This window comes from Hippopotamus amphibius, chromosome 16, assembly GCF_030028045.1.
Source record: "Hippopotamus amphibius kiboko isolate mHipAmp2 chromosome 16, mHipAmp2.hap2, whole genome shotgun sequence".
In the NCBI taxonomy this organism is placed as follows: Eukaryota; Metazoa; Chordata; class Mammalia; order Artiodactyla; family Hippopotamidae; genus Hippopotamus; species Hippopotamus amphibius.
Window position 1 is genome coordinate 46,963,865 of NC_080201.1, and position 138,285 is coordinate 47,102,149.

The 138,285-nt window shown below is 49.7% G+C and overlaps 7 protein-coding genes, 2 long non-coding RNA genes and 1 pseudogene across 28 annotated transcripts; 5 read left to right on the plus strand and 5 right to left on the minus strand.

Moving 5' to 3' along the window:
• Positions 1–14,118: 14,118 nt before the first annotated feature.
• KRTDAP (keratinocyte differentiation associated protein) lies at positions 14,119–17,606 on the minus strand. 2 transcript variants are annotated; one of them, XM_057712598.1, is made up of 6 exons: positions 17,458–17,605; positions 16,044–16,085; positions 15,906–15,947; positions 15,684–15,728; positions 14,979–15,026; positions 14,119–14,282 (listed from the first exon to the last, which is right to left on the minus strand). In XM_057712598.1, exons 1-6 carry the CDS (start codon positions 17,542–17,544, stop codon positions 14,244–14,246), a joined length of 303 nt encoding a protein of 100 aa, XP_057568581.1. In that variant the 5' UTR covers positions 17,545–17,605; the 3' UTR covers positions 14,119–14,243. The 2 variants fall into 2 exon arrangements, with proteins under 2 accessions (XP_057568581.1, XP_057568582.1); XM_057712599.1 differs by lacking the exon at positions 15,906–15,947 and having other exon boundaries at positions 17,458–17,606.
• A 1,325-nt stretch (positions 17,607–18,931) lies between these two features.
• LOC130838887 (uncharacterized) lies at positions 18,932–21,028 on the plus strand. The gene is made up of 3 exons (XR_009049734.1): positions 18,932–19,270; positions 19,378–19,452; positions 19,570–21,028. It is a non-coding gene; the product is annotated as an uncharacterized LOC130838887 (long non-coding RNA).
• Positions 21,029–24,224: 3,196 nt separating this feature from the next.
• Positions 24,225–36,860, minus strand: DMKN (dermokine). 13 transcript variants are annotated; one of them, XM_057712438.1, is made up of 17 exons: positions 36,363–36,859; positions 35,731–35,790; positions 35,253–35,288; positions 34,575–35,054; positions 33,379–33,441; positions 33,101–33,151; positions 31,841–31,891; positions 31,643–31,690; positions 31,401–31,448; positions 29,164–29,220; positions 28,770–28,817; positions 27,062–27,112; positions 26,906–26,947; positions 26,519–26,584; positions 25,226–25,249; positions 25,071–25,118; positions 24,225–24,532 (listed from the first exon to the last, which is right to left on the minus strand). In XM_057712438.1, the coding sequence occupies exons 1-16, from the start codon at positions 36,663–36,665 to the stop codon at positions 25,071–25,073; spliced, it is 1,476 nt and encodes a 491-aa protein (XP_057568421.1). In that variant the 5' UTR covers positions 36,666–36,859; the 3' UTR covers positions 24,225–24,532. The 13 variants fall into 13 exon arrangements, with proteins under 13 accessions (XP_057568421.1, XP_057568418.1, XP_057568423.1 ...); XM_057712435.1 differs by having other exon boundaries at positions 34,575–34,655; positions 34,755–35,288; XM_057712440.1 differs by lacking the exon at positions 35,731–35,790.
• A 7,264-nt stretch (positions 36,861–44,124) lies between these two features.
• On the minus strand, positions 44,125–47,913 carry SBSN (suprabasin). Of its 4 annotated transcripts, none has more exons than XM_057712522.1 (5): positions 47,480–47,912; positions 46,760–47,005; positions 45,263–45,328; positions 45,108–45,152; positions 44,125–44,299 (listed from the first exon to the last, which is right to left on the minus strand). In XM_057712522.1, exons 1-5 carry the CDS (start codon positions 47,852–47,854, stop codon positions 44,276–44,278), a joined length of 756 nt encoding a protein of 251 aa, XP_057568505.1. In that variant the 5' UTR covers positions 47,855–47,912; the 3' UTR covers positions 44,125–44,275. The 4 variants fall into 4 exon arrangements, with proteins under 4 accessions (XP_057568505.1, XP_057568504.1, XP_057568502.1 ...); XM_057712521.1 differs by having other exon boundaries at positions 47,426–47,909; XM_057712519.1 differs by having other exon boundaries at positions 46,760–47,907.
• A 2,302-nt stretch (positions 47,914–50,215) lies between these two features.
• Positions 50,216–61,876, minus strand: LOC130838881 (uncharacterized). 3 transcript variants are annotated; one of them, XR_009049727.1, is made up of 4 exons: positions 61,741–61,876; positions 60,561–61,416; positions 58,141–58,279; positions 50,216–51,272 (listed from the first exon to the last, which is right to left on the minus strand). It is a non-coding gene; the product is annotated as an uncharacterized LOC130838881 (long non-coding RNA). The 3 variants fall into 3 exon arrangements; XR_009049726.1 differs by lacking the exon at positions 50,216–51,272 and adding an exon at positions 54,572–57,727; XR_009049725.1 differs by lacking the exon at positions 50,216–51,272 and having other exon boundaries at positions 57,998–58,279.
• GAPDHS (glyceraldehyde-3-phosphate dehydrogenase, spermatogenic) lies at positions 51,850–61,609 on the plus strand. The gene is made up of 11 exons (XM_057712613.1): positions 51,850–51,916; positions 54,483–54,621; positions 55,439–55,535; positions 55,716–55,822; positions 58,711–58,801; positions 58,883–59,001; positions 59,426–59,507; positions 59,798–59,949; positions 60,126–60,288; positions 61,322–61,419; positions 61,515–61,609. Exons 1-11 carry the CDS (start codon positions 51,850–51,852, stop codon positions 61,585–61,587), a joined length of 1,188 nt encoding a protein of 395 aa, XP_057568596.1. The 3' UTR covers positions 61,588–61,609.
• A 71-nt stretch (positions 61,877–61,947) lies between the features above and the next one.
• TMEM147 (transmembrane protein 147) lies at positions 61,948–63,827 on the plus strand. The gene is made up of 7 exons (XM_057712566.1): positions 61,948–62,146; positions 62,216–62,285; positions 62,831–62,890; positions 62,976–63,112; positions 63,250–63,334; positions 63,424–63,545; positions 63,628–63,827. Exons 1-7 carry the CDS (start codon positions 62,070–62,072, stop codon positions 63,749–63,751), a joined length of 675 nt encoding a protein of 224 aa, XP_057568549.1. The 5' UTR covers positions 61,948–62,069; the 3' UTR covers positions 63,752–63,827.
• A 2,885-nt stretch (positions 63,828–66,712) lies between these two features.
• On the minus strand, positions 66,713–79,777 carry ATP4A (ATPase H+/K+ transporting subunit alpha). Of its 2 annotated transcripts, XM_057712303.1 has the most exons (22): positions 79,744–79,777; positions 79,517–79,657; positions 79,356–79,415; positions 78,814–79,017; positions 77,539–77,652; positions 77,059–77,311; positions 76,522–76,790; positions 75,667–75,865; positions 75,180–75,289; positions 74,962–75,096; positions 74,285–74,477; positions 73,058–73,233; positions 72,441–72,577; positions 72,203–72,353; positions 71,939–72,107; positions 71,693–71,847; positions 70,291–70,414; positions 69,702–69,847; positions 68,076–68,209; positions 67,558–67,659; positions 67,382–67,473; positions 66,713–67,168 (listed from the first exon to the last, which is right to left on the minus strand). In XM_057712303.1, exons 1-22 carry the CDS (start codon positions 79,753–79,755, stop codon positions 67,140–67,142), a joined length of 3,105 nt encoding a protein of 1,034 aa, XP_057568286.1. In that variant the 5' UTR covers positions 79,756–79,777; the 3' UTR covers positions 66,713–67,139. The 2 variants fall into 2 exon arrangements, with proteins under 2 accessions (XP_057568286.1, XP_057568285.1); XM_057712302.1 differs by lacking the exon at positions 79,744–79,777 and having other exon boundaries at positions 67,140–67,168; positions 79,517–79,684.
• Positions 79,778–114,917: 35,140 nt separating this feature from the next.
• PMIS2 (PMIS2 transmembrane protein) lies at positions 114,918–115,506 on the plus strand. Its single transcript, XM_057710843.1, has 2 exons — positions 114,918–115,202; positions 115,378–115,506. The coding sequence occupies exons 1-2, from the start codon at positions 114,918–114,920 to the stop codon at positions 115,504–115,506; spliced, it is 414 nt and encodes a 137-aa protein (XP_057566826.1).
• Positions 115,507–134,517: 19,011 nt separating this feature from the next.
• LOC130838876 (cytochrome c oxidase subunit 7C, mitochondrial-like) lies at positions 134,518–134,708 on the plus strand (annotated as a pseudogene).
• The last annotated feature ends 3,577 nt before the right edge of the window (positions 134,709–138,285 follow it).

Here is a 138,285-nt window from a genome sequence, read left to right on the forward strand (position 1 = left end):
CACTTTGTAGTGTATACAGATGTCAAATTATAATAGGACACACCTGAAATATATATAATGGTATGTACCAATTTTACCTCAGTTTAAAAAAGGGAAAGTAAAACTTTCTGAAGTGAAGGAAGGAAGGAAAGGAGGAAGGAAGGAAGGAAAAGGGAGGGAAGAAGACAGAAAGAGAGAAAGAAAGAAAGGAGGGAGGGAGGGAAGGAAAGGAAGGAAGGAAGAAGGGAAGGGAAGGGGGAAAGAGAGAGAAAGAAAGAAAGAGAAAGAAAGAATTGTAAAAGAGCATTAAAAAGATAGGAATTATAACTTTCTAAAGTTTAAAAAAAAAAGAATAGAAAAAAGAGTTGCATAAAAACCTAAAGAACACAGTATTATCCGTTATGTATATGACAGTAGCAGCTAAGGGTGCCGAGAGCCTCACACACACACAGGCCCAGTGCTAATCGCTGTGCACACACTCTTCAGCAGCTCCTTGCCGAACCACAGTACCGGTACTGCCACGGCTTTCATGTTCACGAAAAGGGAAACGGAATCTTAGATTGACTGTTAAATCCTTCGCCCAATATCTGATGGCAAATAAGTGGCAGGGGTAGGACTAGAACCTGGGTCTGTGTGACTCTGGAGCCTGAGCTTTCAGCCATCGTTTTATTCTGCCTCCCAAAGAAGAGTGGAATGTGCAGGACCACAGGCGTGTGTGTGTGTGTGTGTGTGCACACGCGCGTGTGTGCGCGCCTGTGTGTAAGTGTGTGAGTGTGTGTGTGTGTGAGTGACATCAGGAAGGGCTACGCGACAGCTAAGTGTGGTTATTTAGGGAGTTAGGGGAAGGAGAGAGAGGTCAGCGCTCATCTCCTACTTTACATAATTCTGTACTGTTTGCATTTTCCCAATGAGCATGTATTTTTCATAATAAAAATATAAAGACTTATTTTAAGTAAGAATTCTGCTCCCCAAACACACACAGAAGAAAAGTCAAATTACTCTAGCATTTAGGCCCTGTTCATTGAGCGATGACTATGTACTATGCCCTGTGCTGAGCATTTCATATTCACTGAAACCTCACAACTGGGTCTGAAAGGAAGATAGTATCCGTAACCCCTTCACAGAAGAAGAACTTGAGGTCACACAACAATGCAGGGACGCAACCGAGGTCTGACTGGTTTCAGAGCCCTTGCTGTTACCTGCTACCGTGTGCTAGTCGTGCAGGAATCACCACCATGATAATCACAGCAGTTTAAGGGCTTACCGTGTGCCAGACCTGTGCTTTCCATGCCTGATCTCATCAAACCTCCCCGGCAATCCCCATTTTACAGATGAGAAAACTGAGGCTCAGCAGAGAGTAAGTCACTTACTTGCCCAGGGTCCCCCAGCAGAATTGAGACTAGAATCCAAATCACCATACATGGCACTGGCAACCACCCAGTTGCTTAAACCAAAAACTCAGTAGTTATCCTTGACTCCTCTCTCTCTTTCTCTCTCTCCTTTTCCTCTCCATGTCTAATCCATTGGGCCCAGTTGGTTCCAGCTTCCAAAATACATACTCATTTCTCACTAACCAGCTGCGGCACCAGTGGAAGGGACTGCTGTCCCTCATCTGAGCCACTGTGAAGGACTTCCCACCCATCACCATGCTTCCATTCCTGGCTCTTGGCCCCTAAGCCATCCACTCGCCACACTGCAGTCAAAGTGATCTGTTTCAAATCTCTTGCTAAATATCCTCTCACGCAGCCTTTCTCAGGGTCTTGGGAGAGAATTAAGCCCTGCAGAGAATGGTATGAGCGAGTGCTTTCTCAATTTTCCAAAGGATGATACTGACTAATACCATTCTCTTGCTAAAACAATAGGAGATGACCTAATTCATGACATGCAATGGATGCTTAGAGTCTTAGGGTTTAATTCTCTGCAAGAACTGGGTGGCAATGGCTGCAAAAGTTTCCTGCCACACTTCACACATCAGTGACCACAGCCTACTCGGCCCTTGTGGCCTGCTGGCCACCCCGCCTCCACCTCTGCAGGCTCATTTGCTACTAACCTTGTCCTGAGCACAAGAGCTCTTTTCTGTTCCTCAATTATAGAAGCCTCTTTCTTACTTTAAGGCTTTTACCGAGTCTCTTCCCGCTGCCTGGAACACCTGCCCCCAGGCCTTTCAGGGCCAGCTACTTTGCTAGTCTTTCAAGTCACAGCTCAAATGCCACCAGCTCATAGAGATGCTCCCTGATACCTTAATTAAAGAGACACCACCAATTCCTGCTGTTCCATTGCCCTTTTGGTTTCTTTTCCAGCATGTAGTTATTATGCTCTGAAAGTGCCTTCCTTCTGTGTTTACTTACCTATTGCATGTCTCCCCAGTTAGAACAGGGCAGTTCTATTTCTTTCATGGCTGCATCTTCAATACCCAGCAGAGAACTTTTCACAGGGAAGCAATCTGTAAAAAATATATTTAGAGAATTTACCAGACATTTATTATGTGTTGGCCACTGGGCTGGGAGCTTTGCAATGTATCCTTCTTTGAACCCCGGCACTACCCAATGGAAATACAATGTAAGCCATCTTTAATTTTTAATAGCCACATTACAAGAAGTAAAAAGAAACATGAAATTAACATTAATAATATATTTTATTTAACTCATGTTCAAAGTATACTATTTCAACATGTAATTGATTTTTTTTTTTTTGGTACTCCTCTTCCATCTCTCCACTCTGCCTTCTGGGTTCTGAACAGCTCAGCACTGCCTCCAAGTCTGGGGATTTGCAGGCTCCCGCTTCAGGACTGGGCCTCAAGGTCCCTCCAACTATGTCTCAGCTTTCCCACCTTTTCTGGACCTCTCTCAGTGTGCCTGTGCCCTTCAAGGCCTGCATGGTGAGAAATGGAGAGGCAGTCCTCGAGTGAGACCTAAAAATACCTTTCTGTGCAGATGCTCAAACAAAACAGGTGTGATAAGTGGCCAGTGGTGAGCTCTGGGGCCAGCGGTGGTCTTCACTGGAAGTGGACAGAAAAGAGCCGAGGGTGGGGCTCCAGAGCCACGGAGCACGCGCAGGTTCGCTCCCACCCAGCGTGCATGAGGAGGGAAGGAAGCACCGAGTTCGACTGTTGGGGAATGAGGGGGTCCCTCCTTTGACGCTGGGCATCCTGCCCAGGCCATGGAGCTGGGGCAGCCAGAGAGAAATTCGTGCTGGTGTTTGAAGCCAAGTCAGAACTGGAAAGACTTCTCCACTGGGAATAATAAGAACTGGAAGTTTGGGCCTCAAGGGGAGGAGGGTTTCTTCCTGGGCAGGGTCTTTGCGGGGCAGGAGCTGGATGGGGCTTCTCTGAGGTATACTGACTGAGGAATCAAGGCCAAAGGAAAATGTGTTACGGAAATCATGCCATGTCCTAAAGGTTTACATTGAATGAATTATGCAAAAAATATATCTGTGGCAATATGATGGTGCAGACAATTTAATTTGTAAGAAATAACAAGGTGGCCTGGTAATGGGACACGATTTTTAAGTTGTATGGTGAATGAGACCTTGGTTTCTCAATCCAATCAGCCTGCCTCTGTAACTCTGAATAATCTGATTTGGAGATAATTTAAGGAGTCAAAAGTTCGTTCTCCTGGCTCCTGCTTACATAGGGGAGGAGCCCCCGATGTTCTGTTAGGAATTGGTGAGGAGGGCTATCCTGAGAATAAGCTGTAAGGGGGATCTGTGATCACTGGAAGCCTCGAGGGATCTTTCCATCAGGTCACCAATGCTAGATGCACGTTGATCCCTGATGCTACATTGGGAGTGAGTGATGAGGGCTGCTGTGGGCAGGGCGTGTGGTTTATCATGGTGGCAGAGGGTTTCTGGTTGAGATGATCACAGTGACCCTGTGAGGACACATTATATCAGCAATGCAGGGAATCATGGGAGAGGCACTGGGGGGTTTTAAGGTAGGGTTCCTTGCCTATTGGAGAGGGAGGAAAAGAATAGTACGAAGGGAGGTTGCTGCTGTGGGAGGTGTTGGGGCCGTTCCTGCAGGGCCAGGATTGTGTGGGGCCTTCGAGAGGGGCTCCTCAGAAGGAACCTGTGAGAGGAGGTGATTGTTTGGCAGCCTCTGAAGGAGGCTCAATTGTGCATGTAAGCTTAGGCGTGGACAAGGCGGCTGGTCCTTCCTTCAATTCACGGGTGTTTATTGAGTGCCTACTGTGTGCCAGGCACTGTGTGCAAGGGATACAGTGGGAGGCAAAAGAGTTCCTGTCTTCGTAGGACTGATATTCTTCTAGATTAGCTCTATCTAAGATATAGAATGTGAGCCACGTTTGTAATTTAAAAGTTTCCCATAGCCAGATTTTGAAAAAGTGAGAAGACAAGTGAAATAAATTTTAATGTATCTTCTGTAACCCAACATATCCCAAATGTTATTCGAACGTATAGTATAAAAATACTCGTGAGATATTTCTATTCTTTTTTGGTTTTGTTTTTGTGTGGGTGTGATGTCTTTAAAATTCAGTGTATGTGTTTTACAGTTGCCCCGTGTCTCAGTTAGGATTAGTCACATTTCAAGTGCTCCAGAGCCACATGTGGACAGTGGATAGCTGCCTTGGGAGTGCAGCTCTTGAGTACCATAAAGATAGCAAATTAATAGAGATGTTTCTGGTAGTGATAAATGCTATAACATGAAATGAAGCAGAATTAGAAGATCAAAAGGGCAGGTGATTCTTTAGGTAGGGTGGTCAGACTGGGAAGGTCTCATAGAGGAGCCGGCATCTCAAGAGAGCTGAATGAAGTGAGGGAGCAAGGGAAAGGGGGGAGGAGTCATGTAGGGAGCGAGCAAGCTGGGCTTGTTGGAGGAGCCCCAGACAGGCTGGGTGGCTGGACCAGAGTGAGCAGGGAATCGGGGAGGTAGGAGAAGGGGCCCATGGTAAAGTCGGTAGGGTTTACTCTGAAAGTAATGGGAAATCATTGGAAAGCCAAGAGTGGAAAGATGGCATAATCTGGTTTAACATAAGAGAAGGAGCTTTGGGGGCTCCTGGGAGGAGACTACATATCCATGGGTGATGGAGGGTCTGGTGGGAGGGCAGATGTGAAAGAGGTCAGCTGCAGTAGGAGGCACTGAGGAACAGTGCTCCAGTCGCCAGTCTGGGAGACTCAGGCTCATATGAGGAATGGGAGGGGTCTGATAGTGGGAGAGGATGGGGGGCTTTTTGTTTGTTTGGGTTGTCGCTGGTTTGGGCGAGGAGCACCCAGGAACGTTGCCGCAGGTTTATCTGTTGGGAGTCGGGAAACGCAGTGGGAGGTGGTAGTAGGATAGCTGTCAAGGGCGGCACGTTGTGTTCACATCTCAGAAGCACCTGAGGACGTTCCATCTGTCGCAGTTCCCGGGCTGCCTCCACAGTGCCGTCGTTGTGGGGTTCGTGACGAAGCAAACCAGGCCCTCAGGAGCCACTGTGTTTAGGAGGGGGTGTGAGGAGTGCGCTGTTAGCCACAGAATTCCTTCATGGCTGAGTGGCTTTGGGCAGGTTGAAATTAAGGTGTCTTTGTTGTTGTTGCTTTAAAATATTTTGTTATGAAATATTCCAAACATATATAAAAACACGAGAAACCATACTCACAAAGCCTGGTGTGTACTTCCCCGGTGGCACAGTGGTTAAGAATCTGCCTACCCATGCAGGGGACACGGGTTCGAGCCTTGGTCTGGGAAATTCCCACATGCCACGGAGCAACCAGCCCTCGAGCCACAACTACTGAAGCCCACACGCCTAGAAGCCCCTGCTCCACGACAAGAGTAGCCCCCGAACTGAGAAGCCCGTGTACCACAGCAAAGAGTAGCCCCGCTCACCACGACTAGAGAGAAAGCCCACCTGCAGCAACGAGGACCCAGTGCAGCCAATAAATAAACAAGCAAACAAAGCTCAGTGTACACATCCCTCAGCTTTATCCATCTTAACAGTTTGACCTGTTTGCTTCAGACTTGTTTTAAGAACTAACATATTTATAGTTAGAGCTGAAGCCTGATTGTACCTTTCTTGAACCTATTTTCTTCCATTCCCAGAGGCGACACAGTCCTCAAGTTAATGAAAATCCTTCCCACCAGTGTTTACAGTTTTACTGCAAGTAGATGTACCCATAAACATGTAGTCTTGCTGTGCAGGTTTTTAGGCTTTATGTTAATGGTTTCATACTACAGGTATTATTTTTCAACTTGCATTCTTCACCTAACCTTTTTTAGCCTCAGCCTGGTTGATACAAGTAACTCTGTCTCATTTTCTCTGCTGGATACCTACCATTCCACCAGATGGACATACCACATTTTATTTATCTGTTCTCTTGTTGATAGACATTTAGGTGGTTTCCACCATTGAGCTATTGTAAGCATTGCTGCTGTGAGAATCCTGATACCTGCCTCTCTGCACATACGTGCAGGTTTCTAGTGTATCCCTAGGATGGCAGTTGCTGGGGTGCAAGTATCCACAACTTTGTACTTCAGTCCTGATTTTATCATTCAGGAGTTTGATGAGAAACTTCACTAACAGAAAGTTACACACAGCCATGATTTGCCCCTTTGAGTTTTATTTTCCTTTCTGTAAAACGGACTTGATAATAGTACCCACTTCGTGAAGTTTTAAGAATTAAATAAGATCCTGAATGTAAAGTACTAACACAATATCTTACACGTGGTAGGTGCTCTTTTTGTGTCTTATGGACAGGAAATTGAAATTATTAAGAGCTCTAGGCTTTGGAGTCTAACAGAACCTGGGTTCAAAGCCTGGCTCTGCTGCTTCCTCTCTGGGCGCCCTTGGGAAAGTCACTTTGCCTGTCTGAGCTTCGGTTTCCTCATCTGTTAGGAGAGAGCAAATGCATGCAGGTGTGAATATTAGCTCTCTAAGTGTGAATCTATCTGGGTCATGACCTGATTGGAGTTACAGAGCATAATAATAACAACTACCCTTTGTTAATATGAATGTTAGGCTAACATTTATTGAGTGTTTCTTAACTCCCATGAAGTATTGGTATTATTCCCACTTTATAGATGATAAAACTGAGGCCCCAACAGAGTGGTCACCCAGAGGTCACATAGCTAGTTAAGTGGTAGGAACAGAAGTTGAAACCGGGTCCGACTGATTTTAAAACTTGTGTTCCAACCACCAGGCTGTAGTGCTTTAAATGCCTTCAGCAGCTGCCCGTCATTCTTAACGGTGATTTCTAAACTCTTTTATGAAATGGAAGCATTTTGTCCAGCAAGATCTTATATAGAACTCCAGTTTATAAAGCAAATGAAGGTTGTACAACTCCAGTTAAAGTGGGGGTTATGTCATAGGTCCATGAGGGTTTGATGCTGGCTCTGTCTAGGCTGTGTGAGCCTAAACAGATTACTTCATCTCTCTGAGACTCAGTTTCTTCATTTGTGAGATGATGCCAACCTAATAGCATTGTTATGTGGGTCCGCTGAGACCATACATGCAAAGCACGTAGCACGAAGCCTGGCTTGTGATAAGAGCCAAACAAGAGTGGCTGTTGTTGCAATTGTGGCTGTGATTGTTGTCACCTGCAGGAATCTCTTCACTGACCACAGGATGGAGTGGAAATTTCTCAGCCTTGTATTCACGGCCCTCCATCATCTGACCCAACCTGCATTTCCAGCCTTCAGCACCTACACCGCAGCCAGGCTGAATTACAACATCCCCAATCCAGTATCCTGCACTACCAGGTCTGAGTTTAGGCTCTGCCTGCTGGAGGGACCCCCCACCGTCCTCCCCCTTGCTCCCAAAAGTACAAAAGTACACTTTAAAAAAAAATCTTTTAAACTTTTATTATAGAAAATTTCAAAATAGACAAAAGTAAAAAGCTAGTATAATGAACCCTCATGTATTTATCAGCAAGCTTTAGTAATTACCAACCTTATTTCCTGTACATACTCTGATTTATTCACCCCACTAGATTATTTTGAAACAAATCCCAGTTTATTTCATCTCTACATGTGTCATTATGTTTCTCTAAAATAAAGAATCCTTTTTTAAAAATGGAACCATAATACCATTTTCATATCATCTTTAAAAAAAAATTCTTGGGACTTTCCTGGTGGTGCACTGGTTAAGAATTCACCTGCCAATGCAGAGGACATGTCCAGAAAGATCCCACATGCCGCAGAGCAACTACACCCGTGAGTCACAACTACTGAGCCCACAAGCCACAACTACTGAAGCCCACGTGCCTAGAGCCCGTGCTCTGCAACAAGAGAAGCCATTGCATTGAGAAGCCCCTGCACCACAATGAAGAGCAGCCCCCACTCGCCACGGCTAGAGAAAGCCCGCACACAGCAACGAAGACCCAATGCAGCCAAAAATAAATTAGAAAAAGAAAAAAGAAAGTAACTGGTGATATTTACATTTTAAAAAATAAGTAAAAAATTCTTAATGTCAACCTGTCTGTTCAAATTTCTTTCATCGTCTCATAAAGCTTTTCTTAGTTGATTGTTCAAATAAGGATACAGGCAAGATCTACACATTGTGTTAAGTGATATGCTCCTTAAATAAGTTTCTTCCCCCTTTCTCTTTTTTTCCTGTAATATTTTTGTTGAAGAAACATGGGATTTGCTAATTTCCTCTCCCTGGAATCCTTTACCAGGTACTTCTCTACCTATTTTTTTCTGTAAACTGGTAGTTAGATCTAGATTCTAGAGGTTTACTTAGATTTGGGGTTGATTGTTGGCAAGAATACTTCATAGGTAGTGATCTGTCTCTTCTCTTGAATCAGGTCTCCTCGTCTTTCTTGTAGTGTTGGATAGATCCATGGGTTCACAGATTGTCAGCCTGATCCAGCGTTTTAAAGTTCCCTGCCAGTATTTCACCTGATGGGTTTAGCAGTCACTGATGCTAGCCTAGACCCATTATTTTATTGTTTTCAAAATGGTGATATTATAATTGTATTATTCCTTTTGCATTTTTTAGCTTCAAATCCTTGTATAAAGAAAAACTATTTGCCCAGAGGTACAGCTCATACAGGAAAAAGAATAAATGCTTGGTTCGTTCCCTTTATTTAGCAGTTTTCAAAATGATGAATTGGTTCCCAACAGCCTCTAAAGGTAACCAATGAGTTTGTTGTTCTTCTTTTTTAGTCCTATTATGAATTCTTCACTGCCCAGCCCAAAAGTTACTTCCCCCTTTGGGAAAAGTTTTGGAGGTTTCTTTGTTTGTTTGGTTTTGGCCACAAAGCGCAGCTTGTGGGATCTTAGTTCCCAGACCAGGGGTCGAACCCACGCCCCCTGAAGTGAAAGTATGGAGTCTTAACCACCAGACCGCCAGGGAAGTCCCTCTCCTATTTTTTTTTTTTTTTTTTACCCTGCCTGAAGAAGAATTATTCCCTTCTGCTGAATTTTAATACATCTTTTCTGGTGCTATCCAGCGCTTTCTACTTGTGCACCTTCCCTTGAAGGCAGCCTGCACAGCACTTAACATAATGCCTCAGGCAGTCAGTGTTTCTCAAACTTCATTGTGCATTTGAATCCTATGGGGGTGGGGTTCTTGCTAAAGTGCATATTCTGATTCACTGGCTCTGGGTTGGGCTGAGATTCTGTCTTCTCACAAGCCCAAGTGTTGCGGGTGCTGCTGGTCCAAGGACCACACTTTGAGTAGCAAAAGGGTATGACAAATGAATGAGAAATCCGTTTCATTCACTGAGTAAGAAGTGCCTACTGAGGGCCAGTTCATGGGCTGGGCCCTGATACCTTAAAATGCAGAAGGTTTTTTGGTGTGTTTATTTTATTAGAGTTTAGGTTTTTTTAATGTATCCTTTTGAATACATAATAGTGCCCATGGTAAAAAAAATTGTTTTTCATAAAATCCAAAAGGGTACACAGTGAAAGTACATCAGTTCCCCAGAGATGATCACTGTTACTTCTTGAGTTTTATTCTAGAGATACTTTATGCAAATAAGAGCATATACCTGTACCATCTTTTTTTTTTACATACTATTCACACTGCTCTGCCACTTTCTTTTTTTGTTTTACTATATCTTAGAGATTGTTCCATATTTCAACATCCATCTCTACATCCTATTTAATGAGTGGCATAATGTCCACACAGAATGCGTTGCTTGTTTTTATAAAGTACAGAGTGAAGTGTGGCTACTTCTTGGCTTCTTGCTCATCCTACGAGTTCCCCAGAGAGAACAGGTATCTTGTCTTCTGTTCTTTGAATCCTCTGAATTATCTCACCCATGTTGGTACATTTTTGTCCATTTTATTTGATCTAGAGTACATCCAGCACCCATTTACACAAGCATGCCTACATGTTTTTTTTTCCCTCCAGATTCCAGTCTTCCTAGACTCAAATTTTTTCTTTACTCTGTATCCCCTCAGCACTCACAAATTACTCAAAGACATTTTCTTGTTTTAATAACATATTGTTGTGGAATTCTGTGTACATAAGTGTGTATAAAATGCGTACTGGTGGGGTTCAGGACACACTACCCCAAAATATGGTGCCTTAGCATATAGAATATTTCAAGCTGAAGGAATTCGAGCAAACAGACGCAGGAAGGACCCCACTGACATTCTCTAGAAGCAGGTCATAAGACCCTCGTGTGAGAAGTGCCCTCCCTCTACCCAGGGGAAAGGATCATCCTTGTCTCCAAGAGAGAGGGACTGCTCACAGGGGATCTTAGTGAACACACCTTGCTATGTTTCACCAGTTCACTACACTGGGCTCATAGACCTTTTATCCTACCACATTTTCCCGCAACTCCCTGCTCTTCATCAAACCTAGTACAAAAGCATACAGGTTTGACTGCTTCTTCAGGTCTTCATTTGCTTACGAAGGCTCCCATGTCACATAAAACATAAATTTGTATGCTGGGGCTTCCCTGGTGGCAAAGTGGTTAAGAATCTGCCTGCCAATGCAGATGACATGTCCAGGAAGATCCCACATGCTTCAGAGCAACGAACTACTAGAGAAGGCCCCGGCACAGCAATGAAGACCTAATGCAACCAATCAATCAACCAGTCAATTAATTAATTTTTAAAAATAAAATAAATTTTAAAATAAATTTGTATGCTTTTCTCTCGTTAAGAAGTCTTTTGTTACAGAGACCCAGCCAAGAACCTAGAAGGGTAGAAGGAAAATATATTTTTTCCTCCCCTCTGATATATTTAAGGAATAAATAGAAACATTAATAATAGAAGCCTTCTGTCACTTCTGCCTGCTTCCATGTGCCTCTTCCCTGTCACATGATGGTCTCTCTACCTACGAGGTAACTACTGTCCTGAATTTTGCATTACTCATTCTCTGGCTTTCCTCTCCCAGTGGTTCTCAAGCCATTAGCATCACCTAGAGAGCTTGTTAAAACATGGGTTGCTGGGCCCCATGCCCAGCTTCTGATTTAGTAGATCTGGGGTGGGATCCAAGAACTTGTGCTTCTTGTAAATTCTCCGGTGGTGCTGATGCTGCTGACCGCAGGACTACACCTTGAGAACTGCTTTATTTCAGAGACACTCTTGCCTCCTCTGTGAGGACTTGTGTACCACCTAAAACCTAGCCACTCAATAAATGTTGCTTAAGGACTTCCCCTCCTTCTTCCTCTACTCTGTTTCCCATCACCCAATTTATGAGCACTCCATCTTTGCTAAATATTTCAAATAATTGTGACATTTGACCACGTTTCATTTTTCTCTCTCTCTTTTTTTTTTAATTTATTTTTTGGCTGCTTTGGGTCTTTGTTGTTGCACGTGGGCTTTCTCTAGTTGCCGTGAGCGGGGGCTACACTTCGTTGTAGTGCGCGGGCTTCTCATTGCTGTGGCTTCTCTTGTTGCGGAGCTTGGGCTTCTAGGCACGTGGACTCAGTAGTTGTGGCTCAAGGGCTTTAGAGCACAGGCTCAGCAGTTGTGGCACACGGGCTTAGTTGCTCTGTGGCATCTGGGATCTTCTTGGACCAGGGATCAAACCCATGTCCCCTGCATTGGCAGGCAAATTCTTAACCACTGCCCCACCAGGGAAGTCCCCTCATTTTTTTCTTTTCCGTTAATGATCCCATTTATAAGTTGCCTCTCATTAATGTGTTTGTGTCTATTATTGTTAGTTACCTAGACAGATGGGTATAAGCAACATTTACATGTCTTATTCATCTCAACTTTAAGCTCCTTGAAAGCAGGAAGCAAATTAAGGGGTTTAGAATATGCCACCCCCATATATTCTGCTTTAATGATTGATTATTGAGTATTTTGAGCTGAAGACACTTATGAAACAGCAGATACAGGAAGGGCTCTCTGACCTCTCCCTATCTACCTAAAAGCAGGATGTAAATTTTTCCTTGAGAAAGCTGCCCTCCCTGTACCAGGAAGAGAAGAATATTCTTATCATCAGAGACTGGGAGTTGACTCCAGTCTGTATAAACAAATCTACTAAAATAACCCTTATCTTCCATTAGTTTCCCTCACATACTTCCTAGTCACTGTCCCATGATTTATTGCCCCTAGTCCAAGCCCCTTTGCCTTGTCACATCCCCACAATTTATCGTTCTTTTTGTAAATAGGTATATACCTTATAAGCTAACAACTTCTTTGGGTCTTTATCTTCCTTCTGAAGACACCTATGTATACGTAGAAAAAATATATAAAATTTGTATGCTTTTCACCTGTTAATCTGTCACATGTCAGTTTATTAGGCCAGCCACGGGATTTAAGAGGGTAGAAGCAAGTTTTTCCTCTCCCTCTACAAGTTTAATTTCCCTTTGTATTCCACTTCTTCGAGTAAGCTACAGGCCACAGTTTGCAAATTCAGTTGCTCATAAGAGCCAAGAGGCAATGTAAACAAGTGAAACTTGCCAAGTGGAACTTTGCTGATCTGGAAATCACGTCCTGTGTAAAGAGGGCAGCTGTTACTTGGATTTAAGCCAATCACGGGTCCCTTGTTCTCTCATTTCCCCAGTTTTCAGGAGAAACCAGAAATAATCCCAACTAATTCAACATTTTAAGTACACAGAGCAGGCACACAGAGTACACAATTCCATGTGGAGTCCATCTGCAGGAACTGAAACTGAATCCATTCCATGTTTCTAAACCTTTGCAGTAAATGATGCGTGGGTGGGTGGATGGATGGATGGATGGTTGAATGGATGGATGGATGGATGGATTGGCGAGTGAGTGAGTGAATAATGAATCTGGGTGTTTGCAGCAGCTCTGGGGTGGGGGCAAGTAGTGGAGAAAACAAGCAATTATTAAGTACCTACTGTATGCTTGGCCCTGTGCAAAGGGCTTTACATACCTTATCTCATTTGACCTTCATAAAAGTACCTCAAGGTAGTTATTTATCATTCTTGTTTATTTGCACACTCATTTCATGGATAAATAAAGGAGACTTAGGACTTCCTAGGTGGCACTGTGGTTAAGAATCCGCCGGCCAATGCAGGGGACCCGAGTTCGAGCCCTGCTCTGGGAAGATTCCACATGCCATGGAGCAACTAAGCCCATGCACCACAACTACTGAGCCCATGTGCCGCAACTATTGAAGCCCACCCGCCTAGAGCCCGTGCTTCACAACAAGAGAAGCCACTACAATGAGGAGCCTGTGCACAACAATGAAGAGCAGCCCCCGCTCGCAGCAACTAGAGAAAGCCCGCGTGCAGCAACGAAGACCCAATGCAACCAATAAATAAATAAATAAATAAATTTATTAAAAAAAAAAAAGAAAGAAAGAAAGGAGGCTTAGAAAGGTCCAGGGTCATACCACTAGCTTTCTTTATTTATACTACCTAATTAAAAAAAAAAAAAAAGGATTTCCGATGGGCTTTTATGATTTAAGCTGGGTCCTGAGCCTTGGATTCCAGATAGCTCTGTTATACCAAATCGCCAACGCCAAAGGAATCAGGGTCCCAGAAGGCAGGTCAGGGAGGGTGCCAGGAATTCAGAGGGCAGGTTTGCTTCCTTGGGCATCTTACCAAGCTGCTCCCAGCTTCACGCTCCTCAAGGATGTCAACCAGTACTAAGGAGCTGAGACACAGGGGGTCTCTTGCCAGCTTGACATGCCCCTCCCACTTCCTCCTATCTCACCACTTACTACCCTCTCAGAAGTCAGGATTTCTGCCTATCAGCCTTGGACCCCACTCCATCTTAATTCATTTTTACAGCCCAATAGGATAAGGACAGAGATGCAGATACAGGAGCTGTTTGTTTGGAAAACATTTTATTAGAGTTACTGAGGCAGCAGAGAGTGATCATAGGATAGTGATCAGGTCCCACACCAGCCCCCTCTTTCAGTGGTATCAGCAGTGCTGGGTCTTGAAGGGGCTGGTCACTGGGCATCAGGAGTTGCACTCCTCAGTCCTTTCAGCTGGAGGAAGAGAGGGTACAATCAGATTGGAGACCTTGGGTATGGGAAGCCAGAGTCCTATGGAAGCCCAGAATAGGGTGGGGCCCTGGTGGAAAGGAATCTCTGCCCTGGTCTATGTTTCTGGTCTCCTCTGAGTTATAGTAGCTGTGATTTCCCTTAGCTTTGTTTGTTTGTTTTTTGTCTTGTTTTTTTAAATTTTTATTGGGGTATAGTTGATTTACAATGTTGTGTTAGTTTCAGGTGTACAGCAAAGTGCATCTGTTATACATATATATATATCCACTCTTTTTTAGATTCTTTTCCCATATAGGCCAGTACAGAGTATTGAGTAGAGTTCCCTGTGCTGTACAGTAGGTCCCTATTAGTTATCTATTTTATATCTAGTAGTGTGTATATGTTGATCCCAATCTCCCAACTTATCCCTTCCTCCCTTTACCCCCACCCCGCCCTGGTAACCATAAGTTTATTTTCTACATCTGTAACTCTCTTTCTGTTTTTTGTAGATAAGTTCACTTGTAGCCTTTTTTTCAGATTCCACATGTAAGCAATATCATATATTTGTCTTTGTCTGACTTACTTAGCTTTGATTGGAAGAAGGTTTATCCTCCTTTCACCTTCCCCCCTCTCCCACTCAGATCCTCTGCTTTTTCCCTCACCCCCAGCCTCCTTTCTCTCCTGATGCCCACCGCCTCTTACCCGAGGAAAGGCATCCCAGTTGAGGAAAGGAAGTTTCCTTTTGATAGACTGAAACAGAAAAAGAAAATGAGAGTGATGTATTACAGGTCAGGTGAACATGAATCAGTAAGCACTTGTTGAAGAGCCCTCTGTAGTCATGACAGTATCATTGTCTTATAATTACAGTAAGAATTCCTATTTCCTGAGCCTTTATTCTGTGCCGGCCTTGTACTGACTGCTTTACAGGCATGATTTCATTTGATCTTTGCAGCCATCTTTTGAGGTCGGTACTGTCATCGTCCCCACATCACCGATGAGGACACTGAGGCTCAGAGAACTGAAGACATTGCCTTGAGGGTAGGTAGCAAGCATGTGTAGAGTCAGAAACTACAGGCTCTAATTCCAGCGCTGCCACTGACTTGGCCTTCTAAGCTCAGGTAGGTCACCCAACTTAGGGCCTCATTTTCCTCCTGGAGGATGAGGGGATTCAAATAAACTCTTGACTGATTAAGGTCTTCCTTTTAAGGGATTGTCTCTGTGGTCCACGTTAGGAAAATAAGGTGTGGCCACGGCAGCCTCCCGGGAAAGCTTTCTTCAGTTGGACAGCATCCAAGCAGGACAGTTACTCCCTGCGAGAATCCAGGAAAGAACCAAAAAGGCTAGACTAGAATGTGTTGCCGTTACCCAGGCAAACAACCAGGAGAGAAGGGGCACCCACGAACTTACCTCAAAGAGGGCATGCCAGTTCAGGAATTCATCATTCTTAAAAACCTTTGCAGAGAGAGAAAGAGATGAGAAGAGGGTCAGTTCCAGGGAAGGACAGAGCTTAGGCCCTAGCCCTCTGCGAAAGGTGAAGGACCAAGTCAGCTCTGCAAGCTCTCTCCCCAGGCATCGGTCTCCTTTAGGATGTGGATATTTACGGGGGCTACACGAGAGAATTAAACTTACAGATCGCAACTTGTCAATGTTCAGGAACTGGGCGTAAAAGGCCTAGGCAAAGAGGCAGGGTGTTAAGAAAGTTACTAAGGAACATGAAGAGATAGGGCACAAACTCATAGTCAGATGGTTGGGGAAACGGTGGTTTACCTCCTCGGGTCCTGCCTCATAATTCCCAGTGGTGGTTTCTGCCTGGAAAGCAAAGGGGAGAAAGGGGCCAAATGACCACAGGATGGCAAATCCCCTTCCCCAAACCCTCTCTGCCAGCTCAGCCTCCCTCCACAGGCCAGTCCCATTCTCCACCACCGGGCCCGGTAACCCACTCTGTCCCAGTACGGCGGGCGCAGATGTCTCGCAGATGTCGCAAGAAGGGGCTGGAGAGCGGCATGCGGGAGACAGAGAAGTCAAGCCCAGGCCCGCATCCACTGCAGGCAGCAGGAGGAGAGGGTGGGGAAAGAGGACTCCTCCCAAGAAAAACGAGCTGGTGTGGTTCTGCTGCAGATTCGGGGTGTTCCTGAGACACCCAAGGCCTAGCCCGTGGAGCTGGGTGCAGGAGATTAGCAGGCAGGTGGGAGCCAAGTTTCTGAGGTGCCCTGCCTGCCTTTAGCTGATGGAGGTTGGCTGGCTTTGTGACTTGATGGCCACCAGAGTCCGGGTCTCCGTTTCCCTGCTCCAGCTGGTAACCGCCCTCCCCTCACCCCCGGACCGCGCAGTGCCTCCCGTCTGTCACCCTCCCGACGTCAGCTGCCCCTCGTTTCCTCCTTCCCACAACAGAGGTCACAAACAGGTAGCCTACAGGTTAGCCCCAAATATTTAGATCTTGTAATTTGGCTTGCTTTTTAATTTGAATTAAACCTTTTTAATTAGGAAGAATTCATAAATCGGGTTTCCATGTTCTCTTGAAAATTTTTAAACCGCGGCCACACCGGGTATGTTTTCCCACTTAGCAGCCGTCTGGTGGCATACAGACTGTCCCCTTTCAGGCTGGGCGAGTTCCCTCCACCTCCCCTGAGGCCGCACCAGCCCTCTTGCTCACCCACATCACTTGCTCTCATCCTAAGCAGTGGAGTCTGGTGACCCCTATCGGGGGCTTGCAAATCCAGCACCGACATTCTCCCCCACAGTGGGATAAGGTGCAGAGAGAGGGACCACAGTATTTTTCCTGGAGACCGGCTCCGAAGGATTCTTGCTATGGCCTAGGCTCCAGAGGTAGCAGGGTCCTTCCAGCCACCTGGGAACCATTCCCAGGGATACAAACAAGGTAAAGGTGGGGCTGAACCCCCAGGCGAGCAACCTCAGCCCCTGTCTCCTCTCAGGATGTCCAGCCTCTATGCCACTCTTTACCACCCTTTCCAGAAATATAAGCCTCTCTGCCCCTTCTCAGGAATGCATTGCCTCCTTCCTCCTTTCTTCCCTTCCTCAGATCCCCGGCTTCTCATCCAGCCTCTGGTAGCAGTCAAAGATAAGGGCCGCTTATCCAGTGACTGACTGAGGATAAAGAAATTGAGGAGGAGTACGTCAGCTAACAGGTGTAAGAGAAAGAGAACCCAGGTGATGTGCTCACCTCAGAACTGCCCAGGGCAGCCCCCTGAGCAGAGTGGAGTGCCAGGAGAGAGAGAAGAACCACAGCAGGAAGAACTGGGATCTTCATGGTATCAAGTTTGGGGTGCTCTGAGCAAGGCAAGCCTTGCCCTTTATATTCCCATGGAGGCAGATGTGAGCAGAACTGAGGTCCCCACCCCACTGACTCACCCCCAGATCATGTCGCCTGCCATCCCAGGGCTCTGGGAAGGGGAGGTGTGGACTGTTCTGCACTTACCTTGGATTTCTCAATTCACATTCTGCCCCAGGCACTCGGCAGGTGGGCCGGCAATGATGTTCTTCATACACATGGAGTTGAGATGGAGACAGGTCCGACCTGTCCCTCCAAGGGATTGGCAGTGGCACCCAAGCAACCTCTCCTCTTGTCTTTTTCTCTTTTCCTTATGTCTCTTCCTTCCTCTCTTATAATTGAGGTTTTTTTCCACTCTATCCAATTCTGTCTAAACTCCCCACACTAGCATTGGAGGCCTTCCATGCTCTGACCCCAACCCACCTTTCTAACTTTTCCTTCTTTTATTCCCTTTGCACATACCTCACTTTCTGGCCGAACTGGACTCCTTACCAAAGATACCCTTCTTTTTCCTCCTCCAAGCAGCCGCCCATGCTACCCTCTTGTGCCTAAAATGCCGTTCTCTCATCTCTTGTCTTCAGAACCCAACATTCATCTTGGATAAAGCTTCCCTGATGTCTCCCATCATCCGCCATCCCCACTCCAAACTTTTCCCTTCTCGGAATTGCCATAGCAATTCATTTGCGTCTCTCTGGTATCGTACCTAGAGTAACCTGTGTTCTTCCCTCTTAGAATATCAAGTTATTGAGGTCAGGAACTATATCTGTATATGCCCCTAGCTTAGCAGAGGTGGATTCAACCTATGCTAGATTGGATACCTTAGAATTTGATCATCCTTCCATCAACTTGTATGCTTTCTTCCTTTGGGACTGGACCTGTTATCCAGCTGCCCATCTTTTACTCTTGGGTCTTCAGGAGAGGTAACTGCCTTGAGCTAAGAAGAAAAAGAATAGAAAAACAGGTCTTATGGACTTCCCTGGTGGCACAGTGGTTGAGAATCCACCTGCCAATGCAAGGGACATGGGTTCAATCCCTGGTCCCAGAAGATTCCACGTGCTGCAGAGCAACTAAGCCCATGCACCACAACTACTGAGCCTGCGCTCTAGAGCCTGTGAGCCACAATTACTGAGCCCGTGTGCCACAACTACTGAAGCCTGTGTGCCTAGACCCTGTGCTCCACAACAAGAGAACCCCCCGCAATGAGAAGCCCACGCACCGCAACTAAGAGTAGCCCCTGTTTGCTGCAACTAGAGAAAACCCGCACACAGCAACGAAGACCCAACGCAGCCAATTAATTAATTAATTAATTTCTAAAAAATTGTTAAAAAAAAAAAAAAAAGAAAAACAGGTCTTAGAGCTACCCAGTTGGAGATGGGCTCTAGGTGCTGAACTTTGAGCGCCTACACCATTTCGTTGAGCTTATTCTGCTCCCCACCCCATTCCTCCAGCTTGGGAATTGTATCATCTCAAAGTGACAAAACATCCTCATCAAGCAGCCTTCTCCTCAAGGAGGCTCAGGTGGCCCAATCAGTTTCTGGTGTAATAGGGAGGTGCTGGAACAGAGATGGGTACTGCCAGGACAAGGCAAGACCTCATTTCAGGATGGGCTCTTTACCCCAACCTGATGCGATGCACAGAGTCAGCAGGACTGGGGAAGGAGGGCTGGATCTCATCCACCAACAATCTTCAAGAACCCCAGAAGCTGGTACTTCAATTCTCCTCCTACCTCCACACCTCAGTCCCTGACATCTTGCCCCTCTTTAGCCTCAGGGAGCCTCCTCTGTCTTTCTAACGGCCCCTCCCCCTTTGCAGAGCTACCTGAGGAGACGGTGCTTGAGGACCGCCCGCTAAGCACAGATGACCGTGTCACCGCAGATGTCATGGAAGGTTGGTGCTCTCCTGGAGTGAGAAAATGACAGATGGGTGGGTGGAGTACCTCCCAAAAAGGTTTTCTGGAGGACACAAAGTTTTATGTGTAATGAATTCTTACCAATGAATTCACAGGGACTAGAGGAGCTCATTTACCACCACTCTGTCAGCACAGGGTCAACTATGAATGAGTTGAGTTAAGAAGGAGCAGAATGAAGACTCCACCAAGAAGAGCCGGTATCGTATAATGAGGTCCAATCAGACCCGCTGGTGGAGGAGCACGCAGGCCTGGGTCATCCTGTGTGGCAGACGAGCCCGAGCCCGTCGTCTGCTGGGCTCCAGAGTTCTTTTGCAACAAACTGATTTCCCTGTGTTTTCTTTCCCACCTCCTGCCAATGCGGCTGGTAATAACCTCAGCCAACCTACTGATGGCTCACTCTGGGGCAGGCCTTGTGCCAAGTGCATGATCTCATTGAACTATCACAGTGTTTCTGTGAGGCAGGTATTACAATTATCCCCGTTCTGTAGGCTGAGGAGCCACAGCACATAGAGGTTAAACAACTCACCCAACGTCACACAGCCAGGGTGTGGCAAGGCCAGCGTATTCCAGAGCCTGCACCTGTATCGCTCCTCTGCTGTACTGTGTCCTACCAAGGGCCTCGGCCAGCCCACCCGGTGCCTGGTATGCATTAGATCCCTGCCCTGAGAGTCGGGGGGCAAGGCTGCAGTTAACCCCATTAGTCCTCTCCACCAGGCGTCCTTCCGCGGCATGCAGCCTGCACAGCCACAGGTGGTAGCTCTGAGCAGACATGCATTAATTTCAATTAACCTATGCTCTTGCCAAATGAAAACTGAGAACTAGGGCGTTAATGGTACTCAATGAGCATATGCCCCAGGGTGAAACTGTGATTGCCTCAGATCCCAGATGCCTCTATAGTATGAGCATCTTGCCACACCAAGTGTGTGTTTAAAGATAGTCCTTCCCCTCCTGCACTGTTGGTGGGAATGGAAGCTGGTGCAGCCACTATGGAAAGCAGTATGCAGGTTCCTTAAACTATTTAGAACTACCATATGACCCAGCAATTCCAGTCCTGGGCATATACCCTGAGAAAACCATAATCCAAAAAGAAATAGGTACCACAATGTTCATTGCAGCACTATTTACAATAGCCAGGACGTGGAAGCAACCTAAATGCCCATCAACAGATGAATGGATAAAGAAGACGTGGCATATATATACAATGGAATATTACTTAGCCATAAAAAGGAATAAAATTGAGTTATTTGTAGCGAGGTGGATGGACCTAGAGTCTGTCATACAGAGTAAAGTAAGCCAGAAAGAGAAAAACAAATGCTAACTCATATATATGGAATCAAAAAAAAAAATGGTACTGATGAACCCAGTGACAGGGCAAGAATAAAGATGCAGATGTAGAGAACAGACTTGAGGACACAGGGTGGGGGGCAAAGGGGAAGCTGGGACGAAGTGAGAGAGTAGCATTGACATATATACACTACCAGATGTAAAATAGATAGCTGCTGGGAAGCTGCTGCATAACACAGGGAGATCAACTTGATAATGGGTGATGACTTAGAGGGCTGGGATAGGGAGGGTGGGAGGGAGTCGTGAGAGGGAGGGGATATGTGGATATATGTATAAATATAGTTGATTCACTTTGTTGTGCAGCAGAAACTGGCACAACAGTGTAAAGCAATTATACTCCAATAAAGAGATTTAAAAAAAAATAAAATAAAATGTTATTTTAACATGTAATGAATATTAAACAATTAACGAGATCCTGCAAAAAGAAAGAAAGAAGAAAGAAAGAAGGAAAGAAAGAAAGAAAGAAAGAAAGAAAGAAAGAAAGAAAGAAAGAAAGAAAGAAAGAAAGAAAGAAAGAAAGGAAGAAAGAAAGAAAGAAAAAGAAAGAAAGTAAGTCCTCTAGTTCTTGTGTTCAAAATTCTAGTGTTTAAAGATGGGTACTTTTATACAATGCCTCTAAATACAAGCCTACTACTTCATGTGCACCACCAAAGAAATTCTGTTCTTATTCTGAGGAAAAAAGAACGGCTGTGCTAGACTTATGAATGGTTTCCATCTGGCACCTTCCTGATGGATTTTCAAGGGCAATTTTGGCTTTGCATGATATGTGCTGTAAATGCTCCTCTGGAATCTAATGTCTCTCTCGAAGTTCCCTCCCTTTCCCCATCCAAACTGCCTCAGTGAGTCTGTGTTCCCGGAGTGTCCAGTGTCCAGTGGTTGGGCAGGTGGGGGAGGAGAGGGTGGAGGCTCCTCCCTGGCAGAGGATCTCAGCAGTTCAGCTAACGGGTGGCAGGCTCATCTGCCCGGGATTCAGTGTTGGCCGCATCCCATAGGGTTAGTGGAGGCAGCAGAGCCACAGAGCCTGGCTCTGCATCACCCCAGCTCCAAGTCGGCTTGATCTCCTAGTTCCCACTCGAAAAATACCAGTAAACCCCTGTTTTCCCACAAGCCTTTGCCCACCCCGCCCCACATCTGCCAGAACTTGAGTGTGGGTAGGAGGCGAGGCCCAGCCCTGATTGCTACATTACAGACACACCTAGGGGCTGGGAGTCAGCCTCCTGGGTTCAAAGACAGATTTGACGGATTTGAAGCGATGCCCACGGGGACCTCAGGGTCTTGGTGAACATCTAGGTGAAAAGCCTAGAATCATTGGAGAGAAAGGGGGCTGGGTGTGGGCTATCAGGGGGCAGAGCCCAGGGCATCCCTGTCCCATCCTTTCCTCCCTCTGCCAGTGTTGTGGTCACACTCAAGAAAGCAGCCGCGTTGCCCAGCAGGTCTGGTTTCTTCCTTTGCCGCCCACCCTCTGCCCTGTGTACGCTTTGCTTAAACGTCTCCCAGGAAGACTTCCCGGATTGAGCCCACTTAACTCTCATCTCTCCTTTCATTCTCTAATCCCAAATACTTATTAAACAGCCATTTTGGCTCTTGGCGCTGAGGATTCGAGATGGACAGGGTACCTGTCCTGTGAAGCTTATGTTTAAGTTAAAGAGAGACAGATTATAACCTAACAAAAAAGGAGGAAACAATATCATTTCAGAGAAGAAGCTCTGTGAAGAAAATAAAACAAGGTGCTGTGATAGCAATTGGGTCGGTGTCCTTGGATAAGCTGCTTTGGGGATTTGAATTTAGACCAAAAGTCATTAAAGTTCCAACCTTCTGAAGAGCTCAGATTCCGGGGACAGGTTAACAGCGGTGTTCCTGGGGAACCTTTCCCAGCAGGTCCGGGTTGACAGGGAGGCCAGAGCCAAGTCATACTGAGCCGTGGTGAGGAGTTGGGATTTTATTTTATGACTACTGGAGTTTGTGGGGAATTCTGAGCAGGGGATCCTCCCTGGCTGCCGTGGGAGAATGGATGTTAGGGAAAAAATGAAAGTCAGAGGCTACATGAAGAGGTTACTTCAGAGGCCCCAGCAAGAGAAAGGGGCGGCCTGCCGTTTTATGAGAGTGCTTTACACCCGAGGACCTTAGCCCGCTTCAGCTTGTGCTTTCAACTTTAGAGGGTGGCTTTCAGCCCTTTGGGCCAAGAACACCCCAAGTCCAGAACCATGTTGACCGCCTCAGCTTATCCCTCAGTCCCTCAGGAATTGGCATGAGGCGACCTGAGGTCCAGCAGTTTCTCTCCCTCACCCACACTCCAGAAAGCCAGCTGTCAGGCAGCTGAAAGGACTGAGTGTCAGCCCCAGGGGTGGCCGTGCTCTCCTCCCTGTGGCTGCAAGGCGGTACTGCAAGGCCCTCCCTGCCTGGGTGAAACCCGAGATGACTGTACCCCAGGAGCCCCCGTTTAAGGACAAAAGTGAGATGAGGGGACTTCCCTGGTGGCTCAGTGGTTAAGAATCCGCCTGCCAATGCAGGGGACACAGGTTCGGTCCCTGGTCCTGGGAGAATCCACATGCCGCGGAGCAACTAAGCCCGTGAGCCACAACTACTGAGCCTGCGTGTTGCAACTACTGAAGCCCGTCCACCTAGAGCCTGTGCTCCACAACAAGAGAAGCCCGTGCACCGCAACGGAGACCCAACACAGCCAAAAATAAATAAATAAATAGTTATGTTAAAAAAGTGAGAAGAGGATACACATCAAGTTGGTTCCCCCAAGTCCATTTTGGGCCCGGCTTCTTTCAGGTATCCATCAACTGTGTGAGGTCCACCCTGTGCTAAGCCCTCGGGATAGAACAGTGATCAAAGCAGACAGGGGTTGTGCCCTCAGGGGACGTGCAATCTCTGAGGGAGTCACTTAAGCTGGCAGCGTGCTTCCTGCCCTCCTTTTATTTCCTGGGTCCCCACGAGGATGTTGAGGACGTCAGAGGTGTCAGGGAGAGGTGGGGCTCCTTAGTCTGGGCTCACTGTGTGGGCCTGGTGGGATGTCGCTCAGACTCTAACTGCAGACTCCCCTCCCCGTGCCCAGGGCCGCTCGGCTGGTGATCAGCCTGGGCTCAGCCTGCGCCCCAACCTCTGTCTGTTTCATTGGTACATTCATGGAGTAGAAGTTGCAGCATGCATGTGGGATCCAGTTCCCTGACCAGGGATCAAACCCATGCGCCCTGCATTGGGAGGGAGGAGTCTTAACCACCGCGCCACCAGGGACGTGCCGCTAGCTGCCTCTTGTCAGGACCACCCCGCCTTTTCTGTCTCGGCCCATCTTGTATACCCCTCTCAGGAGGAAGGCGAGTTACCTCCCCCTGAACCTCTCTTCCCTCCTCCCAGATCCAGGCCGTTGATGTAGAATTAAAGAACAAAATTTGCCAAAGTCTTAGGGAAACAAGATTGATGTTTTATTTCCACGGAGAAGCTCTACAGTAAGATGCACACCCTGAATTTCTATCACGGTGACTTCAGGTCACAAAATGGAGCAGGTAAAGAAATGGCTGGTATATCCGCTGAGGCAGATGGCCAAGGAGACACCACAGTGGGTGGGAGGAAATAAGGGACGGAGAGACAGGTCCCCAACCTAGAAAAAGCAGCTGTCAACACCCAGACCAAGAGCTGGGGGAGGGGCACAGTCCGGTTCCTTGATGACTGACAGGTTTCAGGTCCTCAGTGGCGTCTGGAAGTGATTTTCTAGAAGAGGGGAAGAGAGAGGATGGTAGAACATGGCCCCTCCTAGAGCTGCTGGAGCCAGGCATGCTCTCACGCAGCTTCTGCGCCCACAGTTCCCTCGTGTCCCGCCTACGTCATCTGCGGTCCCCTCACGTTGGCTCCTCCCTAAAACAAACGTTACCGCTTCCCCACCTGCGACTCACGTCTTCCTGCCTCTGAACCTTTACACCTGAAAGGCTCACCTCTCTGTAGCCGCCCCCACCCCACCCCACCCCGGTACAATTCCTATCCCGGTCCTGCTCCTTCACCTAGCCTCCTCGAAGCTGTCCCTGCCTGGCCCCGCCTCTGTCAGGCCACCACCCGCCACTCAGAGGGTGCGTTCCAAGAGTTCTAGGTCATTTTCTCATGACTCTTTCTCCACACCCCACACCGGGGTCTCCTCCTCAACACCTTCGGCGCCTCCACCCAGAGCAAAGGGCATGCCAAGCCCCCAGCCCTGCCCCGGGCGACGGTGCCTCAGCTCCTGGCCACAGCCTTTCGCCCTCACTCTGACACTCACCTACCAAAACTTCACCCACCGCAGCAGGTCAGGTCCCACCCGCGAAGCCTGCAGGACCAGGAGAACGTCTGAGCGGATGGCGCACCCACCCCCGCACATCCTCTGGCCTCAGACCCCTTCTCTCGCCAGTCGGATTTTTCTGCCCCAGTACTTACCGAGGAAGAAGCTGTGACTCCCGCCTGTAAAGAGAAGATCAGAGGAGGTGAGGTGAGGGCCTCAGTGACCTCCCTGTGCTCAGCCATGTCCTCAGGGCTCAGAAAGGGCCCCTGGCGGGGGCAGGCTCACACCAGGATCATCCCAAAAGTCCTTTGATCTGATTGTGGCCCTTCAGCCACAGCAGATTTCTCATCCTGATTGCATTTTACCCAAGATGATATCGAATGTGGTCCCCGAGCACACACGGGCCAAGGGGAGTGAAAAGAGGTAGGTCTCCCTCCGCCTGCTTGGGGGATAGAAATTGGCCACAAGTGATGGGCGAAGTGGATCTCCACAGGTAGTGTTAAGAGCATCTTCACCTCCTTTCAGTCAGCAGATAGTTTCTGATCTCTCAGTAGAAGTCCTCTCCCCCAGGGCAGGGGATTTATTATTCTGAGAGATGGAGGGAAATATCTCCTGTTTGCTGTTTTTGTTTTTGTTTTTGTTTTTAAACCAGCCTAATTAGTATTTAGTAATTCATTTACTGAATTTAGAAGATTGTTTTCTTTGTACTGGAATAAAACAAATTCCTCATTTTTTTTCCTGTTATTTCCTTTGTGAATGGAAGCATTTATTTTCCCACCAACCAAGAGTTTCTGGGCTAGGATCCTCTCCCCCAGAAAGTTCAGCAGTTAAAGAGGTAGAGAGTAGACACTGCAAAGGAAGCCTGTCTTGTCTGCTTCGCCGCATGTCGTGTGATTTTTTTTGGAGTCTTGTATTGCTCATTGAGAAGATCTTGGGTCCCAGTTTTCTCCGAGGCATGTGATGAAACCACTGCTCCCCTGTAACCTATCCTGAGTGGGCGGCTGTGAACCTTCTACTCTTCTCTTCCAAACTGCTCTCAGGGAGCCAGGGTCTCCCTGCACAGGAGTGAGGAGACATGACTATCAAAGTGAACAGGGGACTTCCATGGTGGCACAGTGGTTAAGACTCTGTGCTCCCAATGCAGGGGGCCCAGGTTCAATCCCTGGTCAGGGAACTATTTCACACATGCATGCTGTGACTAAGAGTTCACATGCCACAATTAAGGAGCCCACATGCCACAAGTAAGGAGCCCACCTGCCACAACTAAGACCCAGAGCAACCAAATAAACAAATATTTTTTTAAAAAAACCCAAAACCAAAACAAAACAACAACAACAAAGTTGAGAACTCAGCCTCAGCTAACCAACATAGGGGACCTCGGCAGGGAAAGCCTCCCCTGTCACCCCCATGCAGACCCCAGTGGGAGTCAGGGCAGTTGTAAGTCTTACCTTAGTGGGGTACTTGACTGAGTACTGCTTCCCAACGACCGTAGGGTATAACTGGTTATAACTATCCTGCAGAAGGAAGCAGGGGGGCGGTGGGCAGGGGAGCAGGACGGGGGGGGGAGGCATTTTGCTCCCACCTCCCTGCTCTAGCTGGACCTTTCTCAAAGCCCCTGCTTCCTCCCCTCCATGTGTCATGGGTTTTCTTCTACAGAATCTCCTTCAGCCAGAGCTCACGCCCTCACCTCACTTTACGGTCCTGGCCCAGATGGCCCTGCCTCCCCTGTTCCTCCCTACCTCTCCCAATTCCTCAAGGGTCCCTGGGGAGGGGAGGGGAGGAAACCAAGGAAAGAAGTGAAGTCTGAATCGGGGGGCAGGTGGCAGTCATCTTACCTTAGGAGTTACAGCTGCCACATCTTCCAATCCTGCACCAGGCTGAGAAAATTACAGAACGGGGCATGAGGAGAGAGAATGTGAGATTGGCTAGACCCAGGAGCAAGACGGAGAGGAACCAAGGGCCTTCCAGGGCATTCCGAGGGAGAGACTCACCACCGGAGTAGCACCACCTGCCCTCTTGTGGAGCGATGACACATTCGGGCCCTGGAAAGGAGAAGGAGCCACGGTAAGGATGGCGCCATGGTCCTTCAGGCCTTGCCAGACTCTCAGGGCTCCAGCATCCCACGGCCCAGGCTCTGCCCTCCTTTTGGAAGTGCAGCATCCCACCCAGCCCATCCCACCCCCACAGTGGTCTGTGATAAGTGCTGATTATAGAGAAGGCGGTGAGCCTGGAGGAAACTGATGGCCCAGATAGATATGGGACAGATTTCCACACTCAGCATTGGGCAGCCAGGGTAGGGAACGGGTTTGTCAACACCTCCACCACCCAGGCACCTGGAGCTGGAGCTAGAATAACAAACGAGCGGTACCCACACAAGCTCCCAGGGTGGAGCTGGGTACCTCAGTCCCAGCCCGCCTTTTGCCTGCAACAAAACCTGCTCCCCTCACAGGACTTTTAATCCCTGTTCCCAAATGCTGTTTTCTACAGGGTCCTTAGAAGGATGGGCTGTTATCCACAAAGGCAAAGTGAAGTATGTTAGGTGAGCTTTGGGTCAAAGGAGAGAAAGAAAGGGGAGAAGTACAAGAAAGCGGATGGAGCCCTTAAGAAGCACTGCAGAAGCTCTGGCCACTTCCCCTCCCCCATCAAGGCAAGGGGGAAATCTCCGCAGTAGGAGAGAAGTTTAGTTCCTGCCATCATCACCTCTCTACTAGGAACACACACACACACACACACACACACACACACACACACACACACACACACACACTCAGGGTCAGAATGTTCTTCCCAAGTCTAGCTTAACTCTCCACATCATCCACACCTGACATTGAATTCTAACGCCACTTTTCGCCCTAACACCACAGGTGCAAACTTGTGGACTGCAGGCCTCCAGACATTTTTTGCTTGGTCCACGTGTTTAAATTAAATCAGTTGCGAACAGTCGAAAACCAGATTTCTAGCTTTTCTTGATAAATCAGACAATGTGGCCCCATCTGTCCAGCCTCACGTGCCCGGCCCACGTGCACGAGTGGGCAGCCCTTGCCTCCGTGCCCAAGGGCACTGATTCCCAAAGGCTACTGGCCACGCGGAATCGAGGTGTGCGCTTCAACGGGACCCAGAGGCCTGGCCCATCCCTCCCAGAACCCAGATAATCAGACCCCGGGCACCTGCCTGCACTTGACCACGACCCTCCCTGCTCCCTCTATACATACCGCCCTCCCGCTGCTCTTCAGCTTTCCTCCAGTGACCCCTTTCCAGCTCTGAGAGTTGGCCCCAGCCCCAGGTCGCTCCCTCTTCCCCTACCTCGTGGTCCCCCGCACCTGCTCACCCTGTGGTACCCACCCAGCTGTGGCTTTCCCCGAGCCAGGCCACACCCAGCAGATACAGCAGCAGAGCAGGGACAGCGGCCGGCTTCGTGATCTTGTACCTGTGGAGGCCCCAACCCTCCACCTCGGCTTTTATCTAGGGGGGACCTCCCACCTGGCTCCTTCTTCAGTGACTCGCAGCTTCCCTCTCCCACCCCACCTCCACTCAACACTGCACAAAGGGAGGACTGTGCGAATGCAGGGAGGCACCCTCCCTCAGCAGCGAGGGTAAGGAACTGGAGCAGAATCTGTAAGCCACTGCCCAGGGCCCAGAACCCCAAGTCCGCAGAGCTGAGCTTCCTGATCCCGAGACGACGGGTTCTACCATGCTTACCTCAATAATCGCTCTCCAGTTGAAGAAAGGAGTGTTGTGTTTGAAATCCTGGAGGGAGAAGGAGAGATTGAGCGGGCCACAAGGAAAGAGAATTCCAAGGATGGAGGGTGGCAGCTGGTTGGGAAAGTTTCAAGATCACGTGCAAGAATGGGCTTTGGCACCTGGGTGTAATTTGGGATTTGACGAAGATAAGCCTGCAGGAGACTGAAGGTGTTCACATTTCTGATGGTATTGGTGAGAAGACTGGGTGAGATGACTCATCTCAAAAGTGGGGGGGGGGGGCGGATTTTGTGACATGCAGGCTGGATGGAGGGGCAGCTGCCTTGAGGGAGGGAGGGGAAGGGGACAGGATGACCAGGATCCCCAGTTCTTCAAAGAGGGAAAATTCTCCTACCTCCCAGAGTCGACTGAAGTAGAGGAGCGCCCGTGTGCTGGGGCGAGGAACTTGGCCCTGTGGATGAAATTGGGAAGCAGATGAGCAGGGAGCCTGAGCGCCTGTCCACCCGAGCCCCTGCTCCTGGGACCCCCGTTCCTCGGCCCACAGAATTCATTGTGACTAAGATCTGGGGGGCGCTGGGTGTCTTTCGGGACACCAGAAAACTGTGTCTGGAAACAGGGAGATAGAAGCTAGGTCTCTGGAGTCACATACACAGCACATGACAGCACTCTTCTCTAGTCCAGTTTCCCCTCAGCCTCAGGCAGAACACAACTGTAGCAAAACCTCAGGACCAAGACGCGCCCCTGACCTTCCCACCTTTCCACCTGCCATGCCACCTCCGTATATCTCCCAAAGCTGTGGAAGTCTCCCCTTCCAACCCCCACCCCCCGCCCCGGAACAACAGTGGAGACGTCAGAAAGGAGCGGAGACCAGGAGTGTGGGACAGCGAAGATTTATTTCTAAGGACAAGGGTTGAGATTAGTGGGGAGATAATGGTGTTTTAAGAATGGGTGGGAGCTCCCATCCATCTGGTAGCTCTGTGTCTGGAGGTCACTGGATGTGGAAACTCCTCTGGTCCTGGGCAAAGAAATAGGTTCAGAGGGGGAACTTAAGGACTAGGAATTCAGGGACTAGTGGACCAAGGCAAGGGCAGATTGGACCCCTGCTCCGGAAATCTGCAGGGACTTTTTGCCCACAGCGGTCATCCAGTCAAATCCAGATAGCCCATCCTGGGCTTGGAAACCCCCATACTCGCCAGGAACATTTGGTTCCCTGTCCTTACTCCTCACTCTGGCTGAAGTCCTCAGCTCCCTCATTGCCCCTCCCCCCGCTGTGAAGGAGCCGGGGACTCTCCATCCTCTTCTCTGCCCATCTCTGTCCTGCCCCTCTCCTAGGAGATCCGATCCCCAGGGCAGCCACCCCAAATGAATCCTGCCTGACTGCAAGCACTCCCCTTACTGCCCCCCTAGATGTGCAACGTTCGGCTGTCGGTCCTGGCCCTCTGGGAAGCATCTGCGTGTGCCCTGGTTATCCCATCAGACCCTCAGTGCCCTATGCTCAGGGGCCTGGTCTCCCCGTGGTCCACGGTAAGGAGTCTCACCCCTACCAGAGACAGTTTCCTAAGAAACAGAAACAGTCTATTTTGTTCATTTTGTACATCCAAAACAGGACTCTGCTGTAGCTGGGAGCTTCTGCATCTCCTGTCTTTCACTCCCCATCTTATTCCCAGAAGGTAACTTTCCGGAGGTTGGGACTGTCTCTTTGCCTCCCCACCTACCACCACCCACCTCCATCACAAGTTTTGGAGGAAAGGGATCCTCGTCTGCCTTCTTTCACGTGAAAGGTCAGAAACTACACTGCTCACAGGAGCCAGTCAGGTGGCTGGAAGGGCTGTGATGGGCAGGAGGAGTCTGGCCTCTGGACAACAAGCCCCCGTGGCAAGAAGCAGCTGCCTCTCGGCTCTAGGCTCTCATAGGCCATAGAAAGAGGGGCCCGGTGTTGCCATATTGTTTTTTAAAAATTAATCAATCAGTGGACCGCCGATGGCAGCTTCTGCCTTTGGTATTTGGATCGTTTGTCCTTCACCCTTTCTTCCTGTCCACCCCCTCTGCTCTGGAGGTACATCTGCTATTCTGGTGTCAGGGTTTCCCCTGCAGGAGGAAGGAGTGGGCAGGGAGGAGGAAGAAGCGGGTTCCGGGTCCCAAGCATCTCCTAAGATTCCATACAGGCAGGGCCCAGACAGATGACACCATCAGGGTCTTTACTTCCTTTTCCGTCCTCTCTCAGCATAAGTCCTCAGGTGGCCTTTTAGCTTCACCTGATAATTTTGTCCATCCCTTATCTCTGCCTCTGCTTCCTCCCTGGTTCCTGAGGATTAGGCCTACTTACTCTCCCCTTAACCTTCTGTGTCAAAGGGGAAACTACCGTTCAGAACTGTTCAGGTCTGCATGTTGAGACATGAAAGAGGCCCATGCCCTCTTCATCCTCATTCCCAGCTATTTTCAAATTCCCCCTCTCTTTTCAGAGCTCTGCTGTCCTTCCTTCTTGTTTTTAGCTTTTTTTTTTAAGCATTGGTTGAAATGTTCTCTTAGTGACCACCACCATCGTTCGCTGGCTCACCAAGCAGAGTTTACCTCTCTTCTCTTTATCCTTCTCCCACAAAGATCAGAGTGACACGGCCTTCCAGCCCTTACCTTGCTGATGGCATCCCAGTTAATGAAAACCAGCTTGGATTTTAAATTCTGCAGAGAAAAAAAAAAAAAAAAAAGAATGGCCACATTGGATCATAGTGTAATTGGTTCAAGGCCTCAGGACACGAGAGGTCAAGGGCCACTGCTGACAGTTATCATAGAAAGAAGACTTCAGCCTGTAGGACCAAGAGACAAAGGTTTGGCTTTCCAAAGCAGACTGAGCAGAGCACTCTCGCCGAACTCACCTTCCAGAAAGTGTCGAAGTTGAAGACCTCAGTAGACATCTCAGGGTTCTAAGGGACCAATGAGAAATGGGATGAGAGTAAGTACCCACTGTGTGAGCACGAGGCAGTGGCAGGAGACGTGGGGGGCAGGGGGGTGGGAAGGCAGGGGTTGCCTGACACCACGGTCCTGGCCCGAGGAGGAGTGATGTCATCACTCACCGGGGTGGTGGTTCTACTGACAGCTTCACTTCTTCCACTGGACCCTTGTCCCTGGGTAGGGAACATGGAACTGATGTTCAAGGCTTATACATCCTGTCTTCCATGCCACCTGTCATCAGGCTCCTGGCCCACTCTTCTCCGCCTTTATACTGTGTACTGTATGTAAAGCCACCCTCCCCTCTTCTTTACACAGCACCTAAGAGCCCCACCTCCAGAAAGCTTTCCTGGATTGACTGGCTCCTTGCTCCCCAGAATAACCCTCTCTATATTCTTGCTCCCCGCCATGCCCTGTCCCCCAGACACCGCTAGTAGCCAATATGTAATTCCACGGTGCGCAGGGCACTGTGCCTCAGCCCGCCACTTTCCCATGTGAAGATGCCTCTGCTTTACATATGGGAAAACTGAAACGTGGAGCTGTCCAGCAGCTTTTCTGAGCGTCTGTCTCCGTGTCAGACTCCAGTGTCGGGACTCTGAACCACCTTGGTGTGATTACGATGCAGAAAGCTCTGCTGTAACTGAGAGGGGTTGAACAAGTTAGGCTTTGCTGTCCCCGTTTTACCCACAAGAAAGCCCGGGCTCAGAGAGGTCAACTGACTTGCCTGGAGACGCCCAGATGACAGGCGATACAGCTGGCGTTTGAACCCCCAATCTTCTGAATCAAAGTTCACTGCCTTTCCACTTGTCAATCCTGTTTTCTTAAATATGGTTTTTAAAAATATCCCCTTGACTATTCTTCTGCTGTTTTCGTCTGTTTTTCCACCTCACTACATATTGAAGACTTGGGTATGTATAACGCTAGAAACAGTGATTCCTGTGGACCTTAGCGCAACACTTCCTCTGTCAGCTCGGCAGGTGCTGACCAAGAGCCAAATTTCCAGAATAACTAGGAGGGAAATGTAAGCTGTCAAAACACTGTTTCAAAACTCCTGCAACAAGGTCACCGAATTCTGTTCACTGAACGGGGACAGGACATTTGAAACAATCATGTTTCTAAAAAGACTGGCTTTCACACGATTTTTCACAGCCCCATCTGTGGCATAGAGTGAGGTATATCATGTAAGGACCTGCAATTAATGATTAGTTCAGAGCTTGTTAGTCTTTTTAGGAGCACGCAGGTGGTTTCTTTCCACTAGGTTGTACATTTCCCACAGCGGGGGTTGGGACCGGAGACCAGCGTTAGGAGGGGGGCCGAGCGGAGCTGAACTGGGGAGGGGCACAGCCGCAGTGATGAACTGTGGTCACTGCAAGTTCGGCTCTCACCTGACCCCCAGTTCCCCGGGACACGGGGTCTCTACCGCGTGAGTTGTCACACTGTGGGAGAGAGAAAGAGAAGACTCTCAGTCCCCACCCAGACACCTACTCCAGCCCCAGGTTGCAGCATTTCAACCCCGAGGGTGGCCCTGGTCCTCCGCCCCAGCGGCAGTCCGCCCATTCCCCGCCCAGCTGTCCTCTCCCATCAACCCCCCACCCCTCCTCTTGTTTTCCTTCCCACGGTTTCGGGGCAGATCTGCGCAGGCGCGCGCTGAGCAGCCACTCACCTCGGGGTTCATTTCGATAGCACTTCCACAGGCTGTACCCGGGGAGGAGCCGGGCTTGTGTACCTCCAAGGGAAAACAAGAGTCCATGTGGGGTCTTAAAAGGATTTGGAAGGCCCCAAATAGCTCCCCAAATAGCAATTCATCCCATAATAGGATGAACATCATACTATTATGAAATTTTTAACGCCCCTCCCCGACTTCCATGCTGTCCCATCTTTAGCCGCTCAGTCACTGAGGGAAGTTATTCAGAGCACAGAGAAGGCCAGGTGTGGCCAAGTGTATCTGGACATGTGGGGTAATTGGGGAATTCTGAGCTGTTGCCCTCCACCCACACCCCCACCCCCTCATGCCAGGGGTGGAAAAGCCACTAGAGCCCAACTTCCCAAGAGCCAGTGACCTTGGCACCTGAGGGCTCCTTCTGCCCTCCTCCTGCCTCTCCTCACCCCTCACCCTCTCCTGGAACCTAGAAAGGGGAAGGGACCCTTAGAAACCTTACCTGGGAGTAGCCGCCTTGATCAAAATTTATAGTTTTGTAAGGGTTGGTCATGGGTGCCAGGAAAAGCAGTTAGTAGAGGGAGCAGTAGATTAAAGCAGCTACGGCACCTGGCTTGTTCTTGCCTGAGACCTTTCCCAGACCCCCAAGGAAGCCAGCTGTGCCCTCACTGCAGGCCCGCAGATGGGAGCTCCACCCTGATCTGGCTGCCAGGTCGTGGTCCCCTCCTGGCCCTCTCACCCCTCATGTGGGGACATTGTATTAGCATCTACACTGCAGCTCTGTAACTGTCCTTACGTCTCCATGTGCGGTCCTGCCCGCGTCCTCCTGGGAGCTTCCCAAACAACTGTCATGTTTCCCTGTGCCCACTTCTCTTGCTCCATCCACCACCCCAGCTCTAGTCAGATGTGCTGAGTGGACACACCTGCAGGAATAGAGGTTAGACAGGAGACACAGCCTCCCCGGGATCACGGAGTGGACAACGAGAGGCTAGAGTGAGCACAGGAGGTAGGGCACCTACAAGCAACACTGCCTGGTGGATCTGGGAAGGTGGGGAGCAGAAGCTCAGGGAGCCCAGGATGACAACTCCAGTGACGCCACCAACCCCGGCACTGGCCGCTTTCAGGAAGACCTTGGAGTGGGTCTCCTCAGCAGGGACCACCAGGGGCCCCGTCTCTACCTTCAGCAAAGGAGCAGAACTTACCCAGCTGGGCCCAGAACTGCTATTGCTGCTGCCAGCACTGCTGCCGTCTCGGTTGTCACCGCTGCCGCTGCCGCCACCGGTGCCGCTGCCACCAGTGCTGCTGCCACCGTTGTCACCACTGCCGCTGCCGCCACCGGTGCTGCCGCCACCAGTGCTGCCGCCACTGTTGTCACCACTGCCGCTGCCGCCACCACTGCTGCCGCCACCAGTGCTGCCGCCACTGTTGTCACCACTGCCGCTGCTGCCACTGGTGCTGCCGCCACCAATGCTGCCGCCACTGTTGTCACCACTGCCACTGCTGCCACCGGTGCTGCCGCCACCAATGCTGCCGCCACTGTTGTCACCACTGCCACTGCTGCCACCGGTGCTGCCGCCACCAATGCTGCCACCACTGTTGTCACCACTGCCACTGCTGCCACCGGTGCTGCCGCCACCAATGCTGCCACCACTGTTGTCACCACTGCCACTGCTGCCACCACTGCTGCCGCCACCAGTGCTGCCGCCACTGTTGTCACCACTGCCACTGCTGCCACCGGTGCTGCCGCCACCAATGCTGCCGCCACTGTTGTCACCACTGCCGCTGCCGCCACCGGTGCTGCCACCACCAGTGCTGCTGCCACCGTTGTCACCACTGCCGCTGCCGCCACCACTGCTGCCACCACCAGTGCTGCTGCCACCGCTGCCGCCACCGCTGCCGCCACTACTGCTGCTTCCCTGGGGGTCAGGAAGACACCAGAGTGAGGTCTGAAGATGAGGACACAGAGATCGCGTTCCTCCCTCCCCCACCTCCCTTGCTGAGGAGTATTTCCCGCCCGTTCTGAGGGGAGCAGAGTTTCTGCAGGATGCCTCAGGCTGCCCTGTCCTCGTGTCCCAAAGTTGCTGGAGCTCCCACCTGAGCCAGATGGTGGGTGGTTGGTGCACCGCGTAGGGAAGGGGATGGGTGAGTTTCGAGACCTCAGTCAAAGCCAGCCCCACAGGCCAGGCTCTCCTGCTTCCTTGGCTTGGCTTTCTTTCCCAACACATCTCTCCCCGACGTCTCACTCTTCCAAGCCTCCTCCCCACGCCCCTCTCTCCTCTGTCCAATCTGCCACTTCCCTCTCCCACTTTCTATCACACGCATCCAGACACCTCTTCGTCTCCATACTCTTCCTCTTACCTCTGCATTTGGGTTGTTGCTGCCTCTCACTGAGTCGTAACCAGGTTGGGCCACAGGTCCCTGCAGGGAGGGGGAGACTGAGCATGGGATCAGGAAGGACACAGGGGAGGCGCCGAGAGTGTGGGCTTGAAGGGAGGGAGGTGGCAGGCATCAGGGCCAGGGTGGTTCCTTTTTCTGAGTGTTGGTCTCCCCATGGCCTCTGTAGACTCTGTAGACTATCAGGAGTCTCCCTGATAGTTGGCTCCAAAGCGGCCGGAGCCTCCAGTGTGCACATGGTCCCAGGAAGTCCCTGTACCTCCAGGATTGCCCAGAGAGTCAGAGATGCCATGGCCTGCAGAGGGAGGCTGGCCATTGGCTCCCTGCAAGAGCAGCATGGCTGCACTGAGTGTGTGACCACCTCACTCTGGGATGGGGTAAGACAGGCAGAGCAACTCAGCAAGCAGCCGGAGCAGGACACAGGGAGAAGCAGGTGGAGAGAGACCCCAGGGTGGTGGAGAAGGGATGCCTGACGTGGAAGGAAACTGGCCCAGACAGCCGCCAATAAGTGAGCCATTCCTCCTTTCGGCTGCTTCCCAGGACTCTCAACCCAGCTGCCCGCAGCCTCCCATCTCCACCAGCTTCCAGCCACTCACCAAAGCACCGGGCATCTCCTGGCGGGAGCTGTGGGCAGTATCCACCCCATGTCGAACGATGTCCTCAGGCTGCCTGCCAGCCTCACTGCCAGTGTTTCCAAGCTCATGGGCCGCTTCCTCAACCCCATGGGTGAGAGCATCGCCCTCCCCGGCTCTGGGCCCGACGGCATCTCCCATCCCATGTCCAGTGGCCTCCCCGGCCCCTGCTCCGGCACTCTCCCTTCTACTCAGCAGTGGGCCAGCCTCCCCACTGCCCAGGCACAGGACCAGCAGGAAGCAGGCCAGAGACCCCTGTAGCTTCATCCCTGCCTCACTCCTTCTCTCCTGAGTGTCTTCTTCCCACCCAAGTTTACCTCCTTGCCCTTTCTCTTCCCCTGCGTCTGCGTGCCCTCCTCCCTTCTCTCCCTCCTGACTTCTCGTTCTCCCTCCTGCTAGGTCTGCAGCCTTCTCTCTCCTTCCCAGATGTCCCTGTCCTTTCAGAGTCCTCCTCCCCGCTGCCACTCCTTATACTGTAGCTTGGGAGAAGGCGGCAGGGCTGGGCAGCCCAGAGCCCCACCCCACCAGTGACTCAGGCCCAGCCACCCATGGTGAGTTTGAGAGTCTGTGTCGAAACAGAGAGGGAACCCGTGCATCAGGGAGGGGAAGGAGAAGTGGGATGAGACTGAGGCCGCAGTGTTCCAATTTCCCAACCCCAGGAATCTGGGGCGCGGGGTGGGGGTGGGGGCATCTGAGGAGATAGGCTGGTGGTGTATCAGAAACGTGGTGGGGTGGAGGGGACTTAAAAGAGAGGAATCAGGCCGGACCTCATCAGGGAGGTGAGGGTAGGGCACCCAGTGGAACAGGACCCAACCTAGGTGTAGGCCAGCCTGGGTCGAGGGCACGAGAATGAGCGGCAGGTGCCCTTTCTTGGCCTTCCTCTCTCCGTTTCTATTGGCCTTTGTCTCTCCCATCTCTCTCCCCTCCCATATTGCCACCTAAAGGTGACTGTCGCACACTTTCACGCCTTCCAGCCACAGAGAGCCTGGGATCAGGGAGACCGCCCTCGGCGGGGACCCCAGGTGTTGCTCGGGGAAGGAAGTGACCTGGACCCTGAGAGGGTCACCAGGGCATCTCCGTTAGCATCCAGGCTGCCCCGGGCTGAGAACGCTGGGTGTGGAGCAGGGGAGCTGGGCGGGCCGGCCAGCCCCAGGAAAGGAGTGGGAGGGAAAGATCTAGGCAGCTAGGGAGGGCGCAGCTGACCCCATCCTGTTTACCAGACTTGGAGGGGGCGGCACGTGTGTGAGCTCACCGCGTGCTTTGAGGGTTGGGACTACACCAGCTCACCCCACCATGCCTCCAGCCTCTCCCAGAGGGACCAGGGCAGGGCTGGCAGGGGAGGAGAGGTCAGCGCAGGGGCAGGAGCCCCGGGTCAGCCCGTGGCCCTCTCCCACAGGCCCAGCTCAGGATGCAGAACTCGGGCACCCTCCTGAGGTCTCATCGCTGCTCAGCCCGTGTGGCTGCTTCTCCGCTACCAGGAACCCCAGGTCCTCCCGCTTGGCACTGCTTCGCTGTGTCGCTGGGCCTCCTTGCCGAGTTAGGAGGGGCTGGTTTCCATCTGCCTTTCTCAGTGTCTCTCAGTCAGTCTCTCTTTCCACCCCAGCACCTGCTCCCCAACTTGTAACATCCATCACCTCTCACGATGTAAACACAACTCCTGTCTGTCCTCCGCTGCTCCTTCCGACTTCCCTGTTATTCCGTCGCTGACTCTTTAATGGTAGTAATAGTGGTGGTGGTAATAACAATAAAAATCATCTTCATCGTTGCAGCTGCCGTTTATTCAGGGCTTCCTATGTGCCCAGCCCTTTAAGGCTGAAACAGCCCTGGAAGGATCAGTCTTATTCTCGGCCTGTCTGCCAGCCTCACTCCCAGGGTTTCCTAGAGTATGGGCCGCGAGAGCATCCCCCACCCTGGGGCCATGGCCTCCCTGAATCCAGAGCCTGCTGTCTCTCTATGAGATGACTCGGCGATGCGTCCCGCTGATCCAAGGCAGTGCCAAGTGGGAGGACCTGGGGTTCCTGAGAGTGGAGAAGCAGCCACCCCATCTAGGGACAGAGAACTTGGGGCTCAGACAGGACATGGTGAGTATGTGGTAGAGGCAAATCTAAGCCCAGCCTGTCTCATTCCCGAGCCTGGCTCCCAGCATATTCTGTCATCTCAGTGTCCCAGACCTTCCCCTGCTTTTCAAACCCCTCATTCTTCTCTGGATAGAATTAGGTTGGATTTTGCTCCGGGGCCATGTAAGGGGCAGAGAGCAGGAGTAAATCTGAGGCCTCCAGGGTTACTGCTGGACACCCCAGCCCCCTGAGCCCGCTGCTTCCCGCTACCACGGGGCAGGACCACAGGGTAGGAGGTGGTGCGCATGCTTACTGGCTCTAAGACTCCTTCCCACACGTGCCTCATGGGACACCCTTACCATGGCATAGAGTTACCCTCTCCCTTCTCTGTTACTAATATTTTTCTTTAAGCCAGCTTACTTTCTTAAGTATATTTTAAGAGAATACTTTACATCACCATTCTAAGAGGGAAGCCAGGCTCACTGGCCCATAAATAGAAAGCACCAGAAAAACAAAGTGAGAAGCAAACAATCGTATTACATTATAGCTGGTGGCAGCTCCTGTACCCTCTTTGTTAAAAAGGGAGATTAGCGAGTATGACAGAGGTGTTCCAGGCACCAGTGCTGAAACGGAGTCTTCCTCTTCACCTACTCAGAAAACGTCAAAGCAAATTAAGAAAAGAGTAAGTTTCTCACTGTGTGATGCTTGTGAACCGCCTAAATTCTCATGCCACCAGCAGTCCCGTGTTCTGCCTTCTGGGAAAAACTACCCTCAGGCATCCCTGGACCTGAGGGGTCACCTCAAATTAGTCTTAAGGCATATTTATGTCTTATTTTTTTAATTAATTATTTGTTTGCGTTGGGTCCTAGTTGCAGCACACAGGATCTTCATTGCATTGTTTTGGTTTTTTGGCCACAAGACACTTGGGATCTTCGTTCCCCGACCAGGGATCAAACTCGCGTCCCTTGCGTTGGAAGGCGGATTCTTAACCACTGGACCACTAGGGAAGTCCCAGTCTTAAGGCATATTTATTAAATACCTTTTGTGACCCAAACAGAAGACTAGATGCTTTTACATGCGTGATTTCATTTAGTCCTCACTATAACCTTGAAAGAGAGCTGTTATTCCCATTTTACAGATAAGGTAACTGGGGCCTAGAGCTGTTAAACAAACATATAAAATCATGTACAAGACCATGGTAAAATGGAGCTGTCAGAATCTGACCCAAGTCTGTCTAACTCCAAACAGCTTTTTCTTCTACGGTTCCATGCCTCCTAAGTTCTCCGTGACAGTGTCCACAAATCTGATGTGCTCACATCATGTCCAAGACCCTCTGATTTCAGCTTTTCTAACTCACTGCTTCATTCATTCACAACTGTTTATTGAGTGCCTACTTTGTGCCATGCCTGTTCCAGGCACTGGGGATACAGCATGGAACAAGATTATCAGAATCTCCTCCTGGGCTTCCCTGGTGGTACGGTGGTTAAGAATCCGCCGTCCGATGCTGGGGACACGGGTTCGATCCCGGGTCTGAGAAGTCAGAGATAACTAGGCCAGATAGTGGGGCCTTGGGGACAGTTGCGGGGACTTGGACTTTGACTCTGAATGAGGTAGAACCAGCCAAGGGCTTGGAGCTGAGGAAGGCTGTGATCTGATTCAGGTGTTAACTGAGCAACAGACTGGGGGGGGGGGGGGCGGGCATGAGGAGTACAGAGCCCAGGGAGGGGGCTTCAGGGGGAGGATGGAGGCTGGACTCAAGTATAGAGGGGACATGGGGCCTTGGGTCTGTGTGGTCTCTCTGCTCCCTTCGGTGGGGTCCTGGGCCTCAGACTGACATCTACCGGCTCACCTTGTCCTGTCCTGGAGCCCAAGCTCAAATCCTGGCTTGACCACTTAAGATGACCACCCTCTCATCTTTACCCATCGCTGCAACCTTGTCTGTAAGAGGGGTGGATGTGAGGATGACATGAGGTAACATGTGCAAAGAGCTTAGAACACTGCCTGGCATGCAGAAGCCCTTGATATACGTTCTTGCTGGTGTTGGATACATGGATGTTGTTGGAATACTTTCTTGGCTGTTGGTTAACTTTGAGACACATGCACAGGTGCACACGCACCTCCTGAAAGGGCCAAATGTAGAAACTTACCTTTAAAGGGGACTTATTTGGGGAATTCCCTGGCGGTTCAGTGGTTAGGACTCCACGCTTCCACTGTGTGGGGGTGGGGGGAGGAGTGGATCTCTGGTCCAAGAACTGAGATCCCGCAAACTGCGTGGTGTGGCCAAAAACCAAAAAACAAAACAACACAACTTTGTAAAGGGGACTTATTTTGAAGTAGCCCCTCCCCCCCCACACCCCCCAGGGTCACAGGGAAGCCTCCTGCCCCTCCGGCAGAGATCCCGGCAGGGAAATTCCCTGGACGAGGAGCCGGTCATCCCTGCTTACTAGCTGGGGGCCTTCGTCAGCTCTCTCCCTTCTCTGAGCCTCAGCTTCATCATCTCTAAGGGGGGGTAGTTGTGGGACCTGCCTCGGGGGGAGGTTGTGAAGGTGACTGAATCAAGTCTGTAAGTGCTTAGCCCAGAGCGAACACCCAATAAAAGATGACTGCGAGGGTCCCGCCCAGATTCCTCTCCCTGTGCGTCCTCAGCCGTAGAAACTGCCCTCCTCTCCATCTGACGCCCTCGCCTGGCTCTCCCTGTCTGGCGCAGGTGCTGGGTTCTTGCTCACACTTATTCCAAGGCCTTTCCCAAGTCCACACGAGCCAGTAGGCTCCCCTCGACTAGTTGCCGGACATTTGTGCCCGGCCTCGACCCCTTCCCTGGAACCTCTTAGTCTAGGGGAAAATGGAGATGAAACAGGTTAAGTATATAATTACAGGTTGTCAGAGCACCGTGAAGACCGGGGTCAGCGTGAGAGAGGAACAGAGGCGGCCCTTGGTTCAGGTTGAGTGAGACCGGAGGGGACACAGAGGCAGGGAGGATGTGTCTAGCAGCCCACCAGGCCTTAAGGCAGGATGAGCCGTGCCTCTTTTACCCTTCAGACCCGGCTCAGCTCACCTTTTCCAGAAGCCTCCCAGAACTGACCCCCGGTGCATACTGATTATTCTATAGCTCTTTGCACTTTCAAGACCCCCATCCAAGCATGAAAATGGGCATACAAATAAAATCAATGAAAGCTTCTACATTCTTTTCTTTTTTACTTTCTTTGATTATTTTATTTTATGTTTTTCAGCTCTTTATTGGAGTATAATTGCTTTACACTGTTGTGCCAGTTTCTGCTGTACAACAAAGCGAATCTGCTGTATTTATACATATATCCTCATATCCCCTCCCTTTTGAGCCTCCCTCCCACCCTCTCTATCCCACCCCTCTAGGTCATCACCAGTCATCGAGTTGTCCTCCGGCTTTTACTTTCTGAAAGAACGATTCCCTTCTAGGAGGGGACTCCTCCAGTCCAGGTGAAACGATGTCCAGCACAGAGTAGACCCTCAGTAAACGTGTGGTAGGAATGAATGCTTCTGTTTCTTGAAATGCAAGGAATAAAGGTCTGTGACTTACTTTGAGATACATCAAAAATGTATCGGTGCATGGCTGGATGGCTGGTACGTGTGATGAGTGGACGTGTGATAGAGCAAGTGTAGTCCCGGGCTAGTGGTGGAATCTAAGTGGTGGGTAGGCAGCTATCCACTGTCAAATTCTTTCATCTTTGCCATAAAATATTGCCAGGGGAGAGAAGGAACATATGTGATTGAAATGGTGGTATTCTGGGGAATTCCCTGGCGGTCTGGTGATTATGACTCCACGCTTCTGCTGCAGAGGCCATGGGTTCGATTCCTGATTGAGGAACTAAGATCCCGTAAGCCACACAGTGTGGCCAAAAACAACAACAAAGTAACAAATAAATAATTTTTTAAATGATGGTATTCCACAAATAAGGAAAAACACAGTGAATGTAAAGTACCAGGAACAGCAACTTTACTGTACACAGCAGGCCCCTCCCCTCCCTGGTGTGTCATTTAGTCCTTTTTTTTTTTAAGATTTATTTTATTATTTATTTATTTATTGGCTGCATTGGGTCTTCGTTGCTGTGCACGGGCTTTCTCTCGTTGTGGTGAGCAGGGTCAGCTCTTCGTTGTGGTGTGCAAGTGTGGCTTCTCTTGTTGCAGAGCACGGGCTCTAAGCACGTGGGCTTCAGCAGTTGCAGCACATGGGCTCAGTAGTTGTGGCTCACAGTCTCTAGAGCGCAGGCTCAGTAGTTGTGGTGCACGGGCTTAGCTGCTCCACGGCATGTGGTATCTTCCTGGAGCAGGGCTCGAACCCGTGTCCCCTGCATTGGCAGGCGGATTCTTAACCACTGCACCACCAAGGAAGCCCTGTCATTTAGTTTTTATTGATGCTTCGCTTTGTATTTGTTTTCACATTCTGTTTGTATATCATACCTTGTCTCCCCAGGAAGCCTGTACATTCCCCAAGGGCCAGAACACTGTCTCATTTCTGGCCCCACGGTTGATGGAATTTTGGAGCTGGAAGCCATGTTTGTAGTCCTCTCCTGAAGACACCCGCCCCTCTTTATGTGGAAGGAAACGGTGGCCCCTGGAGGGGAAGGTAGGTCTCCCAGCGCTCAGGCCCGTGCTTGGCAAGTGTTCTAGAGACTTTATAGGCAACCGTGCAAGGTCAGGGTCAGGCAAGAGACAGGCCTGCTGCTTCCTCATGGGTTACCCGGCCCTTCTGAGCCTTAGTTTCCCCATCTACACGATGGGGATCCTAAGGGAACTTCAGCCATTGGGTTGTGGGAGGCCTAAATGGTTACAGAGTATGAACAGCCCTTCACACAGTACCTGGAACCTACGAAGTTCTCAGGATGTTGTAGTCTCTGTCATTATTGCTCCGGACTTTGAGCCGTCCACAGATCTGAACACTGGGCCTTCTGTGTCACTGTTCCTGTCCTTGTAAAGAGGCCTCCCTCCTGTCGTCAGCGTGCCTTCCCCCGAGCCTTCAGTCCCCCTCCCTGAGAGAGGATCTCCCACAGGTACCTCTTTCCTCTCTTCTTATTCACTGAGTTCCCTCCCTACTGATATTAAGCAAGAAGAGACCCCTGGGTTTTCAGAATATCCTTGGTAGCTCGTAGGCGGTTTCTCCCTCCACTTATTGTGTGTGCTCAGTCATGTTTCTTAACTTGCGTGAGCCTCCAGGTGATTTTCTATACAATGAGGCAATGGCAGTATCTCCTACCTAACTGAATGGTTGAGAGGATTCGGTGAGGTCACACAGGGAGCTTCGCCGTGCTTTGTTGGCACAATACACACAAGTTACTATTGCTATTCTTTTGGTGCCACACCCCTATGAGGATGCTACCCCCTTGGGCTCCACCAAGGTTCCTGCCACTTTTTCCCTGGTGCTTCTGCCCCCACTGCTGGCCTAGAGGGGCTTTCCCTGCATGAACGTCCTCCCAGTGCCGAGCACGAATTTTGCACCCGTGAAGCATGGCTTGTCCCTGGAACCGCCCTCTTCCATTGATTGGATCAGCCTGAAATCGTCAGCTCAATCCATCCTATGCATCAGACACGCCCCCCCCCCGCCCCGCCCCCCCGCTTCTCCAGTGAATTATCAAGAGGAGAAAAGATAAGATCCCTCCTTAGGGAGCACAGTGGACCATGATGAGAGTAGTGTGTACAGTGTGATGTATTTATTCACAAATCCTAGCCCCCTTAAGGGACTCTAGAAATCTATCCTCCCACTTCCCCACCCCGCGTTCCTTCAGGTCATTTCAGCTGATACGACAACAAGAATGTCAGTCTGTTCAAGAAGGCCAGTTCATCAGTTTAGGGGATGATGTTGGTGACGCTCTGAAAGAGAGAAGGAGAGAGGGAGTGAATGCAGGGCACACAGGCCCAAGACCTCTGCCCTCACGGCCCCTAGAGAGGTGAGAGGGAGACCGGCTACTCCAGCCCGGACTTGCTTATGTTCTGGGGAATAATTTAAGGAAGGCAGCACCTAGACTCAGGAAGACTAGGGAGCCAGCCCTCCCAGCCAGACGTGCCAGGGGCCTCTGTAGGAGCTGAGAAGCCTTGTCTGTTTTGCCTGAGAGGATCCCCTGCCGCCTCCACTACCCAGGAATAAACAAGGGCGTGCCTTTGTGTTCCTGGAACAGTCTTAAGACACACTCTCACCCTTTTGCCCCAGGCTCAGGCAGCTGAATGTATTAAATGCAAAGAGAAGAGCTAGGACTTTCCTTTGGGTCCAAAGGGAGGACCAGCATCCCACAGGAGCCTTTATCCTTGTGGGGTGGGGGGGATACACAGAGTAGGGAGGGAGTCTGACAGAAGATGCCAAGGAGAGGTGATGGGCACATGGGGGCCTGGCAGGGGGTGGGGGGGCAGCGGTGAGCAGCCCCTGGCTCCTTGGCTCCTAGATGCACATTGGCCCCTAGAGGTCTTTTCTGCCTCAGTGGGAACGGAAAGTGCCCAGAAGGTGAAAGCAGGATGTGAGAGGCAAAGAGCAGTGAGGAAAGGCGAGACCAGAGCTGGGAAATGGGTTGGATGGTGTCTGCAGAGGCTGAGCGTCTGTCCACAGTGCAGTTGTCAGTGAACAGGCAATGGAAGAGGATGTAAGAGCATCTCCCAAGCGGGAAGTAGAAACCACGTGGGCACTCACCTTCCACAGAACTGAAAGGTCGATGAAGGGTTTGTTGACCGAAGCCTGAAATTCAACGACAAGAGGGTCAGTCCTCAGCATCTGTCCCACCAACCCTTCTAGGAGAACCTCCACGCCCCACCTCTCCGAGTCCACACTGTGCTCTCGAGACTTACTCCAGATGTTAAGGTTGTGGTTGTGGCCCCTTCTGGCTGGCTGGTGGGTCCGCCTTGAGGACCGTCCTGTGGACAAAGCCCAGACTGTCATTACAACCCCCCAGCCCTTGAGGGTCTCCCAAGTTCCTTTTCCCCAGTGGCCAGCTCCCCCTAGGGTGACCGGGGCTGGGGCGGGAGGCATAGGCTAAACCCCTGCCCCTCACTGTCCTGAAAGAAAACCCAAAGCCCATGTTGCTGTGGGAATTCTGTGAGAAATGGGAGGAGAAGCCGGGAAGGATGTCTCCCCCTGCTGGTTCAATTCCCTTTTATTTTAGTTAATGAGATGTCCTCAAGTCACTGAGAAGGGTCCGACTGGAAAGGGAACCCAGGGGAGCCACTCAAATACCAGGACCATAGTTTAACCTCAGCCCTGACCTCAAAGCTACCCCTTCTACACACACTCCAGCCTGATCCCTAACTCGGGTTGATCCCCGCCCTTAACCCTCTCCCCACACACTCAGCAGTGCCTCCCCCACTGCACTGCTGCTGCCAGGCTCAAATCCCCAAACAAATCGCCCTTTTGGTCTCCATTCAGTGAATCCTGGCATCTGACTCAGAGCCCTCTCCCTTGCCCTGCACGCTTTCTACATAGTTCCTTCCTCCCCACCCACCCATCCCTGGTTCCATGGCTGGAAGCCCATGTAGCTATGGGCTTTAAGGCCTGGGCCGGTCCCCAAGGTGGTGTCCCAAAGACTCCTCGTGGAGGACGGGGAGTGGGGACCTGGGGCCGGCAGGGGTCAGCCCTCTCCTGTTCCTCCTCGGTGCCTGTTATGCTGTGCGTGGTGCTGCTTGCCTCGCCTGGCCTCCGGTGTCGGTTCCCCCTACATAAGTGGGATCAGAAACCCTCCAGAAGGCCTCCTCTGACGGGGCCGTGTGGAAGCAGAGAAAGAGCCCTGACGTGCAATTCACCAGAGCTGTGTGCTAGCCACGTGACCTTGGCAAATCCCTTAAACCTCGCTGCGCCTCTGTTTCCTTATCTGAGAATCAGGGAGTCAGCATCCTCACCCTGACTACCTCAGAGGCTTGTTATGAAAATTAAACGGAATAGGGCTTATCTCCCAGAGCTGTTCCTCAAGCCCACGCTGACGCTCTGCGTTTTCTCAGCACTCATTCTCTTTGCATTGTAACCGATCTCGGCCTCAGTAACTGCTTCCTGTTCCCCAGGAGAGGCTTCGTGTTCCTCGCTTTAGATCTCCTCAACTGGGAGGGCAGCTCCCTGAAGATGGGGTGGGTCCCATTCACACTCTCTGATACAGGACTTTGCTGATAAGATGGCTTCATCCGTCTGACCCGCTGACCACCAGCTTCTTTGTAAGGAAGGTGGAGAGGGAGAGGAGGACGTGGTTACACAGCTGCCCAGCCTCCTTTCACCAAATGATGGCGACCTGGGCTCCCCAGATGTCCCAAGGGTTTAACCTCTCCCTCCCCCAACACCCTTCTCCCCTCTTGTTCACCTACATTCAGCGGCTGGTCGGCCTCCTTGCCAGCTTGGTTGACCCCATTATGAACATCTTGCTGCAACCCGTCCTTCTCCTTTCCGGCCTGGCCAGCAGCATGGTGGACCCCTTGGCCAAATTTCTCCGCTTCCTTTCCAGCCTGGCCAGCAGCGTGGTTGACCCCGTGGCCAAACTTCTCTGCCTGCTTTCCGGCCTGGTTGACCCCATTGTGGACCCCTTGGGCCACTTTGCCCGCCTCCTCTCCGGCCTGTTCAACAGCATGGTGGGCGCCCTGGCCAAACTCTTCCACCTCCTTCCCAGCCTGATTAACTCCATCAGCGACCTCCTGGACTGTTTTTTCTCCCTCTTTCCCAGCCTCCCCTGCAGCGTGGTGGACCCCCTGACCAAACTTCTCTGCCTCCTTCCAGGCCTCATTGACCCCATGGTGGACCCCCTGACCAAACTTTTCCACCTCCTTTCCAGCCTGATTAACTCCATGACGGATCCCTTCCACTATTTTGTCCCCCTCTTTCCCAGCCTGCCCTGCGGCATAATGAACATCCTGGCCAAACTTTTCCACCTCCTTCCCAGCCTGATTAACTCCATCAGGGACCGCCTGGACTATTTTTTCTCCCTCTTTCCCAGCCTGCCCAGCAGCATGGTGGACCCCCTGGCCAAATCTCCCTACCTCACTTCCCGCCGGATTGACCCCCTGAATCGCTTTGTCTGCCTCCTTCCCAACCTGTCCGGCAGCGTTGTTGACCCCGTGGGCAAGCTTCTCTGCTTCCTTTCCTGCTTGTCCGACGCCATTGTTGATGCCATGGGCTACCTTGTCCAAGCCGTGGTTGAGCCCCTGGATGCCCTTGTCCACCTCCTTGCCGGCCTGGGTCCCCGCACTGTTGACTCCATTAAAAACTCTCTCCACTTCCCTTCCAGCTTGTGTGATTCCGTTATTGATGCCTTCCAGGGCCTTGCCCACCTCTCTCTCTGCATTGCTCAGCCCTCGGTTGATGCCATCAATGACCTTGTCAATGGGGTCATCACTGGCCGCCCATCCAGGCAGGGCCCCCAGTAGCAGCAGGAGGGAGCAGGAGCTGAGCAAACTGGCAAGATGCATATTGTTGGGAAAGTGGGGAGGATGCAGAGAGGAGCCTGGGAGACAAAGCTGCTATTTATCCTCTGCCTCCCTTCCTCTTCTCCACCCCTAATGACTCAGTTACCCTGCGAGGCACTGACTTGGTCCCCAGTCAGGGAGGTATTTCCCAGGGAGATTTGGGGTTGAGCAACGAAGAGGAGGAAGAGAGAGTGAGTCATGAATGGAGAAGACTTACATGGCGTCTTTGCTCCTTGCCCAGATGTCTGCCCTTCCAATCACCTCCTCTTTTCACCCCTCACCCATGTCCAGGCCTCCTCTCTCCCAACCCCACCTTCAGTCACCCTCCACCCCTGGGACCCAGGCCTGGTTCTTCAGCATCTTCACTCCTCTTAGGGGACCTGAGGATCCAGTTTCCCGAGCAGTGAGAGTCTGGATAGATGGGAGGCGCAGTCAGGGGCTGGAGAGCACCCCCGGGGAGTTGAGGGAATCATCAGACCTTGTTCTTATTGTTCTTGTTGACTCCCACCCCCCACACTTACTATGTTCCAGTCTTCTCCCTCGTCCTCAAACACACCAAGCTCATTCCTGCCTCATGGCCTTTGCACCTGCTGGTCTCTCTGCCTGGATGCAGTTCTGAATGCAGAACTCAGATCTGCTGGGTTCCTCTTCACTCTCTTCTTGGCTCAAATGTCACCTTCTCAAAAACCCTTCCCTTCATCCTTCAGTTTTTATAGCTCCTACCATGATCTGAAATTCTTATTTTATTGTCTGTCTCACCTAACAGATTGTAAATTTCCAGAGGGCCTTTGTCTGTGTTGGTCATTGCTGTATCACCAGCTTCAAGAACCTTGCCTGGGGGTCAGTAAATATTTGTAGGTTGAACAAATGGATGGATTAGAAGACGCCAGGGGAAGAGAGTCTAGGCCTGAGCCTGAGTCTCAGAGGGTGCTAGAGGGAAGGCTGCCTGGATACCCCAGAGCAGCATAAGGTCTCTTGGTGAGGGTTGCAGATTTTGGAGCCAGGATCACATTCTTGTCCTACCTCCCAGCCCTTGGGCAAGGGCAGGGGGATGATTGCCATGAGCTGGGACAGGACGCAGTGTCTCCAGAAAAGCTGGTTGAGGCAGTCCCGGGGAGGGGCCGAAGACCCAGGGCAGCAGGAGATTGTCAGCCAGAACCTGGGCCGAGGGCCAGGAGCTCATCCCTCCTGCCCCCTTCTCCCTGAGGCCTCCTGAGTCCCAACGTGAAGCCCCAAGTGTTGACATATTGGCAAGGGTTGGAGAGGGAAACAGCTGGGAGTTTGGCCTAGGTGTGGAGAGGGGCATCAGAGGGAAGGGCAGGGGGTGGTTGCTGGGTCTGTCGTTGGTAGGTCTGTAAGAGCTAGTTCAGAGGGAGCCTGAGACCAGAAGGATGAGGGCCAGCGAGTGGGTACAGTTGGGTGCAGGCGTGAAAGATATTTGGGTTTTGGGTGCCAAGGGGAGAGCTTGGGAGAGGGGGTGGAGGTGGGATTGCCCATGGGAAGGCCAGGCACGAAAGAAGGTGCAGGGTATGAGCAAGTGGGGGTGGCAGAGTTATGTGTGTGGGTGTCCAGGTGTGGCGAGATCCGCATGGGATTTCGGGCTTTGCTCAGACAAGGACGACAAGGTCCACTCCCCTGGAGGACCCATGTGGCTAGCCCAGAGTTACACCCCAGATCCTGGACACTTGGCTCCACCCAGAACCAGGCCTCGCAGACCCAGAGACCCAGGAGCCTCTGCCGTCACCTATAGAGGGTGACTAATTGTGCCATCTCTCCAAGCTTGAGCTCACCAAATCTGTTTCCCAGTTTCATGGTCCAGGGACAAAGTCAAACCTCTGGGCAACCTCAGGTGTGACTTTCCTGCCCTTGTCCGGCACCCAGATGAGGGAGTGTCCCATGCCCGGAGATTGCTGGGTGGGGAAGGGTGAGCTTCAGAATTCTAATCCGTCCCGAGATGGAAAGGTGGGGTTTCTCCTTTGGCAATATACTCCATTTCTCTTTTCCTCCCCTCTCTCTGCCCCATCCTACCATCTTCTGTCAGCCCCCGTCCCTCTCCTCAGTGCTTCACTCCCATTTGCCACTATTTGAATCAGGACTTTGGCATCTATCTCCATACATGAGATTAGCCTGGAGTTGTCCTTTCTCTGCTGGTTTTGGTAACGTGGCTGAGCTGCTTCCTAGAGTGAGTGGAGGAGGTTTCAGTAGTTGAGCTATCACAGCGCCGCCAAGCACCCCCACGAAGTGTGCGGTGTGCACACACGCAGTGTGCCTGCCGCTCCACAGGGCCTCACAGCACGCGCCCTACCCAGAGCCTCTCAGCACAGGAGCTGCCCCTGGGCTTCCCGGCTCTGGTTACGCGCTGCAGCAGGTCCTGTAGAACGGCAACTATCTCTTCCTGATGCTTCGGCAGATCTTGCCCATAAAATCATGGGGATCTGAATCTGCCTTTGGGGGGCTAGATCGTTACTCTTTGTTTCTTCTCTTATTATTGGCCTACTCAAATTTGCCATTTCTTTTCGGACAGGTTTTGATCCCTCATATTTTCTAAGAAAATTTTAATGGTCTTGCTTTTTCTATCTATTATTGTAAAGTCGTACAAAATCGGTCCCTTTTCAGTCCTGGTTTAATTTGTGTACGCTTTTTCACCTTGATTATACATGTTCAATTTGTCCCCCTTTGTTCTGTTTTTTGGTCTTGGTTCACTGAAATCTCCCCAGCTGTACACTCAATTTATTTTCAGTTCCACCTTTCCCAGGCCATCCAAGCAGGAGCACCTCAGCCTTATTCTGTCCCATGGCAGGTGCTTAGCAAACTCAGTTCTCATGGAGGTTTCCGGAGAGAAGAGGTTATGTCATTCTGCCCCTTCTGGCTTCCACGCCTCTCTCTGGGATGATGATTCCCTTCTGGCCCAAACCTCCACACCCCCTAAATCTTGGTCACAGCTGTGTGTCAACTGGCCCTGCAGGTGAAGGTGCCTGCCTGTGAGTCACGGATGTGCAAGCAAGCCCCCACCTCCCATGCTTTGGGGGAAGGGAGCCATCTGTCCATTTGTTCCTCCCCTAATGTTTATTGAAAGCCTGCTTTGTGTCAGGCCCAGTTCTAGGAGCTGGAGGACCAGTGGTGAACAAAACAGAAAGGAATGGACCCAACAGCCCAACAGAGGGACAGTGAACAAGTAAATCAGTAACTAGATTATGGCAAACTACATGAAAAACCGTAAGGGAAAGAACAGGGTGCTGTGAGAGGACAGGACTTAAGGTTGCTCTAAGATTGGGGATCAGAAGAAGCCTCAGGAGGTGACATGTATTCATTCATTCTGGTATTATTTACTGAGCAAGTACCTTTTGTGTGCCAAACATTCTTCTAGTTGACGGGATATAAAAGTGAGGAAGGCAGACAAGCACTCTAGTGGCAGAGACAACTGGCAAGAAAACAAATGAATAAACAAGATGACTTTTAGAGAGACATATGCTGCAGTGGAAAATAAAAACACAGTGTGACCCTAGAGCAGTTTCGCACATTGGAATACTTAACCCAGGATGGGAAGTCAGACAAGGCTTCCTAGTGACTGAGAAAGGAGAGAACTTTAGATGTGGAGTTCGGGGGGCCTCTCTTAAAGGGTGGCCCCGAGGGAGACCAAGAGGCAGCCAATGGAAGACCTGGATAGGGCTTCCAGGCACAAAGAAATAGGGTAGCCATCCAGAGGAGGGTCCGGAACAGCATGGAGCCCCGTGCGCCCAAGGAGAAGAAAGAAGATAACAGAGAAGGGCTTTGAAGGCCAGTGTAAAATGTTGGATTCCATTCTAGACGCCAGGGGTGGCCTTGGAACCGTGGTACATGGCCACACGCCTCGACGGGCCTTCGTGCCGCCTCCTCTGTGACGTCACTGTGACGTCACAGAAAGCGGCTCCAGCTCCTCCAGCCCCCGAGCCCGCGTCTCGCAGTAACATCGCGCCGGTGCCAGGACCGCTGGCTGAGCCGTGAAACGTTAGGAGGCCATGTCGAAACGCGACGTCATCCTCACCAATGTCACCGTTGTCCAGCTGCTGCGACCGCCGTGCTCGCGTGAGGGAGGCGGCGGAGCGACCCCGGGGAGGAAAAGAAAGGGCGGTTGAGGGGTTCCTGCAGCCGTCTCTGAGCCCCTGCCGGCGAGCGGCGCCCCAGTCGTGTCCACCGGGAGCCCGGCAGGAGGCCTTGCCTGCCTGGGCTCTTCCATCCGCCGCTGCCCTCGCTCGCTCCAGCCCCACCCTCCTCACCACCGGTTTGCTGGCAAAGTGGTTTCTATGGCAATGGTGGAGAGGACGGGGACCCCCTGCCCCCAGGTTGGGTTTTGTGCAGATGGCCCAGTGGAAGGGCGGAAACGGGGGCCAGGACGGAGGCCAGCGCCGGGTTTACGAGGCGCCCCGTCTGAGGGCAGCCGCTGGTTGTTGAAGTACCCGGGCGAGCGAGGTTTCACGTAAAATTGACGCTGATGCGAAAGGGCCGCTTGGGGGTTGGTGGACTCTGTCCTCCCTGAATCACACAAAGCGAGGACACTCGAGCCCGCCGGGTGCCGAGCCATTTACAGGCGTGCGATCAGTGAAGCCTCACAATCACCTCTGAGGCCAGTGTTTAGTGTCCCTACGTTACAGAGCGGCCACCAGAGCTAAGAAGACACAAAGCACGTTTCTGGGTCTAGGCACGGGAATAGTGGAGTTCGGACTCGGAGTCCCTGCTCGCTGCCAGTGGGCGGCCCTGCCTCCCCCAGCCGGAGGTGGGCGCACACGCTCCAGCCAGCGAACCCAGGCCTTCGGGCAGGGCCACCCCATTCGCTCCCAGCCTCCTCACTGGCCGCAGGCGAAGCAGGCGGGCAGCCTCAGCACCACAGGGGTGGGCGTGGCCGAGGTGGGGCGGGGCTTGGGCGGGGCTCCAGGGTCCCGCAAACCCTGGAAGACGCAGCCACAAGCAGGTTAACAGCTGCGGGCTTTGAACCCCTTCCCTGTTTATCACTCGCTCAGTGATCACGGGCCTCGGTTTCCTCTCTGTAAAGTGGGTATATAGCGCACACCTCGCAGCATTCAGTTAGCTGATGCGCCTGAAGAGCTCAGCACAGCACCTAGCCTTTGGTGGGACTCGGGAAATGGGAGCGTTGTTGTAACTGGTAGAGCGCACACCCATACCCGTGTTTCACCTACCAGGTGATGCTTCATCACTGAAGCTCCTCCGGGCTCTTCCTTCCCAGAGCAGCCCATGTACCCCACCCTGGAGCACAGGGGAGAAGGCAAGGCTGGGGGAAGTAGCAAGAGAAGAACCACCTGGGTTTTCTTTTGAAAGGTCACTGAGTGGGCTAAGAGCCCCACTCTTCATCCATAAGGACAAACCTCCCCTTTTCATGAGAGCAGAAACAGAACCCCCAGGAATACAAACATTCTTAAGGTCACCAATAACCAGCAATAAACACTGACTAACATCTTTAGGAACATGTAGTGTTACTGGAAACACACACAGCCCAGCCTTCGGCCACAAGGTCTGTGGCAGCCTGGAGAGACCAGAGAGACAGGTCTGCTGACCCCCAGCTCCCAACCCCTCCACCCCACCCAAGGTGCCTGATTCTGGTGCCAAATGCAACTCCCACCTTCATCCTCCAGGCTCTCTCCAATCCCATCCCTCTCCCTTTCCTCATGAACACACCATGTCAGACGTTCTCCCTTCTATTAAAATCAGCACCTACTGGGCCTTGAGATCTCACGGAGTCCTCACAGTAGCCCCCAGGTGGAGGGTCAGATGTGACACCAGGAAACAGGCCAGAGTTTCCTTAACTTGCTCAGGACAACTCAGCCGGCAGGTGGCTGAGCCAGGCTGACACCCAGGCCTGACGCCCAGCTTGAAACCCTCTACCAGCCACGCCCCCTGACTGCTGTCTCCATCACGTCTCTCCTCCCCACCTCAAGCCCTCAGCTGTAGCTCAGCTAGCAGAGCTTCACGCACATGTGCTTTAAATGCAGTATGGGCGTGGACGTGTGTGTTTGGAGAGGCAGAAGCTGATAAGGGTTTCCATTTGTTTCATATGATAGACCTGTGTTCCCTAAACTTCTCTGAGCATAAGAATCACCTTGTTGGAGACAGGATTCCTGGGCCTCGGTACAGACCCACTGAGTCAGATTTCCCTAGGAAGTGGCCTCCTGGTGATTCTTACCAGAACAGTTTGGGGATGACTGGACTAGCTCAATTATCAGACAAGTTTGGGAGATGATCTTTGAAATATTAATGTATGTGGAATGTTTCCTCGACGTTATCATAAGCACTACATATATTACTCATCTAATCCTCATGGTGACCCACTGAGAGAAGTACTGTTATCATCTCCATTTTACAGAGGAGGAAACTGAGGCACAGAGACTATCACCCCAAGCAACTGTTAAAAATACATACCCATTGAGTTAGAATGTCCAGGGAAGAGGCCCTGGCACTGATATTTTAAAGCAAGCCCACCCCCTGCTCATTCTGTGGATCAGGTAGGTTTGGGAAACACCAGGCTGTATGGTTGGCCACTAGGCGCCAGGAGCCAGCAGCAGGTTCTGGGTGGCAAAGATGGCTCATTCTGTTGCAGTGATGACACAGCTCATAGCCCCTTTCCCCCACTCCCCAACAGTGATCAGAGAACCACCCCCACCAGCGCCCGAGGTTGAGCCGGAGCCCCGGCCCCAGCCCCAGCCAGTCAAGGAGGAAGTCCCACCACCTCCACCTCCTCCACCTAAGAAGCTTCGGGAGCTGACTGTCGGCATCAATGGGTGAGTCGCCTCTGGCCCCTGAGCCATTCCTGAAGCTTCAGGGCCCAGCCTCTCCTCCATGACTAACTGGGGCATTTCCTCATGTCTCAGCAAGGCTTTCACTCGCCCATCCTGGAGAAACATGGGGATCAGGTAAACAGGGCTCCGGTAAACAAGTCCCTGACCCCTAGAATGGTTCAGAGAGCTCACATTCTGGCAGGAAGTCAACAAATAAGGAACACGGCAGCTCAGTGATGAACAGTGTGGAACTCAGGGGTACAGTAAGACTGAAGAGGGCAGTGTTAGCCAGGGGACTCAGGGAAGGCCTCTGGGAGGTGACACTGGAGTGAGGCCTGAGTGATAACTGTGCAGCAAGCAGTGGCAGCTCAGTGTAATAAGGATGGGCAGGAATTCAGCGCGGCTGCTGTGACACAAGCAGGGGATTAGAGGGAGGGCGGCGGAAAGCTGGCAGCGGCCTAGGGGACCATGGGAAGGAGTTTGGATCTGGTTTTACTGAGAGAGTGGTGGAGGTTTTCAGGTCAAGAGATATAATCTGACGTGAAGTTCTACAAGATCCATCCAGCTACAAGGTTAGGAATAGGGGTAGAGGACAGATGGGCAGAGGAGGCACAGAAAGTAGTGAAGAGGCTGGCGAGGTCATCTGGGCAAGATGACACTGGCCCGCACAGGGATGGCTGCCTTCTTCCCCAGATTGAGAAATCCCACCCAGTCCCCTTGAGCCGGCCTCTTCTCTGTTCCCTGCTTCCCTCCCGTCCCCTCCTCTGCCTGCTGGCTGAGGATTCTGAGGACCACCCCCTCAACCTTCATTCCTGGACAGCTTTGGACGCATTGGTCGCCTGGTGCTGCGTGCCTGCATGGAGAAGGGCGTTAAGGTGGTAGCAGTGAATGATCCGTTCATTGACCCAGAATACATGGTGAGCAGCAGACAAAAGGGCGAGATAGGGGAGAGTGGGACCAGGGTGGGGAAGGGGTTCAGGGGAGCCCTGTGGAAGCTCCCAGCTGCAATGTGATGGAACCTTCACCGCGGTGGGGACTCCCTAGGGATGCTCGCTCCCCGTCCACCCCAAGACTAGGAGCCATTCTGTCTCCTGCAGGTGTACATGTTTAAGTATGACTCCACCCATGGCCGATACAAGGGGAGCGTGGAATACAGGAATGGACAGCTGGTCGTCGATAACAACGAGATCAGCATCTTCCAGTGGTAAGGGCGGCCGTCTGTGCAAGCCTGCAACAGACGAATGCAGGGGACGCAGAGGTGACTAGAAGGGGATTCCAGCCTCTCATGTGGGGTTCATAAACCCCCAAATTGTGTGTGCACATGCCTCTGGGTACTGGTATGGAAAGGGGGTCTCAGAGAAGTCCCTGACCCCTAGAATGGTTAAGAAGCACTAATCTAGAAAGATGCCCCACTGCACTCAAAATACTTTTTATTTAACATGTGTGCATTTTCTCTCAGGCATATGAACTCAAGCTGTCTAAAACTCAACTCCTGATTATTCTTTAAGCCTCAGATCTGTTCATCTGCCTGCCCAGGAAATGGCATCACCACCTGGCCAACTTCTTCTATTCAGTTCCTACACAGCAGCCACAGAGGCCGTTTTAAAACATCAACGGGGCCTGGTTACGCCCCCACGTAGATCCTCCGATGGCTTCCCATCACCCCACAAATAAAATCCCAGCTGCTGACGGGGCCCCCCACCAACTATATGCCCCACTCCCCAGCCTTTCCACGTCACTTCAGCCACACTGGCCATCAGCCTCTCGGGACCCTGCACCAGCACCTTTTCTTAGAACCCACTTCACCTAGTTCTCACTGATACAAATATGCCTCCTTCATTTCAAGATTTGTTTAGAATCTGTAAGTCAAAAGCAATAACACTGGGTGTTTAAAATGCTTCAAATACAAACATTTTCAAAACACCAAAAAAATTCTATAATGGGAAACAGTAAACCTCCTTCACCTTTCTAATGTAAGTTATTAGCCACTGCTGGGCCTGTAGCTGCCTCCGATTTTACACACTTGCACACGCATGCTTGTGAGCTCCCTCCAACCCCAGGCGAGATCTGCAGCCTTCCCAGCACTCCTCCCGGCAGGTCTGCTCTCAGCCCCACTGTTTATTTGTAGTCAGGTGGCCAGGGATGGGTAGAAGCAGGGACTTAAGGGTCAGTGAGAATAGAAGCTGCTTGACCCAAATTTGAAATCATGACAGCAAAAACAATTCCAAATTCCAGCAGGGCAGTCATTACTGAGACATACTGTGTCCGTCCCTTCCTCAGCCTGGGCACTGTCCTTCCCGCCGCTTGGGGCATTCTCCCAGGGCTGCCCCGTCCCCGCACAGCCGCCCCCTCAGTGTGTGCCCCCCTCAGGTGCCGACTTCCCCGATGACTGCAGCGCCTCTTCCCCCTTCCCCGCTGCTCTCCATCGCACCACTGCAGACGTCCTCCGGGCCGTCAGCACTAGCTGTTTGCTTGAGTGTGTACTTTAGCCCGCTCCACCCTTTCCAGCTGGGTGACCCTGGGCAAGGCAGTGAACTTCCCCGAGCCTCGGTTTCCTCATGCATCTGATAGGGATGCTGATCATACCCACCACAGCGCAGCAGGGAGCACGGCCGGAGGGGCGTGGGGAGCACCAGGAAGGGCTCACGCAGCCTCCTTGCAAGGAGGGCCCTGGGCACCACTGTTGCTCTGGCACCCGCAGGCGCAGGCCCTGGGCCTGGGTAGACTCAGTACCTCCTTGAAGAATGAACAGAATCCTCGAAACAGGCCCCTGGGCAGGAGGGCAGAGCCTATGACAGCCTAGGGGAAGGGGCTGGGGTCTCCAGGGGCACCGACTCTGCCCCATGCCAGCTCCACAGCTGCCACAAAGGAATTTGTTGAAGTGCCCTTCCCCCAACTTGGAAGGCAGGGAATGGGGGGCATCAGAAAAGAACTTCTTGGGTCAGATGATGAAAAGTGTGACCTGACAGATGACCAGGGAGCAAGAAGAACCATGTGTGGTGGCCCAGGGAGAAGAGAGGAAGCTGCTCGTTCATTCATCTCTAGGGCCAGCCCGCCTGTGCTCCCAGGCAGCTCTGCCTCTACTCTTTTCACCTCTGTCCTGGCTCTTCTGAAAAATACCAATAATAACAGTACTTAACTCAGCACAGGGTTAAAGGAGTTCAACACAAGTAAGGCACTTAGAATGTGGGCAAATGGCAGGTGTTCCATAAACATGTGTAGAATGGCTAATAAAAAAAACCCCAGAAACACTGACTGAACCCCTCCGGAGGGACCCAGCCTTGCTGCCGTGGAGTGGTCTAGAAGATGAGACAGACACTAACAATCACCAGAGCAAACACTGCAGTTGTGATCAACGCTGTGAAGGAAAAGAATAGTATAGAGTTTCCTCATTTATTGTTTGTTTGGTAAAGCCAAGTAGAAAACAGCAATACTAGATGTTTAATATGTTTCAAGCACAAACATCTGATATCAAGTGGAAAAGGTATATTTATAAAACAAGACACAGAAAATCTCCTTTACCTTTCCAACATAAACCACTAGCTACTGCTGGCCCCAGGGCTGCCGCAAGGCTTCAGTCTCCTGGGAGTTGCTCTCTGGATGTGATGTGTGTTTTCAGGGCCTTGCCTGGCCTCTGGCACCAGGATCCCTGTTGCAGAAGCTGAGGAGTAAAGAGAAGAGGGGTGAAGAGGGCTGTGATGAGGTTGCCAGGGCTGGAGCCAGAAGCAGCAGGGCAGGCCTCAGCCTCCCAGGGTCTACATTCTGGGCAGCATATGTAGAAAGGGCCTGACCTGGCTGGGAGCAGTCCAGATGGTCCCCTGGGCAGGGGTTGAGGCCTGAGTTGGCGAGGTGGCAGCCTGTACCCAGGCATAGCAGGTGCAGTCAAGAAAAGCGGCCCACCAGGGGGTTAGCGATGAGAGGCAGAAGCAGCAGGGTCGAGCCCATCTGGGGCAGCTAGGGATGCGTGGGCTGGGGGGAGCAGACAGCCAGCAGGAAGGTGTCCGGTCAGCCTTTCAAATGGTGAAGGCCGTGGACTGTGAAGGGGAGGCCGTGCAGGGGAGACTGACTCACTGTGCTGCCGCTCCTCCACAGCAAGCAGCCCAAAGAAATCCCCTGGAAGTCTGTCGGGAGCCCCTTTGTGGTGGAGGCCACAGGTGTGTACCTGACCACCGAGGAAACTACAGTAAGTCAGGGAGAGGTGCCCGGGGCTGCCCAGGGGGTGTGGCACTTGAAGCACCTCATGACACCTGTGCGCTTTCCCCAGGGTCACATCGAGGCAGGTGCCCTGCGTGTGGTCATCTGTGCGCCCTCTCCAGACGTACCCATGTTTGTCATGGGGGTGAACGAAAAGGACTATAACCCTGGCTCCATGAAGATTGTCAGGTAATGGGCAGCAGCATTCTGAAGTGTGCACCTGGAGGACAAGCCAGCCTGCGGTGGGGAAGATTCTGACTCGCCCTCCCCACTCCCACTCCCACTTGACCCCTGGTGCTCTTTTTTTTTTTTCCTGGTGCTCTTTTCACATCAACCCACTTCTCCTTCCCAAAGTCTTAACAGCCATCTTGTGAGCGTTCCCCTAAAGCCATCTATTAGAAACGCACGGCTTCTGGAGAACATGCTTAGGGAGCTTCCCCCAGCTGCACCTCTGGTGCCTCCTTCAGTCTGAAGGCATCCCTGATGCTCCCTTATCCCCAGCATGACTTTTCACAAAACCAAGCCTGTGCGCGAACCCTGAAAGACAGGGAAGGGTGGAGGGGTGGCTCTGAGACTCACCTCTCAGTGCCCTTGCACACCCGGGCCGTTTCAGCAACGCATCCTGCACCACCAACTGCCTGGCCCCCCTTGCCAAGGTCATCCATGAGCAATTTGGAATTGTGGAAGGGCTGATGGTGAGTTGGAGAGAAGGGTTGGGGCCGGAGGCATGGCGGGGAAACTGTACTTCTTCCTCCCATACTTGCTTAGTGTGTGGAGTTAACAGGAAGAGACTGGTTTGGGGGGGAGAAGCCCACCAGTGGTGAAGTCTTTTAAACTCTGGAAACTGCCTGCATGTGCCCCTCCTGTGACTGGAGGTGGTGGCCCTGCCAGCCTCCACACTTGGGTCACCACCCTGGGCCTGGGAAAGAGAGGCATGGGAGCTTGGGAGCAAGAAGCGCTCACCTCGGCCCTCTTCCTCCCCAAGACCACAGTCCATTCCTACACTGCCACCCAGAAGACAGTGGATGGGCCATCAAAGAAGGCCTGGCGAGACGGACGGAGTGCCCACCAGAACATCATCCCAGCCTCCACAGGGGCTGCCAAGGCCGTGGGCAAAGTCATCCCAGACCTCAAAGGGTATGAGGGCACAAAGCTGCAACCGGGGGGGTGGGCTGGGGGCGGTGCGCACACTCCAGGAGGACTGGCCTGGCCCCCATTCCTCGAGGTGTCTGCTGAGGGGAAAGCAGAGACAAGGGGGAATGATGGAGATGTTCCTGGGTTCTGACTCCCACCCCTGACGTGAAATTCTCCAGGAAGCTGACGGGAATGGCGTTCCGAGTGCCAACCCCAGACGTGTCTGTTGTGGACCTGACCTGCCGCCTGGCCCAGCCTACCTCGTACTCAGCCATCAAGGATGCCATAAAAGCAGCAGCGAAGGGGCCCATGGCTGGCATCCTTGCCTACACCGAGGACGAGGTAGGGGCTGAGGAGAGGGGACCCTGGGAAGAGCCCTCTGGGGAGGGAGCGTGATTTTCCATTTGCCAAGGAGGTGTTTGCAACTTATCAAAATAGGAACAGTGGGCTGGGAAGGTCAGCTCTGCCCTACCTCAGGATCTTTGCACTTGCTGCCACTTTGGTTTGGAAAGTTTTTCCCTCAGGTGGTCACATAGTCTGTCCTCACCTTCTCCAAGTCGCTACTTCAACCTCTCACCTCTGAGAGATGTTCTTTTTGTGGCCCTTTTCCTTACCTGATATGTCACTTCATAGTCCCTGTTGGCCCTGCTAGCACGTACACTCCAAGACAGCAGGGACTTTGGGACTTGTTTTTCACTTCTGTAGCTCCAGCTGTCTTCCCAGGGCCTGGCATACAGCAGGTGCTGAATACGTGCTTAGTGAACAAGACAAGGGCTCCCATTTTTCAACACTTGCTTGAGGCAGGCCACAGCCAGATGCCTTCCCTGTGAGGAATGAATATCACGTCCCTTTGCTCCCAGTAGTGCCAGCTCTGTCTGTCCACCTTGGTGCTGTCTGTTTTAGCTCCTGAAGGTCCACTCTCACACAGCTGCCAGGAACTCTTAAAGAAATCAGATCACATCACCCCCAGAGCTGAAAACCTTCCTGTGGCCCTCCACCATGCTAGGGCCAACCCCCCAGGGCCTTTGTGCTGTAGTTCCTTCCACCTGAGACCCTGCTGAGGGCTGGAGTTGACCAGATCCAGACTCACTGCCTCCCCTCAGGGAGGGCCTCTTGCATTCCACGCGCAATATTCCCAGGAAGAGATGTCTGTTGGTGCAGCATCAGAGGCTGTTTGCAGTCTGTATCCTTTGGCCAGTCCCCTACCTGCAAAACCCCTGGGGATGTCTTCCTCACACCCTGTCCCCAGAACCTGGAGAGAGTGGGACTCTGGCAAATACTGTAGACGAACGGATGGACAGTGTGCCCAAGAGCCTGAGCTCCTGGAGGTCCTTGCTCTGCGACCCACGCTTATCTTTGAAATTCTGATGCCCAGGTCGTGTCCACGGACTTTATTAGCGATACCCACTCGTCTATCTTTGATGCTAACGCCAGCATCGCGCTCAACGACAAATTCGTGAAGCTCATTTCCTGGTAAGGGGGAAGGAAGGGGTCAGAGAACGTGGAGAGAGACCGGGGGTGGTCGTGAGGATCCCCTGAACCCCCTCCATCCATCCCTCCCTCCCCAGGTACGACAACGAATATGGCTACAGTCACCGGGTGGTGGACCTCCTCCGCTACATGTTCAGCCGAGACAAGTGAAGCAGGCAGGCCCGCCTCTGCTTCTCTGCGCTCCCGGGCCGGAAGCCGTTTCTCCCGTACCCGCCCTCGGCCCCCCGGGGGGAAGGAGGGCGTCGCGCGCGAGGGGTCCGGACTGCTGGGCAAAAGGTGAAATTAAAAACCCGGAGTGCTCACAGCTGCGCCCTCTGTTTCTGCGCCGGTCACGGCGGGGTCGGGTCCGGGATCCAGACTCGCCCCGCACGCGCTCGCTAGGACCGCGCCCGGACCCCGAAAGCGGCTCCCGCGAGGCCGGGACCGCGCCGGCTCCGGCTCGGGCTCGGGCTCCGGCGGGTCGCCCGGGGCGCCGCGGCGGAGCCTGGTGACGTCAGCGCGCCGCGCCGCGGACTCCGGCTCCCAGAAGGCCGCGCGGGCCGCGGCGGAGGCAGGTGGGCGCCAGGCCCGGGCTCGGGCGCCAGGCCGCCGAGGCTGAGAGGCGCGCTCCGGCGGGCCGGGCGGCCGGCGCCATGACGCTGTTCCACTTCGGGAACTGCTTCGCCCTTGCCTACTTCCCCTACTTCATCACCTACAAGTGCAGCGGCCTGTGAGTGCGGGGCGGCCGCGGGGCGGGGGGGCGCGGGCCGGGCCGACCCCTCACCGCCCGCTCCCGCAGGTCCGAGTACAACGCCTTCTGGAAATGCGTCCAGGCCGGGGTCACCTACCTCTTCGTGCAGCTGTGCAAGGTGAGGGCGCCGGCTGTGCCGCGCGAGGGCTCGCGGGACCCGCGGCTCCGCCCCGCCCCCGCCCCGACCCCCGGGGTGGGGCCGCCCTTGGCACCCGGCGCTGGGTGCTCCAGAATACCTGCGGGAGCCTGGCTCGGAAGGGCTGGAACCCGAGAAGAGGCCCTCCCAAGCAACTTTTGTGTAGCACTTTTAGTAAAATTGAGAACATGCGATTGTATGGCTAAGAGGAGTTTGGATACTGCTAAGAGCCGCTAACTAACCCCCAAGGTCCCACCCGCACTGCTACCACTGCCCTGGTGGGTAACCAGCCCCGGCGCCTCCAGGCCTGACCCCGATCCCTTGTGATCACCACAGAACCCAGACTTCCAAGCCCCTACCCTCAGTCTCCCCTGCTCCTGCCTTCTTGCCCCCACCTGGTGGTCCCTCTTCCACATGGGCTCCCAGAACCCTAGTGTACTGCCCTCCATGTACACACTAACTTCCCACAAAACCCACGTGGTTGCTCTCCCTCACCTTGAGGTGACCTGTCTGTTTTCTGGTCTCAGATGCTGTTCCTGGCCACTTTCTTTCCCACCTGGGAAGGTGGCATCTATGACTTCATTGGGGTGAGTGGGGCAAGGGAGTGGGAGGGAGTGCAGGAGTGGGGCCCCCTGGCACCTGTGCTTACTCAAGCCTCAACCTGACCCACAGGAGTTCATGAAGGCCAGCGTGGATGTGGCAGACCTGATAGGCCTAAACCTTGTCATGTCTCGGAATGCCGGCAAGGGGGAATACAAGATCATGGTTGCTGCCCTGGGCTGGGCCACCGCCGAGCTCATTATGTCCCGGTGTGTGCAGCAGCCTGGCGCCCAGATTCCTGAGAAGGGACACCTGGGTTCCAGGGGGGTGCTGGAGGGCGGGGGCTCAGATTCTGGGTGCTGAGGGTGTTTGGGTACTGGAGAATCCCTCCCTTTGCCTTTCTCAGCTGCATCCCCCTCTGGGTTGGAGCTCGGGGCATTGAGTTTGACTGGAAATACATCCAGATGAGCATTGACTCCAACATCAGTCTGGTACGCAATCCTGCTTTCCCCCACACCCACCTTTTTTGCTGGTGACTACTTCTCCTGAGGCCTGGCTCTGACCTCCTGCCTCCCTCCAGGTCCACTACATCGTCGCATCTGCCCAGGTGTGGATGATAACACGCTATGACCTGTACCACACTTTCCGGCCAGCAGTCCTCCTACTGATGTTCCTTAGCGTCTACAAGGCCTTTGTCATGGAGTGAGCTGGGTGGGGTTCGAGGCTGGGTCCAGATGGGTTCGATTGTCTCGTCTCCCTCCTTCATTGTGATGTTTCCCCACAGGACCTTCGTCCACCTCTGTTCCCTGGGCAGCTGGACAGCACTGCTGGCCCGAGCGGTGGTGACGGGGCTGCTGGCCCTCAGCACCCTGGCCCTATATGTCGCCGTTGTCAACGTGCACGCCTAGGCCTGGTGTCCCAGACTTTCACCTACCTTTTCCCTGTCTCCAGGTTTCAGTGAAGTAAACAGTATTTGGAAAGTTGTTTCTGCCTCCATTCCTGTCTCTGAAACTATCTACCAACACTGCTCACCGGGTCCCAGAGGCCCTTGTTTTGGTTTTGGAGCCAGGTAGACAAGCTGGGAAGCTAGCCAGCACTGACTTGTTCTTTGTTCCTAGACCAGTTCCTCTGCTTCTTGTTTTCCCCAGGTTGACTGAGGGCTTGAAGTAAACAATCTTTGCACAGTGGCAGAGACCAGGGCCCTCAGGGAACAGGTGATAGAGGGGAGCTAAAATCCAAGAGATGGTTCTTGGGGCCTTTTCCTCGCAACCTTAACCTGGCCCTCTCCCACATGGCCCTTCCCTGGCTGGTCACCTCCTAGGCTCCCGGCCCCAAACCACACCCCCATCCACTGTTTTGTTTGTTTTGTTTTGTTTTGTTTGGGTCCCCCTGCACAGTTTGTGGGATTTTAGTTCCCTGACCAGGGATTGAACCTGAGCCCTCAGTTGAGTCCTAACCACTGGACCACCAGGGAATTCCCCCCAGCCACCTTTTATGTGGCAGCCAAAGGGATCTTTCTGAAACCTCAGTCTTACTAGTTCACCCTTCCCTGCTTACAACCATCTAGGGCTCCTCCTTGCACGGGAACAGTGCAACAACTTGACTCTTAGTTTTGCCCTTGAAGGCCTATTTTGTGATTCTGAGGTCCTCAGATTAAATCCTGGCCTGAGTCTTCTTAGGGTGGAGTACAGAGACAGCTGCAGCCCAGTAGCAGAGCTGTTGAGCCCACCAATCTGGATGTTGTCCTGAATGCTACCCTTCTCATCCCAGCCCTTCCCTGGTCTAGGTGGGCCAGCTTCCTGCCCCTTTCTCTCACCTCCTCCTGAGGGGGATGGATTAGAAGCAAGGCTTTGAATGTCATTTGGATGCAAATCCTGCCCACCTAGGAAGGTTCTCCCCAATGCTGGTGTTCCCAGTGGCATCCCCCAGGGCATGGGATAGAGCAAGTGCCCCCTCCCTCTCTCCACTAGGCTGTCCAAGTCCTTCGATAATGTTATTTGACCCTGGGCCTAGGAAAGCACCAAGCACAGCTCTGTTCAGCTCCGCTCTGAGTCTTGGTGTTTTCAGAGGGAGCATTTACCCTCGGGTGGGGCAACCACCATGTAGCCCCACCTCCTCCTCATTGCTCCTAGTCAAGACAGGGTCCACAGGGGTCTTGGGCATGGGGTGGGGAGCTGAGTGATAGGTCACCCTGAGTTTGATATGAAAAGGGAGCAGGTGGGGTGCTCCCCCACCCCACGTGGGTGGGTATGTAATGGCACTGCTTTCTCCCATGCCCCAGCCAGCCCTTCACACATATTGGGACAATGAAGTTTGCAGAAATTATTCAACAACTATTTGCTGAGCAGGGACCCTTATCCAGGCTCCTACTGGTGGCCACCTGTCTGTGAAATAGCCCCAGCTTTCATGGGGCTCAGGGACCAAATGAGGGAGCACAGGCCAGAGGGATCAGGGCTGCGATGGGTGAAGCCTGGTGGGAGTGGCGGGACCGATAAGCTAGACAACAGTGATCAGGGCTGTGATGGGAATAGGGAGTTATGTCTCTCCTGGAGGAGAGGATGTGTGAGCTGAGACCTAGAGGATGGGTTAGTGGGGCAAAGAAGAAAGCAGGTGTCAAGGCTCATGTAAAGGCCTTGAAGTCAGAGGGCCTGGCCTTTCCAGTGAAACAAGAACTGGTTGGAATGAGTTCAGGGGGTAGGTGGGGTGGCTTGTGAGACTGCAGAAGTCAGCAGGGGCCAGATCACAGAAGGCTCTGAGCCTGGGCTGGGGAATTGACCAGGGCAGTGGGGAACCATAGAGAGTTCTAGGCAGAGGAAGCACGGTCAGTTTGGGCTTTAGGAAGAGCTCCGTGGCCACCAGGTGAATGGGGAGCATCAAGTGAGAAGTCCAGGGCAGGGCCAGCAAGGGTAGGAGGAGAGTGACTAGAAGCAGAGAGTAGAAATGGTGACCAGTGGGCTGTGTGTTTTTGTCTTACCAGGTGGGGTGAGGTGGGGAGTGGCGAGATGACCAGTGAGAAAGGAAGGAGTGAAGGAGTCCAGGGTAACACAAGTTTGGGGTTTGTAGGCTCCCTGAGGGCTCGCTACGTTTCCCAGGGAAAAGAGCCACAATGATGGGACAGTGGGTGGGATCAGATTTGAAGGTTGATGCAGAGACCAATGCAGGTCCCCTTGAACATGCCAGGGGAGGCTGGAGACAGATGTGGGCATCACTGCAGACAGAACTGAGGCCAGTAGGAGTAGGGGCCTGTGCTGATGAGGAAGGAGAAGCCAGGGTCCAGCCAGAGAGACTTGTCAAAGAAAGGGGACTGGGAAAAGGAGTAGCAAAAGTGGGGGGACTGTGGACACCGGAGTTTCCAACAGTTAGAGGGTTAACTTTTCAGGTAAGAATGGTGTGAGGAGGGGACCTGTGACTTTAGCCTCCAGGAGCTGGTTGGGACTAACAGGCTATAGGGCGCCCATTGCAGCTGCAAAGCCATAAGGGGAATCAGAGAAGAAACTCCTGTGAAGGGGCGGGGCGCTGCCTGAGGTGGAAACGATTCTGACACCTGTGTCAAGGAGCCTCCAGAGAGGAAGAATGGGTGCTGAGAAAGGAGAGCCCAGAGGTGGTGGTTGTCTAGCTAGTGGAGCGGTTAAAGGCACCGCCCTGGAGGGTGCCTGTGGTCACATGCAGCTCGCGTAGAAATGCTATAACCCTAGGCAGAGAAATGGGAATTCATTGCCCCCCCGCCGCCGCGAGCATGCTTCACTGAGTACCTACTATGTGCCAGGCTGTGTTCTAGAAGCTGGAGATACAGCCTGAAACTAATAGCCTCTAATGTAGGACTGTGGGAGACCAAGAGCGCTCATGAAAAAACACTTAGGATGATGCCGGCACCAAACAAAAGCACAGTTAACGTGAGCTGGTTTATTACTACCATGCAGACACGAGTGTGTTTTTAAAGAAGACCCCTCAGGCAGCTGTCTTGCTGGCCTGGAGTCCTAAGGACAGACCCACCTCACAGGAGCTGTGAGCTCCCACTCCCCTTCAAAGCCTCCCCACCCTTCAGGTGGGGGCTTCCCTGAGGCCAGCTCAGAGGACTGGGCCTAGGGACTCCTCCTCCAGGGGGGTGGGAGGGCAAGGGGAGTGTGCAGAGTCTCTCCAAGGTTGAGTTGCCGTGGGCTACAAGAGCAGATGCAGCCCCAGCCCCAGACTCTTGACTGCTCAGATGTTTTGGTGGCTGTCCAGAGGGTCCCATGTGTCCCCCCCCCCCCACCCTACTGTGATAGCTGTAAGGATGGCTTGAAGGCAGCGGTCCTTCTAATAGTAGAGTTCCTGGTCCCACCAGCCTGGGGGAGAGAGAGAGAAAGGAGACTCAGTGCTGGGGGGATTTGGGTCGGGGTGGGGCAGGGAGCCAGGGGCTCAGAGGGTATATAGCTCAGTGGTGGTTTGCTACGGAGGGTCAAGGGCTTGCAGGTCAAGTACTGCAAATCAAAGGTCAGGGTAGCTGCTCTGAGAAAGTTTCAGCCCTCCATCCCCAGGCCCCCAGTCTCCACACTCACTCCCTGGGCAACAGCGAACTCCAAGTTTCCGGATCTCATCATAGACGAAGATGAGGAGGCCAAAGGGCATGGGGACCAGCCACCACTGGTACCTGAAGGCACAGGCGAGGTTGAGGCTAGCCCCTGGTCAGCGTCCTGCAGGCCCACCCCGATACTCACAGCTCACGACCCCTCACCGAATGGGCATGAAGTTGAAGATGTTGGGCATTCCGGGGCAGTAGCACAGGAAGCAGCCGATGCAGACCTGGAACACGATGGCAATCACCAGGATCCTGTTCCTGCAGGTGGGCCAGGACGGGACAGGCTCAGACTGGCAGACTCAGGACAAGAACAGGCCACGAGGAATTGGGAACCCAATGGAAATCAGGGTACTGGGTCAGAGGAGGTCAGATAGCAGCAGGGAGATGTTCTAAACATTGAACACTGGCACGGCCCGCACCTCTCCAACAGTGGACGCCGGCCCTGTCAGCATCACCCTTTTAGCTGGTGAAATACGGAGGGGCCAGTTGAGAGGCATGAGGTGGGAGCTATTGGCCAGCTATCGATAAGGAACCTTAAACACCTGCACGGGCACATCCACACACCCAGTGCTGGGGTTTGCTGGCTGTAGTAAGCCCTGGTCAGGACCTGCTGGGAGTTGGGACCAGGGCTTGGAGGGCAAAGTGGGGTCGGGGCTGGGGCCGGCCTGCGACACCTGAAGAAGCCCTGCTGGAAGGCAGAGAGACGGCGTGTCTTGCGGATGAGGACGTCGGCAATCTGGCACATCTCGATGCTGATGAAGAACACGGTGTAGCAGGTGTACTGCTGGTACAGGCGCTGCCCGAACGTCTGGGGGCCAGGAGGGAACAAAGGCGGCCTGAGCCCAGGTGGAGAGCCTCTGCAGCCAGCCAGGCACACGGGACCCAAGGCCACGAACCCCTAAATGCTCTTTCCCGCGCGTCAGAGGCTGGGGTGGGGGCAGAGGAGAGATGCAGGATCTGCCAGGTTTGCGGGACCCCAGAGTGTGGGGCCTAGAAACTTGGTCTAGCAGAACTTGGATGTCACTGCCTGGGCAATCGGTAGGTCAGGTCAATTGCTTTCATAAGGAAAGGAGGGATGTAGAATTTCCTGGGCACCCAGAAGGAGGCTCCTGGGAAAAGGGAATTCGAATCCTGAGGCAGGACTTACAAAGTCCAGTGACTCCAGGACCCAGGCAGATGGCAAAAATGAGCGACGTGGGCCAGGTGGGCCTTTGAGGAACACGACACGTGCCCATTCAAAGAGGGGTAGCCATTATTCAGTCCATTTCTTCAGTATGACTATTTTCTTTTAATCTTTTGGCCACGCCACACAGCATGTGGGATCTTAGTTCCCCGACCAGGGATCGAACCCATGCCCCCTGTGTTGGCAGCACAGACTCCTAACTACGGGACCGCCGGGGAAGTCCGATATACTATTTGTATACATACGAGCTAATTGTGTAAGGAACACTTGCTGTGTTCCAGGTACCAAGAGTTTCACATATATTTTCTCATTTCATCCTCCCAGTAATCCTATGAGGTAGAGTGGTAGGATTCAAACTTCAACATACAGCAGAATCCCCAAAAGAACTGGTTAAAACACAGGCCTCACCCCCAGAGTTTCTGACCCCAGAGGTCTGAGGGGGAAACTGAGAATCTGCATTTCAAACAAGGTCTCAAGTGCTGCTGCTGCTGCTGCTGGTCTGAGAACCACACTGTGAAAAGATCCCTGAGATACACGTTAGTACGCACTCCACTTTAGAGGCGGGAAAACTGAGGCACAGAGAGGCAAAATACCGGGCCCAGGATCACACAGCCGTGAGGAGCAGTGGCAGACAATGAATCCAACCAGTCTGGCTCCAAAGAACGATACTCTTAATCGTCATAGTAAATGTTTAAGGGGATGATCCTGATCTGTCGTGCTGCAGGCAAACTATACACACCTGCTAGCCAGATCGAGCCTCTCTGTGCTCCAAACTTTCACTAAAGTCAGCCACACATGCAAATACTCTAAGTGATGCTGCAGGGAAAATAACAGAATGAGGAGGGGGGGTGGTGGTAGTGGTGCTGGTTCCACACCCGCGATGATGTGCTGCTGTCAGGGCAGAGAGAGGACCCATCTGCAGCTGGGGTCATCAGAAGCAGGAGTTTGGAGCTGGAGACAGTGGTGGGAAAGGCCCCTCACCCCAGAACTGGCAGCGAGCCTGGGAGTCTGAGAGGCTCTGGCTGAGCTCAGCCACACGTGGAGGAGTGAGCGTGGGCCACACTCAAGGTAGGTGGCGTTGAACATGAGGGACTCATGGGATGGGGCAGGGGCTCACCCACTCCTGGCCATAGCTGTCCTGCAGATCTTGTAGGTGGTGATCCTCCCACTGTGGCCGGAGCCCCACACACAGCAAAGGGAACCAGCCCTCCTGGGCCATGGCCGTGAAGTAATCAGTGAAGCCAGCAAATGACTGGATGGCACCTGGGAGAGAGGCAAGGAGACACAGGGAGACAGAGATGGAGACACAGAGATACAGGGTCAGGGACACACGCACACTGAGACAGGAACACGGAAACAGTGCCATGGAGACAGACAAGAACACAGTGACAGACGTGGAGAGACAGACACAGACAAGGACTCCAAGAGAAATTGACAGAGACAAAAAAGACAAGACACAGAGAGAGGCAGGGACAGAGACACACCCAGAGACCCCAAAAAAGACAGGAAGCAGTGACGCAGAGACAGGGAAGGAACACATCGGACCACAGAGATCATCAGCTGCAGACAGTGACTCAGAGAAAGACAGTGACCCGGGATCAAATGCAGACACCGAGATCCAGAACAAGGCAGAGCCCCAGTTAGAGACCCCACGGCCCGCGAGTGGTGCTGCGGGACAGCCTGCCTCCCTGGCCCGGGGCGCACACCGATCTGGAAGTAGGAGTAGGCAGCCAGGGGCTCGTTAACCAATCGGTCACGCTTCGGGTTCCGTGGACGCAGGTGCATGATGTCACTCTCGGCCTTCTCATATGCCAGGGACACAGACGGGAACTGGCCAGGAGGGGAAAGAACCAGGGTTGAGGGCTCACCTGGGCCACTGTTGCCGACTCTCTGGAGCCCCCCTCCCCCCTGCAGTGGGCAGGGACATAACAGAGGTGAGGAGGCAGGACCCACAGTGCCCACACAGCCACACCTGCCTGGACAGCCCAGGTCCAGCTGGCCCTTGTCAGGAATGTCTGTGTGTCCAGACTACATGTGTGTCCACATCCGTCCTGGTGTCCATCTCCACGGGAACGTCTGCATTTATCTCTGCTATTGTGTGTTCTCTCTCTGTCTCTGTCTTCCTCCCCTCTTCCTCCCCATCTGCCTCCTCTCTGTCTGTTTCTTCTCTGGGGTCCTCTGGTCTTGCTCTGTTTCCCAGTTGTGCTTGCTCGCTCGCTCTCGCTCTCTCTCTCTTCCTTAATTTCTTTCTTTCTTTCCTTTTTTTTTTTTTTTTGGCCTTTGTCTCTAGTCTCTTTCTCTGTGACAGTGTCTCTGCTTTTGTGTCTGTGTTCCTGTCTCTGTATCTCTCTTTGTCACTCTTTATCTCTGCATCTCTTCTGTCTGTGAACCTGTGTCCACCTCCCTGTCCCCCACCCCATCTGCTTGTGGCCACAGAGTGGCAGCAGAGTGTGTTGACCGAGGGCAGAGGTTCCAGGGCACCTGACTGCCTGGGCTTGAATCCCTGCTGTGCTACTTACTAGCTGTGTGGCCTGGGGCAAGCCGCTCAATCTGTCTAAGCCTCAATTAGCTCATCAGTAAAATGGGGATGATAAAGAAATAGAGCAGTTACGAGGACAAAATTAGGTATTTAATGTGTGCCTGGCCCAGAGCAGACATTACGTAAATGCTGTTGAATAAATATGTGACATGGCCATGCGTCTGGCTGCATCCGTGGCTTGTATCTGAGGCTCTTTTCTGTCTGTCTGCCTTGGGGTCTATCTGATGCTGTTTATCTGTCCATGTCCGTTGAGGGATGCGGTCCAAGTTTGGCCAGATATCCATGTTTGTTAAAAATCTCTGTTTGTCTGAGTGTCCATATCTGAGTCCATGTGTGTCTATGAGCCTGTTCATGCCTACCTCAGTGTCCCCCCGTGCGTCCACATCTGTGAGTCTGCCCGTGACTACCTTCGTGCCTGCCTGTGTGTCCACATTTGGCTGTCTGTTGTACACACATCTGTATCACTCTGAGTCCAGGACCGTCTGTAGTGGTCTCTGTTCATCACATCTGTCTGTGGGCATATGTTTCTGGGCACTGGGTGGGTGGGGGCATTGGGGCTGTAGACTCACGATGTCGGTACAGAGTTCTATGAAGAGGATGGTGATGCACCCGAGGGGCAGGGGCACGCTGACAGTGATGTAAATCAGGTACGGCGTCAGTTCAGGGATGTTCTTGGTCAATGTGTAGGCAATGGACTTTTTCAGGTTGTCAAAGATCAGCCGGCCTGTGGGGATAGAGCGGGCACCTCAGTCTCCTCACAGCCCATTTCCTACTTTGCCCACACTGCCTGCCCCCATCTCTGACCCGGCCCGGACCCTGCTCCACGCCTGTCACAATGGAGGCGAAGTTGTCATCCAGTAGGATCATATCAGCAGCATTTTTGGCAGCATCCGAGCCGGCAATGCCCATGGCCACGCCGATGTCTGCCTTCTTCAGGGCTGGGGAGTCATTCACACCATCCCCCGTCACAGCCACGATTGCACCCTGCAGGCCGTGCGTACAGGTGGGAGGTTGGTCAGTGAGAAGGCAGCCCAGGGCCGGCCCAGCCCGTCTGCCCGCCTTCATCAGCAAGGTCGCACCAGTCGCTGGCAGCTCTCCACAATCACCAGCTTCTGCTGGGGACTAGTTCGAGCAAACACCATCTCAGGGTGGGTACGCAGTGCCTCGACCAGCTCTGATGGGTCCATGTCCTTCAGCTGCATGCCATTGATCACGCAGGCGCGGGCATCCCTAGAGAGCGAGGTGGGAGGGCATTGCTGGGGCCTCAGTCTGTGTGGGGTGTGGGAAGAACCACAAGGAGGGCTGAAAGGGGCTTACTTCCGATTAACCTGGTCCACGGGCACACGGAGGCGGGCAGCAATGTCCTCCACTGTCTCGCTGCCTTCTGAGATGATGCCCACACTGGCTGCAATGGCCTTGGCTGTGATGGGGTGGTCACCTGTCACCATGATCACCTGTAGGCGGAACCAGCAGACCCTTGACTCCTTCAGATTAGCCCACTCTCCCCGTCCTCCCCAGTGGACATCCCCCAGCCACAGTGATTGGTTCAGGGATGAACATGTGGCCCAATCTGGTACAACTGCCAAAGAGGCACTCTTTTTTTGGTGGGGTGGCTAAACAGGTGGGATGTTAGTTGCAGCTACTGAAAGGTGTTCATCTTTGTCCACCTAAATGGAGGGATTGCTTAAGAATAAAGCCAGCAGAGAGAAAAGCAGATGTGGAGATGTGGAGAAAGGCAAATTCCTAAAGACACTGAACTCCTGGATCCAGCTATACCTGAAGCTTCACTCTCCAGAAATTTTCAGTTCTTGAACCAGTATATTCCTTTGTGGTTCAAGTCATTTTCAGATGGGTTTTTGTCACAGGGTTCCTCACCCCCAAATACTGCCATCCTCTGTTCTCACCCCGGCCTGGTCCTCTCCCCAGGGGCATACCCGGATGCCTGCTGTGCGGCACTTGAGCACAGCATCAGGAACGGTGGCCCGGGGTGGGTCTATCATGGATACGAGTCCCGCAAAGCACAGGCCACTGGCTGGAAAGTTCATGGCCTCCACGTCGAAGGCATAGCCATGTGGGTAGTCCTTCTCACTCAGGTAGAGCTGGCAGAAGCCTGACCAGAAAACAGGGAAGGCAGAGAGGAGTCCTGGGTGAACCCTTCCATAGCAAGGCCAGGTGACAAGTAAAATAACCAGGCACCTTGCACCAAGCACCTATGGATGCCTGACCACGTGCTGAATCCTTTATTCACATTAGATCAGTTAGGTTCCACATCCACAGACGTAACCAACTGTGTATCAAAAATATTCTGAGAAAAATTCCAGAAAATTCCAAAAAGTTCCAAGAAGTAAAACTTGAATTTGCCACACACTAACTACATACATAGCATTTACATTGTATTAGGCATTATAGGTAATCTAGAGATGATTTTAAGTATGTGCAAGGAAGTACATAGGTTAGGGTTAGGGTTAGATTTTGGTATCTGTCAGGTAAGGGTGTGGGGGAGTGCGGTGGGTGTCCTGGAACCAAACCCCACAGATACTGAGAGACAACTGTATCTGAATCCATCCCCACAACCACTCTGTGAGGCTACTAGCATCCTCATCTTACAAATGAGGAAAAACCTTCAGAGAAGGGACATTTCTTGCCAGAGGTCAAACACTAGGTAAAGTGGAAGATCCAGAAATTGGACCACAGGTTTGTGCCTTCCAGAGCTGAGGCGGGGTTAGGGAAGTTTAAGGAGTCAAGACACAAAGGGAGGTCAGCGATCAGGACGAGGATTGGGGAAAGTCTTGAGTTGAGGCAGGGATTGGGGGAGGTCAAAGGGTCAAGAGGAGGACGCTGAAAGGAAGACGTGAAAGAAAGCAAGGGCAGGTCATCAGCTGGAGCGCTGGGGAAAATCAAGGGATCACAGGTTGGGTCAGGATAAGTGAGATCCAGATGAGAACAGGTTGGGAGAGGTTGGGTCAAGGTAGGCATTGAGGACAGCAGTCAGGACTGACACAGGGAAAGTCAAAGGTGAGTGTGTAGACTGGGACAGGTCAACTGTCCACCAGTGATGGGAAAGGTCAGGGTCAGGGCTGGGCCGGGAAAGCTGGGCAGGCTCTGTGCTAGCTCCTCCTCGCACGCGGGTTTAACCTCTACCCCGGCTTGGGGGGTCTCACCCAGGACGCGTTCGCCCAAGCCCCCCAGGCTGAGGTAGGCAGTCTGGAAGGCCTCGCGCCATTGCTCATCCAGTGGCAGCTCCTGGCCCTTGATGAGGATGGAGCTGCATCGCTCCAGCACGCGCTCGGGGGCGCCCTTCATTACAAGCACGTGCCTCGGGTCCCGCGGGTCCTCCAGGGTGTGGATGGACAGCTGTGGGCGGGGCAGGAGGCGGTGTTGTGGGCGAGGTCAAGAGGAAGGGGCGGGGCTTGGGCAACAGCGGGCTGACGGCGCCCAAGCGTTTCGGCAATAGCCCTGGGAGGGTCGAGCTGGGACTGCCAGTGAGGCGCTTGCTTGGTGGGCAGGTCCTTGGTAGAGGCTGAAGTTTGGGGCGGACCTAGAGGCCTAGTTACGGGCCTGGGCGTGGGGAACGGGCAGACTTGGGGTCGGAGTTGGACTGGGGCGGGATTTGGATTGAGAGCTTCTCCCCACCGAGGGCCTGACAGCTGAGAGCTGGCGGAGAGCCCCGGCCCTCGCCGGGCCTTGGCTGTGGGCGGGACGGGAGATGTGGGTGGGGTTTGGCTGTGGAGAGGGAGGGGACCGAGAGTGAAGTCCCGCCCAGGCCGGCCCTGAATGTGGGTGGGACCTTCGTGGGCGGGGCTTGTTGTGGGCGGGGCCGGCCGCGGCGGGTGCACACCTGAAACTTGTTGGTGGAATTGAAAGGGATCTCGCAGACTTTGGGGAAGCGCTCACGGTAGCCCATGGCATTGCCCAGCGTCAGCTCCGAGAACTTGAGCAGCGCCGTCTCCGATGCATCCCCGATCACGATGCGCTGGGAACGGGGGCGTGTGTCAGGGGCGATCCTGGCTGCACCACCAGGCTCCTGGGATCCCCCCAGGCGCCCCCGGCTCTCACCTTGGGCACGGGCACTGCGTCCTGGCCCGACTTGAAGGCAGCACGGTTGCACAGGGTGAGCACGCGGCACAACGCCCGCCACGTCTCCGAGGACTGGTCAAATGTCTGCCCTGGAGGCCAGGCATCCAGGTTGGGGCCGCGAAGGGGCTCTCCCACACTAGAACCGAGCCCCCAATCCCCCAGATTCAGAACTGGATCCCCGCCCCAGACCTAGGTGGGACCCAAACACCCCCTCATACCCCGGGAGGCAGCTTTCTCTCCAGACCCAGTATCAAGTCTCCCATGAGATCCAATAAATGTCAAGCCCCTTCACAGACTTGGAACCTAGCCGCGTCCCTGGACCCAGGACCCAGCCCTTTGCCTGATGGGATGGAGTCCCCTCTCCATTAGTGCAGAGCCCTCCCCAGGCTCCCTTCAGTAACCTCAGAGCTCTGTCTTGGTCTGCACCATCTACCAGCCCAGCCACTGTCTCCTCCCACCCCCACACCTGACTGGTCTTCTGTGGTGTCAGCCGAGTGGATGTGGTTGTCGAACCACAGATGGGACACAGTCATGCGGTTCTGAGTGAGGGTCCCCGTCTTGTCAGAGCAGATCACTGAGGTGGAGCCCAGTGTCTCCACTGCTTCCAGGTTCTTGACTACACAGTTCTTGCTGGCCAGCCGCTTGGCTGTCAGAGACAGGCAGACCTGGGGGAAGGGTGAGAAACGCAGGCGTGGGGACCAAGCCTTGCGCCCAGTCCCACTTCCCTCCTCTCTCAGCATTGGGGATCATTTACCCCAGCCACAGTACTGCATATGCAGCATTCCCCTGCAAAGACTAGGCTTTTTCTTGCCTCCAAGCTCTGGTCCAGCCTGTTCTTTCCACTTGGGCTGCCTCCCCATTATGTCCAGATAAATGTAGCCAGGCCCTGCTCTAAGCTGCCCTAGCTGAGGTTCTGTAATTTATCTTATCAGCACAATCAAAATGAGAAAACCAACATTCCCTGGGCTTCCTCTTGGGCTGCCCCTGGACCGGGTGCTGACTGTTGAAGACTGCCCACAGCCTTCAGCGCTGGACCTCAGACTCCTTCTGTCAAAGCCCCTGCCTGTTCACCTCTAAGTCCTCAGTGTGTGGCACAGGACACGGCCCAGAGTAGCCCTGATAGGTGTTTGCTGAATGGAAGGGATGGGTGGAGAGGTGAGGGTTGGGGGGAGGATGGATGACAGCAAGGTGGGTGGGTGGATGGGAGCAGAATGGATAGATGGACAGATAGGGAGAGGATGGAGGGAAGCCTGGATGAATGAAAAGACGGATGGGCAGGCCTCTCAGCTCACTGCACCGCTCTTCTGCTTCCCCAACTCACCGTGACAGTGGCCAGCAGCCCCTCAGGCACATAGGCCACCACGATGGCCATGAAGAATACCATGGCCCGCAGAAAGGTGTAGCCGATGCACATGGCCACTATGAAAAATGTGCCGCCAAAGAGGATGGCCAGGCCTGCGATGATGTCCACAAAATGTTCAATTTCGATAGCGATGGGTGTCTTCTCGTTTTCGACTCCCGAGGCCAGTGATGCGATGCGCCCGATGATGGTGCGGTCGCCCGTGTTCACCACCAGGCCCTGCGCAGTGCCTGCAGTGGGGCCGAGAGGCTGACTCAGCGCCAGGTGGGCGGCACTGGGGGTGCGCACAGTGGCGTGGACCAAAGGAAGGGCAGTCATAGCAGGCAGTGGGGGCAGCGTGACCTGGGAAAGCGCTGGCAATAGTGGCAGCTAGAGAGGCAGTGTGACCCAAAGAGGTGGCAGTCCTGTGACGTGGGGAGGAAGTGTGTCTCAGAATGGAGCAGAAGGGGGCGATGGAGGCAGCGTGGTCAGCTGGGGGGGGGGGGGGGCCTCACGAACCCTCAAGGCACATGGTGGAGAAGAAGGCGATGTTGCGGGTCTCCAGGGGGCTCTCGTGTGTGCACTCGGGCGAGCGGGTCTGCGGCTCAGACTCTCCCGTCAGCGAGGAGTTGTCCACCTTGCAGCCCTGGGCCTGGAGGATGCGGATGTCGGCTGGCACGCGGTCCCCGCCTTTCATCTCCACCAGGTCGCCCACCACCAGCTGATCCGCGTTGATCTGGAACTTGTCCCCATCTCGGATCACAGTTGCTTGCTGTGGGGGCAAGAGCACCAGAGTTGAGGGGGGCGGGGAGTGGGGGGTGGAAGTTGCTGCGTGGAGCTGGGGAGGCGGGGAGGTGAAAAGCAGGGAGAGGTGAGGACCTGTGGGGAGAGGTGGAGGCCGGCGATGAAGGGCGGGCTGGGCCTGATGGGAGGGACCACAGCTGCCTGCACCCCTGTGGAGACTTGGCAGCTCAAGTGGCCGGGGGGCTGGGGACCCACCTGGGGCACGAGGTTCTTGAAGCTGGCGATGATGTTGGTGCTCTTAAACTCCTGATAGTAGCCGAAGCAGCCGGTGACCACGACCACAGCGATGAGGGCCAGGGCCAGGTACAGCTGGCGGAGGCGGAGAGGGGCTGGCTTATGACCAGGGGCTGGAAGCTCCCTGCCTGAGGCCACCACCTGCTCTCTGGTCCCCTGATGGTTCTCCTCCAGGGTCACCACCGTGGTTTTCCCCCACTCCACTAGGAAGCCTCAGGCACCGTTTCCTGTGACCTGTGTCTCTGTCCCGTGCTCTTCATATCCTACATTCGGCTGCCCTGTATTCTGTGTCTTGTGTCCCTGTGTCCATAGGTTCCATTTCCCCTGGCCCTGTGGTCCCATTCCCTATGACTTGTGCCCCATGTCAGTGCGCAGCTTGGTGGTACGTGTTCCCTTTCCCTGTGCCCCCACGTCTTGCGTTCCCCACTGTCCTCTCTCTCATGTTCCCCTGTCCTACATTCCCTGTGTTCCCAAGGTTCATATTCTGTGTTCTCATAATCTGCGTGCCATCTTCGTGTCCTCCATGCCCAACAGTTCCTGTGCCCTCACATCCCCATCTCCACATGTGCCGCAGGTCTCGTGCTTCATTTTCTGTGTCCTCCATGACCAGCGTCCCATGTTCCAAACTCCAGGTCCCTATGTCCAATGTTTCCCCATGCCTATGTACCCTTGAGTCCCCATCCTGTGTCACGTGCCCTATGACTTTTCAAGCCTCTGTCCAATGTCACATGTCCCAAGGTCCCCATGCCCCTTGTCCTGACCCCTGTCATATCTCCAATGTCCTCCTGTCCTGCATCTCAATATTCTCCACGTCTCTGTGTGCCCATATCTAATATCTTTTGTCTCTCCATGGACTGTGTCCTGAGTCTTGTGTCTCTTGTGTCCCTGTGCCCTTGTGGCCCTATGTCTGAGTCCCAGTGTCCCCTGTGCCCTCTGTCCTTCATCTGTCCCATGCCTCCATGTCCTCTGTTTCCCAAGGAAACATGTCTATGTCTCTGTATCCCTCCCTACTTCCTCCATCTCTGCGAGAGTCTCCCCTGCGTCCCCTGTGACCTGTGTCCTTGGGTCTGTCTCATATCCCAATGTCCTCCGGACCCCATGACCCATATCTTAGAGCTGTTTTCCATGTCTCTATATCCCCATCCTATGTCACTCGTGTTCTGAGACCTATGCTCAATGTCCTCTGTCCCCCAGGTCCCTGTGTCCTGTGTCTGGACCCCAGCACCCGCCACTCACATTGTCGTCCGTGGTGAGGTCACCCTCGCTGGCCTGGATGGCAAAGGCAATGAGGCAGATGGCAGCGGCCACCCACATGAGACACTGCAGACCGCCCGCCAGCTGTCGCGCGAACTTGACATACTCAGGGGTGCCCCGCGGCGGTCTCAGCGCGTTGGGCCCGTCCCGCAGCAGCACCTCGGCGGCCAGGCTGGCAGACAGGCCCTGGGGACAGGCGGGGTGAGGTCTTGGTGGTCGCTAAGGGCTCTCCTCTCCTCCTCTCATCAATGAGAGCTCTTCTGCCTCTGTCGCCTTCCCTCCCTTCTCTGCCTCCCTCTCCCTGCCCACCCCCACCCCGCGCCACCCCCCCCCCGCCCCTCTCCCCTTCCCTCCTTTGTGTCTCTCTCTTCTCTTCCATCTTTCTCTCTATCTCTTTCTTCCTGCTGTCTCTGTCCCTTTCTGTCTCTTTTTAACTGCTTCTCTTAACTCTCTCTCTGGCCCTTTCTAATTCGTTTCTCTCTCTCTCTCTCTCTCTCCCCCACCCCAACCCCCACCACACACACCTTGGTCGCACTGGTCTGGTATTTCTGTTCCAGCTCTGGCACTGTCAGCTGGTGGTCGTTCTGCATGGAAGGGACACAACCCTCGTTGTCCGTCTCCCGGGCCCCACCCCTGCCCTTGCCCAGCCCTGCCCAGCACCCCCTGGCCCCTGGCCCCTGCTCACAATCTCCATCTCTTTCTTCATGTTCTCCAGTTTCTCCTTCCTCTTGCCTCCTCCACCGCCTGCCTTCTTCTTGCTCATCTTGGCTGCCATGTCCCCACTGGGGCCAGGACCCAGCTCTACCTGGTACAGCTCGTAGTTCTCCTGGGGATGGGAGGACAGGGAAGGCATCAGATCCCACTGGAACCCCTGCCTCCAACCTCCACCCCCCGATCCCTGACCCCACGCACCGCCTTCCCCATGGTGCCCGGTGCAGCCGCCCTCCTTTGCCCGAGACAGAGCCTGGGGTCTGGACCAGCCCTGATATACCCAGGGAGGGAGGAGGTGGAGCAGGGCAGGCCTGATTATAGCTGATTACGGGGCTCCTTGGGGTGACCTCCAGGCCTGGGCAGCGCGGGCATTCCCTACTGGGCTGCCCTGCTTGCCTGGACCCCATCGCAACCTGTCACTGAGACCAGGGAACCACTGGGAATAGCCGAACTAACAACGAGAGGCATAGCAAACATACGGCGCTCATTACATGCCCGGCACTGTGCTGAGGGCTTTCATGTATTAATTTATTTAACCTCACAACTACCCTTTGAGGTGAGTGCCATTCTTACCCACCACCCCTTACAGGTGGGGAGACTGAGGCTTAGAGGGGTGACGTCCCTTGCCCATGTCCCCAGGCTAGGACGTGAGGGTCAGGACTGAGAACCAGGCGGCTTGGCTGTAGAATGTCCTCTTTTAAGATGAGCAGCAGGCGTCAGACACCTGGGGGGGTGGGCCGGGGCGAGGGTGCTCACAACAGTGGCTGTACTGGCTGTCGTTCAGGGAGCACTTACTCCCTGCTGGGGCTGCCCTGTGTGCTCTGCTTGAATGTTTCCTGAGCCCCTCACAACAGCCCTGCAAAGTTATGTTCTCTTATTAGCTCCCACTGTACAGATGGGGAAACTGAGGCACAGAGAGGTCAAGGACTTTGCCTGAGGTTGCAATGACTAAATATCAGGGACAGGATTCCAGTCCAGGTTTGACCCCAGAGCCTGGCTCTCATATGGTAACACCAATGAAAACACCCAAACTTCCCAGCAGCAGTGCCAAGCATATGCCGGGTACTAGACATGTGTGACCTCATGGTTCCTTGCAGGAAACCCCTGGGAAGGCAGTACTATTATTCCCACTGTGAAGAGGGCGAAACTGGGGCTCAGAGGACCCCAGAGGCATGCCACAGTCCAGCTATAGCCTTCACAGCCTTCATTCATTCCCCTGTCCCCACCCCAACCTGTCCAGGTGGGGAAAGCACAGTGCAAAGTGGGGAAAGGACTTTTTGAACTTGGTGCTTGGTGCCAGGTTTGAGGTCTGGGAACCCCCTAGTAACCCCTCCAGGCAGGGACCTCCATGGGCAGCAGTGAGGGGCTGGCCTGGTGGAGGCAGGTCCTTGATATTCTCATGCTTGGGCTTCACACAGTGGACGTGTCTCCAGGGGCACGTGTGGGTAGACTTGATAAGATAATTGCTTTGGCGACGTCCTTCTCTTCTGGGGCAGGTCACCTGGGAGCAGCTGGAGCCCCTCCCTACTGCCACTCAACTGCGGGAAATCACAAGAGAGGAGGCAGGGCTGAAGCCACACTCACTGCCCTTACAATGAGTCTACTTGCTCACTGGGGGCTTCTCTCTCTGAGTCACACGTGTGAAACAGCTTGTGTTACTCCCCTGCTTACAACCCTCCAAGGGTTCCCCTTCTCACTCAGAATAAACTCCAAAATCATTCCTGCACGATCTGGCCCCAGCTCACCTCTCCCGGCTGTCTCTACTGCCAAGCCACTCACACTGGCCTGGCTGTGCTTTGTACAGGCCAAGGTCATTCCTGCCCCAGGGCCTTTGCACCTGCAGTTCCTTCTGCCTAGTACCCTCTTCCTTAGATGTCAGCATGGCTTTTTCTCACCTCCAAGTCTCAGCTCCATGTCACTTCTTCAGAGAGTTCTCCCTTATAGTACTGCATCCCCATCAGGCTCCATCCCCTCACCCTGTTTACTCACACCCTTTATCCCAACCTGACATTGAATCTTATTTGTTTGGTGTCCATCTTGTCCCATGAGAAGGAAGACTGGGACTTGGTTGTGTTTGCTGCTGTATACACAGCACCCAGAACAGTGCCCTCAGACACACAATAGATGCTCAATAGACACTGTTGGATGTTAAAACAGGATTTATCTCTTCGGGTGGTTGGGAACATTCACTAACAAACCTGGCGCACCAGCCAGGCCCTCAGGAAGTCTCAGGCATTGGGAACGTCTCAGGTGCCCCTCGTTGTGTCCAGGGCCAGGGGCAGATATGCAGTCATGTCTGCACAGACATGGGAAACCCACACCCCAAGTCACAGATGGGGATTCCGAGGCACCATCACTGGCAGCAGAGGGCTGACCTGCAATACTGTGCAGACCTCTCTCAAAACTCAGGGACTGTCCTCTGGTCCCTGCCTCATTTGTTTTTCTTGTTTCTTAGTTTTATTATGTTAATTCTCAACATTTTATATTAAATATTTTAGACCTACAAGTTACAGGGATAGTAAAATGAATTCCTGCCTACCCTCCACCTAAATTTAATGACTTACCACATCTGTACTAGATAGATAGATGATAGACAGATGATAGATGATGATAGATAGATGATAGATAGATAGATGATAGATAGATAGATAGATAGATAGATAGATAGATAGATAGATAGATATAGATAGATAGATGAATAGATAGATAATAGGTTTTTTAAAGTTTTGGCTGAATCATCTGAGAGTAAGTTGGAGACAGGATGTTTGTCCATAAATACTTAGGCATGTGTCTTCTATGAATAAGGACACTCTCTTACATAATCACAGTCCAGTGATCAAATTCAGGAAATTAACATGGATGTGACATTATTAACTAACTTAGAGAATTTATTTGAATTTCCCCAGTTTTCCCTCTCATGTCTTTTTCTTGCTCCAGGATTCCGATCCAGGACCACACTTTGCATTTAGTCGTCCTGGTTCCTTAGTCTCCTCCAATCTGTGACATTTCCTCAGCCTTTCCTTACCTTTCATGACCCTGACATTTTGGAAGACCATCTCCATTATGTCGTAGAATTTTCCTTGGTTTGGGTTTGCAGATGGTTCCTCGTGATTGGCAGGAGCACAGCCGTGATGTGTATCCTTCTCTGAGCACCATGTCAGGGTATTTTTGAGTCTTCAAGCAGTTTGGAATGGAGCAGGCATTTGGGGGATATCAAGAGGCTTAGGGGGTGACTGGAGGGCTGTTCTACGATGTCTTTATTTTCTATTAAAACACTGACACAGTCACAGTCAGCACTCAGCTGGACTGGTGATTCAATAGTAGAAACAGAGTCACTGCCTGAGCCCCCAGACTTCCCACACCCAGCCCAGCCCGACCCTGCTCTAGCCCCAGGGCCTTGTCCATTCTGACTGGTCAGTGCCCAGTTAAACGTTTTTTTATCAGCCCCCCTGATTTCACAGCCTTCAGATAGTACACAGCCTTCAAGTTCTGTGTCTTTGGAGGAACTTTGCTTGCACATTTATTTTTTCATTGTGTGTCCAAGCAACCCTAACCCTGTCTCGGGAGAGGACACAGCCGGTTGTCCACAGGCAGACTCTGGATACAGCGGGAGTTGCGCCAACGTTGGCACCTGGAGCGGCGCCCGGGTGGACTGTGCCATGTGGGGAGGGGACGGGCAACTCCCGGCACCACTCAGGGGCGAAGACTTTTCACAAGAATGTCGCAAGCGTGATGCGATGCGGTAAGCACCGTAGAGCAGGATTTCTCTGAGCCCGGGGCACATGGATCATGGAGAATTTTTTGGAGGACAGTTAATGGTCAGAATTGAAAAAAATTTCCCTGACTGTTAAATGGATGGCGAACAGTTGAGTGGGTTTTCAGGGGAATTTGAACAAGAGTCTCCTAGAATCGTAACCACACACACTCTTTAGGGACTCAGCGGGCTGTCCCTCCTTCTTCCCATGTGCCACTTCCCCTTCATGTTTTAAGATGTCCACTTGTCAAAATGATCATTTCAAGGGAATTCCCTGGATGTCCAGTGGTTAGGACTCTGCGCTTTCACTGCCAAGGATACGGGTCCCCTGGTCGGAAAACCAAGATCCCGCATGCCAAGCACCACATCCAGAAAAAAAATAATAATAATTTCAAGACCTTGGCACAAGCTTTTCCTCTACCTGAAACACTCGCCCTGCATCCTCCCCACGTTCAACTACCTCTCTTCTGGGACCACCCACCAGGCTAGATCAGGTACCCACCCTGGGCTCCCACAGACCCCTAGGCTTCCCTTTCCCAGCCCTGACCACTCTGACCCGTAATTCCTCCTTCACAAGCCCGACCACTCTGGGCTGTCCCTATTTGGTGACATTTCATCTCCCCCCGGACTCTGAGGATGGGATCCAGGATGTCTCAGTCACCACTGTGTGCCTGCACCACCCAGGCCAGAGTCGGCCCAGGCTGGCCTCAGGGAGTGTTTGCCAAGTGAAAGAATTCATTGTGACCTTGATTTTCTGTCTGTGTTTGGTCTCTGATAAGATAGTGGACTCAGCAATGCCCTTCGCCTCCTGGGCAGGTCACCCTTCCCCCACTGCACCCCCACCTCCAGACCCTGGGAAGATTGAAGCTAGGGGCCCAGCAGGCAGGGACCTTGCTTCCCCTTCTTTTTCCAGCTGGCAGAGGAGCAGGCAGGGTATCAAGGAGTGAGGGGCAACGTCACCCCAGCCTGGCTAAGCTGGCAGCCAGGTCTCCTGTGTTCTGCTCCCCTCCCACCTTTGTCCAGATGTGCAAAGGTCAACCGTCCTCAGGAAATTGTCAGGCTTCCTTATTTGAGATCTTAACATCATATCCCGAATCCAACCATCTCTCCCTTCTCTGCTCTCACTCTGATTCAACTTCCATCCCTTCCTGCTTGGGCTCTCACAGCAGCCTATCTCCTGGTCTCCCTACTCCCATCCCAGCCCCCAAAATCTGCTCCCCACTTGCAGCCAGAGGGAGCCTGGGAACCCCTGAGTTGGACCAGGACCTCAGAGTCCTCCCGGGGCTCCACCTCACTCCAGCTAAAGTCAAGTCCTCACATTGGGGCCCAAGGTCCTGGTGAGCTGCCCTGTTGCCTCCCTGACCTCCCCTCCTCCCACCCTCCCCATGCTGGGTCCACACCAGCCCCACTGGTCTCCCTGCTGCGCCTCAGACACAGCGAACAGTGAACAGCGTAGTGAACAGCATGGTGCCTACTAGACTTTGCATTTGCTGTTTCCTCGTCCTGGAATGCTCTTCCCCTAGATTCTGCATGGCTCCCTCTCTCCCTCCATCAGGTCTTTACACAACTGTTGTCTTCCCGGTGAGATTCCTTGACTAACCTAATTAAAATTGTAACCCTCAGTCTCCCTTCTGCCCTCTCCATCTCCATCACCTTCTCCACTTCCCCACCCACCCCCATAGCACTTACCTTCTAACCTATGTAATTTTTCTTATTTATTGGGTTTCTTCTGTATTCTCCGAATCCTCCTGATAGAATGTGAGCTCCATGAGGGCAGGCTCACCTCATGCCTGTTTTTGTTTGGGTTTTTTTGTTTTTGTTTTTGATTAATGTATCCCTAATGCCTAGAATAGCAAATAGTGGGTGCACAATAAACTTTTGTTGAATGAATAAATCTCGGTGTAAATCTCCACATACACTCAACGGTATGCAGCAGCCATCGTGGCCACAAATACTGACATAGACCCACAGTCCTGCCTTGGGATGATGTTCTTTGTCCACCAAAGACACATGTCCCCGGCATAAAACAGAGAGACAGACACACACACACACTGTCAGGAAACCCAGGATAACAGCTGACACTCACTGAGAACTTACTGCACTCAGCCCTGTCTTCAGCGATTATATATATGAGCTCGTTTCATCCTCACAATAACCTCATGAGGAAGGTACTGTTTTTATTCCTATTTTACTATGAAGAAACTGAGGGGCAGAGAGGGTCAACGACTTGGCCAGGGTCACACAGCTAGTAACTGGCAGAGCCAGAATTCGAACCCACGTAGCCAGGCTGGAGAGTCCTCACAGACGCGCGTGTAGATACACAGAATCACACCAGACATCGTTTGAGAAGAAGGCCTCACATCAAAACCATCCTCCATTTAATGATTTGTGGAATGTTTACTGAGCATCTAGTACGTGCCAAGCTTTTCGTTGAGCACTGAGATTTGCAGCGAACAAAACAGTCACGGTCCTGCCTGCCCTTGGTGCCTGTACTTTGGGGCCGGGGTGGGGGTGGGGAGCAAGGAGGGGAGGGCGGGGCCAGGACACAGCTCTGGGAGGCACAGCATTAAAGAAGATGAAAGCACAGTCTGAGAGTTGTGAGACCTAGGAAACGGGTGGGGGTAGGTGCTCGGGAGGCAAAGGATAAGGGAGCCTCACGAAGGAGGGTGGGTTCAGCAGTGTCTTGCGTTTTTGAGACCCCTCCTCCCCCCCCCCCCCCCCTCCCCGAGGGCTCAACACAGAGTCTGACCCACAGCAGGCGGTTCACTACCTGCTGAATGAAGGCATGGCAAAACTCGCAGATGTTTGATAGAAACTGCGAGAACTCAACGGCTGCCTTTTATGATCAGGGCAGGCCGACTCCCCACTCCCTATGCCTGGCAGGGAAGCTTGAGCAAATTAGTTAGAAAAAGGTATTCTTGGATAGAGAAGTATGCAAAGCTCAGAATGGGGTTCAGAAGCCAAAAATGAGGGATACAGGTCTCTTGATCTAATTGTCTGTTCCAGGAGCCAAAATTCAGGAAGGGGGGGGGGGGCTGGTGAGGAGATGGGACATCTTTGATCAACACGTCTTCCAACTTCTAGCCAATCAGAAGAGGAGAATCAGCAAGTGGGACTGGCTCAGCGTATCAGAAAAGTAAGCCGGTCCATACGGACTGTCAGTCAATTGCTAAAGAACAGAGGGGTGGGCGGGGCCAACATAATTAGGAGGGTGGATCTGTCTAGGAGACACCCCCTCTGCATGTCAGCCAATCATGAAAGGAGGACAAAATGATGATGGGGCTGGACCGACAGCTGGCTGATATGAATTTCTAGTCTAGGTATGCCTGCTTGGCTTTCCAGCCAATCAGGAGAGGGAGTGGAGGAACAGCTGTGTTTGTTTGTTTTCCCTTTCGGTACTTTGAAAATGTCACTCTAATGTCTCCTGATTTCAATTATTTCTTATTAGAAGATAGTCCTTAGTTGATAACACTGTATTGTATAATTGAAATTTGTTAAGAGGGTCAAACACAAATGTCCTTTGTGTGTGTGACACACACACAAAGGTAAATAAATATGTGAAGTGATGGATGTGGGAATCCTTTCACAATGTATATGTATATCAAATCATCACGTTGTACACTTTAAACACCTTACACTTCTATTTGTCAATTATACCTCAATAAAACAAGAAAAATAAAGAAGATGGTTTTAGGAGGTTTTTTTGTTCTCTTGAAGTCCAGGGTGTTTTTTCTCTGTGGCCACTATGATGGATAGTTAATTTTAGGTATCAGTTTGGCTAGGCTATGGTGCCCAGTTGTTTGATGTTACTGTGACTATAGTTCACAGCTGTGGTTAACATTTACAATCAGTTGACTTTAAGTAAAATAAATTAGCGTTCATAATGCAGGTGGGGCTTTTCCAATCAGTTAAAGCCTTAAGAGGGACAACTGAGGTTTCCTGGAATTCTGCCTCAAGACGGTAGCATAGAAATCCTGCCTGAGTTTTCCACCCTGCTGGCCTGGCCTATGCATTTAGGACTAAAGGCAGCAACATTAACTTTTATCTGAATTTCCAGGCTGCCAGCCTGCCCTACAAATTTCAGATTTGCCAGCCCCCACAATCACATAAGCCAATTTCTTAAAATAAATCTCAGTCTCTCCCTCACTCTCCCTCTCTCCCCATCTTTCTATCTCATCTCTATTCTGGTCTCTGGAGAATCCTGATGGATACAGCTGCTTTAAAGATTTTCTCTCCAGACCTTTCTGAGCTTCTGGAATATATTTTTCCATGATTTAGAGAAAATTTTCAGCCATTATCTTTTCACATATTGAATCTGTTCTGTACCAGAGCTGCTCTACATATAGGACTCAAATTACAACTATGTTAGATAACTAGGTAGTGTCTGATAGCACTCAGACAGTGTGATGCTCTCTCTCTCTCTCTGTGCTTCAGTTTGGATAATTTCTATTAAATTGGTTTTGAATTTATTGATCTTTTCTACCACAACCAGAATATCATTAAGCCCAGCAAAGTAATTCTCAATTTCAGATACTGTATTTTTCTGCTGTGCGTTTGGCTGTGCATTCGAGCTTTCAAGCTGTCACACCAGCCCGTTTGACTTTAAAAAGCTTTGCTAATTTCTCTTTCCCCAGAACAGTCCATCACAGGTCCAACCCTTTACCCACCTGTGCCAACGTTTGGCCAAAATCCCCAGAAGGGAGAAAAACTGTCTGATTTCTGTTTACTTAAGATGGAGTCTTCATTCACTGGAATTTAGTTTCTTGAGATTTTACTCTTTACGTTCCACAGTTCTTTGATGATTTTAAAAAGACGAACTTTTAGTTTATTCCTTTATTCATACTGCTATGGAAGGAAAACGGTCTGCCATGACCTTCTACATCCTCCAGGTGTGGAATTAGGACCTTTTAAGACAATAGTCAGGTCTTGTGCTTTCCTGCTTAATATCTCCAATGGCTTCCTTCACACTTCAGATCCAAACTCCACACCATGAACATGTCTACCACGACCTTGTGGTTCTGGGCGATGTGTTCCCTGCTCACCATTCCACACTGACTTCTTTATTTTTTTTTTTTTAAAGATTTATTTTTTATTATTTATTTATTTTATTTTTGGCTGCATTGGGTCTTCACTGCTGCACACGGGCTTTCTCTAGTTGTGGCGAGCGGGGGCTACTCTTCATTGCAGTGTGCGGGTTTTTCAATGCGGTGGCTTCTCTTGTTGTGGAGCACAGGCTCTAGGCGTGTAGGCTTCAGTAGTTGCAGTGCGTGGGCTCAGTAGTTGTGGTTCGCGGGCTCTAGAGCGCAGGTTCAGTAGCTGTGGTGCACAGACTCAGTTGCTCCACAGCATGTGGGATCTTCCCAGCCCAGGGCTCGAACCTGTGTTCCCTTCATTGGCAGGCTGATTCTTGACCACTGCGCCACCAGGGAAGCCCCCACCCTGACTTCTTAACATATTCCCATGGCTATTCTCCAGGCTCACTGGCTTTTCCCCTTTTCCTACTCTTTCTTACCTTGGGAAGATTACACTTGGTATTCTGTCTGCTTGATTCTCTCTTCTCCTGGTAATTCTATAGCCCTCTCCTTCTCATGCTTCAGGCAGGCCACAGCTCAAATGTTGCCTCTTAGGAGAGGTTTTTCCTAGATACATGCACCCCTATGTTCATAGCAGCACTATTTACAATAGCCAGGTCATGGAAACAACCTAAATGTCCATCAACAGGTGAATGGATAAAAAAAGACTTGGTATATATGCATATACCACATGGAATATACACAATGGAATACTACTCAGCCATAAAAAATAATGAAATAATGCCATTTGCAGCTACATGGATGGACCTAGAGATTATCAAACCAAGTGAAGTAAATCAGGAAAAGACAGACAAATACCATATGATATCACTTATATGTGGAGTCGAAAATATGGCACAAACGAACTCATCTATGAAAGAGAAACAGACTCACAGACATAGAGAACAGACTTGTGGTTGGCAAGGCTTTGGGGAGGTATGGATTGGGAGTTTAGGAGTAGCAGATGCAAACTATTATATGGATAAACAACGAAGTCCTACTGCATAGCACAGGGAACTATATTCAATATCCTATAATAAACCATAATGGAAAAGAATGTGAAAAAGTATATATGTATACACAGAACTGAATCACTTTGCTGTACACCAGAAACTAACACAACATTGTAAATCAACTATACTTCAATAAACTTTCACAAACCACCCCCAAGAGAGAGGTTTTTCCTGAACATATTATCATGTGTCTCCCTCCATCCTCCAGCCTCCTTTATACTATTTATGATGATCTGAAGTAATCTTGTAATTTGCATTTTCTTATTTATGTTCTAACTTCCCTCAAGACAACATATATTCTGTGAAGCCACGGCCTAATCTGTCCTGTGCAGCACTGACTCCTTAGGCCCCGGCCCAATGCCTAGCACACAGGAAGCGTGCAATAATCTGTTGAATGAATGAATGGGTGAAGCCTCCAGGTTACTTACAGGAGCTGTTAGTACACAGGGTCGTGGAAGGGCATATCCCAACCACACAAACACATATACACAATCACACAGAAGGCATTACATGGACTGCTCCCAGAAATGCTGGCAGAGGGAAGACTTCCTCCATGGGGCAGGGACAGGGCACTAATGTCCAAGTCCAAGTCCAAAGGTTCCCAGGGAAGCGAGAAGGCCTGGTACTATGAGGGGTGCAGAGCATGCCAAAAAGGTCTCCCAGCTCATGGTTCTGCTAGGTGTTCTGAGTTGTCTTGTGGCATAAAGATGAACAGGAGCCCTGACAGGCCCAGAATGATGGCCATGAAGCTGAAGCCCAAGGCCAGCTTAGAATTTTTCTTTGCTCTGACTTTGTTTTCCAAACTGTTTGCTTTCCATGTCTGTGGAGGTGAAGACAGGCTGATGTTTTTCTAAAAAAGGGCAAAATGGAGGAAGGGTCCCCTGCAGAGAACCTGGAGCCCGTGGTCAGGATCAGGGGAGGGAGGATGAGTTGGAGGAGAGGAGGAAGCAATGGAGTTAGATGGTGCAGGGGGCCTGGGCAGGACCAGGTAGACGGGGGCACACAGGGATCTGTGGGAAGAAGCAGAGTCAGCAGGATGGAGAACAGGGTGGGGACCAATCCCAGAGTACCAGGCAGGGTGGGATAGAGAAGGGGCCAGGGCTAGTAACTGGAGAGGAGGGGGAGCTGGGCAGGGGCTGGCTCCTGTGGCACCCGTGGAAAGGGAAGTGGGCAGGAAGCCTGGAGGTGTTCTGCAGAGGCGGGACTATGGCTAATCCCCACCCACCAAGTGGAAGAACCCTGGCAAGTATTCCCAGTGGGAGGAAGCAGAAAACTGAAAACATGGACAACAGCATGTAGTCCTTCACAGGGATGTTGAAGGGTGTCTTGCAGATGGGCTGCATCATTGTAACCTCGAACTCTGGGGCCCGGATGTCAGCCACAGCAGCCGTGGACTCCAGCAGAGGGGGTGGGGTGTACACAGGGATCAAGAAGGGTCAGCAGATGCCGAGTAACGGGAGCCAACGCCACCAACAGGAGGGTGCTGGAAATACTTGCCTCACAGTGACCCTGGCCACCGCTATGGGAACACGGACCCTGTGACCCCCCAGTGGTTCCATATAGTACTCCCACTGGCCCTGTAACACCCTCCAAGTACCTTAGAAACCCTGCAGGCTGCTTCTGTCTCCCTAAACCCATTCCTGCTCTCCAATAACGTGCTCCATCCCAATTTGCTGGTGTTCTCCAATTAATTAAGCCTCGTCCTACCAAATTATTGAGAGCTCCTCTTTTAGCCTAAAATGTGCTCAGTTTGTATGTTAAACTAAATGGTCACTTGAGCCCACTGATGCTGAAACTCGAGCACACAACAGAGTCACCTGGAGGACTTACTGAAACAGGTAGCAGAGCCCCATCCCCAGAGCTGCTGACTGCGTAGGTCTGGGGCAGGGTCCAAGAATGTGCATTTCTAGCAAGTTCCCAGGTGAGGCTGCTGCTGCAGGCTAGGGACCAGGCTTTGAGAACCACTGCTTTAGACGATTCCTTACTCTCTGTACCCCTCTAACCCTCTCGTCACTTCTGTAATCCTCCGTCTGTACCCCGTATTCCCCATCCTATAACTCTGGTCCTAGTCTGCTTCACTCCTCTCCCTGATCCTGTAATATTCCTTCTGTCCGTCATAACCCCTCCCATAACCCATCCCTCCTCCCATAACCTCTCCCTGCCCCCCAGAACTGCCTGCCCCCCAGAGCTCTCTTCCTGCTCCCTATAACCCTTTCCTGACCCCTATAACCCCTCCTATAACTTCTCTGTCCTACACTCCCTTGACCCTATAAGTCCTTCAGTTTCTTCATATAAACCCCTTCCTAAGACCCCATAACCTCCCCCTGGTCCTTTCCTAACCCTCTCTCTGTCCCACAAGAACCTCCTCATCCCGTATAATCCTCTCCTGGACCCTCATAATCTACTCTTTGTCTCCCATAACCTTTCCTTGTTACCTTCTAATGTTACCTCCAGCCTCCTTCCCACAGAAATCCCTTCCTTTGCCCCCCAAAACTTTCCTGTGACCCTGCAATTCCCTCCTGGACACCGAGACACCCATCATCCTCCTGTCTATCCCATATTAAGTCTGGCTGTCCTCTCCTGACCGACCCCCGCACGCTGCGTCCTCTTAAACCCCCCACTATTTCCCCACCATCATCCACAAACCCAGTTAATGCCACAGCTGTCCGCTCATCCCAGCCGCTGAGCTGCGTCACAGGGGCCTGGCCTCGGTTGGTTACCACTTCATTACGATTGGCCGCCCTGATATGGAGGAGGCCGGGAGGGCCATGTCTCAAAGCATTTAGACCTTGATTCTGGTTGGTTCAATGTATTAAGGAGGCATCACTTAGGCACCCCTTCCCCAACCCCTGTTCTCTGCCTGTCCTCTTGATTGAGTCAATGAATGAAGAGGTGGGATTTCAACCACTTGCCATTTTGTTGCTGTTCCCAGTTTGAACTCCTGATTGACTCAATGAATAGAGTCGGTGAGCCTCAAGTACAGGCTAGTAAATTCTGGGCTAATTCCTTGATAGGCAAAGGGCAGGATGTAATTTTTTTTTTAACATGAAAGTATTGGAAGCCTACAGTGCACCAGGTAGTGATCTGCTCTTGAGGGCCAAGTGGCAACCAAGAGAGAAAAAGCCACAGTCCTCCCAGAGTTCACAGTCCATGGGGAAGATGGGGAGATGGAGAGGGAAAACCTGAATAAATAAACTAAATGATTTCAGAGAGGACCAAGGGCTATGGGGGAATAATTAGGACATAAGGGAGAGGGACCCAGGAGGGTGAAACAAGGTGAGATGGAGGGGTTAGGAGGTCAAGGAAGACCTGTCTGGGGAGAGGACATCCAAGCCGAGACCTTGGATGAGGGGCCAGCTATGAGAAGATCGGGGGGAGAGAGTTCCAGGCAGGAGGAATGGCAAGTGCAAAGGTCCTGAGGCGGGAAAGACAGTTGTGTGATCCAGAAACAGAAACAAGGGCAGTGTGGCTAGAGTGTGGAGAGGCAGGAGGAGAGCAGCAGAGCAAGGCAGAGCCTGAACACCTGGGAAAGGGATTTGGGTTTGATTACAAGAGCCATGGGCACATGGAGGGTTTAAGCCAGGTAGAGAGAGAATCTGATTTAGGTTGTGGGGTTGCTCCAGCTGCCCTGAGCAGAATGGAGAATGGAAGGTAAAATGTTTCTGTTTTGCCTGAGGACAGAGCCTGGCAGTTTCATTCTTAGAGAGAATGCGACAGTGCCCTGACCCCTGGGTCCCTTGGACATGATGGGATTTGGGTATGGAAAGGGGGAGCACCTGGCAGAGAGAAGGTGCCAGGAAACATCAGCCAGGAACAAGCCATATGGGATCTGAGTGTGTCTATATCTGTCTGCACGTGTGTGTGTCTATCTCTGTCTGCACATGTGTGTGTCTATCTCCTAAGATGATGGACTCAGCGATGCCCTTCATGTCTTAGGTAGTCACCCTCCTCAGTCCCTGCAAGCATGGAAGCTGGAAGTTGTAGGCGTCGAAATCATACTGCCCTACAGTGCTCCTCACCCCATACTAGAGAAATCACTAACACAGGCCAGTAAGAATGAGAACACCCTTCCATGGCGGAGAGTTCCTTGGCTGGTGTACGTCTTGCCTGGTGGATCCCATGGCTGGTGGTCATGTGTCCCTTGGCCAGTGGGCTACATCCCAGGGAGACCATCTCTCCCAGTGCTTGGTCTCACTAAGGGTTTAACGTGTAACCCTGACCAGAGCCATCGCTTGTTGGAGTGCCAGCAAGCAAGAGTGAACTTCCAGGGCTGTGCCGCCTGGCGCTCCCTCCAGGGGCTCACCCAACTTCTGAAATTCCCTTGGATTGCACAGTCTAGAGTCTGCTTTGTCCACAAAACCAGACATAAGGGCATGACTAGGAGAAAAGCTGAAAACAGAGCAAGGTACATACTTATGCCTGGAGCCTGCCTACTATAAAAGATTAGTAGAAAGAAATCTTAATCAAGTAGAGTTAGAAGACTAGAAGCAGGCGCTCTTGTGCCCTGCATTAACAGCAGAGCCCAGCAGGAAGGCGAAAGATGCCTCTGCTTTTTATTGGAGTAGAGTTGACTTACAATGTTGTGTTAGTTTCAGGTGTGAAGTAATGTGAATTCGTTATACGTATACATATATCCACACGTTTTTAGACTCTTTTCCTATATAGGCCATTACAGAGTATTGAATAGAGATCCCTGTGCTATACAGTAGGTCCTTATTAGTTATCTATTTTATATATAGTAGTATGTCAATCCTAATCTTCCAATTTATCCCTCCCACCCCCCCACGTTTTACAATCAACTTGTCATGTTATATAAACATACTCATCGTGTTTATCGCTTCTTCTTCCAGTGAGATAAACTTTCTAATCCAACCACAGCTACTCATTTCGGCCAGAATGCAGAAAAACCTTATGGAGAAAATTGGCAGGCAGGAAAATCCACTTGCACACATACAGCTCCTTTAGTTTCTAATCTCTCATATCTCCCCAAATAGCCATTAAAGCCCCACTGGTTTTTCTTTACCAGAGCCCCTCAGCTCATGGTAAGCCCAGTCTTCCACACCCCCTTGCCCAGACTCAGCAAGTGCCCCAGGGAGTGACCACCAATGTCCACTTAAGCAGGAAGGGCTCCTTATTCTCTGAAATTTAATTCTTCTAGACTTATTTGCAGCCACAGCTCTTTGCCATCTTTAAAAAGTATAAATTTCTTAGTGTCTCCCCCTTTTTTTTTTTTTTACCCCTAGCTGTTATGGAAGGAGACTGTGATATTGCAATTTATAAAAATAAATATATATTTGGTCTATTTGGTCTTCATCCCCGATCCTAGCACAGAATTCCCCAAATCCTTCAAATTTCCCATGATAAGAGCAATAAGATGTCTTTTGTTACATCAACGGTGACTTTTGGAAAGCGCTTGGGTAACCTAAGGACGAAGGATGTTGCCAGGGGAACCAACCAAGTGATTAGAGGGTTGGCACTTTCTATACCCATCTTCTCCCTCCCCCAAAACTCTGGGGAGGGGAGGGAAGCTGGAGGTTGAATCAATTGCCAATGGCCAGTGATTGAATCAATAATGAAGTGCAAAACAAAGAAACACAAAGAACATCACTCACCACTCAGTTCTCACTGAGAGCGCACTCTGAGAGGAATTCAGGATGAAAAACAGGATGAGGCATCCTGTGCTTTGGAAAAATAGGGCCCTTAGATAGTAGGATGTATATCTTAGGAAGAATTTTAATGAACCCAGATTCTTGCATCTTCTAAAACATAGAAAAGCATTAAAATCATTAACTTGAGTTATCTGTTCTTTGTGACGAGCAGTAATCTTCCACCAAGACATATGCTTGACTGCATGTATTCCCTCGCCAGATATATATATATATCTACCGCTTCTTCCCCTACTTCTTCACAATGGTCCCCCATAGTCCTCAGTAAGGTCCCTAAATAAAACCTAAACTCACAACTCTTACATTGTGCATTTTTCTTTAAGTTGACAGAAATTTCCATAAAAACCCGGAAGGATAGGTTCAGAGAGCTTCCGGGTCAGTGAACACGTGGCGGTGCTAAAAGAGGGTTGCACCTGAGGAGGACACAGTATGGGGTAAGGGCACGGAAGCTCTGTGCCCTTGCCCCATACCTTGCTCCATGCATCTTTCATCTGGCTGTTCCTGACTTACATCCTTTTATAATAAGCTGGTAATCCAGTAAGTAAATTGTTTCTCTGAATTCCGTGAGCCACTCTAGCAAATTCATTAGTTCCTAGGAGGGGGTCGTGAGAACCTCTGATTTACAGCCAGTCCGTCAGAAGTACAAGTAACAACCCAGACTTGCGACTGGTGTCTGAAGTCTAAGGAAGAGGTTGTAGGAAACGCCCATCTGTAGCTGGGTGGTCAGAAGCACAGGTAACAACTGAGGCTTGCAACTGGCATCTGGAGTGGCTGGGGAGGGTGGGCGCTGTCTTGGAGGACTGAGCCCTCAATCTGTGGAATCCGATGCTAGCACCGGGCAGTGTCAGAGTTGAGTTGAATTGTAGGACATCAATCTCGTGTCCAAGAGTTTCTTGTTGGTGTGGGGACCACCCCTCCAAAGTTGGAGTTGGTATCACAACCTATTCAGAGACCTTTCACGTTCGATTTAGACATCGAACTCAATCTTTTTAAAACAGAAATCAGAGCCTGTGTTCTCCCTGTTTAATACCTCCAGTGGCTTCACGTCACATTTAAAATCCAAACTTCTTCCTGAGACCCTTCCAGCCTCTTTGTGATCTGTCTCCTGCCCACCCTCTGAACTTATTTTGTAGCACTCCCATTGCCAACCCCACTCGTCTTCTTTTTCTTCCCAGGACAAGCCAGACTCCTTCCTACCTCAGGGACTTTGCACTTGCTGTTGTGCTTAGACACTACCTAGAACTGTGCTGCCCAGGACAGTAGCCACTAACCACATGTGACAAATTTAATTTAAATTAATTATAATTAAATTACATTAAACACTGAGCTCTTTAGTTGCACTAGCCGCATTCCAAGTGCTCAATAGCCACATGTGACCAGTGCGTACCATATTAGACACAGTGGATTACAGAGCATTTCTATCATTGCCAAATGTTCTATTAGACAGCATTGACCCAGAACTACCTTGTTGCTTTACATTTTATTCTTTTTTTTTCCTGTCCTCTCAATATAAAGCAAGTTTTATGGAGGCAATACCTCATGTCTCTGAATCAGCACTGAGTCACTAAGGCCTAAAGCAGTGCCCAGCACAGTAGAGTGGTTGCCCAATAAACGTTCATTGAATATGTGAAAAAGCCCCATGGAACTCTGAAGAGGACACACAGGAGCATGGGAACACATGTGCACATACACATACATGCAGAAGATGAATGGAAAGCAGAAATGTCCTCATCAACTTCATTGCTCTCAACAATCTAATGGAGGGGAACTTCCCTCAGTACAGGTAGGTTACAGGTAGTTCAAAGTCTCCGAGAGTTCACGACTCTCTGATGGAGGTGAGCTTTCAAGATGATGTCATACTTGCTGCTTCAAGGCTCTGACTACAATGGAGCAAATAATCAGAATGGAACCCACCAGGATGCTTGAGACGCTGAAGCCCAAGGCCAGTCTGGAATTTCTCCGTGCTTTCCTCTGATCCCCAAGGAAGTTGGCTTCACGGGTCTGTGGGGGTAAAGGCAAGCTGGTGGGAGTGTTTCCAAGGAGGCGGGAGATGAGGGAGGGGCCTCCCTGGGGAGGGATGGGGCGTGAAAGGCCAGGAATGGTGGTGTGCGGGAGGAAAAGGCAGGGTTCAGCCCCTCAGTGGGGAAGGAAGAAAGAAGGGAGCCAGGATGAGGGTGCGGGTCTGGGCAGAACACAGGAGGAGGAGGAGCAGAGGGTGGGGCTCCTGGAAAGGAACGAGGGCAGCTAGATGGTGAAGAGGGAGGGAGTAAATCTCCCAGGAGGAAGAAGAAGGGGTCACTAGAGAGGAGCAGGGAGGGGGATGGGACAGAGGAGGCAGATCTGGGGGAAATGGGAGTTGGTGGTAGCTGAGTGGTGCCCACCTTGAAGGAGAACACGAGGGCCGGTATTGCCAGCAGAATGAAGAAGAAGAAAGAAATGACGGAGAGATATAAATAATCATTTTCCGGGGGATTCAAGGACATCAGGATGACTGGCTGCATCGGGTAGACCTTCTGCATCTGCATCGGGATAACCTGCGGCATTGGAGCAACCTTGGACTCTAGGTCCCTGGGCTCAGTCCCAGTAGCCATGGACCTCGGCCTGAGAAGGAGATGCCAGGCAGGTGGAATCTGCAGACAGGGGAAAATGGGGCCCACAGAGGGGACATCTGATTTCCCAAGAAATCAGGACCCACCCCGGCCCCGCGCCAAACCAACCCCTCTACCTAGAAAGGCATTGAAGACAGACACTGCCCCAAACCATGGGACAGTACCCCAAGCCAGAACCCACCACACCGCATACGTTCCTATATAACAGCCTTGATGGCCCTATAACACAATTCAACCCTCCTCTATCCTCTGGTAACTCCTCTCTCTACCCTTCCCCACCCCTGCCCCATTTTCCCATCCCTGAACCCCTCTAACTGCTTTCCTCCGTTAAACATTCCCCACACACTCCACATGTACACACTTAAACACCCCCACTCTTTTCTGATAACCCATCACAAACCTCGTTAACGTCCCTAGGACTTCCCTTCGCCTCAGTCCCTGAGGCCGTCTTGGGGATCTGAGTCGCTGGGCGTGGTTTCCCTGCTGACCACCACTTCATTATGATTGGCTGCTCCCGTATAGGTGTGCCTCGAGCGCTCAGACCTGGCTTCTGATTGGTTCAGTGTATGTAAGGGGTGTTGCCTAGCCCATCCCCTTTCTTCCTGCCCTCTTGATTGATTCAGTGAAAAAGGGAACCGGGTTAGAGTTATTTGCCTTTTACCTTGTTGTTCCCAGTTTGAACTCCTGGCTGGTTTAACGTATAGTGTGTGGGGCTCACTTCCAGATTGAATCCGAGTGCAGTGGGCAGGATGATATTCCTACGAGGAGCCTACTGAACACTAGACTGAGGCTGGGCCCTGAGGGCCGCATAGTAATTAAAGCAGACAAGACCACGTCTTTCCCGGAATTCACAGTCGCTGGGAGAGAAGGGTGGAAAACACCCAAAGAAATAGATGAAACGATTTAATGGAAGACCAAGGCCTACGAGGAATAACTAAAACGAGGAGGGAGAGGGACTCCCCGGGGGGCCACAGGGGACTGAGGGGTGGGATTTAATGGGCAGGAAAGGCCCCTCTGAGAAGGAACATCTAAGCTGAGACCTGAAGTACAAGAGGAGCCAGTCGCTAGAAGATTTGGAGGAAAGTGTTCCAGGCAGGGCGAGCAGTAAGTTCAAAGGCCCTGGGTGGGAAGGAGGTTAGTGAGAACAGGAATAGAAACAAGGGCCATGTAGCTGCACTCATCTTGATAGACCAGGATGCATAAACAGCACATAACTGCACATATTCAAACACACACACAGTCTGCAAGCCAGCAAGTCCTCCTTAGAATTTTTCACTTTGATGGCTTTCAATCTTTCCTTTGAATGAATAGCTCTGTGTGTGGCACTGGTGCAAGTGAGTGAAGTGTCTGTGCCCAACCCCTTGAAGAGGTAAGCTGAATGACTGAAGGATGTCTCTGCCGGTGGTTTCTTGGCTTGAAGATTCTTTGGATGACTGTTTCCCTTGGCTTTTCCAGACCATCAGGAAAAGGTGGAAAAAATGTAAGATGATAACACCCATGATTCCAGCCATATTCAGCAGAGTGACCCATACTGAAAAGTTCCCATCTGTGACCCACTTGTTCTTGTTAGCTCTCCTGGTCTGTGAAGTTGGAAGGGAGGTGTGCCTTCGTGATGTTTGCTCTGGGAGACCACTGGGATTGGGACCAAAGCCATAACTGAGAGGTACAAACTTCCAGCGACAGCCCATAACATCATAGGATGGAAGAGATGCAGAGGGTGGGGGCTTTTGGTAAAGCACGACACAAGAGGGTGGCAGGGGCTCAGAGAATGACCAGCCTTGATAGAGAAAGCCGGGAGATGGGATCTCTGGGGGAAGAATCAGAACTGAACAGGTTTTCAAAGTGTGATCCTCTAAGCAGCAGTGTCAACATCACCTGGAAATCTCTTTAAAAAGCAAATTTTTGCCCTTCCCGAGTATAAAACCCTGGTGGTGCCCACAAACTGTGTTTTAATAAGCCCTCCATGTAATTCTGATGCAAACGAAAGTTTGAGAACCACCAGACTAGAGGAATGAATGAGAAAGGGTGCAAGTACCAAGGACCCTATGAGAGCTTCACTTTAATCTCTGGGCTTTGTCTTTAAGAGGTTCCTTGGGTGCTGGAGGTACAGAGGCTCCTCAGCTGGGTCCTGCATGGGGTTTTATGTCCATAAACAGTGGGAAAGGATAATAAAATAGCTTCACCTAACCCAAAGGAAGACATTGAGTTTTCAAATCAAATTGAAAGTACTTACTAGGAATCACTTACAGACATGCACACATAAATCTGGACATATTGTCATCCAAATCCTCAATTCCAAGGACAAGAACAGAATTTTACAAGCTTGTGGACTGAACAAACAAGATTTTATTCCAAGTACTGTGGGAACCTGTCAGAGGATAGAAGCTGGGGACAGATGTGATCTGATGTACATATTTAAGGTTCTTTGGCTGCCCTGAGCAGAATGGAGAGTGGGATGCACCAGTTTCCTGCTCTTCTTATGGACAGAAGAGTCTGAAGACCTTGGGCCTGGAAAAAGAAAGAAGCAAAGCCCAGACTGTGTGGGCTCTGGGCATGTCAGAGATACTGTTAAAACAGAGAAGACCCCAGGAATGTCAGGCGAGAACAAGCCATGTTTGACTACAAGATTGTGTGTGTGTGTGTGTGTGTGTGTGTGTGTGTGAGAGAGAGAGAGAGAGAGAGAGAGAGATCTGCTGATGAGCTCCCTGTGTCTCCTGGGAAGTCACTGACCCTTATCGCCTGGTAGGTGGGCACTGGAGGTGGGGAATGAGTAGGGCAGTGTCAGGAATGAGTGACCTCCATGCCTCCTTGCCTTCACAGTTCTATACAATGTCACGTGCCATCAAAACTGAGCCCACATGCAGTCTTGCAAATGTACAATCAAAGCCAAACACAGTCATGAACTCACCTACATGAAAAGCACATGTGTTTCTCTCTCTCTTATACACACATACTCCACAAACTTCCAGGTCCCTCTTAGAATTTTCATTCCTGATTAGCTCGCTGACACTCCTTGGCAGGGCTCTCTCTTGGCGTATTTCCTATGGGTGACTGGCTCTAGACTCTAAGGGGTGGGTCTTGAATATGCCCCCTCCACCCTGCCTAGATCACACGGCAGGGGGTGGGGGGTGTCAAGTGAAAGCAATAGAGGAAGCAGAAATCACAGAGGGAGTGGCAGGAGAAGAGGTGTGAAGGGGTACTTAGTAGCCAATGTCCTTGAGGAAGGGGGTGGTGCTTCAGGAAAGAGGGCGTGGCCATTAACCATTAGAAGAACCTCCCAGGTTTTGCTCTAAGAGGTGGGGGAGGTGAGGGAGAGCAGGAAAAGGTCAGACAGCCAGCTGATGGGGCAGCAGAAGTGAAGGAGCTTCATCAGAATCTCCTGGATGGCTTCCTAAAACAGTTTTCTAAGCTACATCCCCAGAGATTGATTTAGCGGGTCTGAGGTGGGACCAATGAATTTGCATTTGTAACAAACTCCTAGGTGTTGTGCTGCTGGTCCTGGGACCACAGATTGAGATACCCAAGGGTAGCCACCTCTTTCAACAGCTTGCTTGGGGAAGAAGAAGAAGCAGGGCTCCTAATTCCTGAGATTGGGCCTAGGGAGAACCAAGGACAGGCAAGCTTTTCTACACCCCTCACCATCAGAGCAACGGATTAAATCCGTCGAGATCCCACTTTCACGCTGTTTTTTTTTTAATATATAAATTTATTTATTTTATTTATTTATTGGTTGCATTGGGTATTCATTGCTGTGCAAGGGCTTTTCTCTGAGATGAGGGGTGGCTACTCTTCAGTATGGTGTGCAGGCTTCTCCTCATTGTGGTGGCTTCTCTTGTTGCAGAGCACAGGCTCTAGGCATGTGGGCTTCAATAGTTGCAGCACGTGGGCTCAATAGTTCTGGTTCACAGGCTCTAGAGCGCAGGCTCAGTAGTTGTGGCACATGGGCCCAGCTGCTCCGTGGCATGTGGGATCCTCCCAGACCAGGGCATGAATCTGTGTCCCCTGCATTGGCAGGTGGACTCCCAACCACTGTGCCATCAGGGAAGTCCCCCAAAGCTGCTTTTTGAATGGAAAAAAAAGAATGAAAACTGTTTGACTGTGAATAACCTTTAATTTAATATTGGCTAGGGACTTTTCTGGTGGCACAGTAGTAAAGAATGTGCCACAACTGCTGAAGCCCAAGAGCCTAGAAGCCCGTGCTCCACAACGAGAGAGACCATCACAGTGAGAAGCCCACACACTGCAATGAAGAATAGCTCCTGCTTGCCACAATGGGAGAAAGCCTGTGCGCAGCAACAAAGACTCAATGCAGCCAATAAATAGATAATAAATAAATAAATAAATAAATAAATAAATAAATAAATCTTTAAAAAATTTTTCCTATTGGCTAAGATTTGTTGGCAAACATTTTGCATGCTAGAGAATTCATGGAATGGGGGAAGTCTGACCTCCAAGTTGGTTTTCAATGGAGGCTACACTTTTATGAATACTAAATTTAACAACTGACCTAGTGATGGAGTTGGTTAGGTTATTATTAGATTTATTTGAATTTTTATTAATTCCAAATAATCAGTCAATAATTGTGAGGCCACATCAACAGATGAATGGATAAAGAAGATGTGGCACATATATACAATGGAATATTAGCCATAAAAAGGAATGAAATTGAGTTATTTGTAGTGAGGAGGGTGGACCTAGAGTCTGTCATACAGAGTGAAGTAAGCCAGAAAGAGAAAAGCAAATGTCATATGCTAACTCATACATATGGAATCTAAAAAAATGGTACTGATGAACCTAGTAACAGGGCAAGAATAAAGATGCAGATGTAGAGAATGGACTTGAGGACACGGGGTGGGGGGTGAAGGGGAAGCTGGGACGAAGTGAGAGAGTAGCACTGACATATACACACTACCAAATGTAAAATAGATAGCTAGTGGTAAGCTGCTGCATAACACAGGGAGAACAACTTGATGATGAGTGCTGGTTTAGAGGGCTAGGATAGGGAGGGTGGGAAGGAGTTGCGGGAGGGAGGGGATATGGGAATATATGTATAAATACAGCTGATTCACTTTGTTGTGCAGCAAAAACTGGCACAACAGTGTAAAGAAATTATATTCCAATAAAGAGCTTAAAAAAAATTGTAAGGCCAATGTGTGTGTGTGTGCGTGCACACGCGTGTGTGTGAATTTTGGCTCAAATCTTTTTCTATGCCCTTAGAAAGCTCACAGATTCCTAGCACTGTGTCCAAAACGGAAATATTTGCCACGCTCTTCATCATAGGTCCTCGGGAGCTAAAGTTTGTGGGCTTTTCATTGCCTGTTCCTCCCAAGACGCTCCTGTCTAGCCTGTACAGGGAACCTGCCACCAGCAGCCTGCAAAAGAACATTGTGACTCTCCCCAGAAAACTCAGAAATTCTCTAATTGATCATCTAATTAGATCAGGGGCTTCCACTGAGATTGTGGAAGAGAAAAGAGTTCTTTATTAAAGCAAGAGATCTCTAACTGATAGCATACCCTACAAAATTTATGTCAATTAAATGATTTTTTAAATTATTTAATTTATATATATCAATAATTTTTAAATATTCAACAAATGTAAACTTGAAATAGAGTAATTAAAATAAACAACCAATTTGCTGCTCTGGATAATTAAATAGAAGGACTACCTCAAAATTCAGAGAAAAACAATAAGAAAACAACTACAGAAGAAAAAAAGCTATTTAAAAGCTCCAGGAAATCTAATATATAATATGTAGGAATTTTCAGATAAAGAGAGGAAGTAATAAGGTAATAATAAGAGGTAATTTTCCCAAGCTGGATGAAATACTGCACATGGAAAGAATTGGCAAAGTTTCCGGCAGAACTGTGCACGCGCACACACACACACCTAGGCTTGTTCTGGTGAAGTTCCTGAATTCTAGGAGTAAGACAAAAATCCCAGAAAGTTCTAGACAGAACAAGTTACTTAAAAGGAGAGTCAGGGAATTCCCTGGCAGTCCAATGGTTAGGACTCCATGCTTCTACTGCAGCAGGTAAGGGTTTGATCCCTGGTTGGGCAACTAAGATCCCTCATGCCACGTGGCGTGGCCAAAAAATTTTTAAAAATTTAAAAATAAAATTTAAAAAAAAGAGAGAGAATTAGGCTGGCACCAGACTTCCCACTGCCATCACTGAACCTGGACATGAGAAAATGGCTACATATTATTGAGAGAAAGAGTGACACAAAAATATTATCCCTAGTAAGATTGTTCATGTGTTCTAATTACAAAATTTTTTTATTTCAGCCGTGACTTAAGAGTTTACCACTCACGTATTGTATCCATAGAAAGTACTGGAATTACTCTACCACAACAAAAATTGACATCAAAATGGAAGACAGAGGGGCTTCCCTGGTCCCAGCACAGTGGTTAAGAATCTGTCTGCCAATGCAGGGGACATGGGTTCGATCTCTGGTCTGGGAAGATCCCACATGCCTTGGAGCAACTAAGCTCGTGTGTCATAACCACTGAGCCTGTGCTCTAGAGCCCGTGAGCCACAACTATTGAGCCCATGTACCACAACTGCTGAAGCCTGTGTGTCTGGAGCCCATGCTCCACAACAACAGAAGCCACCAAAATGAGAAGCCCATGCACCACAATTAAGAGCAGCCCCCACTCACGAAAATTAGAGAAAATCTGCGTGCAGCAACCAAGACCCAATGCAGCCAATAAATAAATAAATTTATTTTTTTAAAAAACAGAAAACAGAAAGGAGAGAGAACAACGCCAAGCAAGGTGTGTTTGTGTGCATAGATGTTCAAAGTGAAATGGGTTCATATTGATAGTGGGACTAGAGATCTGTAAGATGTATTAATATTTTTCAAATCAGAGAGATGTATTCTCTGTTTCTTCTCCCCCAAAACAAAAAAAGAGAGAAAAACACGGATTCTAGGAGCTAACAATGACAAGAAAGAGTGTGACATCCTGGGGAGACTAAAGACTGCCTCCAGCTGGTGTGGGATCTGTATAAGGTGCACAGGTGGCTACAGGTGGTGTGGGGCAGAGGGTGGCTGGAGTGGCCAAGACTTGATAAATTGAAGGAAAGGTGAGCGTGTGTGCCTCTGTGTGTGTGTGTGCACGCTTGTGTGTGTGATTTTTGTTCCCTAAAGGTAATATTTGGCTTTTAAAAACAATTCAATTTATGATATGTATACTGAAAAGTGCACATGTCAGAAAAGATACAGCTCAAATCTTCCCAAACTGAACACATGTGTGTAACCAGCACTCAGCCTCCTACCCCTGGGCCCTCCTTCCGTTCACTGCTCTCCAGGGGTAACCATAGACATGAACTTGGCCTGCTTTTGTACTTTCCACAGTACGAGTCTGTAGGAAGCTTCTTTTCCTCGACTTTGTGAAATTCATCCACGTTGTTGTGTGTAGTCATGGAGCAGCCCTCCTCACTGCTGGGGGGTGTGCACCCAGTTTATTCTGGCATTCCACCGTTGATGGGCATTTGTGTAGTTTCCAGTTTGGGGCTCTTGTGAATAAAGCTGCTCTGAATATTCTAGCACATCTTTTGGTGAATCTATGTATGCATTTCTGTGGGTATAGATCTGTGGATGGAATGGCTGGATTATTGGAAGATTATTTGCAGATCCTGCTCTTGACTTTTCTGTAGTTGCCCTGAGAACATCGGCTGTGCCTTCACCACAGAAATCAGCAGCAGCAATCCCAGGATGCTGGTGTCCAAGAAAGAGGGAGTGAGCAGTTGCCTTTGGACATTCACCACTCCTCCAGTCTACTGCCTTCAGACTTCCAGAACTGAGCACAGTAAGTCCCCTACATACAAACGAGTTCCGTTCTGAGAGCACGTTCCTAAGTCCAATTAGTAGCACAAGGGTGTAAAGCAATTATATTCCAATAAAGAGCTTTAAAAAAACAAAAGTCCCATTTGTTCGTAAGTCCAACAAAGTTAGCCTAGGTACCCAACTAACACAATCTGCTATATAATACTGTACTGTAATAGGTTTATAATATTTTTCACACAAATAATACATAGAAAACAAACTTTACATCCCTAGTGGATATGCTCTAAGAAGAAAATGAACCAAGAGAAAAATCCTTAACTGTTTTCAGTGATCATAATTTTGGAGTAGTATTAGCACTGTTGATCTGAGATTGCTGAGATAAATTGGATAATACAAACAAACTATTAGATGATATCCTAATTTTATAATTCCTGGTGTTACTGTGAACTTGGATTTTTGGCAGGAGAAAAGAGAGATACGTGTAAGATGAAAAAGGTTAGGTAAAAACTCTGTCATCTTGATTTTGAATTGGAAATATTGGTACGGATTCCTATTACAGTTTATCTTTAAATTGTTTTCTGTTTAAACAGAAAAAGGCTCACAGATATAGAGAAGAAGCTAATGGAGAGAGGGAAGTGGGGAGAGGCAAGATAAGGGTAGAGGATTAAGAGATACAAACTGCTATGTGTAAAATAGATAAGCAACAATGATATAGTGGACAGCAGAGGGGAATATAGCCACTTATTTTATTTCATTTTTTAAAACTTATTTTATTATTATTATTATTATTATTATTTTGGCTGCATTGGGTCTTTGTTGCTGCGTGAGGGCTTTCTCAAGTTGCCGTGAGCAAGGGCTACTCTTCATTGTGGTGCGCAGGCTTTTCATTGTGGTGGCTTCTCTTATTGCAAAGCATGGGCTCTAGGCACACAGCCTTCAGTAGTTGCATCATGCAGGCTCCGTAACTGTGGCTCACGGGCTCTAGAGCACAAGCTTAGTCGTTGCGGCTCTCAGGCTTACTTCTCTGAGGCATGTGGGATCTTCCTGAACCAGGGATCAAACCTGCGTCCCCTGCATTAGCAGGCAGATTCTTAACCACTGTGCCACCAAGGGAAGTTCCCGCCACTATTTTATAATAACTTTAAATAGAATATAATCCATAAAAATATTGAATCACTATGCTGTACTGCTGGAACTAATAAAATATTGTAAATTAACTATACTTCAAATAAAAAAATTTTTTAATGTTTTCTGGTTCTGACAACTGAAAAGACTTAGAAACAATAATGAACTCTAGCTCTCAGATTTTTATTTTGGCATTCTCACAAGGCAAGGGAATAAAGCACAATAAAAGGAAGTGTCAAAGTTGGGGACTCTGACAAAACATCCCCCATTTTTAGCTGATACTCCAAACAGCTACAACCTCAGCTTAAAGGTCAAACATAAACCAACTTCAAATGGACTTGTAGCTTGACTTCATCTATCATCTGATGGATAGAATTCACCCATCAGCCTCAGGTGTTCTACTTAGACATGGACCCCAGACTGATAGACCTCCCGTGCTTGGAAGAAACACGTGGAAATCCACTCTGGAGGAAAATAACATCATTCTACACCTCAAATTATTCTTAGAAATATCTTCAAACACAGTGCCAACCTCATAAAGATAACCAGGCCCATATGAAAATAAGGACCCATGAGAAAGAAAAAACAGAAACACAAGAAAATAGACACAGAAGCAAAAAGACTTCAAGCAGTGGCATTATTAGACACAAGCATGCAAAGCATGTGCAGAGAAATAAACATAAGTTTGAAAATTTTAGTGAAGAGATTAGAAACTATTAAAAGCAACAGGTATTCGGGAGAAAACCAAACAAATTCTAGAATGGAGAAATATCAGGAATTGATATGAAGAATCCCATGGATAAGATTCACAGGAGATTAGACACAGATGAAGAGAGAAATTGTAACCAGAAGATAGCTGAGAAGAAAACTAAACAGACCACAGTATGGGGGGGGGGGGGGGGAAGGAAGATGTGTCGTACATGTGACTAGAATCCCAGAAAGAAGAAAAGAGGATGGTGCAGAGGAAACATTTGAAGACATAATGATAAGGAATTTTCCAGAACTAATGACAGACATCAGACCGTGAACTAACTCAAGAAGTCCAATGAGGGGCTTCCTAGGTGGTGCAGTGGTTGAGAATCTGCCTGCCAATGCAGGGGACATGGGTTCGATCCCTGCTCCAGGAAGATCCCACATGCCGCAGAGCAACTAAGCACGTGTGCCACAACTATTGAGCCTGCACTTTAGAGCTCGTGAGCCACAACTATTGAGCTCATGTGCTGCAACTACTGAAGCCCATGCACCTAGATCCTGTGCTCCTCAACAAGAGAAGCCACGGCAATGAGGAGCCTACGCACCACAACAAAGAGTAGCCCCCACTCACCACAACTAAAAGAAAGCCCACACACAGCAAAAAAGACGCAACACAACCAGTAAATAAATAAATAAATAAATTTATATATAAAAAAAAACAGAATAACAGACTGCTGTCTGACTTCCAAACAGCAAGAAAACGAAGCTCAGACGATGATAGGATGATACCTTCAACGTCTGAAATAAACTAACTGCCGAGCAAAACTTACATGCACAGCAAAAATATGCTTCAAGAATGAAGAAGCTGTGTGCTTGGGGTGAGACCCTGCAGCCACAGGAATGCACGTGGAGAGCCGGGGCTCCCACAGCTGCTTGTCCGCCCAGCTCCCGGCCCCATCTGCTCTCACAGGCCGGCATTGCTGGGATCGCCCGCAGCCAGCCCCTGCGTGCTGCCGGCCCACCTCTCCTCACCAGCCTCCGCTGCCATGCACCTGAGCGAGACTTGCAGCCGCAGGAGTGCCTGCCATGAGCCAGGAGCCCTGCAGCTGAGAGTGGGCCCATAACTGCCCCAGGCCCTTGCGGGTGGCTGGCCCCTGCCCGTACGCGTGTGTCTGAAACGGACCCCTCCCGCTACACAGGCACCGCCGCGAGCCTGCCACAGCCAAGTGTGTGCACACCGCTGGCTCTGGCCACCGCAGGTGCCTGGCCTGGTCCCTAACCGCTGAACATACAGGCGTTGCTGAGAACCCCAGCAGTACTTGCAGACACTGAAGACCCCCCTCCCACAGCACTCCCCAAGGACCACGCAGTCGTGGATGTTCTGGGCACAGGGGCCCCGCCCCCCACACCACCTCTTGCCCCAGTGTGTTCCTCACTGTCTTCTGTCATTCATTAGAGCTGCCCGATTTCTCTCCCTTCTTGATTGACTCTGTCTATCCCCCACAACCCTCCCTGGCACCCAATGACCCTCTCCCTGTCCTCCGGAGCACCGTTTCCGCCCCCTCATGAATTTTCTCTGTCCTACTTCAATCTATCCCTGTCCTCCCAGAATTTTTTCTTGTTCCCTGACCACCTCTAGACTTTTGCAACTGTAATGACACCTGTGGCCTGATAACACCCACCCCTCACTCCTCTCTCTCTATCCCCCTATATAACCTCCCCCTTTAACCTACAGTGTTCCCCTACCACGTCTCCTAGTCCCCCTTTAATCCTCTCCCATTCCCCGTCCAGGTCCTCCCTTAACTTGAGCCTGGTCCCCTGCCAGTCTCTTTTCCTGCCAGCCCTCCTCCCTCCTAACCCCTTCTCTGTCCAAACATGATCCTACTACCTCGATTCCTTAACTTACCCCACTCTTTCCAGAGAGCACGCCACTTACCTCACTGAGGCCCCAGGGCCATGCCTCCAGCTCCTCAGGCCTGGGGAATGTGGTGAGGCATGACATCATCAGGGTGCCATCTATTCACCAGTATTGGCTTTGCCCTCAAGTTCCTCAATGAGATTGGCCATTGAAATATAAGGGGCAGAGTCCCAAGTGTTTCATTCAGATTTCTGCTCCATTTGAGGAATATAGGGGCCTTTCACCTAGGAAACTTCTGAATGAATGAATTCGCTGGGGTCTCAGTTATTTGCATTTGCCCTCCAGTTTGAACTCCTGATTGGTTCAACATATAGAATATATGGGTCTAAATCACAAGTAGAATACACTCCTGACTGAGTTTCTGAATGGTTCCAGGCATGCAGAAGGCAGGATTTATTAATGCATTGAACATATTTGAATTTCGGAACTTACTGTGTGCCAGGCCCTGCGTTCAGCCCCCAGGGAGCACGTGGTGACCAAGGCAGACAAGGCTGGGGCTCTCCTGGAGTTCACAGTTCACAGGGCACGTGGAGCATCAACAGACAAATAACCAGGTGGCTTCAGAGTGGACCAGTGACTAGGAAGAATAACTAGAAAGAAGGAGAAGCACCTAGAAGTGGAAAAAGAGGCAACTCTCTGCAGAGGGGCCACTGGAGATGAGACTTGCAGGATGAATTAGCCATGAGGAGATCTCTGGGAAATGAAAAGAGTTCCAGGCAGGGGAACAGCAAGTGCAAAGGTTCTGAGTTTGGAGTGAGGTTTGTGTGTTCCAGGAGCAGAAATGAGAGAGCTGTGGCTGGAGTCGGGGAGGTCTGAGGGAGGCTGTGAGGAAGGCAGAAGTTGACCAGGCAGGGCTTGGACGTCTGAGTGAGAGATTTGGATTTTGTCCTAAGAGCCCCGGCAACCTGCTGGCAGATGTCAGTCTGAGAGAGATGTGATGTGATTTACATTGTGGAGAAGCTCTGGCTGCCCTGAGCAGAATGCAGAGTGGGAGGCAGCAGGTTCTTGATTTGTCAGGAACCTCAAACCCTTCTAAAGCAGAAGCTGGGCATGGGGGTGAGCAGAGCAGGTGTCAGAGAGGTGCCCCCACTTCCGACCGTTCCAGGAGTATTCTCTGAGATGAGGCCTGACTGGCTCTGCTCTGTAGGTTTTCTGACTGTGGCAGGGCTAAGCCGGGGACCTCTCCTGCCCCCTGCCAGCCAACTTGAGTGTAAGTTCAGAGCCCTCCCCAGGAAAAGCCAACACTACCGTGGCCAGGTGATCAAGCTTAACATTGCTAGTGACCAAGCATGTTGAAATGATGTACTCCCTGATAAGACATGATGAAAAGTATACTTCACCTCCGAACGTTCTTCTCCCAAACCTGTAATCTCAGTCTAGGTATGAAAAAAACATTAGACAAACCTAAATTGAAGGACACTATCCAAATACCTGACTTGAAACAGGTTTGTAAATCTTAGCCATCCTAGTGATGTGTGATGACATTGTGGTCTTTATTGCATTTTCAATCTAACGTGCAGTAAATTTGACCTTTATTAGTGTACACATCAGTGACGTTTATGCACATAGAGATAGATCTGTGTAACCACCATCACAATCAGGATACAGCAGCTTCACCATCCCAAAATATCTCCCGGTGCCATCCCTTCACAGCCATACCGCCCCCAACCCTGGCCACCACTGATCTGTCCACATAGTGTTGTCTTTGTGAGAGTGCCACCTCAAAGGAATCACCCAGTGTTTAACCTTTGAGACTGGCTTTTTTCACTTGGCCTAAGGCCTTGGAGATTCATCCAACTTGATGCATGTATGAAGTTCATTCCTTTTATTGCTAAGTAGTATTTCACTGTATGAATGTACAACAATCTGTCCATTCACTGTATAGAGCCACCATCAATGTGCCTGTACAGGTTTTTGTGTGAACTTACATTTTGATTTCTCTAGGGTAGATACCCAGGAGTGGAACTGGCGGGTCATATGGCTATTGTATATTTAACTTCATAAAGTGTCAACCTGTTTTCCAGAGTGGCTGTGCCTTTTTGTATTCCACCCAGCAATGTGTGAGAGTTCAGGTTACACTGCATCCCAACTAGCACTTGAGATTGTCAGGGTTGGGTTTTTTTGTTTGTTTGTTTGGTTTGGATTTTTTGATTTTTTTTCAGCCATTTTATTTAGCCACACTTGCTAAAGTAAGTAATGTCGTGGGACCTCACAGAGGTCCTCACCTGCATTTCCCTAATGGCAAATGAGGTTGAATGTCGTTTCTCGTGTTCACATACCATCCTCATATCCTCTTTGGCGAAGTGTCTGTTCAAGTTCTTTTGCTCACTTTCCCCAGCTTTATTGAGATGTAATTGATATATAACAGTGTGTGCGTTTCAAGTGCACAGCCTGTTGATTTGATCACTCATATGTTGCAGAATGATTACCACTGGAGCATCAGCAAGCATTCCATCCTGCTGCATAATTACCATTTCTTTTTTGTGGTAAGAACATGTAGATCTCATTTCATAGCAATTCTCAGGTATGTAACAGATGTATACATAATATATTATAATAAAATAATAAAGTGTAATATAAATACAATATATAATCACTAGAGCTCATTCGCCTTATACCTGAAAGTCTGTACCCTTTGAAGGCTCAGCTCCTCAGGACATCGGGGCACAGAGAGAGAGGAGGTGTGAAGCCTGGCGGTGCTGGCCCACTTCTCACTGCCTCACTAAGGTTCACTGTGTGGTTGGGGGTGGCAGCTCAACTTGCTGCTGGACCCAGTTGACACTCCTCCGGTTGGAGCACCTCCTGCTTCCACCGGACAGGGATGAAAGATCAGCTCCCGCTCAGCCCTGCTAACACCACCCTGGTGGGAGAATCAGAGCATTGCCTGGTTCTCCTGGGTTGGAGGTGCAACAGCATCTCCCTGATAGGTCCCACTGATACGTCCTTGCTGGGGAAAAAGATGTGTGTCCTAGTCAGCTCAGGCTGCCATAAATCAATACCACACACTAGATGGCTAAATGACAGAAATTTATTTTCTCACAGATCTGGAGACTGGAAGTCAGTCATCGTACTGCCAGAATAGTTGGGTTCTGGTGGGAGCTCTCTTCTTGGCTTGCAGATGGCTGCCTTCTCACTCTGTCCTCATGTGGTGGAGAGGAAGGGAGCAAGCCCTCACTGTCTCTTCTTATAAGGGCACTAATCCCACCAGGGTTACCCCACCCTCATGACCTCACCTAATCCTGATTACCTCCTAAAAGTCCTATCTCCAAATATAATCATACTAGGGGTTTGGGTTTCCACATATCAATTTTGTGGGGACACAATTCAGTCCATAGCAATGCTCAAACTCCCTACTCATCAGAGAAAGGCAAATTAAAGCAATGAGGAGCTATAATTTCTTACCCATCAAGTTGGCAAGGATTCATAGGATTGATGACATGGTGTGCTGACAAGAAGACAAAGAATGATCCTTTCAAACCCTGGGATTGGAAGTGTGACTTGGTGAAGCCTTTGCAGAGGTCACCGTGGTATGGTGACCACAAAACCCTAATACTTCAACCCTTCAGTCCTACCTCTTGGACTCTATTCTAGAATAGTACTTGCTCACTTGCACAAAGAAGCATATCGTGGATGTTCTTAGCAGGATTGTTTGTGGCAGCCAAAAGATGGAAATCTTCTTAATATCCAACTGGAGGGTCCTAATAGTAAATTCTGTAATCCTGACGTGACCCACGAGGCATTATTAAAAATAGGGAATGAAAATCAGGGTACAGGTTATCTTTTGTGGAGAAGTAACTGGAAGAGGGCACAAAGCTCTTCTGGTCTGGGCCTCTTTTCAGGTGCCGGTTACACGAGGATGCTATTTGTGAAAGTTCGTTGGTCTACACATATGATTGGAGTACTCTTACGCACGTCCATAAAAATATTTTTCAAATAGGAGACTCAGTGTACTCTTGGTTTACATGAGACTCAGATTCTCAAAGTCTTCATTTAAATAGGAAATCTAGGTCTATCATGGGTTCTTAGGGAGTGTTTCTTGGGTGGGAGGGGTACTGGTTTTCTCTTTTTAGTTCATACTTCTGTGAGAGAAGAGGAACCATGCCTACAGTTCCTTCTGACTCAAAGAAAATTCAAAAGCAGATCTCTTGTCCAGGTAATAAGGATGTCAATTCAAGTATTGTTGCGTCGCTTGAAATAAGTATTGTCAAGATACTGAAAATCAGTTCTATGTCTCATCAAAACTGAAGACTGTGTAAAGTTAAAAATCACAATCATAGGGCATGGTAATAATGTTGGCAGTCTGAGTGTCTGAAAGTTTGTTAAGTTTTCTGGGGTTAGATGTAAAATTTGCAAGACCAATTCATGGTGTGGAACAGAATCTGCTTTTCTGCAGCTGCTTATTCTTTTGAGATTGTCCTTATCCTGCTAAGAGTTCTTTCACCAGATGGAAGACGGGCCCACAGCTTTGTGCCCGTGCTGGAATCACACCCTCTTTTCCTCTAAAAGACAAGTGAAGGGAACTATCAGCTGAAACCCAGTAGTATCAGCATACATTTTAGGCTCTTACCTGAGTAAGTAATTACTATGGTGTTTGAATGGTGTTAGTTTTCTAATGATGCATAAAAAATTCCCACAAACTTAAGTTATTAACTCAGGGTTCTGTAGTTCAGAATGGCTGAGCTCTCTGTTCACGATCTCACAAGATCAAAACCAAGCTGTTGGCCTGCATTCTCATTTGGAGCTAGGACCCACTTCCAAATGAATAAGGTCACGGCAGGATTCAAATCCTTACTGTCGTAGAACTAAAGCCCCCATTTCCCTGCTGGCTTTCAGCTGGGAGCCACTTCCAGCCGGGGAGTGGCCCTCTCTGACTTATAGCCTGCCAAGGAGAATCTTCCTTGCCTCTAATCCGCCTCATGCCTGGAAATTTTTTTGCCAGTAAAAGTCAGTCCCTTTTAGGAACACACCTGATCAGGTTAGACCCTCTGAGGATATTCTCCCTATTTTAACATTAACTGACTGCGGACCCTAACTACATCTGCAAAATCCCTTCACGGCAGCACATAAATTGGTACTTGAATGGTAACTGGGAGCCAGCGTATGTATACCAGGGACCCAGGATCTTAGATTCTGCCTACCACAAAGGTGATTTCTCATTTCCATCATTCCATCGACATTTTTTAGATGGCATTCTGCTCTAAGAAAGACCTTCCCCCTTTTCACCTTCTTTCTCTCTTCTTTTTCTTTCTTTCTGTCAGTATGGACTAGAATTCTCTTTTAATTTAATATTTTATAATCTGTTACTATTTCTCATTTCCCTTCACTTTTGTTTGTAAGCCTCCTAGGTTTTTTTTTTACTAGGCTTTTCTACTTCCTTGTTCCCACAACTCTTGGGAGGGGTCCCTGGTACTCGCTCCTGCCCTGTCTGCAGATAGGGGTCCGCTGGAAGGAGAAGGAGCCAGAATCCAACCTCCTGGCTTGCAACCAATTCCTATCAGGGTGGGCGGAGTCAGTGTCTTGATAGAGGGTGGAGCACCCTTTGAGTCCTAGAGAAGCAGAGTACAGTGGGACCCAGCCCCCTCACACAGGCAGCCAATCAGAACTTGCTCTGGCTTCTCCATTGTGAAGTACTGGCCTCTGAAGGTTTGCGTCTTGGGATTCTGGACAGAACAAGGGGAGGTGTAGTGGTTTGGGCTCCCTGTTTTCAAGATACTTGGAGTCTTTTGAGGTGGAAAAATCATGCCCCCGAAACCCGCCCCAGGCGCTCCACCTGCTCCAGGCGCCCCGCCTGCCTCAGGCGCCCCGCCCGCCCCAGGCGCCCCGCCTGCCTCAGGCGCCGCACCAGCTCCAGGCGCCGCACCAGCTCCAGGCGCCGCACCAGCTCCAGGCGCCCCACCTGCCAATGTTAAGATACAGACACAAGAAGAAATGGATTTTTATGCCCCGGATTACCTGTGTTTGACCATCGTGGCCATATTTCTTTTCCCTCCCCTGGGACTACCAGCAATCATCTTCTCTCGCAAGGTAAACAAATGCCTAACCTTGGCCCATCCTGTCCTCTACCTGCCCCTTTGCATCTGCTCCTGTCCTGGGATGTGGGTAGGGATTTTCCCTCAGTGACTGAAGGTGTCCAGCCATTACCCAAGGGTGTCACAAGGCTGGACTCAGAAACGCAAAACTAAAGCTCCTATTCCTGCAGACCCAGGAGGCCAACAAGAACAGCAATTGGGAAGAGGCTTACATCAACTCAGGCCGAACTGGTTGGCTGGATGTATTCGCCATAATCATCGGTTTAGGCATCATTTATTACTGTACGCTATTTATGTGAAGGTCAGGCCCAGTAGCCAACCGGTTCACCCACCCCAACAGGATCCACCCACCAAGACACTAACCAACCAAATCAGCCACCATGGACGAAACCAACAGCTGAGACATCCCCTATCCAGGAAACCTACCAGCCAAGGAACTCAACAACCAAGCAACCCACTAGCCCAGGAACACCATGTTACTTCATCCTCTTGGCCTCCAAATCTGTCATTATCCACATTGGGGATCCTCACTTTCATGCTCTAGATGCCCTAAGCTTCTTGATACTGGGCTGCACTTTCAGAAAAATATTTATTTAAACCAATAAAATTGAAGGGAATGTTCCAGCTTCTTCCATGTGTGCATGTGTGTGTTTCTGAGTCTGTCTGTGTTTCTCTAGGGCTATGTGTTTCCGAGATCATGTGAAAATCAGGATGACCTAATGGTAAAACACAGAGACAGAGAAATCAGGCTGATGCGGGTTTACGTCCCACCTCTGACACTTTAGTATTGTGTATCCTTGAACAAGATAAGTTTCTTGAACCTGATTCTTTTGTGAAGTGGACATAATAATTGCCGATGTAGAATGATATTTAGAAATTTGAATTAATGTTCTCTAGGTTCATTCAAGCTGGAATTCCAGGCTTCTAGTGTCTTAGAGCAGGGATAGGAAAACAGAAACCTCCTCCAGCTTTTGAGATTTAAAAGTCAAACTCTTAGAGAAAGAAGGAAAGACCTCAAGAAATGAATAGTAGATTTGGCAGAATTGCTGATCAAGACCTCCTGTCCTCCAGTTCTGAAAGGGAAATGGCCCCCTATATGGGGAAGTAGAGAAAGACTAGATGCGAGTATATCCATCAGAAGGCCACTAATAGCCTGCATCTCAGGAAGGGGCAGGGTGTCAGAGACCCCAGATAATACCCATATTCCCACTTCACTTATAAATCCTAAAGAGGTTTAAGATCTCAAAGAAAACATGCCATTTGGTGTGGAGGTCTAGGAAGAAATGGCCTGACAGCCAAGTAGGATATCTCATGTCCCAGCTTGGTGAGAAGGAGGTGAAGGCTATAGGAACGCCAAGCGCCAGAGTGACAGTGACTATCAGAGGGGAACCAGGGATAACACAGGAGTGAATGAAAACAGAGATACAGGCTGATCCCATGGAAAACACTCAGGGGTCCCTTCTGGGGCCCTAGCTTCACAGACAACCCCAAATTCAGACCCAGAAACCTTAGACTTAGAGTGAATGAAAACAGAGATATAGGCTGATCTCATGGAAAACACTCAGGGGTTCCTTCTGGGGCCCTAACTTCACAGACAACCCCAAATTCAGACCCAGAAACCTTAGACTTAGCAGAATTACGTTTCCACTATGAGGGGGAACGGGAATTATTAGCAGACTGCTAACTCTTTGCCAGGGCTCATCTCCTTTTCTTCCTGGAAGCACTATTCAGCCATATTTCCTAGGTTCCCCTGTGTGGCCATGAGACTGTCTTTGCTTTCACGGAATGTGATCACAAGCAATGTGTGCCACAAACAACCCTGGCCTTAACCCACCTCCCACAGGCACTCCCCCACTTCCTTCCTCCCCTAGCTTATTGGGCAAGTGATACCCATGGTGATTTGAAGGTCACATGCTGTAGAGATGGACGAACTCCCATCAGCCTCCATCCTTGAATCAGCCTCAGTCCCTGAGTCATTCTTATGAACAGTCACCCTTTCCCCCACTGCCTCCCTGACTGAGCAGAAAATAAACTCTTGTGTTGTGCCGTGTCATGTATGGCCTGCCTATTTCCACAACTTAATCTACCCTAACCAGTGCAGATGCAGGAAAATAGAGGTTACATTTCTTAGACATCTGGGGTTACAGTTTTAAATATATACCCAACAAGAGATCCATCTTGGAAGGTTTATAGAAAATAATGAGTGAAATGAAAGAACAAAAGTGCTAGTCTATGGTTAACCTTCACCTTAGCTGGTACAATGCTGTTTCTATTTCCTCCATGGCCCTGGGTATATGCACAGATTACACTTGTTTGTGGGATAATTCATGTTATGGGTGTGCCTGGAAAGGGGATTATATCTAATTGTCTACTGTGTTAGTGGGTGTGGAGGGTCCCTGTCCCTCCCCAGACCAGCCCAAGCTGTGCCTATCATATTCACATGAAGCCGTGTCAAGTCAGGATGGCCCACATCAGCATGAACAGCCAAATCTAAACAAGTCATATTGTGCTATAAGACGTGGAAAGCCAACCAGTCTTCTGTGCTTTAGCTCCGTAACTTCCCCCAGCCTGTATCCCACTCTCAGGCATTCAACTGATATTTACCACCATGTAAATAGAAAACAAAGCAAGAATTTATATTCTTATATCTTGAGACACCATCAATGGAATTATTATAATGAAACATGCAGATTTAACACCTACCCATTCTTCTGTCTCCCCACTACTTCCCACAGAATAAGATTACAATTTGCAATTCAACGTACAGGGCTTGCATTTGATTGTGCCTCTGTAAGTATGCTCCACTATGGGGCCTGGGGGTTCAGGGTGATTGTGTGCTCTGAACTAATTTTTTTTTTTTTTTTTTTGGCGCACGGGCTTAGTTGCTCCGTGGCATGTGGGATCTTCCTGGAGCAGGGATCAAACCCGTGTCCTCTGCATTGGCAGGCGGATTCTCAACCACTGCGCCACCTAGGAAGCCCCTGAACTAATTTTTGAACTCAACAGCCAAGCAACACATCTGCCTGCACGCCTTCAGAGTTTTTTCTTCCTTTTTTCTTCCTCTTTCTTCTCCAATGTTTGCCCCTCCTCTACCTCCTCTTCCTGCTTCTCCTCATCTTCCTCTTCCTCCTTCCCTTGTTTGTTCTATCTGTTCAGTTATCCATGTGCCCCTTCATGAGTTGTTCCCAAACTCTGCAGAAGAACTCTATAACTGCTCTCAACAGAATTTCCCCATGGTCAAATAGGCCAGGTAATTTTTCATTCTTTTCCCCTTGGATCATTAAACCTGTTTATTTACTTGTAGTTCTTTGTTTCTTTCTTTCTTTTTTGGCCCCATCATGGGGCAGTGCCTCAAAGTGCAGGATCGTAGTTCCCTGAGCAGGGATGGAACCACAACCCCCTCCCCTGCATTGGGAGCATGGAGTTTTAACCACCGCACCTCCAGGGAAGACCCATGGGATTTTTCTTTTTACCTGCACAACTTTCACACAAAGATATTCTCGCCAAAAATCAAGTAATAAGAAGAGTCTGAAGGAAAAGAAGGAGCTTACTTCCTGGCTGGTCCTGGTATCAATTTCGTCCTTTCAAAGGTAATTGCTGACGATATTTTATTGTAACTCTTTTCTGTTACTTTTATATGCATTTCCATGTGCATATGCATTCAAGCACATTGATACCACACTTCTTTTCTGCTTACCTCTAGGTCTTCAGTTTTGATGAGACATAGAACTGATTTTCAGTATCTTGACAATACTTATTTCAAGCGACGTAACAATACTTGAATTGACATCCTTATTACCTGGACAAGAGATCTGCTTTTGAATTTTCTTTGAGTCAGAAGGAACTGTAGGCATGGTTCCTCTTCTCTCACAGAAGTATGAACTAAAAAGAGAAAACCAGTACCCCTCCCACCCAAGAAACACTCCCTAAGAACCCATGATAGACCTAGATTTCCTATTTAAATGAAGACTTTGAGAATCTGAGTCTCATGTAAACCAAGAGTACACTGAGTCTCCTATTTGAAAAATATTTTTATGGACGTGCGTAAGAGTACTCCAATCATATGTGTAGACCAACGAACTTTCACAAATAGCATCCTCGTGTAACCGGCACCTGAAAAGAGGCCCAGACCAGAAGAGCTTTGTGCCCTCTTCCAGTTACTTCTCCACAAAAGATAACCTGTACCCTGATTTTCATTCCCTATTTTTAATAATGCCTCGTGGGTCACGTCAGGATTACAGAATTTACTATTAGGACCCTCCAGTTGGATATTAAGAAGATTTCCATCTTTTGGCTGCCACAAACAATCCTGCTAAGAACATCCACGATATGCTTCTTTGTGCAAGTGAGCAAGTACTATTCTAGAATAGAGTCCAAGAGGTAGGACTGAAGGGTTGAAGTATTAGGGTTTTGTGGTCACCATACCACGGTGACCTCTGCAAAGGCTTCACCAAGTCACACTTCCAATCCCAGGGTTTGAAAGGATCATTCTTTGTCTTCTTGTCAGCACACCATGTCATCAATCCTATGAATCCTTGCCAACTTGATGGGTAAGAAATTATAGCTCCTCATTGCTTTAATTTGCCTTTCTCTGATGAGTAGGGAGTTTGAGCATTGCTATGGACTGAATTGTGTCCCCACAAAATTGATATGTGGAAACCCAAACCCCTAGTATGATTATATTTGGAGATAGGACTTTTAGGAGGTAATCAGGATTAGGTGAGGTCATGAGGGTGGGGTAACCCTGGTGGGATTAGTGCCCTTATAAGAAGAGACAGTGAGGGCTTGCTCCCTTTCTCTCCACCACATGAAGACAGAGTGAGAAGGCAGCCATCTGCAAGCCAAGAAGAGAGCTCCCACCAGAACCCAACTATTCTGGCAGTACGATGACTGACTTCCAGTCTCCAGATCTGTGAGAAAATAAATTTCTGTCATTTAGCCATCTAGTGTGTGGTATTGATTTATGGCAGCCTGAGCTGACTAGGACACACATCTTTTTCCCCAGCAAGGACGTATCAGTGGGACCTATCAGGGAGATGCTATTGCACCCCCAACCCAGGAGAACCAGGCAATGCTCTGATTCCCCCACCAGGGTGGTGTTGGCAGGGCTGAGTGGAAGCTGATCTTTCATCCCCGTCCAGTGGAAGCAGGAGGTGCTCCAACCGGAGGAGTGTCAACTGGGTCCAGCAGCAAGTTGAGCTGCCACCCCCAACCACACAGTGAACCTTAGTGAGGCAGTGAGAAGTGGGCCAGCACCGCCAGGCTTCACACCTCCTCTCTCTCTGTGCCCCGATGTCCTGAGGAGCTGAGCCTTCAAAGGGTACAGACTTCCAGGAATAAGGCGAATAAGCTCTGGTGGTTATATATTGTATTTATATTACACTTTATTATTTTATTATAATATATTATGTATACATCTGTTACATACCTGAGAATTGCTATGAAATTAAGTCTAAATGTTCTTACCACAAAAAAGAAATGGTAATTATGCAGCAGGATGGAGTGCTTGCTGATGCTCCAGTGGTAATCATTCTGCAACATATGAGTGATCAAATCAACAGGCTGTGCACTTGAAACGCACACACTGTTATATATCAATTACATCTCAATAAAGCTGGGGAAAGTGAGCAAAAGAACTTGAACAGACACTTCGCCAAAGAGGATATGAGGAAGGCATGTGAACACGAGAAACGACATTCAACCTCATTTGCCATTAGGGAAATGCAGGTGAGGACCTCTGTGAGGTCCCACGACATTACTTACTTTAGCAAGTGTGGCTAAATAAAATGGCTGAAAAAAAATCAAAAAAACCAAACCAAACAAACAAACAAAAAAACCCAACCCTGACAATCTCAAGTGCTAGTTGGGATGCAGTGTAACCTGAACTCTCACACATTGCTGGGTGGAATACAAAAAGGCACAGCCACTCTGGAAAACAGGTTGACACTTTATGAAGTTAAATATACAATAGCCATATGACCCGCCAGTTCCACTCCTGGGTATCTACCCTAGAGAAATCAAAATGTAAGTTCACACAAAAACCTGCACAGGCACATTGATGGTGGCTCTATACAGTGAATGGACAAATTGTTGCACATTCATACAGTGAAATACTACTTAGCAATAAAAGGAATGAACTTCATACATGCATCAAGTTGGATGAATCTCCAAGGCCTTAGGCCAAGTGAAAAAAGCCAGTCTCAAAGGTTAAACACTGGGTGATTCCTTTGAGGTGGCACTCTCACAAAGACAACACTATGTGGACAGATCAGTGGTGGCCAGGGGTGGGGGCGGTATGGCTGTGAAGGGATGGCACCGGGAGATATTTTGGGATGGTGAAGCTGCTGTATCCTGATTGTGATGATGGTTACACAGATCTATCTCTATGTGTATAAACGTCACTGATGTGTACACTAATAAAGGTCAAATTTACTGTACATTAGATTGAAAATGCAATAAAGACCACAATGTCATCACACATCACTAGGATGGCTAAGATTTACAAACCTGTTTGGAGTCAGGTATTTGGATAGTGTCCTTCAGTTTAGGTTTGTCTAATGTTTTTTTCATACTTAGACTGAGATTACAGGTTTGTTGAGAAATAATTAACATACATCACTGTGTAAGTTTAAGGCATACAACATAACAGTTTGATTAACATATATTGTGAAATGATTACCACCATAGGTTCAGCTAATATCCATCTTCTCATAGAGATTTAATGAAAATAAAATAAAGAAAAAAGAATAAAGAAAAAAATTCTTGTGATGAGAACGTGTAAGGTTTAATGTGCTGACCATAATAAAAGTAAATTAAAATCTATAACAAAAAAAATCTCCAAATACTTGGGAAATAAACCATACAAGTCAGACCAATTCAGGAACCAAGGGAAATTAGAAAATGTTCTTAATTGATCAAAATGAAGTATAGGACATAGCAAAATATGTGAGATGCAGCTAAAGCAGTGCTTAGAAAGCAATGTACAACTTCACATGCTTATATTAGAAAATATAAATGTCTCAAATTAACAATCAAAGCTGCTAACCTAAGAAACTTGAAAAATAAAGAGAGGCAAAGAGAAGAAAGAAGATATAAGAGTAGAAGTAAATGAAATCAAAAAGGGAAAAATAGAGAATATCAATGAAATGAGAAAGGATTTCTTTGAAAAGACCAATAAATCAATAAATCTCTTGTAAGACTGACAAAATAAGGGGAAGATACAATATCAGAAATGAAGGAGAAATATCACTACAGACTCCTGAGTCATTAAAGGGAAAATAAGGGACTACTATTGATACAAATAACTCTTCACATAAATTCTACACCTTTGGAGTAAATTTACCCATTCTTCAAAAACAAAAACTCAAAACAGATCAAGGGCAAAGAGATTATTTGAGTAACTTTGTATCTATTAAAGAAATTGATTTTGTAACTAAACTTCTGAAACAAAAATCTCCAGACCCAGATGGTTTCACTTGTAAATTATTACCAAATAATATCATTTCCATGCAATCTTTTCCAGAAAATAGGAGAGAGTATTTCCCAACTCATTTTTTGAGGCCAGCACTGTCTTGATATTAAAACCAGATATAGACTCTGTATAAAACACTACAGACAAATATCTCTTATGAATATAGAGAGAAAATTTCTCAATGAAATATTAGAAAACCAAAAACATAAGTGTATAAATAGAATACACCATTATCAACTGGGGTTTCTCCCAAGAGTGCAAAGCTGGTTCAATATTAGAAAGTCAATCAATGTAATCCACTATATTAACTGTCTAAAAAAAGGAAAACCACATAATCAATTGATGCAGAAAAGGCATTTGAGAAAAGTTAACATCCATTTACAATAAAAACAGCAAACCAGAACAAGGAACTTCCTCATCCTGATAAAGGGCACCTACAGAAAACCTATAGCTAATATCATATGTGGTGGTGAAAGAGAGAAGACTTTCTCCCCTAATATATGCAACAAGGCAGGGATGTCCACTCTCACCACTCCTATTCCACATCAGACTGAAAGTCCTAATCAGCACATCAGAAAAAGAAAAAGGAAAGGGCATACAAATAGTAAAGGAAGAAATAAAAACTACCCTTATTTGCAGATGAGATAATTGTCTAAGTAGAAAGTCCCAGGGAATACACACCACACACACACATACACACAACCTACAATTGGTAAAATGAGTTTAGCAAGATTCAGGTTGCAATACATTTTCAGTAGCCCCCAAATAAGCAATTAGTTGGGTGTAAATCTAAAGTGTTATGTATACAAGCTGTGTGTGTTACTGCAGGTGTTGCTGAAAGAAATCAAAGAAGTCCCGGGAATTCCCTGGCGGTCCAGTGGTTAGGACTCCGTGCTTTCATTCCTGAGGATGCTAGCTCAATCCCTGGTCAGGAAACTAAGATCCCACAAGCTGTGTGACAAGGCAAAAAAAAAAAAAAAGGAAAAATAAAAAATGGAGAGCCTTTCCACAGTCATGAATAGGAACGCCCAGCATCTTTCCCAAATTGATAGGAAATTCTAATGCAATTCCTACTAAAAAAAAACTAGCAAGATTTGTAGATCTAGACAAACATTGTCAAAACAATTCTGAAAAAGAAGAATGAAGTTAGAGTATTCACATTACCTAATTTTAAGAATCACTATAGGGTCTTCCCTGGTGGCGCAGTGGTTAAGAATCTGTCTGCCAATGCAGGGGACACGGGTTCAAACCCTGGCCCAGGAGGATCCCACATGCCGAGGAGCAACTAAGCCCTTGCACCCTACCTTACAAAGCCTGCGCTCTAGAGCCCACCAGCCACAACTACTGAGGCCATGTGCCACAACTACTGACTCCCACACGCCTAAAAGCCTGTGCTCCGCAACAAAAGAAGCCACCACAAGGAGAAATCTGTGCACCACAATGGACAGTAGCCCCCACTCAACGCAACTAAAGAAAGCCTGTGCGCAGCAACGAAGACCCAACACAGCCAATTAATTAATTAATTAATTAAAAAAAATAAATTTGAAAAAGAATCACCATAAATCTACATTAATAAGACACTGTGGTATTGGCAAATGGGTGAACACAGATCAACAGAACAGAAAAAGGAGTACAGAAAGAGACCCATATTCATTGGCCATATTTGTCCGATTGATTTATTTAGAAAGGAGTCCAAAGGCAATTTATCAAAGAAAGAGTAGGCTTTTTCATGGTGTTTAATTGGACCACCATTTGTAAACCATAATCTAAACTAAAACCTCACATCTTACACAAGTATAAACTCAATATGTAGCATAGATCTAGATATAAATTGTAAATCTATCAAACTTTTAGAAGAAAACATAGGAGAAAATCCTCCTGAGTTAAGCAGAGTTCTTAGACATGAAACCAAAACACCTTCAGAAAAGAAAAAAGTAATTTAAATTCCATCAAAAAAATCATTTTGCTCTGCAATGGATACTGTTATAAAATGAAAAGATAAGCTACAGACCCAGAGAAAATATTTGCAAATCACACATCTGACAAAGGACTTGAATCCAAAAATATATAAATGACCCTCAAACTTAAATGTAATAAAAACAAAACCATTTTTTCTTTATGGAAGAAAGACTTGAACTGACACTTCATCAAAGGTGATATATAGGTGACAAATAAGAATATAAAAAGCTGTTAATTCTCGAAAAGATCGTCCTGCACTGCTGAAGAATCAAACTCCAACTTGTTAAATGACCACTCTCAGGGTGCCTGAAGCAGCCCAAGACTCCTAGGTTCACATCACTCTTGCACCAAGCGGTGTCTTTCCCTAGCTGGGACTGATCAAGCGTCAGAGAGAATAGGAGGAGCCTGAACTCCTTCAGACCAATCAGCAGCCAGGTGAGTACTGGTTTCCCCCAGGCTAGCACACAACCTCCAGTCAGTCAACAGAAGTAGAATGATAGAATAGGAGGTGGGGCCTGCCTGATCTCCATGGTAACCCCTGGCAGGTCGGGGTGAGGGACAGGCTCTATGTAACCTTGGTAGTGCCAGATGCAGAAGCCCTAATGGAGGTGAGGGGGGATATGTGAAGGGGCAAGGAGAGAATTTATGGGGTGATAGAAGGCAGAAAGAGAGTTAGAGGGGGTGGGGGAACGAAGGGGTACGGAGGGTTTCATAAGGGGCAGAGAAGGTGTTTACAAGTAGAGAAGTATTTAGAGAGAATGGATTTTGGAGAACTGGGAGGTTGTAATTAGTGGAGGGAAAAGGAGTTCAAAGGATCACCAAGCTGGTTTCAGAGGTAGAGAGAAGATGTTGGGAGGAGACAGAGCGGGTCTTTATAAGGGGACAGAGAAGAGGCTCTGAGTGGACAAGGAGAGGACTTAGAGTTTATAGTTGCTCAAAGAAGGTCTTAGGGAAGCCAAGTGAGAGGTTATGGTGTGGGGGAGGGGGAGGTCAGGGAGTTTATGGGTGAACGATAAGGGTCCTAACAGGACCACGACACATTCATAGGGACAAAATGAGTGACATTATAAAGGGGACAAACAGAGAGCTATTAAAGACATTAGAAGTTTCATACGGTGAACGTTTTTACGGGGACAATGAAGGTTTTACACATGAAAAGCGAGAGTGTTCAAGTGCTGAGTGAGGGTCTTCTTAGCAGGGTGGTTTATAGGAGCAAAGAGAAGGGGGACAGTGAGGGTGTGAATGGGAACAAAGTGTGACAGTGCGTCCGTTGAGGGACGAGGAGGCCAAGTGAGAGTCATGGGAGTAAGGGGTTTTGTAGGGACCATGGAAGGGGCCAAGAGAGACGTGCTGCAGGGAACCGCAAGGCAGCTACAGAAGAAGAGGAGACAGGGAAAATGTTACAGAGAACAGAGAGGAGTTATAGGGCGTGAAGGGGCAGGGGCTGGCAGTTCTGGGGACAGGGAGGTATTAAAGGGGACAGGGAGATGCTAAGAGGAGACATGGTGGGGGTTAGAGGGAGCTGGTGAGAGTTTTCAAGGGGGTCAGTGAAGATTTTACACAAGCCAAGGAGAGACATGTTGAGAGGAGGCCAGAAACCATACCAAGCTATAACCCACTCTCTGCCCCCAGTCATCTGAAATTATGTCTGAGGAGCTCCCCAGCGACCACGTCCTGCTGGCAATCTTGGCCTTGCTGATGTGTTGTCCCTTAGGCACTGTAGCCATGTACTACTCTTTACAGGTGGGAATCTGAACGATGCCAATCCTCTCCCTCCCCTCCTTCTCCATCCTGGCCCTGACCCTGAACAAACTGTATCCATGTTCTCCCTCCTGTTTGTTCAGATCCTACCCTGTGCCCCTACAGACCTATGGCTCACCCCTATTCAATAACCCTTTTAAGCCCAACTATTCCTGCTCCACCTCTCCCGTCCAACTCAGACAAGGAAACTCATCGATGGCAATGAACCTGACTTGGCCGCCGAGACCTCCCACAAAGCCTTCGCATTTGCAGTCTCAGCAATTGTTATGGGATGTATCGGCATACTCTGCATCTTCTTAGTCTTCATCTTGGTTGCAATCCTAGCATTCATAATTTCTCGGTAACCTCCTCTCCGGGTCATGAAAAGAACACCAAATATATATAAGTGTGACTCACCATGGCTCTAAGTATCCATTTGGCCAAATGGGACACCATCTTCTCATGGTTGGGAGTAAAAAGTGTTGCCAGCCTGACCCAGCATCTTGAGGTGGTTGACGGGGAAAGGAAGTGGTAGCTCAGGCAGCCCACTGGACCAGAGCACAAGACCAATTCTGGACCCTGCCAAGATTGGGCCATGAGAGACGGGGGAGGGCACTCTTTCCCCAGGGCAGCCTCCCCTCCTGCCCACAGGCATGCATTCATGCCATAAATCTGCTTATCCCCACCAAGGGACTTGACTGTGCTTCATGACTCTGGGGATGTGGCAGTCATCACTACAGATTCAACCTCACCCCCTCCGACCCTTTAAACCAGACAGTCACAGTCCAGAGTGGTTTTATCTCCAATGGGGGAAACACGAGGAAATGGATTATAAAAGGCCGGACCTAACCTGGGCTACCTGTGGTGTACCAGAAAACCAGGTAGTCAAACATCTATCAGTGAACTGGTTAAAATTTGGGTCAGATTATAGAGAGCTTCTATAAGATCTGTGGTTGCATCCTCTCCCCACCAACACCAATGTTTGTGATTTAATCATTATTCAACAATACTTTTTGAGCACCTATGATATACCAGACACTGTACTACTAGGGAACTTGCAAGAGCAAGGTAAATAAGACTCTTTTCTGATGGAGCTTACATTCTAGTGGGAAGAAAACCATAAATAAATAGACCTTTAAATAAACAAGATAATTACAGGGAATGGAAAATGCTATGGAGAAAATAAAACAGGGTAATAAGCAAAAGCATTGCCATTACTGGTCCACCAACTGTTATGGTCTGCAATGAGATAAGTACAGAAATTGCTAGTAAGTGCTTAGAAGCACAGCGATCTGACATTGTCATGACATCCAAGTATATGATCAAGAGACTTGTCTTGTTGAACACGGTGTAGACCAAAAGGATCAGTCCGTGACAGATTGGAGATATCAAACACAGATCCTATTTAACAACTGGGCTAGTGGGCAATATACAAATAAAAGTTATTAATTTGAGAAATTAATGAGAATTATGGATTCTGTCATTTGCAACAACATGAATGGAACTTGAGGGCATTATGCTAAGTGAAATAAGTCAGACAGAGAAGGACAATGTGTGGTATCACTTATGTGGAATCTTAAAAAGCCAAACTCATAGAAATAGAAAGTAGAATAGTGTTTTCCAGGAGCTGGATCAGGAGGAAATGGAGACCCGATGGTAAAAGCATACAGACTTTCAGTGGTAAGATGAATAAGGTCTGAGGATGTAATATATAACAAGGTGACTATGGTTAACAATACCATGTTATATACTAAAATTTGCTAAGAGAGTAGCTCTTGAGCACTCTCACCAAATGTAACTATAGACGTAATAGATGTATTAATTTACTTGTGGTAATAACTCTACAATGTATATGCATATTAAATCACCATGTCGTATACTTTAAATATGTTACAATTTTGTCAATTATACCTCAATAAAGCAAGGTAAAAATATTTAATAAAGCTTTGGCCCTAAAATACCAACTATCACTTTTGCTTTCAGTCCATGGGACAGAACTAGTTTCATGGCCTCAACTGAACACAGGGGCCTCTGGGAAATGTAGTCCCAGACTGGGCAGCCAATGGACACCCTTCTAAGATAGATGTTCCTTGAGCCGAGACACAGAAGCCAAAGTGTGAGAGCTGTTCCAAGAACTGGGAGAACAGAGTTCCCACAGAGTGGGAATAGCAAGTGGAAAGGTCCATAAGCTGGAATAAGCTTGGCGATTCAAGGAACAAAAAGAAGGCCAATGTGGCAGTAGGTAATGTCACCCATCTCCCACTCTCCAAAATAGATAGGTTTCTCTCCTCCTCCCGCTAAGAATCCTTATGGGTTCTTACGTCATCCATTTCCACCTCTCCTGATGAGGAAACCCAGCACTTGTTCTTTACCTTCCATCGACAAAGATCTGCTCACAGGAATATTTTGCACATACAGCCACCCTCCTGTGGGACCTCCCAACCCCCTCCATGCCTGGCTCTGTGTTGGCTGATGCTGGGGACACAGACAGACCCCATCCCTGCCCTCAGGAAATCCACAGTCCAGTGGGGAAGGCAGACTCACCACCAGGCAGGGCTGTGAGTTGTTCTTTCATTTATTCTTTCATTCAGCAAACTCTTATTGTGCATCTAGCATTGTGCCGGGCACATCATATTACTGAACAAAACGTCTCTCCCACTAGCCCCCTGCTATGCTTTGGCCCTGTCTTCATCTGCCCTGGTCCATGTCTCCTCCTCTGATCCACCCTCCACAGGAAAACCAGAATGTTTTTCTTCACTTTTTAAAAATTTTAATTTCTTAATTTATTTAGATCAAGGTTTCAAATCTACAAACTGTACAGAAAAGGAGTCTAACAGACTCCCATGTACCATCGGATTTAACAGATGCAAACATTTTCCCATATTTGCATCAGATCTTTTTAGAAATAAAATGTTGTTGATACAAATTAAGCCCCTGTCCTCTTCTCTATTCCAGTCTTCCCTCCCTCCATCTCTGGAAGAAACCACTGAACTCATGTTGCTGTAAATCAATCCTATGTGTATTTTGCACTTTCACTCCATGTGTGCAGGTACACCTGATGGTGCAGAGTTGTTGTTTGGGTGTATAGTTGTCCTTAATTTCCTCTACCAAGTGTTTCCAGCTCTTCACCTTCAAGGACTTACCTTCTGGGTCCCTCAGTTGGCCCAGTTGATCTCTCCCTCCATCTGCAAATATATTCTTCACCTGGCTTCTGGGGAAACCGTCTCCATCCTCCTCCTAACTGCTGGCAGGTCTCTTACAGTCTCTTTTTTTTTTGAAATAAATTTATTTATTTATTTATTGGCTGTGTTGGGTCTTCGTTGCTGCGTGCAGGCTTTCTCTAGTTGCAGCAAGAGGAGGCTACTCTTTGTTGCAGTGCATGGTCTTCTCATTGCAGTGGCTTCTCTTGTTGCAGAGCAGCGGCTCTAGGCACTGGACTTTAGTAGTCGCAGCATGCAGGCTCAGTAGTTGTGGCACACAGGCTTAGTTGCTCCGGAGCATGTGGGATCTTCCTCATCCAGGGCTCGAACCTGTATCCAGGCAGATTCTTAACTTCTGCGCCACCAGGGAAGTCCCCACAGTCTCTTCTGCAGGTTTGTCCTCATTCTCTGTACCTGGTCACATTCAGGAGCAGACGACAACCCACAAGGCAAACACCACTGGACCCAGATGTCTCATAACAAGAGGGCCACAGAACTCAGACACTTCCAGACCAGGCCACTGTTGGAGGAAGTCATCAAGAGGATGTGACCACTGGTTTACCCACAAGCTGGACTTAGACAATCAGAGGCTCCTTACCCCCTCCCCTGTCCTGGAAATGTACACTCTGCCCGCCACTGCCACAGTGGGAACCTTTCCAATGTACCCTTTAGAGAGGAAGGTGTTGTTGAGGCCATCTGGACTGAATACATGACTGAACCCAGTTAAGGTCTCTATTTAAACTTTTAAGACTCTGGCAGGCAGGCACAGAGATCTACTCATCCTGCCTGGTATGTAAGTTTCCTTGCTTATCAAAACTTCTACCTACCAATCTAGAGTGGCCTGCCTCTTTCTGTCCTCCATGTACAGGGGCCCAGGTTCAGATTTCACATGGGAAACTCCTGAGATTGCGACCTAACAGACACCCTCAAAAAATGGATTAATTCAGGCACCTCTGATCCCTGATAACTGAAGAACCCAGAGCTCAGGGATCTCTGGATCCGGTCACCTTCATAAAACAGGAGTTAGCTTGGGAACTTGAGCACCTCTAGACCTGGACACCCTCAAATCAGAAGGCCGCCCTGAAGTTCACTCTTCAGACATCCGCCAACATCCTTGACTCAGCACCGTACTCTGAGATTCAGAACCTGGAGCCACAGGAATGCAGAGTCAGGCCTGGATGCTGGCTATTCTAGGGCAAATCCAAGAACTAGGTGAGGCCTGGCACTAGAGAGCCACGCCCTCGAGAAGTGTGGGGCCAATCTGGATGCTGGGCAGAGCCCTGGCCCAGAGCTAGGGTGGGCAGAAGCTTCCCTCTGAGGTGATTTTAACCTTGCTGTGCACAATTGCCAGGCTGTAAGGCTATTATTTTCGGACAGAAAGACAGGTGCAGTGATGGGGGGACCATTCGGAGAGACGGCACGATGGAGGTGGTGAAGAGAACGGGCTCTGTTGAGAAGGGAGTATTGGGACAACTGTGGGTGGAAGAGGACAGGAAAAACATCAGAGCAGACGGGGGATCTAGCAGCGTGTTAAGGAGTTTATTTCATGACAGTGAGGAAGGCTTGAAGGACATCGGGGGGAAATCAGAACATTTGGAGTTACGGAGGATAGTGAAGGTATCATAATGGTACAAAGGGGTCATATCAGGACAGAGGGGTCACGTCAGGAAAGACCGGCTCTATCAGGGTAGGTGGGCTGTTAAACCGGCTCACTGAGGGCTGTCATTGGAGGTAAGTGGCCGTTTTTAAGAGAAAGTGCAAACTAGATGGGAGTCAGCCCAGGTTGTTGGCGTGGTCACTGGGGGTGCTCTAGATGATCAGTGGAGAGCGTTCAGAGAGGGTATCGATGATCCAGAGGTAACCGCAGCTTGCGAAGACTTGCAGACGCCAAAGAGATGTTACAAATGGTGTGCGAAACTAAGAGGTTGCTGATGGTGTTAGGGAGAGTCTGGGGATGTGTTACAGGGGTCCCCTTGTCCTCACAGGGCAACAGTGAAGGCTCTCATACGGAGTTGGTGAAGTTGCTCCTCGCTGAGCAGGAGAGCTGGGGGCTGTTACATTTGGTTTAGCAAGTCAAGGATGTTAGTGTGAAAAGGGCTCAAAGCAGGCTGTACAGCCTTAGTGGGCATATTATAGCAAAGGGAGAGTCTTACAGCAGGTCATTGTGGGGTGACAGGGAAACCATTCCAGGTGTCATCAAAGGTCAATGGGGAGTACGATGGCTCTTTGTGAGGCTGTTAGGGACTCAGTTGGGATTTGCCAGGAGCTGAAGAAGAGCTTCATATACGAAGTCATTAAGGAATTCCCCAAGTTTAATATGTAAGAAGATGCATCTTGCAGACTTGTCTAAGCTAAGATGTTTGGAGAGGTTTTTGTCACCTCTTTGGAGGTGTCTTGTTTTCCTGTTATGTGCCTGGATATTCCTGCCTAAGTTTACCCTGAAGTTCTTGTAGCCGTTAGAAGGTGTCCAGAAATTGTCCAGGGAGAGGTTCACCTCTTGCATGCGTTTGCCATGGCTGCCAGGACAAAACGCCACAGACCAAGAGGCTCAACAACAGATATTCATTTTCTCACAATTTTGGAGGCTAGAACTCCAAGGTAAAGGTGGCAGCAGGCTTGGTTTCTTCCGGAGCCTGGCTCTACGGCTTGCGGATGGCCACCTTCTAGCTGTGTCTTCACATGGTTGTCCCTCTGTCTGTGTTGTCTGTGTCCTAATCTCCTCTTCTTTTAAGGACACCTTAAGCCTTGCATTAAGGCCCACCTTAATAACGCCATTTTAACTTAATTTTCTCTTTAAAGGTCATATATCCAGATACAGTCACAATCAAAGGTCCTGGGGGTTAGAGCTCCAAAGTATCTATTTGAAGGGGAAACAGCTCTGCCCATGACACCTCTCTTAATCCCAGGGACACGCTTCTGGAATTAGAAATAGGAACTATAAAGTGGGGGGAGACATGGTTTCTGCAAGGATCTGTTTGTGTGTCTGTTTTGGGAAGGAATGTATCTGTGGCTGCAGGATCCTAAGTGGCAGTTTGTGAGTGGAGAGGCTAGAGGATAGGCTATTGAAGATTTGGATACTATGAGGCAAAGAAATTCACGGGGGGAGCAACTATGGGGGCTAAAACGACAGCCTCAACTGAGTGGGAATGCAGCCTCCTGAGCCTTAGCCTGCCTTGCCCAGCCCACAGATGAAGCCACCATAGATCCATAGAACCTTCCCAGACCCTGAGACGGAGCCCAGCTGCAGGACGCCCAGGTGGTGGCAGAGAAGCCAGCGGCACACAAGGAGCCCCAGGCCCCACCGAGGTTGACAATGCAGAGACAGCCTCTGCCTGAGGGTCACCCAGACTCCTCTGCCACCTCACTCATCTTCCCCCTTGGCACCCTGGCTTGCCTCACCTCTCTCCAAATGCCCAGCACACCCCACCCACTGAAGCCCAGCCTCCGGGCCAACACTGGCCTCTGGGGAGACTTTATGTGAACAGAAGAGGGGCCCATTCCCCTGGGCAAATGAAGCAGCTCCCACCTGCTCCCCTGCCAGGTCAGGTCCTGGGCAATGAGCGCAAAACCTCAACAGCTACAGGGGGCAGCCCTGCCCAACCACCATCACTGCCCACTCTGTGCTTCTTCCTCCCCGCCCCGCCCCGCAATCCACAGACCCAGAGAGCCAACCTCTGGGGAGACTTGATCTAGGCTAAGGTCAGCTCTCCCACTGTCCTCTGCTTCAACGCCTGTTCTACCTTCTGCACTTTCTTCACCTTGTTCTTGATAGTTTTCCATTGTAGCTGTGGTCGTGGATCAGGATCATGACTGACAGACTCGAGGATCTCCAGTGCCTCCCACCTACCTCCCCGTCCTTGGGAAGGGCCCTTAGCCCTTCTAGTGACATGCAGGCAAGAGGCTGGGGCATATGGTCTCCCCCAAAGAAAGTGACCCCCCATCTCCAAGGTAGCCTCAACATTCCTTTAAGCCACCCAGACTAGGATCTGGATCCAACAGCATGGAATTTTCTTAGCTCCTGGGGTGAGGGTTTTCTGCATTAGCAAGAGTAAGGGGAGGGGAGGACTTCCCTCATGGTGCAGTGGTTAAGAATCCACCTGCCAATGCAGGGAACACAGGTTTGATCCCTGATCTAGGAAGATCCCACATGCTGCGGAGAAACTAAGCCCATGTACCACAACTACCGAGCCTCAGCTCTAGACCCTGAGAGCCACAGCTACTGAGCCCACGTGCTACAACTACTGAAGCCCACTCATGCTGCAACTACTGAAGCCCACTCACCTAGAGCCCATGCTCTGCAACAAGAGAAGCCACCGCAATGAGAAGCCCGCCCACCGCAACAAAGAGTAGCCCCCACTCGCCGCAACTAGAGAAAGACCATGCGCAGCAAGGAAGACGCAAAGCCCCCCAAAATAAATAAATAAATAATAAAATAAATCTAAAAAAAAATGTGATACAAATAAACTAATTTACAAAACAGAATAGACTCAAAGACATAGAGAATAAACTTATAGTTACCAAAGGGGAAAGGGGTGGGGAGGGATAAATCAGGAGTTTGGGATTAGCATATACAAACTACTATATATGAAATAGATAAACAACAAGGGCCTACTGTATAGCACAGGGGACTATATTCGATACCTTGTAATAACCTATAATGGAAAAGAATGTGAAAATGAACATATATATATAAAACTGAACCACTTTGCTGTACAGCAGAAATTAACACAACATTGTAAATCAACTACACTTCAATTTTCAAAAGAAGCTTGGTGAAATTTCCAATGGTAGACATGAATCATCTTATTTTTCTTTTTGCTTTCTCTTTTAAAAAACTACTATGGCACACAGGGGAACAAGGTCGTGAGGAAAGGACCTGTGCTGCCGCTGTTTCTTTGGCCTTCAGTCGCTGAGTCTTTCGCAGGGCTTCCAACAGCGCTATGTTAGGACAAAACACCCGGGGATTCACAACCTCTGTGTTGCATAGGAGCCACTAGGAGGAGGGTCCAGGGAAGAATTTACCATTTTCGGTGGAAAACAAGCGGCGGTTACTACTATGATGACTTTGTACTTTGGGTCTGGATTTGCTGCACTTTTCTTTATAGTGAGACACAAACTGCTTAAAAAATAATCCGTGAAACAGATATGAAGAGGGGCATTTTAAAATGTGCAGCCTCTGAAAAAAAGCATCCAACTCTTGAACTCAGCATCCTAGATATGTTTGTAAATAAACATGGCATAAATCCTTAATGCTTACTCTTCTCTGAAATATGAAACATGATAATCAAGCGTGTGCTTTTTATTTGGGTAATACTGTGTTATTAGTTCTTAATATGTAAATGATTTAGCTTGTTTCTTGGTCATAAATTCTGAATTTTAATTTTTGATTTCTGGGTCGGGAATGTGTCTATAATTCATTATAAAAGAGAAATGCAAACTTTGTCCTGTAATTGTTTTTTTAATTTAAAGGGAGAAGAAAGATAAACTTTTAGTGTTTTTTTACTTTAAAGGAATAAATTCATTTTTCTTCAAAAAATAAAAATAAAAAAATAAAAAATAAGAAACTACTATGAACCATTTTATGCTGATATCTAAACAGAACACAGATATTTTGTGTATTAATTGTTATGCCCCACAATTTATGACACTTATGACCCAAACTCATGCACCAGAAGAACAGTGAGTTGTGCTGACTATATTAATTAGATTGAAGGTCAGCCGCAAGTACCCCCCCCGCCCCCCCCCCCCCCCCCCCCCACACACACACTCGTATTCTGCTCCATCACACTGGCCAGGATTTAATCACATGGCCTCTGGCTGGCTTGCAGAAAAAATGCAGTCTTTACTCCAGGTGGCCAATTCTCTGGCTAAAATGAGAATTTCAGGATTGAGGACCACCTGTGTATTCCACCTTAACTCTAGTCTAGAGGAACAAATATACCTGTGATACTTTTTTTGTGAAGATTGAATATCAGTAATGAAAAGAAAAAGAATGAAAATGGCAGTTGGAAAACGTGCATTGGGACGAATCTGACCAACTTCTAATCAATCTAATTAAAAGTCAAGACAGAAGTGTATGTGATTACCAGGTTGAGCATAAAACTTTGTGTTGGCCCAATTTTTTTCTGGCCTCAGGTGTTGTCTGTAGAACTGCATTCCATGACTTGATGTTATGTTACAGAAGATTTCTCCCTATCACATGAAACAAACAAAAAAGCCGAGCTGGACAAAATTGTTCTCTCCCCTCTGACACATTTATACTGTCCATGTGCTTTTCAGTGTGCCTAATTGCACCTGGAATTGCTCTTATCTGTGTCAATTGAGAGTTACTCAAGTTTAAAGTTGGCTGCACTGTTCTTAAGCTGTATCTGGAATATTGAGACACTATGTGTGTTTTTAAAATACAGGATGGATCATTTACAATCTGGGGTCAGGGAAACTCAGAGCTGTAAACTTCAGCTGGGTGTGCAATATCCAGGCATTTCATTTTTTAAGCCCTAAAGAAAAAAAAATTTGGTCTTACCTTAATAGCTCCTTACCTCCAAAAATTACTCTGTTACTTTTTACTAATTTTATCAGGATTTATTGAGGTATAATTCACAAGACTTTTTTTTAGATATTTCAAGTATACAACTTTGTAAGTTTTGACATATGTACTCATCCATGAAACCATTACCACTATCAAGATAAGGAACATATCCATCACCCCCAAATACAAAATAGTTCTTTCAGCAAAAAAAAAGAAAAAAAAAAAGAAAGGAGGAGGAAATACTTCCCAAATCCATTTTGTTATGCCAGCATTATCTTGATAATAAAACCAAAGACTCTGTACAAAGACTACAGACCAACATCTCTTATGAATATAGATAGAAAAATTCTCAAAGAAATAATAGAAAACCAAAAACATAAGTATATAAATAGAATATGCCATCACTAACTGGGGTTTCTCCCAAGAATGCAAAGTTGGTTCAATATTAGAAAATCAATGTAATCCACTATATTAACTGTCTAAAAAAGGAAAACCACATGATCAGTTGATACAGAAAAGGCATTTGAGAAAAGTCAATATCCATTCACAATAAAAACTCAGCAAACCAGAACTAACAGGGAACTTCCTCATCGTGATAGAGAGTATCTACAGAAAACCTATAGCTAACATCATATGTGGTAGTGAAAGAGGGAAGGCTTTCTCCCCTCATGTATGCAACAAAGCAAGGATGTTCACTCTCACCACCCCTATTCCACATTAGACTGGAAGTCCTAATCAGCACAATACGTCAGAAAAAAAAGGGGGGGGCATACAGATCACAAAGGAAGAAATAAAAACTACCTTATTTGCAGATGACATGATTCTCTACATAGAAAAGCCCAAAGAATCTGAAAAAAAAATCAAATAAAATAAAAACTCCTAAAGTTGATAACGTGAGTTTAGCAAGATGCAGGTTGCAATATCAGTATGCAAAAAAATCTATTGTATTTCCATATGCCAGCAATGAACAATCAGAAACCAAAAAAATTTTAAATACCATTTTCAATAGCCCCCAAATAGGCAAGTAGCTGGGTATAAATCTAACCTGTTATGTGTATGAGCTATGTGTGTAACTAGACAGCTGATGAAAAAAATAGAAGAGCTAAACAAATGGAGAGCTTTCCCACAGTTGTGATTTGGAAGGCTTAACACCTCTCTCAATTTATTCTGAAATCTAATGCAATTCCTATTTAAAGACAAAAAAGATCTGTAGATCTATACAAGCATTGTCAAAACAATTCTGAAAAATAAGAATCAAGTTGAAGTACTCACATTACCCAACTTTAAGAATCACTGTAAATTTACTTTTAATAAGACAGTGTGGTATTCGCAAATCGATAAATACATAGGTCAACAGAACAGAATAAGGGGTATAGATAGAGACCCACAATAAATATGGCTAAAATTTATTTAGAAGAGTGCAAAGGCAATTTATCAAAGAAACAATAGTTTTTTTAATGGTGTTAGGATAATTGGACCACCACATGCAAAACAAAATGTCAACCCAAACTTCACATTTTATACAAATATAAACTCAACATATATCATAGATCTAAATGTAAATCTATCAGACTGTAAGATGAAAACATAGGGGACTTCCCTGGTGGCACAGTGGTTAAGAATCCACTTGCCAACGCAGGGGACACGAGTTTGATCCCTGCTTCAGGAGGATCCCACATGCCGCCGAGCAACTAAGCTAAACTAAGCAACTAAAGCGCCACAACTATTGAGCCTGCGCTTTAGAGTCTGTGAGCCACAACTATTGAGCCCATGTGCCACAACTACGGAAGCCCACGCACCTAGAGCCCCGTGCTCTGCAAGAGGAGAAGTCACTACAATGAGGAGCCTGCGCACCACAACGAAGAGTAGCCCCCGCTCTCTGCAACTAGAGAAAACCTGTGTGCGGCAATGAAGACCCAACACAGCCAATAAATAAATAAATAAATTTATTTTTAAAAAAAAAGAATCTGCCTGCCAATGCAGGAGACACAGGTTCAATCCCTGGTCAGGGAAGACGCCCCATGCCTCAGAGCAACTAAGCCCATGCGCCACAACTACTGAGCCTGCGCTCTAGAGCACGTGAGCCACAACTACTGAATCCATGTGCTGCAACTACTGAAGCCCGAGTGCCTACAGCCCATGCTCTGCAACAAGAGAAGCTACCACAATGAGAAGCCCA

What these genes read in the sequence shown, in the direction of transcription:
- KRTDAP (XM_057712598.1), bottom strand. Translation starts at nt 17,544, where the DNA reads ATGAAGATCCCAGTTCTTCCTGCTGTGGTTCTTCTCTCTCTCCTGGCA. An exon ending in ATGAGGCAGGACCCGAGGAG is followed by an intron (nt 15,948 to 16,043) that starts GTAAACCACCGT and finishes CTCTTTGCCTAG; the next exon opens with GCCTTTTACGCCCAGTTCCT. An exon ending in ACTGGGATGCCTTTCCTCGG is followed by an intron (nt 14,283 to 14,978) that starts GTAAGAGGCGGT and finishes CTCTTCCTCCAG; the next exon opens with CTGAAAGGACTGAGGAGTGC.
- DMKN (XM_057712430.1), bottom strand. Translation starts at nt 36,665, where the DNA reads ATGAAGCTACAGGGGTCTCTGGCCTGCTTCCTGCTGGTCCTGTGCCTG. An exon ending in ACTTCGACACTTTCTGGAAG is followed by an intron (nt 31,449 to 31,642) that starts GTGAGTTCGGCG and finishes TTTTCTCTGCAG; the next exon opens with AATTTAAAATCCAAGCTGGT. An exon ending in ACTTCAGTCGACTCTGGGAG is followed by an intron (nt 28,818 to 29,163) that starts GTAGGAGAATTT and finishes TTCTCCCTCCAG; the next exon opens with GATTTCAAACACAACACTCC.
- SBSN (XM_057712519.1), bottom strand. Translation starts at nt 47,854, where the DNA reads ATGCATCTTGCCAGTTTGCTCAGCTCCTGCTCCCTCCTGCTGCTACTG. An exon ending in CCACAACCTTAACATCTGGA is followed by an intron (nt 45,153 to 45,262) that starts GTAAGTCTCGAG and finishes GTTGAATTTCAG; the next exon opens with GCTTCGGTCAACAAACCCTT. An exon ending in ACCTTTCAGTTCTGTGGAAG is followed by an intron (nt 44,300 to 45,107) that starts GTGAGTGCCCAC and finishes TCTCTCTTTCAG; the next exon opens with AGCGTCACCAACATCATCCC.
- GAPDHS (XM_057712613.1), top strand. Translation starts at nt 51,850, where the DNA reads ATGTCGAAACGCGACGTCATCCTCACCAATGTCACCGTTGTCCAGCTG. An exon ending in GCTGCGACCGCCGTGCTCGC is followed by an intron (nt 51,917 to 54,482) that starts GTGAGGGAGGCG and finishes ACTCCCCAACAG; the next exon opens with TGATCAGAGAACCACCCCCA. An exon ending in TGACCACCGAGGAAACTACA is followed by an intron (nt 58,802 to 58,882) that starts GTAAGTCAGGGA and finishes CGCTTTCCCCAG; the next exon opens with GGTCACATCGAGGCAGGTGC.
- TMEM147 (XM_057712566.1), top strand. Translation starts at nt 62,070, where the DNA reads ATGACGCTGTTCCACTTCGGGAACTGCTTCGCCCTTGCCTACTTCCCC. An exon ending in TCTTCGTGCAGCTGTGCAAG is followed by an intron (nt 62,286 to 62,830) that starts GTGAGGGCGCCG and finishes TTCTGGTCTCAG; the next exon opens with ATGCTGTTCCTGGCCACTTT. An exon ending in TTGACTCCAACATCAGTCTG is followed by an intron (nt 63,335 to 63,423) that starts GTACGCAATCCT and finishes GCCTCCCTCCAG; the next exon opens with GTCCACTACATCGTCGCATC.
- ATP4A (XM_057712302.1), bottom strand. Translation starts at nt 79,684, where the DNA reads ATGCCTTCCCTGTCCTCCCATCCCCAGGAGAACTACGAGCTGTACCAG. An exon ending in TGTGACAGGCGTGGAGCAGG is followed by an intron (nt 71,848 to 71,938) that starts GTCCGGGCCGGG and finishes CTATCCCCACAG; the next exon opens with GCCGGCTGATCTTTGACAAC. An exon ending in CTACTCCTACTTCCAGATCG is followed by an intron (nt 69,848 to 70,290) that starts GTGTGCGCCCCG and finishes CCTCTCTCCCAG; the next exon opens with GTGCCATCCAGTCATTTGCT.
- PMIS2 (XM_057710843.1), top strand. Translation starts at nt 114,918, where the DNA reads ATGCCCCCGAAACCCGCCCCAGGCGCTCCACCTGCTCCAGGCGCCCCG. An exon ending in CAATCATCTTCTCTCGCAAG is followed by an intron (nt 115,203 to 115,377) that starts GTAAACAAATGC and finishes CTATTCCTGCAG; the next exon opens with ACCCAGGAGGCCAACAAGAA.